The sequence below is a fragment of the Arvicola amphibius genome, chromosome 4 (assembly GCF_903992535.2).
Source record: "Arvicola amphibius chromosome 4, mArvAmp1.2, whole genome shotgun sequence".
Lineage (NCBI taxonomy): Eukaryota > Metazoa > Chordata > Mammalia > Rodentia > Cricetidae > Arvicola > Arvicola amphibius.
This window is the reverse complement of record NC_052050.1, coordinates 50,255,960-50,382,021: the sequence shown is the minus strand read 5'-3', so window position 1 is coordinate 50,382,021 and position 126,062 is coordinate 50,255,960. Positions and strand designations below refer to the sequence as shown.

At 49.6% G+C, this 126,062-nt stretch overlaps 9 protein-coding genes and 1 non-coding gene across 24 annotated transcripts; 5 read left to right on the top strand and 5 right to left on the bottom strand.

Annotated features, from left to right (window-relative positions):
* Window positions 1–15,700: 15,700 nt before the first annotated feature.
* Window positions 15,701–18,522, top strand: Gp1ba (glycoprotein Ib platelet subunit alpha). Its single transcript, XM_038324840.1, has 2 exons — window positions 15,701–15,772; window positions 15,982–18,522. Exon 2 carries the CDS (start codon window positions 15,988–15,990, stop codon window positions 18,109–18,111), a length of 2,124 nt encoding a protein of 707 aa, XP_038180768.1. The 5' UTR covers window positions 15,701–15,772; window positions 15,982–15,987; the 3' UTR covers window positions 18,112–18,522.
* Window positions 18,523–20,340: 1,818 nt separating this feature from the next.
* Slc25a11 (solute carrier family 25 member 11) lies at window positions 20,341–23,226 on the bottom strand. Its single transcript, XM_038324851.1, has 8 exons — window positions 22,960–23,226; window positions 22,255–22,407; window positions 21,958–22,164; window positions 21,689–21,779; window positions 21,511–21,601; window positions 21,321–21,420; window positions 21,190–21,241; window positions 20,341–21,061 (listed from the first exon to the last, which is right to left on the bottom strand). Exons 1-8 carry the CDS (start codon window positions 23,052–23,054, stop codon window positions 20,906–20,908), a joined length of 945 nt encoding a protein of 314 aa, XP_038180779.1. The 5' UTR covers window positions 23,055–23,226; the 3' UTR covers window positions 20,341–20,905.
* A 67-nt stretch (window positions 23,227–23,293) lies between these two features.
* Rnf167 (ring finger protein 167) lies at window positions 23,294–27,514 on the top strand. 4 transcript variants are annotated; one of them, XM_038324849.1, is made up of 9 exons: window positions 23,296–23,499; window positions 24,206–24,286; window positions 25,366–25,491; window positions 25,588–25,675; window positions 25,814–25,904; window positions 26,086–26,191; window positions 26,308–26,401; window positions 26,873–26,953; window positions 27,028–27,514. In XM_038324849.1, the coding sequence occupies exons 2-9, from the start codon at window positions 24,227–24,229 to the stop codon at window positions 27,324–27,326; spliced, it is 945 nt and encodes a 314-aa protein (XP_038180777.1). In that variant the 5' UTR covers window positions 23,296–23,499; window positions 24,206–24,226; the 3' UTR covers window positions 27,327–27,514. The 4 variants fall into 4 exon arrangements, with proteins under 4 accessions (XP_038180776.1, XP_038180777.1, XP_038180775.1 ...); XM_038324847.1 differs by having other exon boundaries at window positions 23,296–24,123; XM_038324848.1 differs by lacking the exon at window positions 24,206–24,286 and having other exon boundaries at window positions 23,294–24,123.
* Window positions 27,515–27,942: 428 nt separating this feature from the next.
* Window positions 27,943–30,706, bottom strand: Pfn1 (profilin 1). The gene is made up of 3 exons (XM_038324856.1): window positions 30,406–30,706; window positions 28,838–29,030; window positions 27,943–28,280 (listed from the first exon to the last, which is right to left on the bottom strand). The coding sequence occupies exons 1-3, from the start codon at window positions 30,535–30,537 to the stop codon at window positions 28,183–28,185; spliced, it is 423 nt and encodes a 140-aa protein (XP_038180784.1). The 5' UTR covers window positions 30,538–30,706; the 3' UTR covers window positions 27,943–28,182.
* A 157-nt stretch (window positions 30,707–30,863) lies between these two features.
* Eno3 (enolase 3) lies at window positions 30,864–38,414 on the top strand. 6 transcript variants are annotated; one of them, XM_038324841.1, is made up of 13 exons: window positions 30,868–30,998; window positions 32,658–32,825; window positions 33,902–33,988; window positions 34,227–34,322; window positions 34,434–34,492; window positions 34,636–34,705; window positions 35,136–35,269; window positions 36,617–36,839; window positions 36,952–37,149; window positions 37,307–37,508; window positions 37,893–38,001; window positions 38,121–38,179; window positions 38,264–38,414. In XM_038324841.1, exons 1-13 carry the CDS (start codon window positions 30,941–30,943, stop codon window positions 38,331–38,333), a joined length of 1,533 nt encoding a protein of 510 aa, XP_038180769.1. In that variant the 5' UTR covers window positions 30,868–30,940; the 3' UTR covers window positions 38,334–38,414. The 6 variants fall into 6 exon arrangements, with proteins under 6 accessions (XP_038180773.1, XP_038180769.1, XP_038180772.1 ...); XM_038324844.1 differs by having other exon boundaries at window positions 32,658–33,061; XM_038324842.1 differs by lacking the exon at window positions 30,868–30,998 and adding an exon at window positions 31,133–32,279.
* Window positions 38,415–39,807: 1,393 nt separating this feature from the next.
* Spag7 (sperm associated antigen 7) lies at window positions 39,808–45,191 on the bottom strand. Its single transcript, XM_038324855.1, has 7 exons — window positions 44,977–45,191; window positions 41,202–41,269; window positions 40,906–40,994; window positions 40,708–40,792; window positions 40,501–40,590; window positions 40,251–40,407; window positions 39,808–40,154 (listed from the first exon to the last, which is right to left on the bottom strand). The coding sequence occupies exons 1-7, from the start codon at window positions 45,059–45,061 to the stop codon at window positions 40,045–40,047; spliced, it is 684 nt and encodes a 227-aa protein (XP_038180783.1). The 5' UTR covers window positions 45,062–45,191; the 3' UTR covers window positions 39,808–40,044.
* A 61-nt stretch (window positions 45,192–45,252) lies between these two features.
* Camta2 (calmodulin binding transcription activator 2) lies at window positions 45,253–64,405 on the bottom strand. Of its 5 annotated transcripts, XM_038324836.1 has the most exons (23): window positions 64,332–64,405; window positions 62,802–62,896; window positions 62,529–62,632; window positions 59,691–59,758; window positions 59,474–59,609; window positions 58,854–58,940; window positions 58,477–58,630; window positions 58,049–58,183; window positions 56,591–57,531; window positions 55,513–55,639; window positions 54,203–54,337; window positions 50,991–51,106; window positions 50,276–50,460; window positions 49,953–50,031; window positions 49,525–49,747; window positions 48,912–49,213; window positions 47,631–47,827; window positions 47,210–47,393; window positions 46,795–46,866; window positions 46,354–46,541; window positions 46,119–46,193; window positions 45,930–46,031; window positions 45,253–45,778 (listed from the first exon to the last, which is right to left on the bottom strand). In XM_038324836.1, exons 2-22 carry the CDS (start codon window positions 62,830–62,832, stop codon window positions 45,968–45,970), a joined length of 3,603 nt encoding a protein of 1,200 aa, XP_038180764.1. In that variant the 5' UTR covers window positions 62,833–62,896; window positions 64,332–64,405; the 3' UTR covers window positions 45,253–45,778; window positions 45,930–45,967. The 5 variants fall into 5 exon arrangements, with proteins under 5 accessions (XP_038180764.1, XP_038180763.1, XP_038180765.1 ...); XM_038324835.1 differs by having other exon boundaries at window positions 45,253–46,031; XM_038324837.1 differs by having other exon boundaries at window positions 45,253–46,031; window positions 58,854–58,925.
* Window positions 64,406–64,550: 145 nt separating this feature from the next.
* Inca1 (inhibitor of CDK, cyclin A1 interacting protein 1) lies at window positions 64,551–74,814 on the bottom strand. 2 transcript variants are annotated; one of them, XM_038324852.1, is made up of 7 exons: window positions 74,713–74,814; window positions 71,067–71,154; window positions 66,797–66,910; window positions 66,543–66,582; window positions 66,104–66,297; window positions 65,354–65,516; window positions 64,551–65,121 (listed from the first exon to the last, which is right to left on the bottom strand). In XM_038324852.1, the coding sequence occupies exons 2-7, from the start codon at window positions 71,108–71,110 to the stop codon at window positions 64,978–64,980; spliced, it is 699 nt and encodes a 232-aa protein (XP_038180780.1). In that variant the 5' UTR covers window positions 71,111–71,154; window positions 74,713–74,814; the 3' UTR covers window positions 64,551–64,977. The 2 variants fall into 2 exon arrangements, with proteins under 2 accessions (XP_038180780.1, XP_038180782.1); XM_038324854.1 differs by lacking the exon at window positions 71,067–71,154 and having other exon boundaries at window positions 74,713–74,811.
* A 366-nt stretch (window positions 74,815–75,180) lies between these two features.
* Window positions 75,181–101,628, top strand: Kif1c (kinesin family member 1C). Of its 2 annotated transcripts, none has more exons than XM_038325867.2 (23): window positions 75,181–75,376; window positions 77,088–77,193; window positions 77,428–77,560; window positions 77,913–77,989; window positions 78,356–78,535; window positions 79,133–79,198; window positions 79,542–79,720; window positions 79,806–79,917; window positions 80,342–80,419; window positions 80,555–80,620; window positions 80,705–80,780; window positions 81,342–81,420; window positions 81,607–81,752; window positions 83,424–83,593; window positions 83,806–83,885; window positions 83,976–84,051; window positions 90,589–90,668; window positions 91,744–91,838; window positions 96,093–96,176; window positions 96,656–96,842; window positions 96,955–97,027; window positions 98,004–98,618; window positions 100,311–101,628. In XM_038325867.2, exons 3-23 carry the CDS (start codon window positions 77,455–77,457, stop codon window positions 100,986–100,988), a joined length of 3,303 nt encoding a protein of 1,100 aa, XP_038181795.1. In that variant the 5' UTR covers window positions 75,181–75,376; window positions 77,088–77,193; window positions 77,428–77,454; the 3' UTR covers window positions 100,989–101,628. The 2 variants fall into 2 exon arrangements, with proteins under 2 accessions (XP_038181795.1, XP_038181796.1); XM_038325868.2 differs by having other exon boundaries at window positions 77,014–77,193.
* On the top strand, window positions 82,613–82,716 carry LOC119813791. The gene has a single exon (XR_005285249.1). It is a non-coding gene; the product is annotated as a U6 spliceosomal RNA (small nuclear RNA).
* Window positions 101,629–126,062: the final 24,434 nt, after the last annotated feature.

Below are 126,062 nucleotides of genomic sequence, written 5' to 3'. Positions count from 1 at the left end.
ATTTAGGGCCTGGACCAAGAGGCACTGTGCTAAATGCAGACATTTGCTCAAACATTAGTGGGCACTTATGATACATCATATACTACAATTATAGTTTAATAAGGATTGCTTCTAGCCAAGCCGTGATGGCGCACACCTTTAATCCCAGCACTTGGGAGGCAGAGGCAGGCAGATCTCTTAAGTTCAAGGCCAGCCTAGGCTACAGAGTGAGTTCTGGAATAGCCAGGGCTTCACAGAGAAACCCCGTCTTAAAGAAAAAAGAAAAAAAGAGGGGGGAGGGGGAAAGAGAGAGAGGAAGGGAGGGGAGAAAGAGGGAGGCGGAGAGTGGGAGAGAGAGGCTTCTAGTATTTAGCAGCAGGGAACTGTATGGAGGGAAACAGCTAGGAACAATGCATAAAGGTGAGATGAAGCCATGGAGCTGTTGGTGGATCAGCCCTTGAAGCTTTAGAAACTCAAGGCGTCCTATAGTTTCCTGTGAACTCAACCATGGTGGCCACAGCACTCTGGAGCAGGGTCTTTACCCAGTGCTCCTCTCTACTGACCAGTGTGCCTGCTGCCTCTGGGCATTGCCTTCCTTCTGTGTACTTTCTGCCTCCTCGCAACATCGGCACCATTCACCACGGTCTTGGCCCCAAACTGACCCCTTGCTTTCTCCACAGATACAGAGCCAGCTTAGCCTTGCTTCCCATCACCACCTGTCTGAAGCCATGAAGGGAGGGGTGCAGAAGCCCAAGTCATGAAATTGGTTTTAGATTCCCACTGGACCCAATGGTGGGCTCATCAAGCTCCATAGGGTAATTTCAAACCCATGGTCACAGGGACAGCCTTGGTAAAAAAAAACTCAGTAAGTCACAAACCAAAAAAGACACCAATGTGGACCAGTGAGATGGCTCAGCATAAGGGTACTTTCTGCCAAACCTGACGACCTGTTTGTTCCCCTGGACCCCCGTGGAGAAAGGAGTGAGCAAACCTATTTGTTTTCCTGGACCCCCGTGGAGAAAGGAGTGAGCAAACCCACCCTTACGAGCTGCCCTCTGACCTCCACCTTCGTGTACAGACATATACCACGGCCCAGTTCATTCCTGAGCATTAGGAGCACAGCATGACGGTGATAGGGATAACCTGGGATGTAAGCCCCTCCCCAACTCCCCCAGCCAACTGGAGGGTTGGACACATGCCTGTGAGCCAGTCTTGGTTTTGTTTTTGTATAATGAAAATTCCAGTTTCTCTAGGGGTTGACTTACAAGTTAGCAAAGATCCCAGCTCAACAGGAAGCCATGTCCTTCACCAACTACTCTTGGCTAACAACTCTGAACAGCTGCAGATGCCCCTACCACAGAGTGCCTGACTGCTTCCTAGCCAGCAGGGCCCTTCTAAAGGACCATCCCCCAGCTAGCCACAGGAGGGCTCCCTCTGTGTTTAGCACAAATAGCGGCTTCCCTTTCCTAGCAGGGGAAGTAGGTTAGCGGTGCCAGGCTGGGGTATGTCCAGTAGACACGAACTGAGCTCTGCTTTCCACATTACCATTACGACTCAAGCTGGTGGCAGAGACGGGCTGGTTGGCTGTGTTCATGGCATTTGGTAGAGTCTGGCACACTGCAGAGGTTTGATAATTATCTACTGGACAAATAAACAGACCAAAAGGACAGCTGGCATCTTTCCCTGAGAACTATCCTCTCCAACCACACGTCCAGAGGATATGATTTGAATGAGAATGACTCCCACAGACTCAAATATTTGCATGCTTAGCCTCTAGTTGGTGAACTATTAGGAAAGAGATGTGGCCTTGCTGGGGCAGGTGTGGCCTCGTTAGAGGAGATGCGTCACTGGAGTGAGCTTTGAGGTTTCAGAAGCCCACTGCCTCTCTCTGCCTGTCACCCCTGGATCAGATGTACAGTTCTCAGTCACTGCCCCAGCACCATGATGATCACGGGCTAATCCCCTCAGAGTGTAAGCAAGCTCCCAATTCAATGCTTTACTCTTTAGAGTGCCTTGATCACCGTGTCTCATCACAGGAACAGGACAGCGACTAAGACAGCCAGCCGCTAAGTCACTCCTGCTCCTTGACCAGAAGGGACTAGTTCCAGGGAGGAGGCCTGCCCCCAGCCAGGCCCCTGGGAATTCTGACATCAGACACTCTTTCCTGCCACATCTCAAGTGCACCAGGCTGCTGTGTCAGGTTGGAACCGATGGCGACAGTCAGGGACAAGAACAGCCTTCCGCCTGGGCCCAGAGGTTCCTCAGGGCTGCCGTGCCTCCTGAGTGTTGCGGTTACTAAAGGTGTGCACCTCCACACCTGGCTGACCCAACACTTCTTTTGGCTAAATGAATTATCTCAACATCATCCCATTAAGTCCCTCACTATTAGAATTTTTAGGGATGGGATATAGTATTGTGGTAGTTTCTTAGAATATTTCAAACCCTGGGTTCTTCAGCACTGAAAAAATGTGATATTTTCTTTTCATGGTCCTAGGGATCCAATTTAGGCCTCACATAGGCTAAACAAGCACAAATACCATTGAGCTATATTTCTAGAAGTAAGAAGTAGCATTTTTCTTTCTGTTTATTTGAGACAGGGTCTTTCTATGTAGCTCTCTCTGGACCCCGGATGATCTGAAACTTGCAGTGTAGACCATGCTAGCCTTAAACTCACAGGCCTACCTCTGCCTCTCAAGTGCTGGGATTAAAGGTGTGTGCCACCATGCCTGCCTTAAAAAAAAAACACAAAAAACCCCCACATTTTTGCATAATAAATGTAGGTACATATTTATTTTTCAAAATATTCTGAAATTTTGTAAGTATATGTGACTTTTTTTTAAATATCAGGAAATGGAACCCATGAATCAAAGGCTTGCATTCAGAGCTGAATAAAACCAGCATGACTGCTGTTAAAAAGTTGGATAAAATGGCTTACACAATCATTTGACCTTGGCTGGATCAGTGTGAAAGTCCTTCTGAGACAGGCGGTGGTGGCACATGCCTTTAATATCAGCACTTGGGAGGCAGAGGCAGGAGGACCTCTGTGAGTTCAAAACCAGCTTGGTCTACAGAGTGAGTTCCAGGTCAGCCGGGGCTACACAGTGAGACCCCGTCTAACAAACAAAACTAAATGTAAATGTGGACTGAATGGCCGCTCTGGAAAGCTGGCTGCTTCCTACAATGCTAAGCATGCATTTCCCCATAAGGTGCTTCACAATCATCTGTGTGACTCCAGTTCCAGAGGATCCTCTACCCCTCCTGGTCTCTGCAGGCACTGCATGCATGCGGTGTACAGACATTCAGGCAAACACAAAGACACATAAAATAAAAAGAAATAAAATCAAAAAAGAAAGAAAAGAAATTAACAGTAGCGTCTATATAAATGAAGTGATACCTTCACTTCAATGAGTGTCAATGAGTTACCTTAATATTTTTAAGATGTCCATTCTCCTTAAGGTAATCGAGAAATGATTTTTAAAAGAAACTGGATACTCATTTTTAAATGTTTATAACAGTGTGAAGGTCCATGGACAGTTTTGTCAATTTTGAAAAGAACCATAGGAAGGACCCAGCCTGCCCGATGTTAGAACACACTACAAAACCCAACAGCAAACGTTCTCACAGCAGGTAAGCTAGCTGCTGGGACCTGGGAGAACAAGGAGAAGCCCAGAGCACCCGGCCTCTCAGGGCATCAGTGGGAGAGGCTGTTATCAACACAGTGAACAAGGACTTCTATGGTGAGAAAAGTAAGCAAGCTACTCCCACACCTCACCCCAGATACAAAGTAAACCCAGGTGGAGTAAAGGTTAACAGAAAAGGGAAACTAACGGAACAGACTATAGGAGTTTAGGAGTCATTTGTGGTTTGGGGGTGGGAATTTTTCTTTAAAAAAAAAAATGTATCAAAACCACTGCTGTAAAAAAGAAACACCCAGCCGGGCGGTGGTGGAGCACGCCTTTAATCCCAGCACTCGGGAGGCAGAGGCAGGCGGATCTCTGTGAGTTCGAGACCAGCCTGGTCTACAAGAGCTAGTTCCAGGACAGGCTCCAAAGCTACAGAGAAACCCTGTCTCGAAAAACCAAAAAAAAAAAAAAAAAAGAAACACCCAGCAGAATGTTTGAGGTCAACCTGATCTATAAAATGAGTTCCAGGATAGCCAGGGCTACACAGAGAAACCCCGTGGTGGAGGGAGCAGAGCAGAATTTATTCTGGGGCTGAAGAGATGGCTCAACAGCTAAGAGCACTGGCTCTTCTTGCAGAGGTCCTGAGTTCAGTTCCCAGCAATCACATAATGGCTTACAACTATCTAATGGAATCTGATGCCCTCTTCTGTCCTGCAGGCATACAGGCAAATAGAGCAGTCATATACATAAAGAAATAAATCTTTAAAAAAAAAAAAGCTGCTGGCGGTGGCACACTCCTTTAATCCCACAGCACGTTCAGGAGACAGAGGCAGGCAGATCTCTGTGAGTTCAAGGCCAGCCTGGTCTACAGATCAAGCACCAGGATAGCCAGGGCTACACACAGAGAAACATGAGGGTGGAGGTGGGGCGGGGAGACTGCACAGCGGGTATGAACAAGGCTAACACCCCAGTTCAAGCGCACAATCCATTGAGATTGAAGGGGAGAAGTGACTCAACAAAGTTATTTTTGGGACTCAACAAAGTTATTTTGGGATTCACACCTCATACACTCAAAAATAATGTTTTTTCAAAGAGTAACTGTACCCCACCAGCGGGTCAGCTATTCAGGGTTCCTGAAGAGATGCTACCTGAAAGAACATGGGCCGGAGAGAGAAACGAGACCAAGCAAGATTCTATTGTCAAGGTCTCCCTTTATTAGGGTGAAGGTTACAGCTTATATAGCCCTTGAATGGGGTGGGGGTAGGGGTAGGCAGGAACTTTGCCGTGGTAGCAAAGGTCATCAGTCAGCACCCCTGGTGTAAGCCGAAACGTGATTCTATTAACATTTTTCAAGATAGTTGGAATATGGGGTGGGTTCCGTAAACAAATAGTTCTCAAGATAGTTGGGATGTGGGGCGGGTTCTCCGCAAACATCCTTAGGGCAATGACCCCTGCTATCTTTTTTAGGACTATGGTCCCTGACAAGTAACACTGAAGTCAATGCTGTAGCTCGCTCCTGCTGTTGTAGTAGGTTCTCCAGTGGAACAGAACAGGGCACATATAGTGAGCTTTAAAACAGAGAGAGCCAGATCCCACCTGAGCTGCTGAGAACCAGGTACCTGGTTTTTGTCCCAGAGTACCTGCTTTTTACGGGTGGGGGTTGTAGTTTTGCAGTCCACAAGGTGGACTCAGTTGTCCCAACCTGACACTGGAAGACAGTTCCTGAAGAGCCTCTGGTCACTCCCTACTCCACAATGAAGGACTGGCCTGCAGGCCATCAGTGAAGGACTCAGCGGCAGAAACAGGGCAAGGGGAAGCCAAGCCAGCACAAGGCAAGAGAAGGAATATCCGTAGGTCCTCCTGCACACCCTTCTTATCTGGACTACTGCCTGAAGGTACTGTCCACAATCTGGGTGGGCCTTCCCACATCCACCAAGGCAGTCAGGAAGTTCAGGAGAGGCTTTCTACATAGGTGATTCTATCTGTGGTAATTAATACCTGTAATCCTACTCAGGAGACCGGGACAGGGAGATCCCAGGACCAGAGACTAGTGTGTTCAAGGTCAGCCTAGGCTAAAGAGTGAGACTGTCTTCAAAAGAAACAAGAGCAGACAGATATGTTGGCCGATAGAGGTACTCAGTGCGCAAACTTGAAGACCAGAATCTGATCCCTATAACTCAAGAGACAAGCTAGAAGTGATGCACACCCACCATCCCAGCATTCTCAGCGTGAAGTGGGAGGCAGAAGACTCCCAGAGAGTCTCTAGATTGCCCAGAGTACAAAGCACAGCAGCAGAAACAAGAGAGACAAGGCAGACGATGACAATCCCAGACTTGTCTGTCCTCTGACTTCCACACACGCACCGTGATGCACATGTACCTGCACGTACACACAATCATTGAATTAACTGAAAAAAAATCAGTCATGGCTTTAATCTGAGCACTCAGGAGGCAGAGATTTCCATGACTCTGAGGTCAGCCTGGTCTATGCAGTGAGTTCCAGGACAGGCAGGGTTATGGAGAGGGCTATGGGGAGAAGAGAGACAGAGACAGACGATGTTTCAAAACAAAACAAAGAGTAAAATTTCACTATTTAGCTATTTAGCTTAGGCTGACCTTGAACACACTAGTCTCAGGTCGTGGGGATCTTCCTGTTCCAGTCTCCTGAGTAGGATTACAGGTATTAATTACCACAGATAGAATCACCTGTGTAGGGCGCAGCTCCTGAACTTCCTGACTGTCTTGACTGATGTGGGACTCCCCCCACCCCCGTGACTGTGGACAGTACCTTTAGGCAACAGTCTAGATAAAAAAGATATAAGGACATTCCTTCTCTTCATTGTTTTTTCCTTTGAGACAGGGTTTCTCTGTATAGTACTGCCTGTCCTGGAACTCACTCTGCAAAACAGGCTGGCCTTGGACTCAAAGAGATCCACCTGCCTCTGCCTTTCAAGTGCTTGAATTAAAGGTGTGTGCCACCACTGTTTGGCTTCCTTTTTTCTTTTTATTTATTTTTGGGGGGTGTTGAGGGGGTAGGTCTGGATTTAATAAGGATCTTTAAAAGCTTTTGCGATAGCAGGAGGCCCACACAGCTTGGAAACCCACACTGATGATAACAGGATTCTCAGGCTTCCAGATGACCCTGAGGCTGGATTTCTTCTGGCTTCTCCTAGCAGCTGAGCATTGGGCTTACCTAATTAGGCTGATTTCTAGTCTTTAATTAGCTGCATGTGAATCTTGGTGCTGTAAACTCCTGGGCAGTGAGCCCAGGATGTCTGTTCTCTTCAGAACGCTCCGTTTCGCAGGCTTAGTCCACTGTCATCACAGTAGGCACGGTGCTGGAGCAGCGGCTGAGACTACAACCCGTCTCAGGGGGCGGGGCAGGGGCGGGGCGGGGGCGGGGATTTGAGGGTGGTATTTTATGTGTATGAATGTTTTGCCTGCATGTATGTCTATATGCCATGTGCCCATGGAAGCCAGAAGAACTGAAGAACTAGAGCTACAGACAGTTGTGAGCCACCGTGTGGGTGCTGGGAATCAAACCTAGGTCCTCTGCAGAGCAGTCAGTGCTCTTAGCCACTGAGAGATCCCCCAACCCATAGAAAGAGATTTCTTAAATTTAATTTTACATGTATGAATGTTTTGCCTAAAAGTATGCATATATATGCATTATATATATATATATATATATATATATATATATATATATATATATTACACACACACACACACACACACACACAATTGTGCATTCCCCAAGAGGGCATTGGATCCCCTGGAACTGGAGTTACAGATAGTTGTGAGCCACTATGTAGGTGCTAAGAGTTAAACTTAAGTCTTGTCCATTGAGTGTTGCTTCTATGTCATGTTTAGGGATGACCACTTGGATTGGACAACCAAATAGGGGGCTCATCCCTCCTTCAGCAACCACTGGTTGCAGCTTTTCATCTAGGGGTGGGGTCTTGTGAAATTTCCCCCATCAACACTGGCATGTCAACTGGTATGGTTGTTATGCAGGTCATGTTTATAGCCTCTCCAGTCCCCAGGGGGCACCAGACATGCATACATGCAGGCAAACATATAAACATAAAAATAAACCTCAAAAGGAGTCCTAAATTCCCCTAGCAACCTGCAATCCGCCTATCAAAAAACTGCTTTATAATAAAACAATGTTAAAGGAAGCATAAAACTGAATGTGGTGGTAAATGTCTGTAATCCTAAACTGGGCGGTGTTGGTGTACGCCTTTAATCCCAGCACTCGGGAGGCAGAAGCAGGCGGATCTCTGTGAGTTCAAGACCAACCTGGTCTACAGAGCTAGTTCCAGGACAGGCTCCAAAGCCACAGAGAAACCCTGTCTCGAAAAACCAAAAAAAAAAAAAAAAGTCTGTAATCCTAGCACTTGAGACCGAGGCAGGAGGAGTTTGAGGCCAGCCTGGGCTACAGAGCAAGACCCTACTTCAAAAACAGAAACAATAGTAAAATAAACCCCCATACACAGAGAGAGCCAAGTGACCCAGGTCAGGGGCTGTAGGAATTCATACAGTAACTAACCCGGCCCAGAGTGAGCAAAGTCCCTCCTGGACTTGATCCAGAGCTAAAGCCAACAAAGCACAGAAAACCCTGCTGAGAGACTGCTCCTGTTTAGAGTCCAGAGAGATCCCAAGTAGATCGCAGGTCACAGCTTGATTTGTGACAGCCATGTAGACACTGCTGAAAACATTCTACTTCACAAGTGTAGACTTCGTCTGACTCAGGATTCCCTAAGCCCCACTCTCCCCTTTCTTCTCCCTCCCTCTTTGTCCTCTGTCTCTTTTAGACAGGGTTTTAACATTTGCCCAAGCTAGCCTCCCAACTCCTGGTCTCAATGATCTTTCTGCCCTAGACTCCCAAACGTTAGAAGCAGCTGGGTATGGCGGCTCACACCTTTGATCCCAGCATATGAAAGGCAGAGGCAGGAGGAGCGCTGTGAGTTCAAGCCCAGCCTGGTCTACATGGTGAGTTCCAGGGCAGGCAGGGTTATATTAAAAAGACCCTGTCTCAGAACCAAAACAAAACAAACAAAACAAAACAAAACAAAAAACCACTAGCATTGCAGCAGATGGGCACCACTGCAGCCACACAGCCCAGCCTCCTTCCTGCACCTGACATCAGGCAGTACATCCATGGAGAGCGCAGGACCACAGGAAGACAGCTGGAAGAGAGGCCTGAAACACAAATTTCAGGAGTAGGTGAAGTTTTCGCTGAGAAGAAATGATCATACCGAGAACCAGGAAGATTCAAAGCTAAAGAGTCAATAGAGCTCCAGCCCCAGGATGAAGACGTTAGGGTTATCTGGAAAACTGCCTGAAATCCCACCACGAAACCCCCCTGATGAAAGCTAGGGATGCAATGCAAGTGTGAGGGCCTGGGTTCAAACCCCAGGATGGATGGATGGAAGGAGGGAGGCAAGGCTATCCTGGGCGGAGGGGGTGGGGAAGAGGAAAAGGAGAAATAACACCAGGGAGAATAAGACAAAAGCTCTGAGAAGTCTAGGCTGGTAATGAACCAGCCATTTACAACTGCCTGCTGGAGATCCTAGAACCCCAGCACTCCGGAAGCCTAGGCAGGACTGAGAGTGTAAATTATCTGGGCTACGTAGTGAGACTCTATCTAAGAAAGGGAAGCATGGAAGGAAGAAGGGAAAGAGAAAGAGAGAGGAAGGAAGAAAGGAATGGGGTCAGAGACCAAGGGTGAGAGGTGGAAAAGAAAGGGAGGGAGGGAGCAAGTACAAGAGAAACAGAGAAACAGGGATGGAGAGATGTCTCCATGGTTAGAAGCATTGGCTTCTCCAGAGGACTGGGGTTCGATTCCCAGTGCCCACGTGGTGGCTCACAAACATCTGTAACTCCAGTCCCAGGGATTTGGGGCCTTCTTCTGGCCTCAGAGGGCTCCTGCACATGTGATTTATATAGGTTCACACACACATGCATAAATTAAAAAGAAAATTTAAAAGCCAACTATGCACATGCCTATCCATGAGCTAGAGAAGCAAGCCAACAATAGGGCTCCTTCATGCTTTCTATTTTCACCTCCTGTTTCAGCTCCTGGTGACTCCTCTCATTGGTGGGCTGTGACCTGGAAGTATAAGCCAAATAAATCTTCCTCCGCCAGGCTGCTTTTGGTCTAAGTGTTCTATCTGTCTGTCTATCTATCTATCTATCTATCTATCTATCATCTATCTATCTATCTATCTATCTATCTATCTATCTATCTATCTATCTATCTATCTATGTGTAACAGGCTTGGATGTCCTGGAACTCACTTTGTAGACCAAGCTGACTTTGAACTCACAGAGATCCGCCTGCCTCTGCATCCCGTGGCTGGGATTAAAGGTGTGCGCCACAACTGCCCAGCCAGAGTGTTTTATTACAGCTACAGAAATGAAACTGTGACAACCCCAAATGGGCTAAGCCCAAAGGACTCCATTCCAAGACATCATGTGGCCCAGGTTGGTTTAAAAGTCTCACTCTTCCTGCCTCAGTTTCCACGGTGGTGGGACTACAGACTAGGATAACCATGCCTGGCTCATGATAGCAGTTTTTTCCAAACTAAAAATTTTTTCAAAAGCCTTTTTTTTGTTTTTTTTTTTGTTTTGTTTTGTTTTGTTTTTTCGAGACAGGGTTTCCCTATAGTTTCTAGAGCCTGTCCTGGAACTAGCTCTTGTAGACCAGTCTGGCCTCAAACTCAGAGATCTGCCAGCCTCTGCCTCCCGAGTGCTGGGATTAAAGGCGTGCGCCACCACCGCCCAGCTTAAAAGCCTTTTTTATTTTATGTGTCTGAGTCTTATTTATCTATTTATCTATCTATTTATTATTATTAAAAACTTCTGCCTCCTCCCCACCTCCCATTTCCCTCCCCCTCCCTCCACTCCCCTTCCCATTCCTCTCCAGTCCAAAGAGCTGTCAGGGTTCTCTGCCCTGCGGGAAGTCCAAGGTCCTCCCCGCTCCATCCAGGTCCAGGAAAGTGTGCATCTAAACAGACTAGGCTCCCCCAAAGCCAGTACGTGCAGTAGGATGTGTCTGAGTCTTGTGTCTGCATATTGGCCGTGGGCATGCTTGGTGCATGCAGAAGTCAGAAGAGTGATTCCTCTGGAACTGGAGCTGTGGACAGTTGTGGGTCATCCCGCGGGTGTTGGTAAGCAAACCCAGGTCCTCAGCAACAGCAGCGTGTGCTCTTCCCCACTGAGTCATCTCCAGCCGCCCTCCTCACCTGTTTTTGAGACTTCAGTACACCAGGCTGGCCTCAGGCAAGGATAACCTTGAACTCCTGATCTTCCTCTTGCTTCCAGCTCCCCAGTAATGGAATTACATATAAGTAAGCACCACCACTCCCATTCTGTTCAGGGCTGGGTTCCAACCCAGGGCTATATGCATGCTAGGCAAGCACTCTATCAAATAAACAACTTTCTTAGCCCTAGCACAATGTTTCTCTTTTTTCTCCTTTTTAAAGATATTATTTATTTATTATGCAGTGTTCTGTCTACATGTTAGATGACGAGGCCTCCAGAGCTCATTACAGTTGGTTGTGAGCCACCATGTGGTTGCTGGGAATTGAACTCAGGACCTTTGGAAGAGCAGCCAGTGCTCTTCTCTGGGCCATCTCTCCAGCCCCACACAATATTTTTCAAGTGCTGAAAAAAACAAAACAGAATTGCTTACACAGAATCCTATTTCTAGCAAAAGTATTCCCAAAGAATGAAATCAAGACACAAAAAAAATGGATCCTAAAAATGTTTATTCTTATCGTTTGTTTTTGTTGATTGATTTCTTTTTTATTATTTATTTTATGTTCTCTGGTGTGAAGGCGTCAGATCCCCTGGAACTGGAGTTACAGACAGTTGTGAGCTGCCATGTGGGTGCTGGGAACTGATTCAGGGTCCTCTGAAAGAGCAGCCAGTGCTCTCAACCACTGAGTCATCTCTCCAGCCCTTGTTAGTTTTCTTGACACAGGGTCTCACTATGTAGCCCTAGCTGGCCTGGAACTCACTGTGTAGACCAGGATGGCCTCAAACTCACAGCGATCTTCCTGCCATTGTGAGCACTAGGCATGTATAGGATACCCACACACACGTTCAGGCAAAACATCTATATGCATAACATGAAATAATTTTAAATTTTTTAAAAATAAAACATCAAAAAACCTATTTAAGGCTAATAAAATAAAAGACCTAAAATTGCGAGTTCAAGGTTAGTCTGGGCTAGTGAGACCCTGCCTCAAATAAAAACAAAAATCATGAGGGAACTAGCGAGTTTTCTCAGTGGTTGGAGTGTGTGCTACTCTTGCAGAGGACCTCAGTTTAATCCCAGCATGACTCAATAAAGAAACAGTATCAGTGTCATTCAAATTGATATAGATTCAATACATTTATATTAAAATATTAATGAGTCAGCAGTGGTGGCAAATACTTTCAGTCCCAGCATTTGGAAGGCAGAAGTAGGTAGATCTTTATGAATTCAAGGCCAGCCTGGTCTATATAGCAAGTTCCAGGACAGCCAAGGCTACGAAAGGAAACCCTGTCTAAAAAAGGAAAAAGATAAAACTTAAAAGATTTTTATTTGAAAGCTTTTTTTTAATAGCCAGGCAGTGGTGATGCATGCCTTAAATCCAACCCTAGAATTTTGGAGGCAAGGGAAGGCAGATCTCTGTGAATTCAAGGACAGCCTGGTCTACAAAGCCAATTCCAGGCTGGGCAGTGGTGGCGCACACCTTTAATTCCAGCACTCAGGAGGCAGAGGTAGGTGTATCTCTGTGAGTTCGAGGCCAGCCTGGTCTACTAGAGCTAGTTCCAGGACAGGTTCCAAAGCTACAGAGAAACCTTGTCCCGAAAAACCACAAAAACAAACAAACAATATAAATGTAGGGGCTAGAAAGATGGCTCACCAGTTAAGAGCACTGGCTGCTCTTCCAGAGGACCTGGGTTCAATTTCCAGCACCCACATGGCAGCTCACAACTGTCTGTAACTCCAAATCCAGGAGATCTGACATCTGCACACAGACATACATGCAAGCAAAACATTAGTGTACACAAAATAAAAATAATCTTTTAGAAAAACAAATTATTAAAAAAGTATAAACGTAATAACGATTTGAACATCTAAATGAAACAGATCATTCTATTAGCAAATATAAATCAGGGCTGGCCAGATGGCTCCTCAGGTAAAAGGAGCTTGAGAACAAGCCTGATGCCCCAAGTGTGATTCCTGGGACCCACATGGTGGAAGGAAAGAGTCTCAGTCTCCACACAGGTGTTATGCATGTGCTATCCCCACCGTCAACCACTGTTTCTGTACTTGTGCACTAAGGCAGGGAACCCCATTGTTGTTACTCTATGAACCAAAACAGGGGTCCTGGTACAGGAGCTGACACCTGAAGAAAGTTAAACACAAGACCACTTAGTAGGCACAAAAAAAAACCACGAACCTCTTCTCTGTTTGGAAGTTTTTTTCAACTTTCAGATTTGGAGATACAGAACATACTTCCTATTTCAGAAGTTGAAAATAATCAAAAATTTGACTTCCTGGTCTTTCCTGGCAGTTGGGTCACCAGGCATGTGACCAAGCAGACTCACATCCAGGCTTCTATTAGTTTATAATCACAGAGAAGGAAGGACAGTGTGGGAGTCTGCAGCATTGGAGGTCATGGAACAATGTCTGGCTCAGTGGCTGGGGCGATGCAAGCTTCAGTGACTTGGTCTTGCAGCACAGGAGAGTTCTGCTCACCAGACTGGTTCTACAGCATGGTTCTGGGAACTGTTCCTGGTCACATAACTCCACGTCTGGCTTTTCTGCCCAGAAAGTCTTTGAAGTAGCCAATGTTGTTTTGTTTTTGTTTGGGGGTTGAGACAGAATCTTGTTATGTAGTTCAGACTGGCCCCAAACTCATTTTATAGCCTAAACTGACCTCATTTTAGCAATTCTCCTGCCTCAGCCTCCTGATAATTGCTGGGATTACAGGTATGCGTCACAACCTGCACCACAAGACATGGTATTACTGTTTTGCCCAAGCTGGTATGGAGCTCCCATCTCAGCCTATGAACTAAAGCTACAGGTACATGCCACATTGCCTGGCTCTGGCCAATTTTTTTTTTTTTTTTGATCAAGTGCTGGAGTTAAAGATGAGCACCATTGTGCTGGCCTAGGTGATGTATCTTTTCCCTGTGGCTTCTATCTGAAAAGTGATAGCAATGCAGTAGAAAAAACAACATCCCCAAAGAGTTCCTCAGCATAGCTTCCATCTCTGCTTCCTTCTGCCTCACCTCCTGATACTGCCTTAGTTGTTCCATGCAGCAAATGATACAAATGGCAAGTCTATGAATTAGTTGCATTTAGCTGTGTCTACCCCTTGCCCGGTCATCAGCAGTAAGCAGCAAGGGGCAAGCTCATGTTCATGATAGCCCTTTTCTGGGTAGGTAGGATCTTTACATCATTAGATGGGGCAGTGGCCCAACAGACAACTAACCCAGGCTTGAAAATTTTCCAGAGGAATGGGTTTTGCAGTGGACTTTACCAGATATGTAAGAGTTAGGGAAGAGGTAATGAGTGAAAGTTCAAGTGCAGGAGAGAATGACCAGGAGAGGAAAGCGCTAACCAAGGGGCTGAGCAGGAAAGAATGACCAGGAGAGGAAAGCGCTAACCACGGGGCTGAGCAGGAAAGAATGACCAGGAGAGGAAAGCGCTCACCACGGGGGCTGAGCAGGTAGGAGGCAAGATTCCCATCTTGTAAAACTCTGAAGACCAAGGCAGGTACTTCAGGCTGCCTGCTGAGAGTCATCAGGAGCCATTGGTGGGTTCACGGAGTTGACACTTGCAGTTCTCTCATGGGAAACAGAGGGGAAGTTAGATTTTTCAGAGATCAACCAGAAGGCTACTGGGAAAGGGAAGATAGTGCCTTGGGCTGGGGAGGGGAGTGGAGAGATATGAAAGACACCAGAGTTATTTCAGCAAGTCTCCATAGTGGGTAGAGTCTGAAAAAGGCAGTGTGGTATTGGGAGTGTTTAGAATGATCAGGTAAATGAGTGGTTGTGAACAACAGAGGAATACTATTTTTCTGTGAGTTTCTTTGGAAATAAAGTCTCAGTATAAAGCCCAGGCTGGCCCTGAATTCATTATCTTCCTGCCTCTGCTTCCTAAGGACTAGGAATAGACAGTCCTGTACCTCCATGGCTAGCAGATGAAGCTATTTTGATAATGAAGTCAATTTTTGATATATTGGAGTTCTGGTTTTAGTTGTTTTTGTTTGTTTGTTTATGAGAAGGGTCTTTGTAGCCCAAGCCAGCTTCAAATTCATGATCTTCCTACTTGAGCCTCTCAAATGAGGTACACTGTTTCTGTACTTGTAGAACATGTAAAAGAGAAGTCTAAGAGACAATCAGGCATAAGTATCTAGACCTCAAGGAAAAAGGGTATAGAGAAGAGATCAAAACGAGCCTGGGCCAGAAGTGGTGATTAAAGGTGCAGCAAAATATGTCCGAGGCACTTGTGGAGTATATGTTAAGACAGTCCAGAATACTCCAGAAAGGTAGAGGAAGAGGGACCTACAGAGGAGTCTGAGAAGGACCAACACACAAGCAAGAGGAAAACCAAGAAAATGAGTGTCACTGTCATGTCCCCAGGAGAAAGTAACACTGGGTATGGATGCTGCAAAAACAGTTTAGAGTAGCAGTAACGTATCCGGTGGATACAGAATAGGGGTGCCAGCAGTCTCAGGCTGCAGAGGGAATCAGTTGAGGGCTAGGAGAGGCGGCAGTAGGTGTAAGGAAGTAGTGAAGGCAAACCGGGCACCTCTAAGAATAGCTATGGAGGAGAGAGGGTAGCATGTGGAGAGGCTTTTGGAAACTGCACAAAGTTGGTGGCCAGAGGGTCTCTAGATCTCTCCAGGGTGGAAGGAAAGGAAGGGAGAATGTAAAACCAAAGGAGGGTCCTGGGGAAAGCTGTGGAGGGAGGTGATAAGGGCCTGTGCCCGGGAGGGAGACGGTCCCCTGGGTAACAGGAGTTGGTTATCGGGTTGTCATTTCCTCCCCATTTCTATCTCCTTCCTGCTCTTGGCCTGGCCCTCCTTGGAGCTGGAAGAGAGAAGGACCAAGTCACACCCTGGGAGAAGCTCTGTGCCTTCAGAGGTCTTTCTGCCTGACGGTAAGCTGGGGCTGGGACTAGAAGAGAAAGATCTGAGGAGGGAATAAGAACTAAGGGCTGAGGACAGGGTAGAAGAGAAGGGAAAAGTCTGGGAGGGAGCGAAGCTGTTTCTGGAAGTGATCTCAAGAGCTACAGAGTGAAGGGTTGGAGCCTAGAAAAATTATGCCAAGGACCAGGGTGATAATCCTTTAAACTCCCTTTGCCCACAGGTTCCTATGGCTCTCTTCATCTTGCTGTTCTTGCTGCCGAGTCCCTTACATTCCCAGCCCCCTTGTGACATCTCCCAAGTGACCAGCCTGCTGGAAGTAAACTGTGAGAACCAGAAGCTGACAGCATTGCCCGCAGACCTGCCAGCAGACACAGGCATCCTTTTCCTGGCCAAGAACAGACTGGCTACCTTCTCCACAGCCTCCGTGGCACATTTCACTCACCTCACTCGGCTATACCTGGATGAATGTGAGCTGACCAGCCTGCAGACCGGTGAGAAACTGTCCAAGCTGGAGAGCCTGCATTTATCCCACAACAACCTGCAAAGTCTGCCCTCCCTAGGACGGGCACTGCCTGCACTCACTATCCTTGACCTCTCCTTCAACCAGCTGGGCTCACTGTCTCCCGGTGTCCTGGAAGGTCTAAGCCAACTGCAGGAGCTCTACCTGCAGAACAATAATCTGAGGAGTCTGCCCCCCGGGCTCTTGGTGTCTACAACCAATCTGAAGAAACTCAATCTGGCCAATAACCACCTACGTGAGCTGCCCCATGGGCTCCTAGATGGGCTGGAAGATCTTGATACCCTCTACCTTCAAGGGAACTGGCTTCGTACAATCCCAAAGGGCTTTTTTGGGACCCTCATCTTGCCTTATGTTTTTCTTCATGGCAACACCTGGTATTGTGATTGTGAGATTCTCTACCTCCGAAACTGGCTCAAGCAAAATTCCAACAATGTCTACTTATGGAAGGAGGGTGTGGATGTCAAGGCTATGACCCCCAATGTGGCCAGTGTACGGTGTGCCAATTTGGGCTACGCACCTGTCTACTCCTACCCAGGGAAGAACTGCCCTACCAGTGGTGATAAGGATTCCATAGACTATGATGACTATGACGCTGTCTCTGAAGTACCTGCTACAAGGGCTGAGGTCAAGTTTTCTACTAACACTAAAGCCCATACTACTCACTGGGGCCAACTCTTAGAGTCTCCTACTTCTCCAGACAGCCAAATGCCTTCTTGGCCTCCAACCCACAAACCCACTAAAAAACAGTCCACATCCACCCACATACAGATTCCAGGTTTCACCACACTCCCACAGACCATGCAGGCCAGCACACCTCTCTATAACCTAAAACTCAATACTACACCCGCCACCATCCCCACCACCCCAGTACCTACCACTTCCACCCCAGCTACCCCAAAGCCCAGCCCTACCCCAGTGCCTACCACTTCCACCCTGACTACCCCAGAGTCCCACTCCACACCAATGCTTACCAATTCTACTCCCACTATTCCAGAGCCCATCACTTCCACCCTGGCTACCCCAGAGTCCAGCACCAACCCAGTGCCTACTACTGCCATCCTGACTACCCCAGAGCCCAGCACCACACCAATGCTTACCACCTCCACCCCGACTATTCCAGAGTCCACTGCTTCCACCCCAACTACCCCAGAGCCCAGTGCTCCAGTGCCTTCCACCCCCACTCCAACTACCCCAGCGCCCAGCAGCACTACCCCGACCACTCCAGTGTCTACTACCACCCCGGTCTTCATTACTACCCTGGCTGCCCCAGCATCTACCCCAAGTGAGACCATTTTAGAACTACCTTTTCCCACAGAACTCACTTTACTCCCTACCCTCGAACCTATTACAGGAATCCCAGAAGTGAACAGCTTCATAACTTTCCAAGAGATGATTCGTGCAAACTCTGATACTTCCAAAAGTGACCCTTTTCTCAATTCTGACTTTTGTTGCCTCCTCCCCCTGGTTTTTTATATTCTGGGTCTCCTCTGGCTCCTATTTGCCTCTGTGATACTCATTTTGTTGCTGACCTGGATCTGGCATGTAAAACCACACACTCTGGACTTGGACCAATCTGCTGCACTGGCCACAAGCACATACACTACAAGTCTGGAGGTGCAGAGAGGAAGGCAAGTAACTGTGCCCCGGGCCTGGCTGCTCTTCCTTCAAGGGTCACTCCCTACTTTCCGTTCTAGCCTTTTCCTATGGGTAAGGCGTAATGGGCATGTTGGGCCTCTGGTAGCAGGACGGCGGCCCTCAGCTCTGAGCCAGGGTCGTGGTCAGGACCTATTGGGAACAGTGGGTATTAGGTACTCAGGTCACAGTCTGTGAAGGTGAGTACCTCAGAGATCCTAAGACTCTACTGGGATCTAGCTGTGGTGGGGGATGAGACTGCCATGCAGACATTCTATTTACTTCTTTATCTGAAGCCCCTTTTTACATCTAGACCACACAAATCAGAAGCAGTGAGGTGATACAACTGGGTAACCATGGAACCAAGCTCCCTATGTTACTCAGAGCATTGCCAGGTCGCATGGTCACTGCTATGGCTTTGGGGAAGAGGTAGAAAAAGCGAATGGAAATGGAGCATGGCTCCCATGTGTTCACACGTGGAAGGAAACTCGGAAAGCCATGAATCAAGACAGGAACATTATCCCTAAGTATCGTGAATATGTTTTCCCTGTTTAACACTTATCTCCCACCAGTGTTATCTAAATAATAAAATTGCTTTTAAAAAGAAAATGTAGTTTTCAATGAGAATGGCTGAAGTACCTGTTAAAAGAATCCCCAAGGTCCTAACTGCCCCCACCCTGATCCCAAACACCCAACAAACCTCCAGTTGTACCTGGGGGCAGGGGGAGGACACTTCCTCGACCTTAGTGACTCTTCTGCAGGGTTTGGGTACCCACCAGGCTACCTCAGACAACTCCAGAACCATGTCCCAGAGCTGATAGGAAGTGCTAAAGCCTGCCTGAAGCTGGATAGCAGAGGTGGGTACATTCTCCTCACCGGCCATCAGGACTGGGAAAGGGCATGTCACCTTGGTGGGTCTGACTAAGAACCTTAGGTTTGCTGCTTTCAAAGCTGGATGTAGCAGGTCCCTTCTTTCCCCCAAATCCACTGATTTGGCCATTTGCTAATCTCACCAGTGAGGTCTTCCATGCCCCATCTCAGTTCAATCCAGGGCTTGGGACCCAGATAAAGGAAGGAAGGCTGGCTCTACCGACTGCCCCTCTCCAGATGGTTCTAGATCTTCCTGTGAATCTGGCAGAATCTCCTTCCCGACTTGAACTCTTCCAGATAGAGGACAAACCTTAGAGGTTACCCATTAAGGACTTTTCTTCATGAACTCCACCTACTAGTTCTGCTTCATCTCCATGGCACTGTGGGCTCGAACCGCTGCGCAAGGCTTATGGGTCCTCTGCGGCAGCAGGGTTCCTCCTCTGAGCCTCTGTGCTCACCCCAGCTAAGAGCTCTGCCTCTGCCCTCCTCAACCTATCTGACTGCTACCACAAACAAGTCTCTCCTAAGTTGGGCAGGGTGCAGTCCACAGATATAGCCATTTTCAAATGTTCCTGTCATCTTTTTTTTTTTTTTAATTTATTTGAGACAGGTTTCTCTGTGTATAGCTTTGGCTGTTCTGGAACTCACTCTGTAGACCAGTCTGGCCTCAAACTCAGAGATCGGTCTGCCTCTGCCTCCCAAGTGCTGGGATTACTTGGCCACTGCCCGGCCTCCCATCATCTTCTTACTGGTCATTTTCTTACTCCTTAAGAAAAGGTGCAGGTTTCAAATGTCTCCGAGCAGCCACTGTGGGTGGCCTAGGCCAGTGCAGGGAAGGATTAAGGAAAGGAGTAGCAGGGGTACCAGGAAGCTGCACTAATATCATTTGCGTGGAGGCTCTGCCAAAGGGACAGCTCGCACCTGCTGCCTGCCTGTTTCTCTGGCCTGGCATGCAGCCCTCAGGCGCCTGGCACTCCTGGTTTGACCTTCCCATATCTTTTCATGGTCCAAGAAGTTTGTAGGATCCTTGAGGGTCTGGGAATCACACTTAAGAAATGGATGAAAAAAAAAAAAATCACTTTTCCCCAGCCAACCCAGTTTCTAGCCAGTATTCTTTCTTTCCTCAATCCTTGTGTTTGACTGAGCTGCACACTCTCAAGAGCTCGGGACTGCATTCTCAACCCCTGTGGCTCCAGCCCATAGAAGTCCAACTTAGATTTTTTTTTTTTTCAAGACAGGTTTGTCCTCACAGCCCTGGCTGTCCTGGAACTCACTTTGTAGACCAGGCTGGCCTTGAACTCAGAAATCTGCTGGCCTCTGTCTCCTGGTCGCTGAGGTTAAAGATGTGTGTCACATCCCACTTGCTTCAATTTACGCTCATTACCCCTTCCTCTTTATGCTGCAAAGGCAGTGAAGAGCTCCCAGAGGCCTTTCCTGAGAACTCTGATCCGATTTGCGAGGCGCTGCATTTTGGGGCGAATGGCTTGCTAGCAGCGCACAAGGCCCCATTTTCTTTCTTTCTGTCTGCTGCTGAGGTATTACTGATTTACATAGTACTTTCATAAAACCAGTGGGGGATTTTCTTTAATATTTTTGTTAAAAACTCCAGTTTGTTTTCCAGAGACATCAGCTTCTTTGTGCAGTTAGCTCCCCCCAGGATCCTCAAGACTATCCAGATTTGGGGTTGGTGTTATCAATCCAATTTATTAATGTCGTCCTCAGGGAGGAGGAAGCCACATCCACTATAGACCCTTTTGGCCATCTGGATAACTTCTACTCTCTCCTGTCTCCTCAGCTCTGTCTTGGTTTCCCCAGAGAGAGAGGTCTGCTGTCTTGTGTGCCCTGAAACTAATACCCAAGAGATAACTAGAAACCCTTAGGGCAGTTTCTCAAGTCCTCCTAGGACTAGCCAGGGACCCTAAGCATCAGGCCAGGCGCGGCAAGCTGGAGCAGGGGTAGGACAGATTAAAGTTCTTTACCGCAAAGGAGTAAACCACACTGCAGAGGGAAAATAAATAAGAGGAGCCCAGGGTAGCAGAATCCAGGCCCCCAGGGCACATCGACTGTAGAAGCAGTGGGTGGCCTGGCGGCCCTGGCACTCTAGTCCCGGGAGCTTGACACATCAGCCACTGAGGAAGAGATGCTTGTAGGCCTTGTTCATCTGTTCCAAGAAGATGAAGGTGAGGACAGTGTGGGGGCCCAGTCGGGCATAGTATGGTGTGAAGCCCTTCCACAGGCTGAAGAAACCCTCATAGCGGACGACTTTCATCAGCACATCCTAGACAGACAGGCAGGCAAGTGCTGGGGCTAGGACGTGGCCTCCAGGACTCTATACCCAGCTCCCTTCATAGCTCTCCCAGGGCATCCGCACACTCCTGCCCCGAGCCCCTCTCCCCGCCTCCTCACCAGCCCATTCTTGTACTCCGGCTTCCCATCGATCATTCGCATATTTTGGATCCTGAAAAAGAGGAAGTACGTGCATGAAAGACAGAAAGAAGGCGGCCCAAAAGTTCTCCAGTCCCAGGCTGCGGGCTCACCTAGTTTTGACGATGTCCACAGGCATGGAAGCAGCAGTGGTGACGAGGCCACTGATCATGCTGGCACAGAAGTGGCACAGAATATTGTCAGAGAAGTAGCCTGGGAGGGGGAACAGAAGGTGGCAGTCAACTCTCAGGTAGCTCAGGCCGGACTGGGCATGGAGTATTCATTCAGCTCTGGGTATCTCACCTGAGTCCAGCAAGAACTGCTTGGATTGGGAGTAGGAGGCAAGCTGGGCAGCGTTGACAACGACAGCTCGAGCCATGGTAGGGATGCAACCCTGAGGCAAGAGGACAGAGGCAATGAAGAGTCAAAATGCCAGAGACTTGACCCCACACCCCCCAGGGACTCCAACCCCTTTGCTCACCCGCCACAGCGTGGGGACTCCCTCTTCCCTGGCAATTCGAATTAGGGCATTAAACACGTTTTTGTAGCCACGGCGCTGATCAGCTGGAAGCCTGGGGAAAGGGCAGGGAAAAGTCACGATCAGGACCATTCAGGGTCCATAGGAACAAAGAAAGGGGGGCCCGAGCAGGTCCGTGCCCTGACGTAGAACTCGGCTAACAAAAATATGTAAAACCTAAACCTTTCGTTCTACCTTCCAGGAATGGAGCTGGGGTTAGACCTGGAACTCACCGGCCATCAGCAGTCATCCTGATAAGCGCCACCTCAGCTGGCGTTCCCACAAATGCCCCAGTTGCACCTGCTGTCATGCCAATCAGGGCCTTCAGCAGAAACCCAGGGGGTGTACCATCAGCCCCGGTCAGGCGTTCAAACAACACAGTATAGATGCCAAGACGAGTAGTGGTGTAGGTGGCCTGGCGGAGCAGGCCAGCTGACAGCCTGAGGAGGAGAAATGTCAGCACCACGTATTAGGACAAGGCCTGGACCTGGCAACCCACAGCCTCCCTCCCCAAACTGAGGCCCCAGTACCCAGTATAAATGCCCTTCAGTCCTTCTGCCTTCAGGATGCTGGTGAGGGCATGGAAGCTGGTTTTGTACTCTCGAGTCTTGGCCCCTTCACCACTCAACTGCATCCGGTTCTTCACCAAGTCCAGAGGCTGCACGAAAACTGTAGCACCCATCCTGAAGTGAGGCAGTAAGGCAAGGAGTCAGGTCGGCTGGTCCAGGTCGACCAGTGTCTACTGCAACCCGGCAGCAAGAAGTTACAAGGGTCAGCATCTGACGGGCAGCTAAAGATTCAGGAGGCTGGTGGGTATGTGCGTAAAGGTGTGCACAGAAGGCACGTGCCAGAAAAAAAGTCCAGTAGTCGAGTAAGAGCCATGCAAATCAAAATGCTTCAGGCAGTTCCTTAGAGTTCGAGCAGAACTGGACTGCAGGCAGTCTAAGGAGGGGTGGAGATGGCATCCACAACCTAGGACCCCAAGCTAGACCCACAACACAAACATGCACAGTGGAGCAATGGTGGTTGGAAACACGGGGCAATGACCCATGAATGCAGCCAGCTCAGTAGGAGCCCTGCAATGGGTGACTGGGTCCTGGCAGTCCATCAGGCACCTCGCAAATCTCAGGACATCATGGTGACCCCGCACCGGCTCAATTTACTGCAACATACCCCGAGATGCCCTGGGCCCAGTTGCTTGAGCCCGTCCCTTCCTCCTTTTCCCTATCCCTTACCCAGCCAGGCCCCCAAACAGGAACTTGACGGATTTAGGGGAGGTACGGGGCTTCCCGTCCATCCGGCCAGCCCCGGGACTCGCCGTCGCCGCCATCGCCCCTTGATGGCCCTCGACTTTGGGTCCTGAGCACGCACAGCCCTGCTCGCGCCCAAGGTGACACCAGCGCGCAACAGGGCGAGGGCGCGCGCGCGCGCACGCCCCTCCGACAGGCAAGTCCGGCTCCAGCTAGAAGCTGGAGGGGGGGGAGGACGAGCGCAGGCGCGTAGCGCAAAGACGGCCGGGAATAAGGCGGGGCTAGGATGCGTGAGTGAAGGGGCGTGGCTGACTTAGGAAGCCACTCTGTGTCTCCCACTCTTCCCGAACTGGAATCGCGGGAAACTAGTTTGTTTGAAAACCTCGCGAGAACGAGTGAGTCAGCCCAGTTAGAGCTAGGAGGCTTCTCGCGATAAGTTTCCACGGCGAGAGGGGGTGGTGGTGGAGATGGTGATGATCGCTCTCGCGATATTTGAAGGTACCGCAGCTACCAGACGGAGGAGAGGTTTGTAAACAGGGCAGCTCCACGATCTCGGGCGCTGAGGGGAAAAAAAATTAGATCGTCTTCTGGGCCTCGGAGCTCCCTCCATCTCCGCAGGAACTCTCTTTCGGCCGGCCTTTTAGGACCGGAAGTCCTCCGTCCTGAGCGTCCAATACTGGAAGCGGCCTTTCTTTACCGGAAACCCTTTTCCAGGGGGATCGGAAGACAGCCTACCTGGCCGGAAGTCCCACCTCTTTGAGATTCCCCCACCCTTCCTGAAGTTTTTCTGTTACCTGTTTGTCTTCTTTTCTATTCTCCGTTTTATTTCTGCATCAGGGAAAGATACATTGTCTCCCTCCCAGCTCCACTAAGCTGGTTTTATCCCTCACTTCCCGAGTCGCAGTTCTTTCCCCGACGCCCCCATGTAGCTGAGAAGTGGGACCTGGGGGTGATTGGACCCCTGGGATCCTTAAGGAGAGGCAGAGAGGGTGCAGAACTTGGCTTCTCCTCCTACTGTCAGGACGCGACCTCCTCAACCACACACACACACACACACCCGCTGCCATGCACCCTGCGGCCTTCCCGCTTCCTGTTGTTGTGGCCACTGTGCTGTGGGGAGCATCCCCTATCCGAGGGCTTATTCGAGCGGTGAGTCTAAGGGTCGGATGGGGGAAGGGTGCTGTAAAGGGGGTTCAGGATGAAGAGAAAAAACGGACTATTTTGTCTGCAGATCTCCGAGCACAATGCCAGCATGGACTTTGCAGACCTCCCAGCTCTGTTTGGGGCTTCCCTGAGCGAGGAGGGACTCCAGGTGATGCACTCATTTCCCTATAGTCTCTGTCCTGGGCAGGGGTTTAGTAGCCCTGCTCTGGATCAAACTGGAGGTAGGAAATAGTCGAGTTAGTAAGGGAATGCATTGGGCTGTGGACAGAGCCCAGTGGTAGGGTGCCCATCTAACGTAGCGAAATTGAATAACCAACAACACAGCCCCTCGCCCAATACCTAAGGACATGACCGTGCCCAATACAGAAATAGAGTCCAGAATCTAGAGGTAGAAGGCAGTGTCCTAGAACTGTCAAATTTGAGAGGGAGACCGAAGAGTGAATTAAGATAAAAAGCAGGTGCTTATCAGTCACGTCTCTAGAGCTTACAGTTTGTATGGTGGCTGTGGACAGTCTCTTTGACCCTTAGTTAAATGGGTACTGGAAGTTAACATAGAGCTGTTGTGTTAACTAGTAAGTGGAGTAAGTATGTCTGTAATTTATTACAAAGTTCTTGCCACATAGGAAGAACTCAGTTGGAGCACGGATAGCAAGAGTTGTTTGTAAGATGGGTAATTGGAAAATGAAGCAAATAGAATGTGATCTTTGTACTTAAGGATGAATGTGAAAAATTTGGTGAAAATGGCATAAACAAGTAGCAAGCTGAATTATCAGTGGGGAACTGGGAAAAAAAAGAGAACTAAATTAGTCTAGAATTTGAGAAGTCGAGGGAGCCTCTGGTAAAGGGATGTTATGTACTGTAACTGCATCTTCAGGAAGCTGAGAGACATATATTCCGCTTTTCGTTTGGTTTTTTAGACAGGTTTCTCTGTGTAACCCTGGCTGTCCTGAACTGTGTAGATCAGGCTGGCCTCCAACTCAAAGACCTGCCTGCCTGCCTGCCTGCCTGCCTGCCTGCCTGCCTGCCTCTGCTCTTCAGGTCTGGGATTAAATGTGTGCATCACCTGAGATGTAGATTGATTTGAGTGGGATGCTCAGGCCTTTAGAATATGTAATGAGGGTAGAACTGCAGAATACAGATAGCGCGTGTGTAGCGTTATGCTTGATAGGCCCTGTGGAAGGCAGAATGTAAAGATGGAAAATCCAACTATTTGCATTTATCCCTCAGGGGTTCCTTGTGGAGGCTCACCCAGAAAATGCCTGCAGTCCCATTGCCCCGCCGCCCTCAGCCCCGGTCAATGGGTCAGTCTTTATTGCACTGCTTCGAAGATTCGACTGCAACTTTGACCTCAAGGTTGCTAAATGTGGAATGGGAGCTGGTAAGCAGGGTAAATGACACTGGGAGTGAGGAAAGGCAAGGGTTATGACTCCTCTCCCTGCTCTCTCTTAGGTCTTAAATGCTCAGAAAGCCGGGTATGGCGCAGCCGTGGTACACAACGTGAAGTCCAATGAGCTTCTGAACATGGTGTGGAATAGTGGTAAGGCTGGGAGTCCGTGCCACTGGGCTGTCAGTGGACCTAGAGACTAGTTTTCTGGGTGGGGTGGGCAAAAGTTTCTAATGCCAGTTCCAGGGAATTGAGTGGAAGGCTAAATCCCTGATATCCTGTTCCCTACAGAGGAAATCCAACAGCAGATTTGGATCCCATCTGTATTTATCGGAGAGAGAAGTGCAGAGTACCTACGAGCCCTTTTTGTCTATGAGAAGGGGTAGGACATGTTTTTTCCCGCTCTTTTCCCACCCTTTCCATGGCAGCCTAGAACCCAGGCCTCATACCCTACCCACACAGGCTCAGGCCCTGGCTCATCTTTTTTTCTTTCACTTCACCCATGCCTTCTCCCAAACTAGTTACCTGGTATTGCTTGGCTTGAGGCTTGTCTTTTTCCTCAGGGCTCGGGTGCTTCTGGTTCCAGACAGTAGCTTCCCCTTGGGCTATTATCTCATTCCTTTCACTGGGATCGTAGGACTGCTGGTTTTAGCCATGGGAGCAGTACTGGTAAGTAGCCATGGGAAGAACTTAGAAGACCAGACTGGGTCTAGAGATGGGAAGTGGGGTGGTTGTTGCATTTTCCAATTTTTTTTTCACCCTGGTGCACTCTCCCTTACCCCTAGATAGTTCGTTGTATCCAACACCGGAAACGGCTCCAGCGGAACCGACTTACCAAAGAGCAACTGAAACAGATTCCGACCCATGACTATCAAAAGGGTAAGGGCATGGGTACTGGGCCCATCTTAAAGAGGTACAAAGAAGATGCCATTTTTGCTTCTCTTACACACTGCCAACCACACGCAAAGGGGTGGAGCGGGAGCTAGAAAGCAAAGATGATCAAGTAAAAATTTTGACCTTGTGTGTGAGCGTATGAGTAGAAAGATGTAAGGAGCTGGGAGGACTCAAAACAGGTGAGGGGTTGGGTTATCTAGCTCTGGAGCCTCCAGTGCCATATAAGGCTATGGCAGAAGCCTTGTCCCTCCCACTTCTGCTTTCCCCCTCCTACCCTCCCCCCAACCCACTTCCCTTCTTATCTCTCCTTGCCCCCTCTAGCCCCAAGTTTTTCTATGTCCTGCCCTAAGAGCTTGCACTGGCTTGGTAAAACCTAGAAAAGCAATCTTTACAGGTTTTAACTCTAACTTCCCATAGTGGCGCCAAATGGCTCAGTGAATCCATTCCTTCTCCCAGGAGATCAATATGATGTCTGTGCCATCTGTCTGGATGAGTATGAGGATGGGGACAAGCTTCGGGTACTGCCTTGTGCTCATGGTGAGACCACTACCTTTGCCTGTGCCCCTGCCCCATCTGCAGAGACCAGGTGCTTCACATACTCCTCTCCATAGCCTATCATTGCCGCTGTGTGGACCCCTGGCTCACTCAGACCCGGAAGACTTGCCCCATCTGCAAACAGCCTGTCCATCGGGGTCCTGGGGATGAAGAGCAGGAGGAAGAGACTCAGGGGCAAGAGGAAGGTGATGAAGAAGGGGAGCCAAGGGACCAACCTGCTTCAGAGTGGACCCCACTCTTGGGCTCTAGCCCTACTCTTCCCACCTCCTTTGGATCCCTAGCCCCAGCACCCCTTGTCTTTCCTGGGCCCTCCACAGACCCCTCACCCTCTCCTTCATCTGCTGCCCTGACCTGAAACTTCCTACACTTGGCACCTCTGGTGATCCTATTTGCACAAACTCTTCCTCCAGTCTAATAAGCTAAGGGATAGGGTACATTTCCACCCTAGGTTCTCAAACCCCACCTCTTCCTTTTGAGGTGGCTGGGAGCCATAGGACATTGGTCTTCACTGCTTGGGTTAATAAAGTTGTTTTTGTGGACAAAGGGTATTAAGATAATTTTTATACAGGTGAAATTGTGGAAAAGAATCACTTCATGAGATTAACTTGTCAGGGGACAGCCCCAGCTGCATTTGCTATGACTCAGGGAGGGAAGCCCCACCTACACAGATGACTCAAGCAGCCCTGCCTCACCCGCAGGCTTGGACCCATTCTCTTGTCTGGATGGCTATGTTCCATTACAGAGTCAACTGGGCCTCTAAGGGAGAGAGACTATAGAGGGGCCCAGGCCATCCGACTGGGTACATGGAAGAATACCTACTTAGTCCTGGGGGCTGAGAAGCAGAAAAATGGAATGGAATGCAAAGAGTTCAGTCTGGACACAGCCAAGAAGCAAATAGCTAAGTTTAGTGGCATGTGCCACAGTGCCTGTCTCCAACTAATACCCCAAGCGCAAAACCACACAGGACCTTGTTAGTAGAATCTTTTTTATTCAGAAAAAAAAAAAAAACAAAAACAATTTTTTCCAAACACACACAGGAGGGGGTATGGGTAAGGGGAGGTATCTGTCTGTCCAGCCCCAGCCCCCGGCCCATGTGGTTTTGGCAGCAATAAGGGAAATGGGGTAATGGCCCAAAAAATAATGGTGTGTGTGTGTATGGAAAGAAAGGGTGCAAAAGCTGAAGGGAGCGGTGGGGGAGGGGACAGATGAGGTCAGTACTGGGAACGCCGCAGGTGGGAGGCCATTTCATAACATTTCTTGTTGATCAAACCACCGTGGACACCTTCTTTGCCCATCAGCAGGACTAGCGCTGGAGGAAAAAGAAAGGAGGCTAGGACCCAGGTGCCACAATTCAACCCTGCCAGCTGTTGAGCAGCTGTTCAGCCCTGGGGGCTGTAACCTAACCTCATTCCTCCCAACCAGCTACCCCCCCCCCACAGGCAAGCTGTCAGTCACCCTAAAACAATAGAGCTTTTCAAAGGAGGAAAAAAAATTCAAGACTAGTGAGGAAAAGGCAAAATTAGAGGTCACAGGCTGTAGGCTCTGTGGATGAGCTTCCTGCCTTTCAGGCTTTTACAGAACTCAAGACCAGAGCCAATGCTGACTTAAGATCCCAACAGTCTATACCAAGTGAGCTAATCTCTAAGCTTAAGGCAGGAAGGGATTTAAAAGGTAATGTAACTCAGTTTCTTTACAAGATGGGGAGCCATAGGCAGAGCCCAGGGACTCTCCAAGGTTCCCACATCCAGCAAACTTCGAGAAAACCCTGTTTGCGACCTTCTCATTAAGGAACCACAGAAAACCCAAACGACTAACAAAAGGAGATACGTTAGGGGTGCCAAAGACCTGGTTAACACAGAAACTCACTCTTGGCAGTCATGGTGACAGTGACATTGAAGGTGGGGGCTCCTCCGGTGCTCTTGGTACGAAGATCCATTGTAAATTCCCCATCCTGCAGCAGTGAGTCCCGGATCACAGAACATTTCTGGCCCCCAAGTGTCAACCCATTCACGAAAAAACTTGACCGGTCTTTGCCTACCAGGACACCAACCTCAGCTGGCTGGAAGAGTCAAAATCAATCATCGCATTAAGTTAGTGCACCGGCTAACTTGTTTCCCAAGAATCCACTATCTATCCTGGAGTTGGGGGTGAATGTGCTTCATACACACCACCAAAAATGGAGTGGGTGTGTGTGTGTGTGTGTGTGTGCAGAGAAAATCCATGGGACCAGGGAAGAATACTATTCCTCTTTAAGTAGCTAGACCTTGATGTTAAATGGGGAAAGCAAAAGGAAAAAAACCCTGGGTACCAAAATTCAATCAATGATCCAGGGGGAGCCTTTGGATGCTCAGAACAGTCCTTCAGGAAAAGCAGAAGCGGAGAGGGTGAGGGAGGGGGCAGGGAAGGAGGAGAAGCAACTTTGTCCTTATTTGGTCAAAGGTTCTGCAGGCGTTGTTAGGAGCCCGGACGCCTGGGTCTCCCGGTAACCTAGCATTTTAGGTCCAGGTGTCTACGCCCCAAGATGAGGAAGCCGACCCCTGGGGGCTTTCTAGGAAAGTTGAAAAAGTTTTAAGGGTTGGGGGACCAGGCTGTCTTGAGTCTAGACATCCCGGGGAACCTTTCTTTTTCTGCCCCCCTCAAACCCCAAACCCCTACATCCGGTACCCTCCCGCCCGGAAATCCCCTTCCCCCCCATTCGAACTTCCGCTCCCCCTCCCCACTTCCGGGCAGTGTGGCCAGGGAAGGTGGTGGTGGGGATAGCAGCAACCTTATTCCTTCACTTTACGGTGTCAGAACTTCTCACAAAGTTCCCCTGCTCCAGGCCCGGCCGGATGGCGGGAAGGGAGGGTGAGGGGACTTCCGGGACTGGCCTCACAGGAATGTTGAGGCTAACGTGCCGAATTGGGGGTGTGTGGCGGCCTCGCCCTCTCTAACGGAGTTGGGAGGGGCAGGGAGCTCACGGAGGTCGGGCCAGGGCTCAAGGCCACGCGCCCGGAGCTCCCACCAGCACAAGGGGAGACAATGGTGGAGGGAGCGCGAGCGGGCGGCCCAAAGTGCAGTCGAGGCTCCCCGAGCCCCCTTATCAATCATAATTCCAGGCTAAAATTGCAGCGCGTGCCTGCCCCGCCCTGGAGGAGGCGGAAGTGGGCCGCCGCACCGGGCGGCGCGCCCCTCCCCGCCCTGTGCCCCGGATGTAACGCCCCGTCGCAGAAAGCGGGGTGGCGGGCGAGATGGGCGCCGCTGCCGAGGGGCGTAGGGCTTGGGGGGCAACAGAGAGACCTAGATTCATGCAGCCGCCATTCGCGCCGCTTCCAGGCAGAGGACCAGATCACGGCCTCTCGCTGCCTTCGCTAGGCTGCGCCCGCCCCCACCCAAGTCTCTCCCTGAGGGACTAAGCCCGGCCATTGCCCGGGACCGCACAAGCCTCTAAGTACCGTAATGCTAACGAAGGTCTTCCCGGGGACGGCGGCCCAGACGGAGGGCGAGTCCTTGTAGCCTACGATGGCCGCGTCCTGACAGGTCCCGTCCGCCATGAGGCTGTCGATGTAGGCGTTCCACCCGGCCATGGCGCTGCTGCTGGGGCTGCTCTGCGGGCTGCTGCTAGGGCCGCGGGCTGGGCTTGGGCTGGCGGGCGGGGGGGAGGCAGAGAGCTCGGGGCACGCGCTGCCGTCCGGAACGCGGCTCTGTTAGCTGTGCAGCAGCCCTCGCACCGCCACTTCCTGCTCCCCCCCCCCCCCCCCCTAGATTTTTATTTGCAAAGGGCGGCGGGGCGGGGCCTGCTCCCCATTCCCTCCCTCCTCCCCCCCTCCCCTTGCCTGGCCAGATAGCGAACTTTTGCAAATGCAATTTAAAAAAGCCCTCCCCCCGCTTTTGCAAAATTTGCCGAGTTCGATGAAAAGCCGTGCAAAAGGCTAGAGTGGCGGTGGCCGGAGCGAGGTTAAGATTAGGGCTCGCTCCGACTCATATTGAATGCAAACCCCTTTGGCATTAAAAGGGGGAAGCCGGGAGAGAAAAAGGAAGAAAATTAGTAAGGTTGAGCAAATTAAAGTGGGTGCGGGGAGCCCAGGGTTAAACGGAATGATTCTCTCTCACACACACCCCCACCTCCGCGGGAGGGAAGGAACGGCGGGCGGCGGCGGCGCGTGCGCCCGCGCCTGCGCCGGGGCAGTGAGAAGACAGCGCGTGGGGCGGTTGGGGCTAGCGGCTGGCTCCGCGAGCGCGCGCCTGGCAGCGCCGATTTGGACCTTCCTGGGAAGGAAGACGCGTCCCCACTAGGCGGAGCGGGCAGAGGCCCTGGCTTGTGCGCTGCCGCCTTCTCCACTTTTGAATTTTTATTTAGACGATAAGGGAGCAAAACTAAATTTGATCCAATGCTCTGGTCGTTTCCATTGGTAAAGGTCCCCGACTAGGGCACCTGTCCCAGCCGTCTGCCGGGGACGCACATGTTGGGCTCATTCGAGTGCATCCCTGTATTCCAGGGGAATCTTCCTTCGCTGGATCCGCTCCAGCTCAGAGCCTCGCCCTACTCCTGAACCCTCTCTACAGAGGTCACTGGACCGGGGCGCCAGCCGGGTGACACGGGAGGGACTCTTTTCAAGGCGGAAGAATACCAGAGCACCAAAGATAGCAACTTTTACAAGAAGGGGAAAGTCCCTTCCACTTTGGGCCCATTGGGCTTTTTTTCCCCCCATAAAACTTTTGCTAGGTACTTGTGTGCGTTCAGCTCACTAGCCGCCCAGCAGGTCTGGGGCGGACAACGGCAGGCCGGTGAGGCTGACGGGAGTAAATGAGTCACTTGGGACCCTTGCCGCCGAGGGGCTCGGCCGCTTCCGGTCCCTCGGAGGAGGGGCGCCAGGGTTTGTAGTGCCTCCCGGCGTAAGGACTCCTTCAGACTCTGGAGTCCTGTTAGGCTCCCTGATGTCCACTCCAAAATCCTGGCTTCCCCACGCCCCCCGAGCCCAGGTTCTTCGACAGCCGCGTGGCTGAGTCACGGGCGGGGCTGCGCTGGGGCACGTGGCGGCGCTCTACGCCCGCCATCCCCTGACCTCTGGCCCGCGCGCCTCCTGCCCCGGGGTGGAAAAATCCCGCAGGGAGCGGCAGGAGATAAGGGTGTGGGGGGAAGGCGGGACTGGGACGCGACGGCAGGTGGGGACCCTTGGGTGGAGGCAGGCGAGAAGGGCGACCCCGAGGGGAGGGCCGACGGGGAGGAGCGCTCGAGAGCCGGCCGGCGAGTGAGTCACCCGCTCCAGCGCCTGCGAGTGAGAAGCCGAGGCGCCCCGGGACACCAGCCGGTCGGCCTGCCAGGCTTGTACGGAGCGCGAGACAGACTCACCCCCCCCCCCAATTCGCCCTAGACCCGCCAAAGTGGAGTTACCAAGTGCAGAGACTCACTTTCTGCGGTGCTGCAAATGGAAGGGCAGAACGGCCGCCAAAATGTCATCCCCTGAGAGCGTCCATTCATGGTTTTTTGCCCCCCACTCGTGATATAACACCATTCTTTGATAGTCAAGGCTTGAGTGCTGACGTGATCACATCGGTGGGGCAGGTGGGGAAAAGAGCTCCTGAGCACTAGGCTTCACCCTGGGCCCTAAGTGCTGCCCCCAGCACTATCTGCCGGGCGCCGGGCCAGTGCCGGGCCAGTGCTGGTCTATATTCGTCCCTTGGCCTCTCTCATTGCCCTTCGCAGGCCAAGAGAGGGTAGGGTGGAGTGGTGCCGAAATGGCCGTTATGAGGACCCTGAGAGATGAAAGCAGTCGCCTTCTTTGGCGTAGGGGTGTCAACTTCAGACCACAGCGCTTGCTCAGCATCCCTGATTCCTTCCCCCAACCGTGTGGCCTGCACCGCCTGCCTCCGAGTGAGTGGAGCACGTGTGCATGTCAGTCTTGCAGCCCCTTTTCCAGGCCCCCTCCTCAGCCTGCACGGCTCAGATTACCCCTGGCCTTTCCTAAAGGGCACTAGTTCCTCTTTAACCTTTGCAAAGGGGCAATGTGAGCTTAAGAAGGGGACAGACCCGCCTACCAGAAGCCCCTCTCCCACTCCCTCAAAGTGTGGACTTCAAGTCGAGACTTTTATCGGGAGCAGAAAGAAAATGTACGGGGTCTTCATTAACTTTTGATAAGGGGGTATCCAGGCCAGAGGCTTCTGCTGTAGGCAGTAGTGGGCATTTGGCTGCTGGCCTGGTGTGGAGGGGAGGAGGATGGAATGAGAGAGGCGGGGCTGGCTGGGGGACAGAGTGGCTTGGGGATAAATGCCCAGCCTGAGAAGGGGTGAGCTGACACTGTCCCAGCTGCCACCTAGAAGAGAAGCTTCATTCATAGTCCCAGGGAAGACGTCACAGGTTTGATAAAACTTGAGTTACATGATGTGCAGGTGTGGGGTGGTACTGACTTGGAAAGGGAGGGAACTTTTGGTGCTTTTCTTCCTCGGACTGGGGTGCTTGAGAGAGAGTGGTCAGGCTGGAGCAAGCAGAGTTGGGGCGAATACTGGAGTACTGACGAGTACAGGGAAGGAGGCTCTGACAAATAGGGAAGCAGATAAATAAGGCAGAATTACGCCAGGCAGAGGATTTGGGAATGGGACAATGAGAAGCGGATAGGGTTGGAGGGCTCGGAAGATGCAGCTGGCAGCTACTTCATCAGAAAAGTGAAAGGAGCCAGTGCAGGATTCAGGGAGGGTGTCATCTGGGGAGTTATGAAGTCCTCAGCCCTTGAGTTTCAGGCTGGGAGGTGGAACAAGAGCTGTTCCGAGTGGGGGAGGGCGGGGGAGGGGGCCGGCCCTCCTGCCTCTTGGTCTGTGACCTTTTTATGGGGTATTTTTAGCTCCAGCACCTGCCTTCTTGGGGTGGGGAAGACTCTTAAAAGGGCAAGGGATTTCTAGTTCCTTAAGGGATCAGCTGTCCACTCTTGCTCACTCACGTCTCTCGTGGTGCAGTCATGGCCATGCAAAAAATCTTTGCCCGAGAAATCCTGGACTCCAGGGGCAACCCCACAGTGGAGGTGGACCTGCACACCGCCAAGGGTAACACAGGCCCGCTGTATTGGTTTGCCTCAGAAAACCCCCAGCCTCACCTGCTCCTTCCCAAGAGTCCCACATCCTGTCCTTTGTCAGACTCCCTCACAGACCCTCTTCTCTTCCTGGCCCCAGAGCTGGGGGAGGCGGGAGTTTCTCTTTATTTTCTCCTGTCCCTGGGTCCAGGGAGGTGACCCCAGGCCCTTGTGAATGGACTCCCTCTGATCTGCCAATCCCTCCTGCCCAGGTCGGTTCCGAGCAGCTGTGCCCAGTGGCGCGTCCACAGGTATCTATGAAGCGCTGGAACTAAGAGATGGAGACAAATCACGCTACCTGGGGAAAGGTGAGTAAAGACCAACAGGAGGAGCCTGTGCGGGAGGATCCGGGAGAGAGGACCCCCACATGGGAAGAGGCTAATCCCCTCAGAAATCTGAACCCATTCTCTGGCCTCCAGGAGTGCTGAAGGCTGTGGAGCATATCAACAAGACCCTAGGTCCTGCTCTGCTGGAAAAGGCAAGTAGAGGAACCAGCTCCCCCTTCCCCTCCTCCCTGTGACCCTGCGCCTCACCCCAGGTAGCCCCACTCCCAATGTTTTCACCTGTCCTTCATCCTGCACGTTATTGGCTCCTGAGAAATCGGACCTCTGCCTCTTCCAGAAACTAAGTGTTGTGGATCAAGAAAAAGTCGACAAATTTATGATTGAGCTGGACGGGACAGAGAATAAGTGTGAGTGGTGGCATGCCCAAGGGTGGAGGAGAGACAGTGACAGCTGGCTGGGTTGTTTCTGTGTCCCATCTTGTGTGAGTGGTGGCATGCACAAGGGTAGAAGAGAGGCCAATGGCAGCTGGTGGGGTTGTTTCTGTGTCCTATCTTGGGGCACACCATAGCTGGATAGCCTTTATTCATTCCGCAGGCATTTCCTGATACATGTCTTCTGCCAGGCCTGGCTGGCAGTAGACACATGTGAAACTGTTGGCCCAGGAAGGCGGGGTGAACTTCCAGAAGTCTGCAGGCCAGGAAAGAGATGAGTTAATGAAATCTTAGTGTCCAGTGGTTTAGGAAGCTTCTTCCTGGGGTGACCGGAGGGATTGTTCAAGGAATTAACCGCAAAACCTGTAAGAGTTCTCATCCTTTCTCTCTGTTTGCCTCCCTCTAGCCAAGTTTGGGGCCAACGCCATCCTGGGTGTGTCCTTGGCCGTTTGTAAGGCAGGAGCAGCTGAGAAAGGGGTCCCCCTCTACCGACACATCGCAGATCTTGCAGGGAATCCCGATCTCGTACTTCCTGTACCTGTGAGTGTGGTTGCCCCTTCAGAATCCCTGCTCCAAAAAAGCACTTCCTGAAATGAAATCTCTTGGGTTATGCTGTGGCCCCTCCCTCTTGATGTTCCCCTCCCTTGCCAGGTCCTTTAGATCCTCCACATTCCAGGGTCAGGCTGGTGCTTTAGACCTCATTTCATCTTAGCACCCCACTGCACCAGTCAGACTTGAAAGCTCCTTAGAGCAAGGATATCAGCATTTCCGGGCATCCTCTGAGTCTGTAGGAAGTCACTGCCCTCTTAGTAGTAACTCTGAATTTTGTAGGGTACAGAGAAAGCTCTGAAATGTATGAAGTCCTGGGTGAGTTGACGTGAACCAGCCTTGTCAAAGACCCCAGAGCCTCAGACCCAGGAGGAGTGGCAAAGCCTTCCTCCTGGGCTAAGATTCAGAGGCATGGTAAAGCCTGCCTTGGTGACCAGGTGCAAGTGTCCGCCATAGCTCCCTCCCCCTTGGATGTGTACGGTCTGAAGACTGCTCCCCTCCAAAAACTGTTCTTACTGAGATCCCCTAACCCTGTCCCCTTGGTCCAGTTGTATACCATCAGCCCACCTCCTTGTTTATATGTATGCAATAACACTGCCAAGTCTGTGTAATGTGTTGAGTTCTGTATAATAAACACATTAAGCTTCTACAGTGCTGAGGTTTTCCCATCAGAGAGCTCAGTGTGTCCATTTCCCAGCTTTTCTGTCTGTGTGTCCGTTGTCTGTCTTTCCTTCATTCCCTTGCTGCCCCAGTCATTTCCATCTTTGGAGGCCTGCATGGACTGGGCAGAATTTAATCTCAATAATAATTTACCATTTATTGTTACTTACTAGGAAGGTTGTGTTAAGAGCATGGGTGGTGGTGGTGCATGTCTGTAATCTCAGCACTCGAGAGGCAGAGACAACAAAAAAATTAGAGTAAGGACTCTAGAGACATCTTCTGAGTTCAGCCCTGACCTTGCCTGTTTTCTAGTTGTGTGACCTTAGGCAACTTACTTAACCTTTATGCCTCAGTTTCCTCATCCATAAAGAAGAAATTGATACAAGTTACTAGAGATGTTTGAGAGTGAAACAAGCTAGTTTATTTAGAATGCCATAGGATTATTCTGTTACACATCAGGCACATGCTAAGGACTTTATGTTCTATTTCTCCTGAATTTCAGAAGAGTCACAGGGAAGTAGGCATTATAATTGTTTTGTAGAAATGAGGGGAAGGCTCTGAGGAGTACAATTATGTATCCTAAACCAGCTGGTGAGCACAGTCCAACTTCCACCTCCAGTTCCCTCTCGCCTTCCACCCCTCATGTCACCCGGTTCTGAGCGCTGTCTCTTGTCTCAGGCCTTCAATGTGATCAATGGGGGCTCTCATGCTGGGAACAAGCTGGCCATGCAGGAGTTCATGATTCTGCCAGTGGGAGCCAGCTCTTTCAAGGAAGCCATGCGCATTGGCGCCGAGGTCTACCACCACCTCAAGGGGGTCATCAAGGCCAAGTATGGGAAGGACGCCACCAATGTGGGGGACGAGGGCGGCTTTGCTCCCAACATCCTGGAGAACAATGAGGGTCAGTGCGAGCATGCTGGGGCATAGACCACCTGGGTCCCCATGAGGAGGGAAGAGAGGCTGCAGATGCAGGGGACACTGGAGTCTCAGGTCATTTCTTGCTCCCCTCCTAGCCCTGGAGCTGCTAAAGACAGCCATTCAGGCAGCTGGTTACCCAGACAAGGTGGTGATTGGCATGGACGTGGCAGCATCTGAATTCTATCGTAATGGGAAGTATGATCTGGACTTCAAGTCACCTGACGATCCTGCACGGCATATCAGTGGGGAGAAGCTTGGGGAGCTGTACAAGAACTTCATCAAGAACTATCCTGGTGAGATTTCCAAGTGCTTTGCTCTACCTTAGTCTTCTGCAGTTGCCTAACATGGGTTCCGGTATCTGACTCCACCACAGCCTCCATTTAAGCTTTACCTGTCACCCCCCATCAGGTCCCCTCTCTAACCCCAATTATGCTCCCATATCCCTACCAGTGGTCTCCATTGAAGACCCCTTTGACCAGGATGACTGGGCCACATGGACCTCATTCCTCTCGGGAGTGGACATCCAGATTGTGGGAGATGACCTTACAGTCACCAACCCCAAGAGGATCGCTCAGGCTGTTGAGAAGAAGGCCTGCAATTGCCTGCTACTAAAGGTCAACCAGATTGGCTCAGTGACAGAATCCATCCAGGCGTGAGTGTCTCCTGACTCAGGTTCAGAGTGGTCACCCTCAGCTCCAGCTCACCCACTGCTGCTGATCTTGCCATAAGTCTACCCTTCCCTGTGAGCCTGACTCACCCAAGCACTCTTAACCCCAAGGCTGTGACTAACCCTTGGCTTGTCCTCAAGACCTTTGCCACCGTGGCTGTCATGTCCCTTTACCTTCCTCCCATACTGTGCTCCTCTTACTAACATCTGACCACCCTAATCCAAGGTCAGAAAAATCTCCTTCTGCTTCCCAGAGAACTCAGGCACTCTAGTACCCACTGCCCAAAACAAAACCAAAGGTCTACCTTGCCTGCCGCTGGCTTTCTTACTGAGGTCACATTAGACCTCATCAAATGTCCTTCCACACAGCTGCAAACTGGCACAATCTAATGGCTGGGGGGTGATGGTGAGCCACCGCTCTGGGGAGACTGAAGACACTTTCATTGCTGACCTCGTGGTGGGACTCTGCACTGGACAGGTACTTGGCTTCCCTCTCTGCGTCTCTAACCAACCTTGGTATCACCCTGAGTTGAATACCAGTACAGCCTGCTCCTTTGGGGCCCAACCCAACCCCTCCAAATCCCTTTCCCACCTCAGATCAAGACTGGTGCCCCATGTCGTTCAGAACGTCTGGCCAAATACAACCAGCTTATGAGGTACAGTGGGCACAGAGGTCTGGACTGTGGGAGAGGAAGGCACTCCTAGGTGAGAAGGTAGCAGCTCTGATTTTTGTATTATAGGATTGAAGAGGCTCTTGGAGACAAAGCTGTCTTTGCTGGACGAAAGTTCCGTAATCCAAAGGCCAAATGAGAAGCTGGAGGCTCCAGGACTCCAAAGAACAGACACAGGCCTTCAAGCCCGTCTCCCTGAAATAAACACTGCAAAATGAGACCAGAGTGTGCTCCTTGGAAGAAGGGAGGGAAAGGATGACAGGAAGTGGCCAGGTGGCGGAGGAAGAGGCAGAGAATGATATGTAACCTGCTGTGACAGGAAGTGAGGGGTTGAAAGCTCAGTGGCTGTCAAAAGAGAAACCCACATTTTGGAATGAAGCTAGAAAAAGCCAATTCTGTGTGTGAGAAGGAGCTGGAGAGGTGTTTCTGGAATGAGGGAACAGCTACTGAGTGGGCAGCATGGATGGGGAGGGACTGAGGGTCCTGATGCTCCCAGCATGAGCGGGATCTGGAACAGGATGCCGCCAGACGGAGTGCTTTGTGGGGATAAATGGTAATGAGATCATTTGCCACTCAGTAGAGCTTGAGGATCTGGAAGTGCTCACAACACTTGACACTACTGACCTGCGTAAGCTTAGGAACAGTCCTATCAGACATTTACCATCCTTGTCCCTTTTCCACACCCAAGGAAACCAAGACACAAAGAGTTAATTATTCCTTATTCAACACAGTGGAGTTAGCAACTCGTAGAGCCAGGACACAAAGTCAGGGCATCTGGCTTCAGCCTTAAAATACTGTATCTTAGCTGGGTGTGGTGGCTCACTCTGTAATCTCAGGCCTTGGGAGACAGAGCTGGGATAACAAATTTCAAGGCAGCTTGGACTATGTAGTAAGATCTTGTCTCAAAATCCCAAGCTGAGGGGGTTGGAGAGATGGCTCAGTGGTTAAGGGCACTTTTGCTCTTATAAGCACCAGGGTTCAGTTCCCAGCACTGACCTGGTGGCTCACAACTATCAGTAATTCCAGTTCCAGGGGCTCCTATGCCCTCTTCTGACCACCACAGGCACGCACACGGTGCACATCTTTACATGTGGGTAAAACACTCATACACTAAATTTAAAAAAAAAAAAAAAAAATTCCAGCTCTCTTTTCCATCTTCCTCTCGGAGAGGCAGCTTCGCTTCTGCCTCTCTCCCCACTTCTCTGCTTCCCCCTTCCCCCTCTCTTCTCCCCTCCCTTCCCCCTTCATAACCCCCCTGAATAAATATTCAACCTCAAAAAAAAAAAAAAATTCCACCCCAGCTTAGTGATAAGAATGCTTGCCCAGTATTCACAAGGCCCTGATTCTAGCACCACAAAATATGTAAAAATAAACATGGAAGTCACAATAACAGTGCTAATAATTGGCTATCTTTAGCTTATATAAACAGCAACTTTATACTGTTCGATCTAAAATTACTCTCTTCTCTGCCTATGGACCTAGTATCCAGATTTCTATGTATAAATCAGAACATTGGGTCAAACAGTGTTTATTCAATGTAAAGTAACCCCAGCCCCACGGGGAAGAAAGTTCCAAGGATAATAGAGAATAATACAGATTAAATACCCACCCACACATTTGTACTCTTCACACACACACACACACACACACACACACGCACGCACGCACGCACGCACCATCCATACATCCAAGTTGCAGCAGTGATAGACACCTGCTTCTCCTCCAGCCTGAGTGACAGTTGGTAGAACCTCATAGTTTGAAGTGGGGCTCCAGGATGGGTCCTGATAGCAGCAGTCTTGTTCTTCCATGCCCCTGCCTTGCTGGAGGTCAAAGGGAGTTGGGTGCGATGCCTAGGAGGTAGGTGGCAACTCTTCCCCACTCTGCCGCAGACGTTTCTTGGCTCGGATCTCATTCATGGCCTCTTCTATGGAGCGTGTGTCCCGCTTGTTGGCCACAGGCACTGGCAGCAGAGGGGAGAGTGGGCAAGACCTCAGTCTCTGCTCCCCTCCCCCAGCCATGCTCTCCTCATGCCTCCCTAGCTCCCACCACGGCTCACCACAGCCATAGGTCTTGTTGGCCTGTAGCATGTGGGCTGCGTCTTTGGCTGCTCCTTTGCCAATAAGGTGGCTATACTTGTCCTTGTAGTCGCTAGCAGGGCTCACCACCACAGGTCCCTGCTGGGCTGCCTCCTCCTCCTGTTTCTGAGCCAGCTCCTAAGGGCACAGAGATGGGGCACCTGCGCTCAAGGATCTGACCCCAGCTGGCCTCTTTCGGATGACAGTTATAGGTTCCAGGGCATAGCTCACCTTTAGCTTCCGTTTCTCCTCGGCCTTCTGGGGGTCCCATTCTTCTCCATGACGGTAGGAGTCCAGCTCTTCATCTGAGGGTGCAAACTCCTGGGGATGAAGGGAAAGGCAGAACCAGAGGTCCAAGGATATGTGTGATCTCATTCCTCTCCTCCCTCAGGTAGCGGGGAGAGGCTAAGAGGAATGGCAGGAACCCAGGCTTTTTACCTTTTTGAAGATCATAACATAGCGACAGTCATCGTCTTCTCCAAAGGAGAAGGATGTGAGGCCTGCCACTTCTACCACATCATGTCTGAGAAGAGAAGGCACACGACTGTGGTGAGCCATGAGGGGCCCTGTCCCCACTGGCTCCTCCATGTCCCTCCACTGCCCATTTCTTGCCTCCCCAGGCTGAGAGACACTCACAGTATGCTCCTCTCTATCTTGTTCATAGGCTGAAACTTCTTCTTGACCTGTCCACTGTCCTGGATAAAATCAGACACCTCTTTCTCCATCTTAGGAAAAACAAAAGGAGGGGGACATGAGATGACAGCTCCACCCAAAACTTCCCTGGGCCGACGGTCTTTTTAAACCTCCCGCTGCTCCCACGTCCCGAGCCACTGGCTGTCTGGAGCACTGTCAGTAAAACCACGTCCTCAGTCTTCCGACTCTTACTGCAAGTCCTTCCAGAAGCTGCCTTTGAGCTCTCCAGTTGCTCTCACCCTTTTACGAAACTCCACTTTTTGTTGTTTGTCTTGCTCTTGTAGCTTCTTCAGGCGGGCAGCCTGCTCTAGGGTGAGAAACGGCAACATGAGGATAAGGCTGAAGGATGGGTAGTGGTGGTCAGGCTTCCAAGAGCGCCTGCTAACCACTGGAAAGTGTGCTCGGACAGCAGATACCACCGATTCACCAACTATTCTCTGATGGTGCAGCCACCACACACCTGACACGGTGCTAACCCAGAGTACCAAGATGGCTGCAACAATTTTCCCCTTCCAGGGCTTGTGTGGTAGGAGCCACAAAGACTGGAATCATACACACCCTTCACTTACCAACCCCACAAGAAAGCCAATTAGCAGTCACTAAATGCCCAGAGTACGAAAGAACTATAAGGTGCCTGAGGAACAAGAACGACACCAGTGTCAGGTTTCTCAACTCATTATCTACAGGCAAGGGGAATTATTTAACTTTCTATCTCTATGTACAATTATTATTTTGGAGACATTTCACTATGTAGCCCTGGCTGGCCTAGATCTCACTATGTTTCAGGCTAGCCTTAAAATCAGAGACATCTGCTTGCTTCTGCCTCTGGAGTGCTGAGATTAAAGGCATGCACTCCCACAACCAGCTTTTAACTTCATACGTATTAGACAAATTGTAGAGACAGAATTTCTCTCTATGTAAACCAGACTAGCCTTAACTCACAGATCAGCCTGCCTCTGCCTCCCAAGCGCCAGGTTTAAAGGTATGTGCCACCACCGCTGGGCAAAATTCCTATATTCTACAGTGCCCTTCAAACACTTCTAGGGCCTGGATGATGCTGAAAGGGCCAATCTGATGCCCTTCTTACCTGTCCTGTTTTTGTTTTGTTTCTTTGTCAACTTGTAACAAGGTAGAGTTATCTAAGAGAAAGGAACCATAATTGAGAACATGCCTCCATAAAATTGGCCTGTAGCTGGGCAGTGGTGGCGCAGGCCTTTAATCCCAGCACTCGGAAGGAAGAGGCAGGCGGATCTCTGTGAGTTCGAGGCTATCCTGGTCTACAGAGTGAGTTCCAAGATAGGCTCCAGAGCTACAGAGAAATCCTGCCTCGAAAAACCGAAAACAAAAACAAAAACAAAACCCTCTTAACAGAGACAGAAACTGGCATCAGAGAGTAGACTACTGGTGTAACCGGCCTGGCTATGGTTTTTTGGGTTTTTTTTTTTTTTGAGGGGTGTGAGGTATGGAGGGACTGTAGAAGAAATTTAGAACTTTGGGCTATAATGTCCATTAAGTACTTTCAGTCATGATGTTTTATCACAGCAACAGGAACCCTAAGACATCACCCTTTTTTTGTTTTTCGAGACAGGGTTTCTCTGTGGCTTTGGAGCCTGTCCTGGAACTAGCTCTTGTAGACCAGGCTGGCCTCGAACTCACAGAGATCCACCTGCCTCTGCCTCCCGCGTGACGGCATGCACCACCACCGCCAAGCTAACATCACCCTTTACTTTGGGGGGGTATAGGTGTCCAAAGTTAGTTAAATAAACTCTTCTCTCTTACTGAATGCTCCTACCTTCCTCAGATCCAGCCTTTATACCAGATCACCCCTCTGCCCTTACTGCACACACATGACTTTTCAAGGGGGATTGCGGGAGATTGAGCTCAGGGCCTTAAACCTAAAGATGAGCTCTGCCACTGAGCTACAGCCCCGACAGCAGCGCCTGGCCACCTGGCTGCCTGCCTTCTCTCCCCAGGCACAACTCTGAGACTGGATCTAACTCTACAGCCCAGGCTGGCCTCAAATCTGCAGACCCACCACATTAGCCTAGGGACTGACTGACATGCTGGTGAGGCGTGCAGCTCAGGCCTTGCACATGCTAAGCAAGTGTTATAGCACTGACTGAACAACATTCCCAGCCCTCAGACCACTTTTAACCTGGTCCCTTATCCTGCCTCTTCCTTATCATCCTTCTTCCAGGATGAGTTTGCTGCCTCTTGTGATTCGGCATGCCTCTTCTGTCTGCTCCCTGGCCTGAAATGACCCACCTCCTTTCTTTTGGCATTTCCAAAACCTTAGGTTTACTTCTTGCGCAGGGCCGGAGTCCCCAAAGGGGCACTGAACCTCTTCCTACTTCCTAGTCACGTCATGCCTTTGCACATGTCGTCCCTTCTAGCTGGCATGCTTTTCCTCCTCTTGCGAACACTGACCTGTCTCCAGGAGTCAAGACTTCTCCCTGTAGGCTCCAAGCACATTCACTGATAAAGACACGGGGTTTGTTCTGTTTTTCCCCTCATCTCTCCTTCCAGGCTCTAAGCTGCTGGAGGGCAGGGCCCCTGTTCCCCTCCTGTCCAGGGCCTGACAGACCGGAGGCTCTCACCTCTGACTTCACTATCTTCACCATCCATTGTTTTCTAGTTGGTTTCCCAGGCTTTTTTGCATCTTGGGAGATGGATCAAGAGTATGCTCAAGAACATGGGCTAAAAATGTGACTAAAAAGTCACAACAGGGTTCCAAATTCAGCTACTTAGTAAGCCGAGACCAGGCAAGTGGCTGAAGCCCCCTATTCTGTCAGCTGGTGGGAGTTCTCCTGTCAGTCATCTGAACCTAAGTGATTCCAACTGTTTCCTATTAAGCTCCGCTTTCCTAAAGATGAATGAACAGACTTCATTCTCTACTGAATTACCTATTTGGTGCTCAGCTCACTTCAGACAAGTATGGGAGACCCCCAGTTAATCTCTCTTACCTATATATTTCTCCCAAAGCAATTAACTGGTTATTAAGGTTCTTTACAATCATTCATAAACATCTCAGACACGATCTGTAACCTCCCTGATGGGTTTCTTGGGCTCCACAAGTTTTATAAATAAGGGACTACAGATATTTAACGGTCCTTGAACATTTTGAAGGCATCCTGCCTGTCCTGCCTCCTTTGGGCAGATGGGAAGCAGGTACCAGGTATGAGATTTGTCCATGGTCAGGGTCCACATTGTTGGGAACTGGGTGCACCCTGGCTGTCCTTCCTCTAGGGTCCTTCAAACGCCAGAGCGTGAGCCAACACTGAGTAGGCCTCTTCAGGCCGCGCCCTACCCTGGCTACCAAACTCCAGAAAGCTTTCTGGTTAGCTACTCAGCACAGGGGGGCCACGGGCGAATCGGAACCTGCAGGCCATTCTCATCCCTCCAATCAACATTACGATCCGGCTGGGCAGCACAGGAATTTAAGGATAGAGTTGGGAAAGGGGTGTTCGAGTATGAGGGACTGGGTTAACTCAAGGAGGAGGGGCATAAAGAAAGGAGGCTCCAGTTAACCAATGGGAGGCGCTGTGGTTGAGGCAGGTCAGAAGGAAGGAGAAACACTTCGAGGTAGCGCTTCAAGTTGAGCTAGCCAATAGAGGGGAAACAGATTGTGGATGGGCGTGCCCGAAACCTAATCGTAATAGAACTGGAGGTACGCGGGCCCGCAGCGGTGGAAACGACGTCCTCCAATCGGAAGAAAGGCATCCTACTAATCAGAGCTCGCCAACAGCAGACAGGCGGGCCCGTTGGCCAATCGCAAACAAGGACTGCAGAAGGCCAGGATGGGAAGGAGCGTCAAGAGGCAGGAGACAGGCTGAGGTAGCCAATCATTGTCTGCAAAGAGCAGCGGGCGGGCCGGCAGGCCTTTTAGGGACTCTGAGGGTCTCAAAAGTAGCCTGTGAGGGTCTTTTAGGGCAGGAGGAGGCACTGTTCAAGGAGGGAAGAGTGTGGTCCCAAGAACAGGGCGCAGATACGCGGTTGTGGATTTGGGAGCCTCACCTCGGGCCTTGCGCCGACTCTCCTGGTCACCGACGCTGGGTGGCTTCTCCATGGAGCTCAGGATGGAGCCCAGTAGGTCCGCCATCTTGGGAATAACTGAGAGGGGGCGGTGCGTCTTAAAGGGAAGGGCGAAATGCCTTTAAGGCCGGAAACACGTCGGAAGCGGAAAAACCACGCTGCCCCGCCCCGCTCCAGGCTGCCGAGCCCAGGCCGGCCGACCGACTTGCGTGGCGATCTTCCCGCCCCGCCCCCAGCATACATAGGCCGGAGGCTAGCTGGTGCAGAGATGTTTAATGGCAGTTCGTATAAACCAAGCCCATGCACAAATAGAAAGTGCTCGTGGAGCCAGCCGTGGGCCCCCGCCGCGCCAGGGAACCAGACGCCCGGCCGCGCAGCGCCTTAAATAGATTCTTCACTATACTCTGTATGTTACAGTATGTACAACCCCTCCCCGTGGGAGCGGGACTCCGCCTCGCGATCCTATGTACACCCCCTCCTCTTTGGAACCCGAGGTGGGTGGCCAGAGTCAGGGTGATGGGGAAGACAGGGCCAGGAAAGGAGGAAACAGACGCAAACATGCGGAGTCAGGGTGGGGCAGTCACCCCTGAAACAGGAGGGCGCGCGCAGCGAAGGCAGTGGTGGGGACGAGGCGGATACATTCATCATAGACTCGTCGAACAAATAAATAAGGCAAGTCAGGAAGGTCCGAGTCAGGTGCAGGCAGGAGCGGGGTTATGGAGAAGGTGCAGGCAGGGCTCCGTAGGTCACAGCTGAAGATGCAGATATGTGGGGCACGGGTCTTCTGGAGCCAGAGACCGAGAAGGGAGAAGTGTGGGTCTAAGGCTGGGGAAAGGGGCGGGGGTTCTACAAAGGGCTCCCAAAAAGGTGAAGGAGAAAAAGCTGCCGACAGGGGGCTCCCCTTATCCCGAAAGCCTTCTCCTTGTTAAGACTACCAGGGGCCCCCAGGGTGTGGAGAAAGGCGGTGGAGAGGTCAGGTGGCCAGTCCTGGCTGGGGCAGCCCTTCCAGCTCCTGGTTCTGCTTCAATTCCCTCATCCTGCGGAGAGACAGAGAGGAGTCAGAGGAGAGTGCTGGATAAGGAAAGGTGGCAGGGCAGAGATCCAGTGAGGTAAGGGATTAGAACCTGTGTCGGCAGCGCCGCAGGAACCTCATTATCTTCCGGGCTGCCTGGTCCTGCTTCTTGGTAAGAAAGGAGCCCCTGGTGGAAGAGAGAGAGAGACCTCATAGAACTCAGGCCTCCCAGCCCCCCATTTTAAGTCCATAGTAGGCAAAAGCAGGCAGGGAGGAAGGAAAGAGTGAGTGGGCATTATCAAAGAGGAAAGCAGGGGGTCTGTTGGAGGGGCGGGGGCGGTTCCTACTTGTTTCGGGCCGGCAGGGGGCCTGAGGGCCGGTGAGCAGGCCCTGGCCTGCGGCGGTAGGAGCGGTAGTGCTGTTGGATAAGTACAGCCGCTCTGCGGCTCTGCTGAAACCGCTTCTGTTCATAGTAGCTTCGGAACTTGCTCTGAATCAGGATGGCCGCCTGAGTCATCTTCTTATAGAGTGCAAACTGCAGGGAAGGAGAGAGGGGACAGGAGCTGAAATGGAGGGGCAGAAATCCAAAGCCCTGAAGGTCACCCTTAAGTCAGGTTGATGCACATCCCTTTCTCTAACCCACACTCACGCCCAGAGCTCACGCCTAATACCTTAAGGGCAATCCAGGTCAGCTTGTGGGGAGAGAGAGGGAAGTTAGGGCTCTCAGCCCAGGGACTTGTTAGATGGGGTGGATGTGTGTTGGTATACCTTTGAGAAAAGGCTCTAACCTGCTTGTACTTCCGATAACAACGTTGAATCACAGCTGCGGCCACCTCCTGCTGCTCCTTCAACCTCCGGCCCTAAGGAAAGAAAATGAGGCCAAATCTCAATATTTCACTGCCTACCTCGTGGACTCTGGACCTACTCCTTCCTCCTGAAGTCCCCTCCTTAAAAAATGTTTTTTTTTTTCACATTTATTTATTTGTGTGTGTGTGTATGGGCATGCCTGTGTGTGGACATCAGAGGACAACTTGAGGGAGTCAGCTCTCTTCCACTATGAATTCCAAGGACAAAATTAAAGTTGTCAGACTTGGTGGCAAGTACTGGCTCCCCTGGGCTCTTTCTTAGTCCCATTTAAGGCCTCTGAATGAGTGCTCTTTCTGCAGAAGCACTGGGAGACCCTGAGACCCTGGGCTCTCTGACCTTGTACTTTCGGAAGGCTGTCTGGATGACGCGTGCCGCCTCGTACAGTTCCCGCTGCTCATGATCTGAGAGTGTCAGCAGGGCAAAGTCACTTTCCATCTTGCCACTGGTAGACGCAGAGAGGAACTCTGCCCAGGAAGGTGCTGGAGGGATAGCTAGGCGACCTCGCTCCAAGGGCAGTTCACTGTGGGGAGAGAAAGGCTATCATGGAGCATCTTAAATCCCTTTATCCCGGCTAGAGGTGGCTACTGGGGACAATCTTCAGCAATAAAGTCTGAAAAAGAGTGGCTCCAGAGTTCATCAATGAGCTCTGGTCTCTTCTTGAGCACCCAGGGCCTCAGCCAGAATGGTGCTTTGGCTGCTTCCTCCCGCCCATCTTTCTCTGAAAAAGAATCTGAAGGCTTTGTTCTGAGCTGGTCACCTAGTAGGAGCTGAGCTGGGGAAATGGTCCACATTCTCCAGGTAACTGGCTAGCCAGGACATGGTCTCACTGAGCCCCACAGTGCCTGTCTGCTCCCTTGGTGAGGCTCCAGCTTCAGGGAATCCTGAGAAGTCCTCTCGTTTAATCCGCTCTGGTGTGGCTTCGATGATCTGCTTGGCTAGTGAGATCATGTCCACCTGGATGAAGGGAGACGGGTGAACTTAACTATTGATGGTCCAGCACAGCCTAAGCTGTAGCCTTAAACCCCACTCCCTCATCTTTCGAGATGCCACCAGCACAGGCCCCAGGAACTGCTTTTCTGCTCGCTAATTCTGAACTAACACAGCTCATTCATTCATTCATTCTGATTGATTCCCTCTGAGGGACACAGCCCTTCATGCTGTTAAGTTGTGGAGAACACAAAAAGCGAAGGATGAAGATCTTAGCATCCTTCCGCTTTGCCCACTGTCTCTCTTGGATCTGCTCCATGCGACCTGAGCACCGTAGATCTCCACAGGGGTAGCCCAAGCCTATCTTGCTTCAGGTCTCCAAGAACCAGCCTAGGGTTTAACAACACTCTGGTGAGTAGCTAGTTGCGAGGCAAATGGCATACTACTGGCCATCCTCCATTATGCTGGCTTTGGAGGTTTGGGTTTGTTGTTGTTTTGAGACATTGTCTCACTATGTAACTGGCAGTACTGGAACTCACTTTATAGACCAGGCTGGCCTGGACCTCACAGAGATCCTCCTGTCCCTGCCTCCTGAGATGGAGTTCTTGTTTCCTAATTATACTCAGCTTTTCTAAAGCGAGTATGTGCACAGGTCCTAGACTTAACTTGAAGGTGCACTTCCCAGCAAGTGGCCCACACCTTTATTCCCAACACTAGAGAGGCGGAGGCAGGCAAATCTCTGAGTTTAAGGCCAGCCTGGTCTACAGAGTGAGTTCCAGGACTCCAGAGTGACATAGCGAGACCCTGTCTTGGGAAAAAAAAACACAAAAAACAAAAGGAACCTTTCCTTTCATGGGTTGACAGGTGATTGCAATGGTTCAGTTCTAAGTGAAGATACTCCCCAGGATTCTTCTCCTACCTCGTGACTGCTGAATCATAAAGTCTGGAAGGAACTAAGCCAAGGGGTCCTGTGTCCACACCCAAACAGTAAATGTTTTTTCTTCTGAAACTGAAGCCAGGCTGATCTGCTTCATGGAACTCTGTCACCCCACCTCTGCACCTCATTCTGTTCCTAGCCTTTATGAATCTAATCCACCAACATAAATAGTACCGGGATCACATCCACAGCTGGTGGGCTGTCAGCATCCTCTGGAGGAGCCCCATCCTTCTGGGCTACTGCAAGCCCAGAAAGGGAGGGAACAGACTCTTTAGAGTTAGTGGCTTCGTAGTCCATAAAGAGTAAGGGTGTCTCGGGGGCGCCGGAAGAAAGCTGGCCTGGAATCATCTCCATGGTAATTTCAGAAGCCAGCAGAGGAGCAGGGGGAGGACTACCATCTGGGGCACTTGAATAGGCTGATGTGACAGAGAAGGTGCCATCTGACAGCTCCGAGGGTGAAGAGACGCTGCTCAGACCTGAGTGGAGAGCAGAATGGGTAAGGACAGCGGGACCTGCAGGCTACCCTGAGTCTCTTACCTCAGCTCATTTCAGTTTTCTGTCTTTTTTTATATATACTTATTTTTATTTTATGTGTGTGAATTTTTTCCCCCAAATATATGTCTGTTGTGAGCTACTATGTGGGTGCTGGGAACAGAACCCAAGTCCTCTGGAAAAGCAACCCTCCAGCCCCTCCCCTGCCTCTTCTTGGTCCCATTATCTCCCATTCCTGTCTCTCACTGTCTCCCACCCTTTGCTTTGCCCTGAACATTTTTTGGCCAGCTCTCACCAGTGTCTGGGCTGGAGGAAGGTGGAGAGAGAGCAAGTGGGTGCTCAACTGAAGGCTCCTGTCTCTGCAGTTCCTCAAGGCAGCGGGCAAGGCGCACATGACCCCGAGAATGAGCCACAGATAGGGGCAGACGGCCCAGGGAGTCAGGAATGCTCAGTGCTTGTCGATTCCAACAGAAAAGGAGCACAGCAGCTTCTAAGTGTCCCAGTGCACAAGCCCACATCTACGAGAGAAAGTGGAGTGAGGTCTGTCCTTCTCCAGCCAGTTCTCAGGCCCTGGCCCACTGTGGATTTCCCTGCACTTCTCAAAGGATCACTCCTGGAACTCCCTCTGTAGACCAGGGTAGCCTTGAACTCTGACGGGATTAAAGACCTGCACCCATTCCCTCTGCTTATTGCCCTGAGGGAACTTAGAAACAGCATCCTCACCAGAGGGGTGCAAGAGAAATGGTCCACGTTGAGTGGGTCAACCTCTTGCTCTAAGTCCAAGCTTCCAGTCTCCACACTCCTAGAGGTTAGGATCAACAACAAAGCCCAGTCAGGGGGGTGGGGAATGGGACAAAGTAGGAACATCAGAAGCAGAAGGACTAGAAGTGACTTTAAGTTGGTCAAGAAGTCAGTCTTAGGTCAGGATATTAAGAATCCTCCAAAAACCAATCTTCTGGGAGCACACCTTCCCATAGTGACCCTGGTCCTTCCAGGCAGGGATCCAAGTTCTTACCCCCTGGGGCTTTAGTCTCAATGATGCTCACCGCCACTGGCTCAGAGTCTCAATGAGTCGAGCATAGCCCTGGGCAGCAGCCAGATGCAAAAGGCTCATGCCCCGGAAGGGGCTTCCGTGGATCAGACGTTCAGGACCTCTCCAAGTGGACCGGGGGATCATGCTCTCTACCAAGACCACCACACGTGCCTCGAAACCAGGGCCCTGGCCTTCATCCTGCAGTACACACACCCGTATGCAGAGATTTGGACTTTTGGTCCTGCAGGTTATCTTACCTGCTTCAGCTTTTAGCGCTCTCTCTCTCTCTCTCTCTCTCTCTCTCTCATACACACACACACACACATACACCCCTTTCCCACTCCAGGTTCCCACTACCACTGATAGCTCACTGGTTCTCCTAGTTTGAGTCCCTTGCACACCGTTGCCCACACTGGGCTTCACACTAGTACTGACTGGTGCCACTATGTTCGTGTATGCTTTTCTCCCGCATGAACCAGCATCTTCTTGAAGCCCCCAGCCCTTTTTCCTCAGAGAGTCAGAACCCACAGAGCTCTTGGGCCCAACATTCCTAATTCCTCCTCCACCCTCAAGATCAGAAATAGTCCAAAGCCTGTCATGCTGAGAGGGAAGCGTACTGGCTGATGAAGCTGGGGAAAGGTGAGTGAGGGATGTTACATGCTAGAACCACTCTCCTTATGGAGATCCTATGCCCCCACTATAGACTGTGGTCTTTGTTGTAGAAGTACCTGAATTGGAGGAGCCTCTGGACCCTGGCCAGGTGCCTGCCCAGCTGCTGCAATCTCTGCCATCCGCTTCTCCATTTGCTCCAGCCGCTCCAGGATGGACATCCGGAACTGGCTATCTGTGGGGTGGGCATGGGAGGCTGAGTAGACAGGATCTAAGTGGTGCTAGCAACATTACTTGGTTGTACCCAAGGTCTGGGGGATGAAGAATGGGATGATAGTTTTTTCTTCCCCTATACAACATCCTCCTTACCCACTCATCTACACAGAACTAACCAGGAAGGCTCAGCTCTTGAACTAGGGCTATTAATCTTTTGCATAGACTAGAACCAAGATTAAGAACCAAGGGATGGAGAGACGGCTCAGAGGTTAAGAGCATTGCCTGCTCTTCCAAAGGTCTTGAGTTCAATTCCCAGCAACCACATGGTGGCTCACAACCATCTGTAATGGGGTCTGGTACCCTCTTCTGGCCTGCAGACATACACACAGACAGAATATTGTATACATAATAAATAAATAAATATTTAAAAATAAAAAAGCAGATATTTTAATATAAAAAAATAAAAATTAAAAAAAAAAAAAAAGAACCAAGGCTGGCCGGGCTATGGTGGTGCATTCCTTTAATCCCAGCACTCAGGAGGCAGAGGCAGGCAGATCTCTGTGAGTTCGAGGCCAGTTTGGTCTACAAGAGCTAGTTCCAGGACAGGCTTCAAAGCTACAGAGAGACCCTGTCTCAAAAAAACAACGAAAAAAAGAACCAAGGCTGTTTCCTCCAAGACAGAGGCATCAGAAATTCTCCAGTACCCATCTGGTCCTCAGCTAACTAAGCTACATATTGGCATGTCCTCCTCCAACCTTTTCCTAAACAGAATGTACCCTAAGTTCTTGTTCCTAATACTACCTTTGTCCCCCATGATGGGCTGACGTATTCCAAGATCCCCCTTCTAGGCTAAGCCCCAAAGAACTTAAAGACTAGAGCTTCAAAGGCACCACCTACTCCAGCAGATCCTCTGCAGCTTTGCACAAAGGATGGTTGGGGAGAGACGGTGACAGAGATGGGTAGCCATGTTCATTCTTCCTCCTCCCAACTCCATGCACAAATTCACACACACACACACACACACACACACACACACAAATTTATGCACACACAAACACATGCTGTATCTGTTCCCTTTTGAGATCAAATAAGGACAAGGAAAGGAAGTGAGAGGGGACTAGAGCCTAGAGAAAACAAGCACAGAAAAAGAATGAGGACAGGGATGTTCTACAGTGCCACGATAGAAGGGAATGATGAGCAGAAGCTCAGACAGGACAGAGAGGGGAACAGATCCAGAAAGTCCCAACCAAGCAATTAGGAAAGAAAATAGGCAAGACCAGATATAGTTCAAGGAAAAGTGGGTAGAAAGGAGACCCGGCAGAGAGAAGACACACAGATTAGAAAAGGGTAAAAGTAAAGTGATGACCAGCCAGAACAGCACAGATCAAAGCTGAGGATGCTACTAAGGCCCAAAGCTAGGAAACAAACACCACAAACATCCACTTACACCTGACACATCTACTCAGGCTGTCCAACAAATGTGACCCGCCCCCAAGAGTGAGGCAAGAGTAGAAACGAAAGCCTCCTCGGAGAGAAGGAGGGATGGCAGGAGAACTGAGAAGAACCAGGAAGCAACAGAGAAAGAGCAAACCTTGAGAAAGCAGAGGGTCAGATAATTCTCAGAGTCCCCAGAAAGGAAAACAAGTGAAGGAGCAGAAATGGGACCAACTAAAACACACAAAGCACATGTCTGTGCACGCCTGTGTGGGCAAGAGAGGACACGTTAGTAATAACTCTGCCGACAGTATCACACGTTTCCCATTTTCTGTATGGATTTTCTGTAATTTCCAATAGTCCTATAATGAATACAACTTTACCATCCAAAAGAAAAACATAAAAATAAATGACCTATACTTTTTCCTTTTAATTTTTTATTTTATGTGTATGAGTGTTTTGCCTGCATGTGTATCTGTGCACCACTTGTGTGCCTGATGCCCAGAGAGGCCAGAAGAGGGCATCTGATCCCCTAGAATTGGAGTTACAGGTGATTGTGAACCACCGTGTGGGTGCTGGGAATCAAACTTGGGTCCTCTGCAAGAGTACCTAGTGCTCTTAAATACTGAACCATCTCTTTAGCCTGGGAGGCCTCAAACTTGAGATCCTCTTACTTCAACCTCCAGAGTAGCTAGAATTACAAGTATACACAACTTCTCCTGGCTCAAATTTGTATTTATTTAACAGTAACAATTTTAAACTGAGAGTGGTACTGCAAGACTATAATCCCAATACTTGGGCGGTAAATGCAGAAGGATCCAGGAATTCAAGAGTATAAAATGCGTCTGAGGCTGGCTAGACTACATGAGACCCTGCCAAAAAACAAAACAATGGGGCTGGAGAGATGACTCAAGGCCATCTTAAGTACCATGGCTACTCTTCCAGAGGACCCTGTTTGATTCCCAGCACCTACAAGGCAGTTTACAATGGTGTAACTCTAGTCCCAGATGATTGATACCCTCTTCTGGCTTCTGTGGGTACACAGACACTTTAAAACACCCGTACAAATTTTTTAAAAAAAGTTAGTTTCAAAATTCACAGAAATAAGGACAGTTTGCTACCACATTTAAAAAATTACTAATGTCCCCTCCAAACATAGATTTAAGAACAAATAAAAAGCCAGTGGTGGCACACCTTTAATCCTGTGCTCAGGAGGCAGAGGCAGGCGGATCTCTGACTTAGAGGCCAGCCTGGTCTACAGAGTTCGTTCCAGAGTTACACAGAGAAACCCTGTCTCAAAAAACAAACAAACAAAAAACAACCCACCCCAGAAAAACAAAAAAGAAACAAAATGAAACAAACAAATACCAACAAAGCTGAGCATGGTAGCACCTGCCTATAAATCCCAGCACTCTGGGAGGCAGGAGCAAGAAAATGGCAGCAAATTTTAGGCCAACTTGATCTACAAAGAAGTTCTAAGATAACCAAGGTTACATAGCAAAACTCTAAAAAACATTAATACACACACACATATGCATATGCATACACGCACATGCACGCGCACACACACATCCAGTAGAAATGGCAGCAATAGTGGGCTTTCCTGGTGCCCTGAAAGATAGAGCATCATGTTATTCTCATGTCATGCCTAAAACCTTGGGTCACAGGGCTCAGTACTCACCATCCAGTGACAACCAGTCAAGCTGCGTGGAAGGCAGAGACAGGAATCGGCGGGCTCGATACTCAAAGAGCACAGAAGCAGAGAGGGGCCCCTCCCGCCCTGCCACCTGCAAAGACACCAGCCCTACCTCGTGGGCTGGGGAGAGTAAGTCAGGGAGAAGGGCTCTTTGCCTGGATCTCCGTTCCTGGCTGACTGGCTGTATTGGAGCCAGTGATAATTATTAGTGCATATTTTTCCTGTCCCCTTGCTGTGGGCCAAGAGACTCCTAGCTTCAGTGTGTAGCCTTTGCACTAATGGGGTGGGGGGAGGCTTAATACATCTATGGACCAGAGAATTATTGGCTGTAGACTCTGAGTTAAGGGTATTGCTCAGCAAACATGATGGTGGTTAATTCCTTCAATTCTTTAGACCAGAGTTCAGAGGTCATGACCCTTGCTGAAATGCAGGAAAGGGAAGTTGTCTGCTTATCATCAGTGTCTGGTAAGAGCTGTATCCAGAGTCTCAATGTCTCTATCACCCCGAGGAAAAAATCACCAGGCCTCAACCTCAAGACCAGGGCCTGAGACTTTTCTCCCAATTCCTGGCTTCTCTGGTCTTACTTCCCTTTTTCCTTCATACGTGGTTGACTGGGGCTGTGAAGACCAGGAGAGAATATACTCCTAAACAACAACACTGCCAAGCTGGAGCACCCTGAGGAGGACAACTGTTGCGTCCTGGGCTGCAGGGAAGGGTAGTGGCAAAAGATACGGAAGTCAGTCTAGACCAGTGCTGTCCACAAGAACTTTCTACAGTGTTGGGTACGTTCTATATCTACTCAGCATGGGAGCCCTAAAATGTGTGGTGGTTAAACACTTGAAATACGGTCAGTGTGCCCGAGGAAATGAATTTTAAGTTCTATTTAATTTTAATTAAATAGGATCATGTGGCTGATGAACTTTCTCCCTAGATTAGTGTAGAAGACCCTGGTTCCAACTAAGCTACAGAGATAGCATGGACATTAGAGATCCCTTTGGCCACATGCTTAACCTTAGAGGTGGGAGACCAAGATCACAGGGAAGGTATGAAATTAGCTAAGGTCATTGGTTAGGTAACAACGGGCTTCTTAGATCGTATCCTAGATTTGGGGACACTAAGACCATGTTCTTCTGTCTGCTGGGGGAACTGGACACTCAGCCTCAGGGCTGGAAGAGGACTTTGTGCCCTCAGATCAATATATTTGTTTCCAGTGCTTCCCGGAAGCCTGGAGGTCCTCAGCCATCTTAACTGTCCATAATGGCAGTCCCTTCCCTCATTATTCCCGATCTCCATACCAGGACAGTAGCAGCGTAAGACACCAGGCTGGACAAGTGAGGCTGGCACTGCGATGTGGTCAAAGACACAGGAGTAATGCTCCGCGGCCTCCGTCCAAGGGCCTGTGATGAGCACCTTGACCCCACCCTGCAGACAGAAGTCACTCATTTATTTAGATCCTTAGAAATTACCACTTTACGGCAGGATCTGTGCTAGAGTTTAGAGGTTCATTGATGAACAGGACTCACCTTCCTGCCAAGTGGTTATTTATCTTGTCAGAACTTATTTTCTTTTATTTTTTTAAAGGATCTCATGTAGCTTAGGTTGGCCTCAAATGTCCTATGTAGCCAAAGATGGCCTTGAATTCCTGATCATCTAGCTTCTGTCTCTATTAATGTGCACCACCCATGCCCAGTAAAACATCTTTCCCCAGTGCTGATGATCCAGCCCAGGCCTTGTATACGCTAGGCAAGTGTTCTACCACTGAGCTACACTCTGAGCCCTTTACTGGACTGTCCTGAATTTAATAAGAAACACAAGTCAGGACCTCCGCAGGAGGATCAGACGACTTTCATCAGAAAGCTGTGTGCTGGGCTACTTCACTCCACTGCAGTTCCCTTCCCTCCTGAAGTCAAGTGGAACTTCTCTGTGCTGACCACAGACTTCCGGCTGCCCAGAAGTTGAAGTCATATCTCAGTGTACATTTTTTTCTCTAGCATTAGTCATTAGTGGCCCAATGGCCCTCCACTTTAAAATGGTCACCAAGAGAATGAGGTCCCTGAAGGGCTCTGAAAAACACGATAACACATTGGAGGGGAACAGGAGGAGAGGAGCATGGATAAGGACTATGAAAATAGAAGAAAAGCTACAGTTTATGTAAAAGCAAAGGTTAGTAGAACCAGGGGGATGAAGGACTTGGGAGATCACCTAAAGGCAGAGCATATGCCTAACACGCTATATTTGATTCCTAACATTAAAAACAAACACACAAAAGCCATGAAAACTGAGAAAGTAGGTCACAGGCCATGGGGTAAGAGTTAATAAAATTCATTTTGAAAAATCAGAAAACAAGTGGGAGAAGAGAAACCCAAGACTCACCTCTGGGTAGGACCACTCTGGGGAAAAGTCTGTGATGGTGTGAAGAGCAGGAGAGAGCTGGGGGGTTGGGGCTGGGACGCTTGGAGCTTCATCACTGATGAGTTCGCCCATAAGGTCTGGGAATGACGAAAGACTGAAGGGCTCTAGCTCACTGGCGCTACCAGAGCCCCCAAACAAGGCTTCTCCTCTTGTTACCCTGCCTGATGGCTGCAAGGTGGCAGGTGAAGATGGGGATGAAGGAGGGGGTGAAGGTACAGGTGGCACAGTTCCCTGGCCCTTGAGTTCCTCCCCACTATCATCATCTTGGATAAAGAATTGGTTTCCTCTTCTCCCACTTGCTCCCAACTGTGAAGGGAGACCTCGAGCAGCTGCCTGGGGTTCCAGGGCAGCAGCAGGTTCCAGGGCAGGACAGGGAATATGAGTGCCCTCTGCCTCAGGGAAGTCTGGGTTTACTCCTTGGCCCCCTCCATATGTCTGGCCCCTCTGGGGGCTGTTGAGGAAACGATCAGGGTCAAAGGCAGGGCTGGGAGGAGCTGGTGGGGCAGAAGGTTCAGAGCCTACAACCATAGCCACGCTCACAGAAGGTCTAGGTTCAGCCTGGGGAGCCAAGTGCCTGGTGGGTGTCAGGCCCCCAGCACGCTGCTCTAGTCCTGTTAGGAGGAGGATGGCAGTGCCTCCTCTTGACGAACTCCCTCGAGAGGTAGGAGGGCTAGGTCTGATTTCTAGGGGTTCTGCAAATCCTGAGGAGGAGGAAGAGGAAGAAGAGGAAGATGGGGAGGTATGTGCCTTGGGAAGCTCTGGAGGAAGTGGCGCTATCAGTGGTGGAGGTTCAGGGGGCTGGGAGTGCGATATGGAAGCCAGGGTCAAAGCTCGGGGCTCCACTTTGGGAGAGATGATGCGGTGTTTGGTGCTGCTGCATTTGTGGGTGAGGCTCCCGGAACCTGGAATGGAAAAGAGTAGGAAGAAGAGAAGGGATGATACATCCTTCTCCAGCAGACACTTCCTGGAAGCCCCGCCCCCAACCAGTAAACCCACAGTGTAATACTGATTATGACCACCGGGAGGCATCAGAAGTGAGTCTCCTCCTCCCTTCAGTTTCTCCTCAAAACAAACAGGACTAGAGGAACAGAGTAGGGGAGGAGCCCTGGCTTGAGGCAGTAGCTGAGAGCAGAGGGTAAAGGCAGAGCAAAAGGACTAAAGAACCAAGGGGTACTAAGGAGGATCAAAGCTAAGGCTGAGTGTGATCGGTGGTGTGGGGTAAGCGTGAGAGCCATGGACTGCGGGGACTAAAGCGCATACATCCTGGGGCCAGTGCTGCCAGACAGGAAGTTCTTTGCTCATCTGGCCCATCTTCCTGAACATGCAAAGACTTGCAAATTAGTATGCAAATTCCGTCAAGTCAGTTATTAAGCAATGTGGCTAAATGGGAAAACAGTTCCAGAGTCAGGCTTCACTTACCAAGGCCCCCACTGCAGAGACAGGCATGGGTTCGGGGTGCTGGCTTGGTTGGGTGGGTGTCCAGGATCTGCTGCACCAGCTGTTCCACAGAGAATTCCTCTGACCCATTCCCACAGCTCCACTTGATGCCATGAACTACAGGAGATTTGGGGGACACTGTGAGGCTTCCAAAGGACCTCGATGGCTCCCCTAAAGTCCTGGCATGCTGAGCTTAAAGCTGCTCAGACATACAGCTCACAACTGTCTTTCGCCCCCTCCATATTCCACATCTTAGACTGCACAGCCTCAGTGTCTGGCCTCCAAACAGGAACGCTCCCTCCTGGCTCAGAGAAAAACAGTTACCCACAGGGCTCGTGCACAGAGTTCTAGTGCTTTTGGGAAGCTCCACTCTCCCCTCCCTTAGAGCTCCATCCGTGCTTGTTCCTTACACATGGGCTTTAGCTGTCCCAATAGCTCCTCGCGTGACCACTTCAGCCACTCCCGCCGGTCGCTACTGATGGAACAAAAGATGGGGCTACAGCCCTTCCCACAGTCCTCTAGGGCCGGGACGTTCAGGTAGTGCACGAGGACGATGTCAGGGTTCTGAGAGCACAAAGGCATGTGCCATGGGCCTAGGATTCAGGGCCTTGGCTTCCTGGTCCTCACTTTCTTCTGAGCATTACCCCCAATTCTAGTCACCCCCAATTTCTATCATGTTCTAGCTTCTTCTTCTCCCATTCAGAACCTATTCCACTTCATCTTTTCAGACCCCATGTTCCTCAAAGAGCCAGAAATCTGGCTCCCTGAGTTCTCGGTTGGTTCTTACCTGGAGCAGCCAGTAGCAGCGCCGATGGAATGTGGGGACGATGGAAGAGTGAACGTAGCAGCCATAGAGACACTGCCAGGAGACAGGCTGGGGTGGGGGGAGGGCTAGTCTGCTCCCCAACTCTTCCTCTGTTCAGTCCCTTTGCAGGAATCCCAATCTTTCCACCAGTTCCTCTTCAGCCCTCTCCCTACCCTCACCTTCTTCCTACCCCTTCCAAATTCTGGCAGGCCTTAAGTCATGGTTAAGGGACAGAGAGAAGAGAACAGAGGAGCTGGGGATCTTACAAAAAAGGGCCCAATTTGAGATATGGGAAAGAAATCTAAGGGCAGAGAGAAAGTGCAGAACAACAATGATTTGGGAAGAGAAACCGTGTTTAGAACATAATTACTTAGATCCCCGAGGGAAATGCAAGCAAGGGAATGTGAAGGGTATGAACATTGGTGCCATAGGCTGAGCTGTGGAGGGCAAACGGGAAGCTGAGAGAGAGCTCAGCAATCAGTCAGCGGATCCAGAGTGACTGAGAAGGCTGACTGAGCAGGAGAGGCTGACAATGTCCCCAAACCCTGCCTGCCAGGCTGGAGTGTGGGCAAGGGCGATGTGTGGATGTCTGATGCTCTTACCTCCATGCCCTGGACCTTGAGTTTCATGTGGTCCTCTCGGGTGGTCTTCCCGTCCTTCCGCTTCTTCCAAAGGTAACCATCCTTCCGGTATTTTACCTTCTTACGGTTGTAGAGGATAATGGAGCCATTCTGAGGCCTGGAAGAGGGCGGGGAGGCTTGAGTTTTGTGAATACAGCCCAGGATTCCTGTTATTTTTCAAACTGGAGAAGCTTCTCACCTTGTCTTTGGGGCACAGGACAGCCACTCATCATGTTTCTCAAAGGTGATCAGGTAGGATGCGATCTCCTGCAGGAGAGGAAACACTTGGGTCACCCCCTTGGTCAATGGCTCAGGGCCTCTGCAGAGGCATGGTAGGTATTTGGGCCCAGCCAGGTCTCACAGTCCTCTTAAGAACAGCAGCCAGGAGGTGGTGGCGCACGCCTTTAATCCCAGCACTTGGGAGGCAGAGGCAGGTGGATCTCTGAGTTCGAGGTCAGCCTGGTCTACAAGAGCTAGTTCCAGGACAGGCTCTAGAAACTACAGGGAAACCCTGTCTCGAAAAACCAAAAAAAAAAAAAAAAAAAAAAAAAGAAAGAAAAAAAGAACAGCAGGTTCTACCCTAACTTCAGGTTGGGGATATAGTTCCGTAACAGAAAAAGACAGTGCTTGTTTAGCATGTGCAAGGCCCCAGGTTCAAGTACCAGGAGGAGAAAATAAAAACAACTTAACCTCTTATCTCTCTCTCCGTACTGGAGCCTATACAGTGGAGCCAGCTTCAAGTTTATCCTTTGTCCATGTTAGGTATTTCTCTGTGACCCTTTCTGTGAAATGTCAATGGCTTGACACTGACAAGGACCCCAGGTTCTCTGTCTGACTCCAAGGCTTTCAGAAAACGTATCAAACTATTACTCCTACTATTTACTCAAATTCAACCCACTAGTCCCGCCAGATGGGCTTATTGGTTCCTTCTTGAACACACCTCCAACAATCACATTCTTCACGCTGTTGCCCTACAAGCCTAAAGTACCATATGAATGCCTGTGTCTGGAAATCACAAGTAACATAGTGCTTCCCAGGTGCTCTGTGAAGACTTGCTGCTTCTCTGAACTTCCTGAAGGCTCTGTAGCACCTACAATAGCTATAAGCAAACACACCCATTTTTATTGACAGTACACAGTCTCACTACATAACCTTGGCCTGTCTTTTACTTGATATATAGACCAGGCTGGCCACAAGTGTGTTGTAATCCTTCTGCAGACAAGCCTTTTCTTTTTTCTTTCTTTCTTTCTTTCTTTCTTTCTTTCTTTCTTTCTTTTTCTTTCTTTCTTTCTTTCTTTTTTTTTTTTTTTTGATTTTTTGAGACAGGGTTTCTCTGTAGCTTTGGAACCTGTCCTGAAACTAGCTCTGTAGATCAGGCTGGCCTCGAACTCAGAGCTCTGCCTGCCTCTGCCTCCCATGTGCTGGGATTAAAGGCGTGCGCCACCACCGTCCAGTTACAATTCTAATTCTGAATCAGTAATTGTAGCCACTAACTGCATACGAGGAAATACAAATACATATACAGAACACAGAAAGTGACATCCCAGGAACTGTACCCTCCAAAAGGTGGTAAAAAGCAGGGGCTCTGAGACAGGTATGTGGGTATCCACCTGTAATCTCAGTATCCAGCACTCAGGAGGCTGAGGCAGGAAGGTCAGGAGCTCGGGCCACTGAGTCCCTGTCTCTCCAACTTTAGGCTGGAGAAATGATTCGGTCAGTAAGGTGCTTGCTGTCCAAGTGTAGACATAAATTGAGATCCCCAGCACCCACCTAAGAAACTGAGCACAGCTGTGCATGCCTGATGCCTGTAATCCTAATGCCGGGGGAAAAAGAGACAAGATGGCTCTGGGGCTGGCTGGCCAGCTAGTCCAGCCAATCAGTGAGCTTCAGTCTCATTGAAAGGCCAGTGGTGGCACACACCTTTAATCCCAGCACTTGGAAGGCAGAGGCAGCTGGATCTCTGTGAGTCTGAGGCCAGCCTGGTCTACAGAGTGGGTTCCAGGACAGCCAGTGCTACACACAGTATACAGAGAGACCCTGTCTCAAAATAAGACAAAAAGAAAGACCCCGTCTCAAAAAATTAGGTAGAGCATGGAGAGTGACTAAGGAAGACATTTACACATACCTCTAGCCGCCACAAACACGTGTAACCACACACACCTGCACATACGTACATATACACATCCATACCCCACCACCACCACACAGGCCAACAAGTGGAGGTTAGCCTGGGCTAAATGGTGAGACCCTGATTAAGGAAGAAAAAAATAAAGTGAGGCAGAGTAGCACACACCTGAAATCCTAGTACTAAGGACATGGACGCAGGAGAATCAAGAGTTCAAAGCCAGGGCTGGGACTCAGTTGGTAGAGGGCTCATCTAGTATGCGCAAGACCTTGGGTTCATTCCCCAGAACCACATTAACTGGGTTTGGTGGTACACCTTTAGAATCCTAGCACTTAGGAGGTAGAGGCAGGAGCATCGGATATTTAAGATCATCCTTGGCTACACAGTGAGTGTGAAGTCAGTCTGGGCTACATGGGATACTATCTCAGAGGAAGAGAGAGAGACAGAGACAGACAGACAGACAGAGACAGAAACAGAGAGAGAGAGAGAGGAGAGAGAGAGAGAGAGAGAGAGAGAGAGAGAGAGAGAGAGAGAGAATAGGAAAAAGAATGAGTTCAAACCCAGTCTTGCCTACATAGCAAGTTTGAGGCTAGCCTGGACTACATGATACCCTGTCCAAAACCCAACGCTTAACACCCAGAAACAAAACAAATATCTTTCCTCTTCATTACCATCTACAATATATGAGATAGTACAGGTCAGATGCACAGCCTGGTGCTCAATATGGAGAACTACTAAGCTTTGTTTTCATATGGATGGACTATACCAAAGAGAAATAGACTCCTCTAAGGTCCAAGGCTTTGTAATTCTGTGACCCCCAAAACCTGGTCTAGTGCTTGGTAGTGAGTGTCCACAGACAGAGGCAGGTCCCCCTTGCCCCTCCTGCCCTAACCCCATGTTCCCTAAGAAAACCTCATTTGTATTCCATCGGAGCCGCTCTGGAGGCAGCAGTGGGCATCGAGGAAGACACTCAAGCAGTTTCTTGGGGAGGAAGATCTTCAGGTGGTGGCTGTTCTCTAGAGGGAACCAGAAGGGAGGGCTTTGTTAGAGGCAATCTGGAGGAGAGAGGGGCAGTGTAATCAAGAGCACCGGGGAGACTAGAACCAGGACTAGAGAGGTGGAGAGCAAAGAACAGCAGAACACAGATGATTGTGCCCAAACTGGGAACCTGTTTTGTGAACTCACCAGCAACCTCAGTGGTGTCCTTGGTATTCATGGTGAGGGTTCCAGGGGGCAAGGTCACCCCCGGCCTGAGGGGCCGGGGGGAGGGGGAGTCTGTGCTGGGAAAGGAGAGAACAAGGTCATGGAAGAGGCCCCCACATTAATTCAAGATGAGGAGCCTGAGGTAGGGTAAGGGGCTATAGAACTCACTCCCGATATCTGGGAAGGATAAAGGAAAGGTTGGACAAGAATGTGACAGCAGAACAGAGAACAGGGATAAAAGAGAACCCAGACGTAAGTGCCAGGAACCAACATGAGTGGGGAGACAAGACAGAACAGAGCGATCAGGAAGAAAAGGATGAGTGGGGGAGGCTGACAGTGTCGGAGCATTCCCCCGGGGCAGCAGGCTGGGTTCTGCTGTCTAACCCAGATTCTCCCATGCCCTGGCCAGCCTGAAGGAGAGAGTAGGTGAGGTCAGTTATTAGGTCTTTCCCCATGGAAAAGCCAAACAGAAGAAGTCAGGGTGCATCTGGGAAGGGAGAGCAAGGCTGGGGCTAAGGGTGGGCCAGCTGTAGGAGCTGGGGCTCTAACCCTTGGAGGGTGGCTCGGCAGGACAACCTGGACCGACGCTGGAGGAAAGCAGATGTGAGCCTGGTGACAAGCTGGGCCTTGGAAGACACACCCTGAGTTGCTTCTCTATTTGATTTTTTTTCTAAGGGGAAGGGCAGATCTGATAACTGACCTCACTCTCTCTCAGGTTGATCATGAGCTAAGAGAATTTGGAGTAGACATGTTGGACCAAGCTTCCGGGTAGGACATTCCGGCTTCCCCTTTGCAGCTAGCATTTCACTTCACCTCAGCACTCCTACCTCCCCAACCTCCAGCCTACCATATCCCGTCTACTACTGCTCTGGCTCCAGTCTGAGCCTCCGCCCTCTTGGGGAACAGATGGAAGCTGGAGGAGGCTCTCTGCGCGGGTTCTGCCAGGTGTCCAGGGATGGAGAGGGGGTGGACGCCCATTCAGGATTGGTGGTGTGCAGTGAGGCTAGGGTTGGGATAAGGAGTCCACCATAGATAGGGTGCAGGTGCGCAGCCCTGGCTAGGCAGTTTGCCAGGGTGCAGAGCAAGAGAGAGATGAGACTGCAGGCCTGAGGGTGGTTCAGGTCTACGGCACGCCTGGAGCTGGGGGTGGGATGCTCCCCCCCAAAGGGGGCGGGGGTCCTGGGAGAATCTTCGAGGTGGGAGGGTCCCTCCCGGAAACCCGGATGTTCTGGGGAAGCAGCTGAACAGAGTTCATGAACACCTGGCGGGCAAGGGGCAGTGCGGTAGCCGGGTGCGGGGGTCTGGGGGCAGTCCCCGCACTCTCTAGTCTGTGATGGGGCCCTGCGCCTAGCGGCGCCCCCTGGCGCGGGGAAGGAGGACGGAAGCAGCAAGGTGGAGGCGAACGGGGAGGAGGGACGGTGGTCCCCGGCGCCGTGCTCCACACCCAGACCGCGTGGAGCTGCGCCCCCTGGCGCGGGGGTGGAGAGGCGGGCGAGAGGCCCTGGCTCTTACCTCCCGGGGTCCCGCGGGTGACGGCGGCAGCGGCCATTCTACCCCAAACCGACCCCCCCTAGCGCCGGCTGACAGCGGCGTTCGACGTCAGTGCGCACGGGGCGGGGCCTCCCAATTAAGGGAACGGGGTCGGGAAGGGAACCTGGGGTCAGCACACTGGGCCAGTCTACGCGATAGCCTGCAGGATCGTCTCTAAAGGGGCAATAGCGCTAAGGGAACCGGGATCCGGAGGCGGAAGCTCAGCTGACTGAAGTGACTGTGGGCGCAGGAGGATGGGGCTTGGGCAGAGGTACAGGGCTAGAGCCCTGGAGGCTGGACCTGGGCAGAACTCTTCTTGTCTCGGGCGAGACTTGTCTAATTTGGGGACCTTGCTTGACTTCATTGTAACTGGGTCCTCAAGAAAATCAAAGAAGTCCTCCTTTCCAATCCCCTCTCACTGCCTCCAGGCTCTTTAATAACAGAACAGAAAGAACACAAGATCAGGGTCCGGCTGTGAGGGGATGGGACCGTTGGATAGAAACTCAAGTAGGCTGTGATCAACAGTTAGGGTTAGGAGAGGGAACAACCATCTTGCCGCCAGCAGTGAAGAGAGTCTCGCGCTTGGATTGGTCCTGGGTCTGGAAGCTTGAGCATGGATGATTGTCCACTACTCCTCATGCTGCAGCTCCATCCTCTGAGGATTGTAAGTGGGGTTCCTCCTCGCTGTAACAGTGCTGTGGGTCAGAGAGCTTAGCCGCCCAGAGGCATAAGTCCCCTCCTGGCCTAAGGGGGTCCAGGGAGACCAGAGCAGCTGTGGATGAGAAAAATAGAAGGGGGAGAGGGGCAAGAATGGAAAAACAGGTCTCCACATTTCTTAATGACCAAATTCAGGCACGCCCCGCTCCCCAAGCTCGGGTTCATGACTACTTTTCGTTTTTAAATTCAGCTATTCAACAGCTCTTGGCTTCTGCCGCCTCCCCATTCGAGATTATGAACTGATATCACCCTCCACCCTGCCCTACCAAATTCATCTCCAATCATACCTGATCCCTGGGAGTGACAAAATAATTCTCTTCCTGTGGATCGGTTCCCCTCTCTTCTTCCACGTCAAGGTATTCAGGAGTGCTGAGGAATCCATAGCCCTCTTCAGGTACTTGGGGGAGCTCAGATGGAGCCTCAGAGCTTCCCCACTGGGCCTTCTTCAGTCTGTGGAGACATTAGGTTTCAGAGAGAGGGGCCTGGAGTCAGGCTTCCAGCTTCTACATTCTTCCCCCTTCTGGTCTGAAGTACTTCCTGCTGAGACTCATAGGTGGTACCATTTGACTTTTTGCTCTCCACAGACAGAATTTTCAGTTCCAGGGCCTGTCAGTGACCCCTAATTTCCCTCGTTCAGTGATGTGCTCTCTAGTCATCGTGGCTCATTTCACTCATCTTCTCTCCCTCAATTGCTTCTTTCACATTATAGAAATTATGTTTGAGGACCAGCAAGATGACTTAGCAGGTATAGGTATTTGCCACCAGCCTGATGGTCTAAGTCAGGCCCAGATGATGGAAGAAGAGGACCAGTTCCCATAAATTGTTCTCTGATCTCCACACACACGCTGTGACATGCAGTACATATGTACATACATAATTAAATGCAAAATAAAGAAATTATGTTTGAATCACACCAGGGGCATGGTTCCTTTCCAAGTACCAATGAATTCTCTCAAAGCTCTCAACTTTTTTTAGTTCAAATTACCCTCCACCAATCCCTGCCTGGCTCCTAAAGGCCAGACACCATGCCTCCTTACTCATTGATGATTCTCTGTCGCCTCCTCAGGTCCTCCAGATGATAGGTAACGGCTCTAACACGGGCCGGAATGTTTCCAGGGCCTGTCTGCATTCTTTCCGAATGCAGCTTCTTTCGTTTTCTTCTCCAAAGCTTTGCAGGAGGAGGAAGCCCCTCAAGAGGGTGCAGGCCAGGCTTCGAGCACCCAGTGGCCCTCTGTGCCAAGGAGGAAGAACAGTTGCTAAATGGGTGGACAGATGTGGGTTTCCGGGAAATTTGGGCTGAACTAGAAAATCTGGGGTCTTTGGAAATTGGATCTGATCTGGAAAACAGGATGCTTGGTTTCAATAAACAGGGCCTGCTTAGATACTGGTTGGGAAATGCCAGCGAGAAAGGGTAATAAGGACAGGAAGGCAGCAAGCACACTCTAACAGAAGGTTGAGGAGCAGGGCTTGTTATACCAGCATTGGTGGAATGTACTGTTCTTCCATCCAGTGGGAGCTGAGAAGAACAAAAATAGGAGCTGGAGTCAGAAAGGACACCCCAATAAATACCATTTCTCTCACAAACTCTCCAACCTCCTGTTGGAGCTACAGTTGCATCAAAGTAGGAAATGGCCTCCAAACATGGGCTCATTGCTGTAAGGATGCATGATCCTTAAAAATAGTATAGCCTCACCTTCCCACCTCCAGCTTCCGGTTTCTGCTCTACTCACCTAGACCTTCGGCTAAGATTCTCCCAGAAGGTGTCTCCATAAGGCTGAGGCATTGGTCTGCTACTCTGGGAGGGCCGGTTGCAGGGTGAAGATCGGCTGACCACCCTGGAACTCCTGAAAGGAGAACAAGGTAGGCTCATGTTTCAGAGCAGTGTTCTCAACCTGTGGGTCACAGCCCCTTTGGGGTTTCAAATTGCCCTTTCACAGGGGTTGCCTAACACCACTGGAAAACACAAAAATAAGTAAATAAAATTATCTTAAAAAGGAAGGCTTTGGTTACTAAGGTGATTTTGATAGACAAGGTTCCTTTAAGTTAATGAAGATCCAAGAGAGAAACTCTGTTTACCCTACTGTGTCTTATGTATCGAAGAACAATCAATAGCCTTGTATACAGGGTGTAGGAGCTATGTGTGAACAGTGCTTATTACTTCCTTGTCCCCAGATTGAATGATGCTTAATTTTCTGATTTTTTTTTTTTTGCTTGTTTTTGAGAGACAGGGTTATGTAGTTCTGGCTGTTCTGGAACTTGCTATATCGATCAGTCTGGCCCTGAACTAACAAAAATCTGTCTGCCTCTGCCTCCCGAGTGCTGGGATTAAAGGTGTACACCATCATGCCTGGCCCAACCTCCTAGTCTTTAACTGAAAGGTCAGGAAGTCTTTTATATTCTTTGTTCCTATCTGTCTTTAGGTGGTTTCATTCAAGTTTCATGACTTTAAATATCTCCAGCATGCTAATACTCTAAAATCTGTTCAAGCCCGGTTCCTCCTTAGGCTCCATTTAACATCTTCTCAGCCTTCAACCTGATAAAAGATATACCCCATATGCTTAGCTGCTATGGCCAAAAATTTGCTATGCTATATTTCCCCTCATTTCCTGTATCTAATCCATTGGTCAATCCAGTAAGCGGTATATCTGAACAATACACAGATTTGACCACTGTTTCCATTTTCATTCTCATGTTGCAACCACCTATCATCTTTCTCTCCTTGGACTATGGCAATGATCTCTCCATTTTTCTCTCCCTATTTCTATTATTATTATTATAATTTTAAAATTTTAGCCAGGCAGTGGTGGTGAATGCCTTTGATCCCAGAACTCAGAAGGCAGATGCAGGTGGATCTTTGAGTTTGAAATCAGCCTGATCTACAGAGTGAGTTCCAGGACAGCCAGGGCTACACAGAGAGACCAAAAAACCAAAAAATAAAAAAAAAATGAATTTTTATTTTTATTTCATATTGTATGTGTGTTTTGTCTGTATGTGTGTCTGTGTATCATGTGCATGCAGTGCCCACAGAGCCTGGAAGAGTGTATCAGATGCCATGTGGGTGTTGGGACTGAATCTGGGTCTTGGAAGAGCAGCCAGCACACTTAATCACTGAGACATCCCACAAGCCCCAGTTCTTTTTATTTATTTTTATTTTTTTTATTTTTTTTGGTTTTTCGAGACAGGGTTTCTCTGTGGCTTTGGAGCCTGTCCTGGAACTAGCTCTTGTAGACCAGGCTGGTGTTTTTTTATTTTATGTGTATGGATGTTTGCTTATATATATTATATATATATATACATATGTATATATATATGTATATGTATATATATATATATATATATATATATATATGTTCATCACAGTCATGCAGTGCCCACAGAGACAGGAAGAGGGCATTAGATCCTCTAGAACTGGAGTTATACACTTTTTGTTTGTTTGTTTGTTTGTTTTGTTTTTTCGAGACAGGGTTTCCCTGTAGTTTCTAGAGCCTGTCCTGGAACTAGCTCTTGTAGACCAGGTTGGCCTCGAACTCAGAGATCCGCCTGCCTCTGCCTCCCGAGTGCTGGGATTAAAGGTGTGCACCACCACCGCCTGGCTTTATACACGGTTTTTAGCTGCCATGTGTATGTTGGGAATTGAATTCAGAGCCAACAAATGCTCTTAACTGCTTGAGCCATCTCTCCAGCCCCTGCTTCAGTTCTTATTACCCCCTCCCCAATGCTACTACACAGAACAGGATAAAGTAATTTTTTTTCTCTATCTCTGCCTCCTGAGTCCAGCAAAAATAATCCTTTAAGTATCATATTGGCTTAGTGGTTAAGAGCATTTACTGCTCTTTCAGAGAACTGAGGTTGAGTTCTCAGCACTCATATCAGACAGCTCACAACTGCCCCCAAACTCTACCTTTAGGAGATCCAACACTCTCTGGTGCATGTGTATAATCTCAACACTTGGAGACGATGACAGGAGGGTCAGGAGTTCAAAGTCATCCTTTTCTACATAGTAAGTATGAGGCTAGCCTAAACTGTTTAAGACCCCACTTCTAAAACAAACAAGGGCTGGAGATATGGCTTAGAGTTAATGCTTCCTGTTCAATCATGAGCACCCATGTAACAAGCTAGTGTCCCTCACACACCTGTGACCCTACCTCTGAAGGGTCAGAGACAGGACTGCTGGAGTGTGCAGACTTCCACTCTGAGAAAATGTGAACACCAGGTTTAGAGGGAGACGCTGGCTCAAAGGAAGATTTGGTTTGACTGGAGAGATAGCTCCGTGGTTAAAAGTACTTGTTGCTCTTGCAGAGGACCCAGGTTAGGGTTCCAGAACCCACATGGTACACTTACATACATACTGTCAAAACACTCATACACATAAAATAAGATTAATAAAATCTGGGGCTGGAGAAATGGCTCAGAGGTTAAGAGCACTGGCTGCTCTTCCAGAGGTCCTGAGTTAAATTCCCAGCAACCACATGGTGGTTCACAACCATCTATAATGGGATCTGGTGCCCTCTTCTGGCAGAACATTGTATACTTAATAAATAAATAAAAATTTTAAAAAATTAATAAAATCTTAAAAATATTTAGAGAAGAGTAAGTAGCAAATGATAGAGGATACTCCACACCTTCTGGCACCCATGTGTGCAACATGGTGCACACACCTGCTCATATATGTGTGCATAAACTCACATACACACACACAAATAAATTATTTTTAAAAACTGAGGGGGAGCTGGTCAATGGTGGCACAGTTCTCAGGAGGCAGAGGCAGGCGGATCTCTGTGAGCTCAAGGCCAGCCTGGTCTATAGAGCGAGTTCCAGGATAGCCAGGGCTACACAGTGAAACTCTGTCTCACTCTCCCCCCACCAAATTGAGGGGGATAGATAGGTAAAAAGAATATCTATATAATGAAAATTATTGATTCTCCCTGAAATGAGAATATCAGTTCAAAATACTCTTTCTCTACTATATTTATTTGAAGTTTTCCATAATAAAAAAGGTCGAAGGAGGGCTGGGCAGTGGTGGCACACACCTTTAATCCCAGCATTTAGGAGGCAGAGACAGGCGGATCTCTGTGAGTTCAAGGCCGGCCTGGTCTATAGAGCTAGTGCTAGGACAGCCAAGAAGCCCAGTCTCGAAAACCAAAAAAAAAAAAAAAAAAGAAAAAAGAAAAAGAGAAAAGAAAAAGGCTGAAAGAAAAAGTGTGCTTATTTCACTTCCTTGCTGAAAACTTTCTACCCCACCATCTTCAGGATAAAAATACAGAGTTTTGTCTGTGCACTGCAAGGTTTTCTATGATCTGGCTTTTTCTAATTCTCTTAACTTTATTCTTCACGTTTTCTTCAGTCAACAAGTTTCAGTTACATTAGTCTCATCTGTTACTAGAACATTCCAAGTTTATTTCCTTCTTGCCTCCACCATCCCCCTTCTGCAGACAAGCTCAATCTCATTTCAAATTACCTTCCACACAATAGTTTTCTACGGTGACCCCACCTTCCATCTCCTCTATCTGCCATCACTTCATACTCACATATCTTTTTGTGTAGTTCTCTTAACTAGGTGTAACGATGCTTGTTTATACATTCTGCTCTACCACAAGCTCTCTGAGAGGAGGTCCCTTTCCTTTCTAATTGTTGAATCCCCAGTGCCTAGAACATTACAGTGTTCAAAACTGTTGGGGCTAGAGAGGTGGCTCAGTGATTAAGAGCACACATACTGGTCTAACAGAAGACCTGAGTTCGTTCCCCATCACCCATGTCAGCAGGCTCAAAACTCCCTGTAACTCTGTTTCTAGGGCATCCCAAGCCTTCTTCTGGCCTCCATGGACAATTTAAAATAAAGTAATAATAGTAAACCATTTGTTGAATAAATTAACGAACCATCCATCTCCTAAACACGGACACTGAGGTTCCTGTTCTTTCTTACTCCACTCCTTTCTGAGAAGAATCCAAGTCTTCCCTCCATCCCATCTTTATCCTTCCCACCCAACAGGGAGGACTCACTTGGCAAAAGGGAGAATGCTGTTGCCATCTTCCTGTCCCTGCATGACTGGACTTAGCTGGGTAGCAGGACTGGATCTCCTTCTTGGTGCTGGGAGGATAATGGGTCATGAATCATTCACTCATGTCATGGCTGTAGGGACCAGACCATGAACAAGTGTAGAGATTGGAAAGGGACCGAACACCCCGAAAACAGAGAGCTTCATAACCCTAAGAGAGACGATAGTGCTGCACTATTAACTGAACACGTGAGGTTGGAGACAAAAACAGCAGGAAAGGTGGGTGATATGAAGGAGAATATTTCCTGGAGCTAAACGTATAGTTTAAGTAAAAATTACAGATGCAAGTTAAGTTACTTGTAATGAAAGATGGTGGAACTGAAAGAAGGACAGGTGGAAGTCGGATGGGGCAGAGCCCTTTGGCAACAGTTGGACTAGAACTGGCGACTGGGGACAGAGAAATGGAGGAATTGAGGGTTGGTAATAAACTGGATATGAAAGGTTAGCGAAACCAGGAAGAAATGACAACAAAGGGAAGCAACTGAGAGGTCGGTCTCCACCAGTGGTTCTCAGCCCGTGGGTCGTGATCCCTTGTGGGGTCCAATGATTTTTTCACAGCTGTCGTCAAGACCATCAAAAAACATGTATACATTATGATTAATCACAGTGCCAAGATTACACTTATGAAAGTAGCAACAAAATTTTATGGTTGGGGGATCGCCATAGCACGAGGGACTGTATTCAGGGGTCACGTTAGGAAGGCTGAGGGCCGTTGGTCTATAGAAAGGTGAAGAGTGAAGTCAGTTGCACAGAAACTTTCTTGAGAAATCTGTACCCATACTTGGGTGTATATGGTCCTTTTCCTGAGCTCTTCTCTCTTCCAAGACTTACTCACTAATTTTTTTATTTCTGAATACATATGTGAGCCTTATGAGTTTATGTTTACTTTGTGTATGCAGGAGGAGGGCAGAAGACGACCTTTGCAAAAGCAGTAAGGGCTCTTAGTCACGGAGTCAACTCTTCAGTACCTGCCCTTTTTCTTTTAATGCCTATGGTTAAATCTATTTTAGAACCTTTTCTGTTTGTTTGTTTTTGTTTTCGAGCTAGATAGAGTTTCTCTGTGTAGTCCTGGCTGTCCTGAAACTCACTTTATACACCAGGCTGGCCTCATCCTCACAGAGATCCGCCTGCCTCTACCTCCTGAATGCTGGTATTAAAGGCGTGTGCCACCACCACCCGGCACAGAACCTTTCCTTAATAAACTCCACTTGTGGGACTGGAGAGATGGCTCAGCTCCTAAGAAAACTTGTTGCTCCCCGAAGAGGACCTGGGTTGAGTTCCCAGAACCCACATGGTGGGTCATAAAAATTTGTAACATCATCTAACATCCTCTTCTGACCTCTGTGGGCACCAGGAACACACATGGTGCACATATGTACATGCAAACAAAACACACATAAAAACGAAATAAATAAAACCTCAGTTGCACTTAGCTAGCATTTGGGACAGATGACCTAGATATGGTGAAAGGTGTGTGTGGGGGTGTGATTATATAGAAAAAAATTAAAATACTCGCTATGAAGGCTGGAGAGATGGCTCAGTCTTTTTTTTTTTTGGTTTTTCGAGACAGGGTTTCTCTGCAGCTTTTTTCTTAGAGCCTGTCCTGGAACTAGCTCTTGTAGACCAGGCTGGCCTCGAACTCACAGAGATCTGCCTGCCTCTGCCTCCCGAGTGCTGGGATTAAAGGCGTGCGCCACCACCGCCCGGCTTGAGATGGCTCAGTCTTTAAGAGCGCTTGCTGCTCTTGCAGAGGACGTGAGTTTGGTACCCAGCAGCCATGTCATACAGCTCACAACCCCCTGTAACTCTGGCTCTAGAGGATCTGATTTCCTCTTCTGACCTCCACAAGCACCCACATCCTCAGTGGATCCTCATGCACAAACATGAGCACACACATAATTAATTTAAAGTAATTTTTTTTTCTCTTTCTCAAGACAGGGTTTCTCTGTGTAGCCCTGGCTGTCCTGGAACTCACTGTGTAGACCAGGTTGGCCTCAAACTCAGAGATCTACCTGCCTCTGTCTCCCGAAGGCTGGGATTAAAAGTGTGTGCCACCACTCCACAGTTTAAAAATAAAACCTTAAAAAAATATACTAGATATGGACCAAGGAGCTGGTTCAATGATAAAAATGCTTGCTACCACAGCCTGATGACCTGAGTTTGATCCCTGATCTGACCTCTACACATGCACACACACACACACACACACACACACTACAACAATACTTATTTTTAAAAGAATACTACAAAAAACAGAAAAATAAAATAAGTGAAGAAATATTAGATAAAAGCCATCCAGATTGTAATCCTAAGCACTCAGGAGGCTCATGAAGGAGCAACATGAGTTTGAGTCCAACCTGGTTTATAACAGCAAGACTTTATACAAAACAAATAAGAAAGCTAGGGAGGCTGGGCGGTGGTGGCGCACACCTTTAATCCCAGCACTTGGGAGGCAGAGGCAGGCGGATCTCTGTGAGTTCGAGACGGACCTGGTCTACAAGTTCCAGGATAGGCTCTAAAGATACAGAGAAACCCTGTCTCAAAAAACCAAAAAGAAAAAAAAAAAAGCTAGGGAGGGGATAGAGATGTGGTTCAGCGACAGAGCAGCTTGCCTGCATGCCCAAGGCTCTGGGAACCCCGACCAATAAACTACTAGGTAAGTTAGGAGTGCCTGCAGACCTGCACAAAGGACAGAGAGAGCCAATCTGATTGTGTCAGAAGCAAAGGGTAGCCAAAGGTGAGTTAGGCATAGTTTTTCTATCCTGGGATTCCAGCATTCAGGAAGTTAACTCAGGATTGAGAGTTTAAATCCAGACTAGGGTATGGACTTCAAAGAGAGACCCTGCGGGTCACAAAACAAAACCCAAAATAAAAGCCACAAAACCAGTAAGGGTAGCTTGACAGAGCTGAAAATGGTTGCGGAAGATAAAAGACAAAAGGAGTGTTCTTGAAGTGGCAGATGGGATAGAGCTGGGCTGAGAGGGCATGTGAGGTCGAAACTGGACATCCTGAGTTGGAAGGGGGTCTAGAACTAGGGGTGCAATTGGGAACTGAGTGGCATGCGGCCTTCGGATAGTTAGGCCTGAGTGGGTGACCTGGATCTAAGGGGCCGGGCGGATTAAGGCAGTCAGATAGAATCAAGTTGACCAAGGGATCATCAAGACCTTGGCAGCAAGACACAGCTAAGAGGGTAGATGGGCATCTTAAGATGCCCTGGCTGAGGAGCCTGGCGGTGGGGAAAGTGCTAGGAGGGAAGGACCAAGGCCTGAGGGTGTGGCTTGGGCCTAAGGGGGCTGAGGCGACCTTTGGCAGGTAGGTTGGGGCCCACAGCCAAACCTTCGGCAAATAAGCAGGAGGGCATAGGAGGGGCCGTGGGGTAGTGAGCCTATGATGCGGAGGGACATGCGCAGACCAGGCTGGGTGGGCAGGGGTCTCCTGCCCTCAGAAGTCAGCTGCGGCCTAAGAAGACACCTGAGCCTGAGGGGGCTGACTGGGGCTGAGGCGGCGGTCGGGGACTCAAACTTGAAGGCTATCTGGGAAGAAAGCATCCGAGCTGCTCTGCCGGCGACGCCTGCATTTGGCCCCATCACCTGAGGCAACAGCGAAGCGAATTCTGGAACCTCAGGTCAGGCAGGAAGGAGCAGCTCAGCTACGTAGGGACCCTGGTCGCTCCGCTCGCCCCGCTCGCCTGAAGGCCGGGCTGACCGGACCGCCTCCTGGGCGTGGTCTGCCGACAAGCCCCGCCTTCTAGGAGCGCCTCTGACGGCGGCGACGTGCGCGGCTCCGACCTCAGGCCCCTCCGGGGTCCGCCCCCGCCTTCCCCGGCTCCTGGGGAGCGATACTTTTCCCACGTTCCAGCGTTCTGCTTTCCCTGTGTGTCCGCAGCGCGCTTTCCCTGTGTCTGCCCGGTGGGCCCTACTGTCAGAATGCACTGCCCCTTTAATTAGAGCGGACCCGGTGACTCCTTCCCGGGACAGCGCGTGCCCGCCTGTCCGTCCGCGCGCGCGCCCGCCCGCCTGCCCGTCCGTCCCCCGCCCCTCGCTCCCGCCCCAGCTCGCGCTGCCCGGGCGGGCGCCGGCCGCTGGCGCCGCTACTGCTGCCGCCCCCGGGGCGCGATCCGCCGCCGGCCGCCCGGGGACCCGGCGAGGGGCGGGGGGGGAGCCCCGAACTGGCCCCGGGTCTCCCCGTCTCCGGTCTCAGGCGTCCAGGAAAGTTTGTCCCTTTGCTCTCCGCGGGGAGTCCTGCCGCGACGAGGTGAGAGCCGGTGGGGGGCAGGGAGGGGACGCCCGCGGAGGAATGCGCTGGAGGGCGGGGAGCCGGGGTTCCGAGGTCCCGATTGCAGCCGGGCGGGCTAGGCGCGAGAGCTCGGATCATGTGCTATTTATCCCGCGGAGGCGCAGAGAGGTGCCAGGCCCCGGGCAGCCGTCGGTTGGCTGGACTGGAGGACTGAGGACTCATGGCCGCCCAGAGCGGACAGGCGGGGGCCTGTTGGAGAACTGCGGGTGGGCAAGGTGCAGGTGACCCGAGACCCTCTTTAGGGTTGGCCGGCCGCACCCCAGCCGCGGCCTCCTTCGGGCTGTACTCGCAGACTCTGCACCTACTCTCTATTTCTTTACTCCACTGTGTCCTAGCCTTGCCACCCAATTCCCTGTTTTCTTAACATCGGAGATGTCACATTGCGTGCCGGTCCTGGTGTCCTTTCCTCCCCTAGTCAGGGTTTTAGGGGTCAGGGCTATTCTTCCTGAGCCAGCCTCTGGTTTTGGCTACTCCCTTCCTGTGGTGGGATAAATCAGCCCCTTCACCCCTTCCCTGCCCTGCCTAGGAAGGCTGGTGAGGTGAGGCCCAAACACCACGACAGAAGTTGGAGGTGTTTGGGGACTACAGGTGGGGATGCCGCATCCTTGAACCCTTTCATAAGTCTTCACCCTGCTGTCCGTAGGCGTGGGCTGCTTAGACTCTCCTGACAGGGTGTGGGCACCCGGATCACCCACATTCCTAGGCTGCAGCCTGGCACCTTCCCCAGGCTAGTGAACGCCGGAGCACTAGCCCCAGGTTGGGTTTGGGTCCAGTCCGTTTCCTTTTCCCTTTGCTTTCCTTTCAGGAAGCCCCCCTCCCCCCAACCCTTGCCCGCAGTCCTCCCCCCCCCCCCAGATACAGGTATTCTGGGTCTCCCTACCGCGGAGTCCTGGGGGTTGATATTATTATGCATACAGGATGACCCCACCCTCCCCTGCCCATTGTCCTAGATCCTGAGGAGGAAGTACTGGGGGCTGGGCAAGGGGTTTGGGGATAGCAAAGCAGGCCCTGTGGATCCTTGTTCCAGGCTGTACCTCTAGCCTTTGGACCCTCGGACTCAAATATGGGGGTTGTCAGCTCTCTGTAGGAACACATCTATCTCCGCCTCTCCCTTCTCCAGGTGAGCCTGGAGAAGAATTATAGATTAGGGCTTTATGATTGGATTTTGTCTCATCCTATATCTCCATCAGCTTCCGGTTTGTGCTTTCACCCCAGAACCGTCTCCTACTTTTCAGCACCTCTATGTTGCTTCTTCCTTTTCTTCTGCTAGTCTTTCTTTCATAGCCTGACCTCAATCTTGTCTGTTGTCTGATTTGTCTCATTTTCTTGGTGTCTGTAACTTTCTGTCCCTCCTCTCCCCTTCCTGCCACCCTCAGTGTCTCTGCCCATGTGTTCTTCTGTCTGAATCACCCTCTGTCCGATCTGTGTTTCATTCTCTCGCTCCCTCTCTGCTAACTGAACGCTCAGTACACTTGTGAGTGACTAGGAATAAAAATATCACTGTCTGTGCCCTTGGATTCACATTGCAGTCACTCCAGAGGGGCGGCTAGCCTTACTTTCCTAACATCTCTGTATCCCCTGCTCCTGAAACACAGAGCCTCAGACGGACCTTTGGAGCTACAGGTGCCTCCTGACGTCTCTTCCCCCACAATCTGGGTTTCCCTTACAGCTGTGCTGGTGTGGCCAGGCCCCAAGAGTAGGATGGGGCTTCCCATACGAGGGCCAGTGGTAGCCAGAACTGATACAGCACCTCTGATCTGGGGCCAGGACGCCAGGTAACTCTGGGATGATGACCCAAGTCTCTGCAAACTGGGATCTGGTTGGGGAGAGAAGCGGGAATATCTTCGGGAGTGACATTTGGGAGGAAGGCCTGAAGAGCAGGAACAGAGGAGGCCTTGAGGGCATAAGTAGCTAGCTGGGACGAAGTGTGTAGACATGGACTCAAGAAGCAGGTAGGCATTGTCTTGAATTCTCCCAGTGGCTCTGACCACCCTTTTTCTGTCCTGCAGCTGAGGAGGGCAGGAGTTTCTGAAGCTATGGCTGGTGCTTCGGTGAAAGTGGCAGTGAGGGTTCGGCCCTTCAATGCCCGTGAGACCAGCCAGGATGCCAAGTGTGTGGTCAGCATGCAGGGCAACACCACCTGTGAGTGAGTCCAGAGGCCTAGCTGGGCTGTCCCGGGAGGAAGGCCGTGCTGGGCATAGAGCATGTGCTAGCTGTAAGGGGGGGGGCAGACTGGCCTTTCCATGTTCCTGTCCCTGGGAGGGGGAATGTTGGCCTGCAGCCCTCCATTGCCCAATCCAGGGAGGCAGCTCAGTGGGGGCGGGTCCTGTGAAGCCAAAATTAGCTTGGGTGACTGGAGGGGGTGGGGAGTATTAAAGGGAAGAAATGAGTTAGGACTGAGATGGGGAGTGGGATCTTGGATCCTTGGGACTTATGGAAAAGTGGGCAGAGGTTGAGCATACCTCACCTTGACTTTTCTTCTCTGTTTTTTCAGCCATCATCAATCCCAAACAGAGCAAAGATGCCCCCAAAAGCTTCACCTTCGACTATTCTTATTGGTCACATACTTCGGTGAGGCTGTTGGGGCCAGAGGAAGAGCTTGGCTGTGGGAGGTGGGGGATTTGAGTCCTGGGAAGCAGGGATGTTGCTGGGAAATAAGGGTATCCAGGGGACTGGACTGAGAGGACAGGTACCTCTGGGTGGAAAGAATCATACTCAGGTTGTATTTAGAACCTAGGGGGCAAAGTGAATCCATCCTGGTAATTAGTACCAGCAGGGGGATGGATAAGAACCTCAGGGATGTAAGAATGATGGAGTGGGGTTGAGGGACGCACAGGACCTTTGGGCAGTCACTGAGAGGTCAGGATGCCCAGGCCATAGACACCAAGAACAGCCTCATCCAGGGCTCCCGTCTTTCTCTGCCTCCCTTCCCCCTAGGTGGAGGATCCGCAGTTTGCGTCTCAACAGCAGGTGTATCGAGACATTGGAGAGGAGATGCTGCTGCATGCTTTCGAAGGCTACAATGTGTGCATCTTTGCCTACGGGCAGACAGGGGCCGGGAAGTCCTACACCATGATGGGGCGTCAGGAACCGGGGCAGCAGGGCATTGTGCCTCAGGTACATGCTGGGACCTAACTGGGCAGCCAGGGGAGGAACATCTTCAGTTGCCACAGGGGAAGAAGGATAGGGTTGAAGGGCTGTCTGGGACTGATTGTTATTGGAAATGTAATGGAGTATAAGGCTTGGCTGTATCCTGACACCCAGGGCCCTTCTAAGAGAGAAACTTTGTACCCACCAGGACAACAAGGCTCCAAGAGAAGAGCCAAGGCGTTAGTATTAGAGGAGCAATGGCTTTATAGCTCACTACTATATTTTGTCTTATAACTGGTTTTCCCTGTGGATTTCAGTATTAGACGGTGTTAGCCGTAATTGTGAATGACTGAGAATTGCCCAGAATTCTCTGTGGCTATGATCTATAGTGGCCTTGTCTGTAGACCAGCATACAGGATACATGGGCTTGCATCCTAGCCTGATCAATACTAGCTTGTAACTCTAAACAAATGTGAACCTTTGAGAGATTGTTTTCATATCTATAAAATATGGAACTGACTCCTGCCTCAGGGCTATGGGAAGGGTCATTTGAGACAAAGTCTGGCCTGGGGCTGGGAGCTGCAGGTATGCCCTGAACAGGATCTTCTCTCTATCTCCCTGCAGCTATGCGAAGACCTCTTCTCTCGTGTTAATGTGAACCAGAACGCTCAGCTTTCCTATTCTGTGGAGGTAAGCCCCAGTCTTGGTACAGGTAGGTGGGAGACCTGGTACCCTGGACAAGAACGTAGGAAAACAGTGATTAACACTGAGGTCTGTCTCAAGTCAGCTTGGGACCTATTTCTGCCTGTGCTGCTGACTAATGGAACCTTGGGCAGTAATTTCAGCTTGTAGCTCCCGAGTGTGTTCTTCTACCCACCTTGGGTTTGTGCGAGGACCAGGGAGCTAGCGTATTCAGCCTTAGCACCATGCTTGCCATGCCTGAGCTGCAGGTAACTGTCCTGTTCAACCGAGGTTAGTTTCTCCGGCAGCATTGTAGTGGCTCCCTCACTTCCTGTCTGCTTCTCCCACTTAGGTGAGCTATATGGAGATCTATTGCGAGCGAGTACGAGATCTCTTGAACCCCAAGAGTCGGGGCTCCCTGCGTGTTCGTGAGCACCCTATACTGGGCCCCTACGTGCAAGACCTGTCTAAATTGGCTGTGACTTCCTACGCAGACATTGCCGACCTCATGGACTGTGGAAATAAGGCGCGGTGAGACAGGCTTACCTGGGAAGGAAGGGAGCCAAAAATTGTGAGGCTGGAGGGCAGAGACTATGACTTTTCCCTTCAATTCCAGAACTGTGGCCGCCACCAACATGAATGAGACCAGCAGCCGTTCCCATGCAGTCTTCACTATTGTCTTCACTCAACGCTCCCATGACCAGCTTACTGGCCTAGATTCGGAAAAGGTAGTGATGTCTTTCAAATGGGGACCTCTCTCAAATGATGTGCTGGAAGGGGCTTGTGCATTCCCTGCCCACCTAGGCTCAGGGGTCCTCATCCTCATCAGGACTTCCACAGCCCCCTCTACTGTCCCACCAGTGTGTTATAACCTGTTTGCTCACTTGTCCTTAAAGGCTCTCGGGGCAGGGGCAGGGCTCAAGCCCCACTGTGTCCCTTGTCCTGGAACAAAGTGAACCTATAAATATTCACGGGTGAATAAGTGAACACACGAATGCGTAACCAGGTCCTCACACTTGTCTCATTTGTTCTCCTTTGTCTCCCCACCCCGGGTTTCTCTGGCCTTTGCTAAACAGCCAGATTTCTGCTGGCTGTTCCCCTAATTCCCTTCCCATCCCCTACCCACAACCTGCTTCTTTCCTCCAACCCCAGGTCAGTAAGATCAGCTTGGTGGACCTCGCAGGGAGTGAGCGGGCTGACTCCTCAGGGGCCCGGGGTATGCGGCTAAAGGTGAGGGATGGAGGGATGGATGGAAGCCTGGGGACGATGGAGGGAGGGTGGGTGCTCATCATCCCATTGGACCCTTGCTGGCAGAGATCTGATTGACAGGAAGGCCTCAATTCCACATTCCTTGTCCTTTCCCAGGAAGGCGCCAACATCAATAAATCCCTGACTACTCTGGGGAAGGTGATCTCAGCCCTGGCAGATTTGGTAAGCCCCGAGGGTCGGGAAGAAGAGAGTCTGCGGGGAGAAGGTACAGGGAGTGACTCATCACCTTCCTCTTCTGTCCCTCAGCAATCCAAGAAGCGGAAGTCAGATTTCATCCCTTATAGAGACTCTGTGCTCACCTGGCTGCTCAAGGAGAATTTGGGTAAGGGGTTCCTTCCCTGCCTTTGCTCCCCTGTTATCGTCCCCATCTGACAGTCTCTTTCCATCTACTCCATGTTGTCCCTGACCGAGGGGTCATCCTATAAGGAAGTTTACTGTGCTGACATCATGACTACACCCTGCCGAACCAGGGACCTCACTGACCGTTTACCCCTGACCCCAAATACTGCTGAGTTCATCTCCCTCCCACAGGCCTGTCACTGCGCACAGATACCTGACTTCACCTTTCCCTGCGTTATTGGACTTCATGATTAGCTCACAATTTTCAGCTTTATCCCACCTCAGACATTGGCCTCTCAGACCGTGTACTGGGTTCCCTTGCTTTATATTCCAGTCGAACTTTACTTATTTATTTATTACTTAAATATAGTTAATTAATTAATTTGAGACAGGGTCTCATGGATCCCAGGCTGGCCTTGACCTCTGTCCTCTTGCTTCCACCTCCCAGGCCCTGGGTTCCAGTCATGCGGTGTCTCATCCAGTCCAGTATGACTTTTCTTAGTCTCCAGCTCATCTGTTACTTTCTCCTCCTCTCCATCCATAGGTGGGAACTCCCGCACAGCAATGATTGCAGCTCTGAGTCCTGCTGACATCAATTACGAGGAGACACTCAGCACCCTCAGGTGGGGTTTCAGCTTTGGTAGCGTACCAAAAGTGCCAGGAGCTCAGAGGCTGGTTAGTCATAAGGGAAGGAGAACCTCCAGCCCTTTCATAATGTTTGAGATCTGAGCAGGTGAGCAGGAAATGAGTAGGCACATAGCAAGGGTCTCCTGGGTCTGCTCTCAGCACTTTTATCTTTCCTTGCCCAGATATGCAGACCGTACCAAGCAGATCCGGTGCAATGCTGTCATCAATGAGGATCCCAATGCCCGGCTTATCCGAGAGCTGCAGGAGGAGGTGGCACGTTTGCGGGAGCTGCTGATGGCTCAGGGACTCTCAGCCTCTGCTCTAGGAGGTAGGGCTATTGGGGAGGGACAGCCAGGGAGGCCCCTTAGCTAACCTGTCTGTCCTTCTTTGCCTTTGCCCAGTTCTGGGATGTGGGAAGGTCCATTCACCATTAAACCCATTGTGTTCAGTCATGTGGACACATATCTGGAGAAGGCACTTCCATCTTTTGATATTACGGAGCTGGGACAGACTTAGTTTCTCAGGGAGACTCAAGACAGGCTTCTAGAACAAATAAACGCCAGGTGCAAGGAGTATATAGCAAGTCACAATTTATGGTTCACATAGGAAGGTTAGAAGACACTGGGGAATGTGTCTTGGAGAAGGTCTTATAAAATGACAGGCTCTTTTTGTGTTTTTTTGTTTTGTTTTGTTTTTTTGGTTTTTGTTTTCATTTTGGATCTCACTGTATGTAACCTTGACCTTTCTGTCGTCCAGCTATTCTCAACCTTCCTAATTCTGTGACCCTTTAATACAGTTCCTCATATTGTGATGACCTCCAACCATAAAATTATTTGGTTACTACTTCATAACTGTAATTTTGCTACTATTATGAATCTTAATTTAAATATCTGATATGTGACCTCTGTAAGGGTCGCAACCCACAGATTGAGAACCGCTGTTGTAGCCCCTCCTACCTCAGGCTGCCAAGTGCTGGTGTGAGCCGCTATGCCTTGCTGCCCTTTGTTGTCTTGAGACAAAGTTTCATTCTGTAGTCAAGATTACCATGCACTCAGGCTTCCAAGTGTTAGGATTATAGGCATGTGTCACTATGCCTGGAAACAATGGGGTTTTAATCAACTATAGCTTAATAGTCAACAACAGGATGGTTTGTAGACATAGCTTCACTGGTAAGAAATTAATATCCATGTGCTCATTTTAGCAGCACATATACTAAAATTGGAATGACACGGAGATTAATATGGCCCTTGTACAAGGATGACACTCAAATTCATGAAGCGTTCTGTATTATTTTTTATAGGATAAAATCTTTTTAATGATTTGTTTTTATTTTATTTTTTTAAAATTTTGACTTTGTTTTATGTGCACCAGTGTGAAGGTATCAGGTCCCCTGGAACTGGAGTTGTAAAACAGTTATGGGTTGCCATGTGGGTGCTGGGAATTGAACCCAGGTCCTCTGGAAGAACAACCAGTGCTCTTAATCACTGAGCCACCTCTCCAGCCCTGTGTTTCAATATTTTATTTTTTAAAAAAGGAATCGCTGCCCATGTGAGTGAGAAGGTACATAATCCATGTTAACTAGATCAGGTTCTCACCCTGTGCCAGTCTTAAAGTACATCTCACTGAGGAGAGCGTGTTGAGGGGCGCAGTGGGGAGAATAAGAGTTCTTGGGAAGAGAAGGAAGATAAGGTTAGATAAGTTATCTCGTGAAGGGAAAGTGTGTGGCATTGTATCCTAGGGGCAGAACTAAAAAGGCTACGTGCACACGGTGTGGGGCCTCTTCAGCTCGATACAGCTAAGCTTTCTGATGGTAGAAGTCATTAATGGTGGAAAGAATGGGTGGCTTCATCTCATGCAAGAGTGAGGCTCTCCATCCCTGGGTTCTCAGCTGCTGTCATTGTCGCTAAGGAGGGCCACCTTAGATGTCTCCCGCAGTTCTCTGGCCCTCAGCCTTCTGATCAGTTCCGTCTTAACCTCCTTCTCGCTTTTTCCCTTCCAGGTCTGAAGGTGGAAGAGGGGAGTCCTGGAGGTGCTCTGCCAGCTGTGTCTTCTCCCCCCGCCCCAATTTCACCCTCATCTCCTCCTCCACATAATGGGGAGCTGGAGCCTTCATTTTCCCCGAGTGCTGAGCCCCAGATTGGGCCTGAGGAGGCCATGGAGAGGCTGCAGGTGGGAAGCGAAGCTGGCACCGGCAAGGGGTGGTGGTCTGGTAGTGAAGCTGGCACCGGCAAGGGGTGGTGGTCTGGGTGCTGCTCCAGCTTTATTTCTCCAAAGCCAAGGCTGAAGTGGAAGAAGGAACCTCAAGAGTATGGTTGTCTCTGTGGTAGGTATTAGTCCAGGACTGTCCTGAACTTGCTTTCTGTCTGTCCTAATGCCCCCAGGAGACGGAGAAGATTATTGCCGAGCTGAATGAGACCTGGGAGGAGAAGCTCCGTAAGACAGAAGCCCTGAGAATGGAGAGGTACGAGGGCCGAGGTGCACACTGGCCCCTCTGCAGGGAAGGATGGGGCAGCAATGATAAGGCTGACATTTGCCTTTCCCTTGCTCACAGAGAAGCGCTGCTGGCTGAGATGGGCGTGGCTGTGCGGGAGGATGGTGGCACTGTGGGTGTCTTCTCCCCTAAAAAGGTATGTGAAGGGTTAGGCAGTGAGGCCTAGAGAGCTCTCTGGATGACTGACGGAGAGGGTTGTGTGTGGTATGGTCCTTTGCTTCTGCGCCTGACTCGTCCCCTCTCATCATTCCATTCCCCACCTTCCCTGCCTCTGTATGTGGCCATCTCCGCCTTCTCCGTCCGTCAGATAGTCAGCTAGAGGCTTGAGTGCTCATTAAATGCTGTGGCCAGCTACTGAAGGGTCATTGATGACAGTCCCTGCCCTCGAGGAACTGCAAAGCTGCGCAAAGCCTCGCTCTTTCCATACATGTGTGTAGGACTGCACACAAATGGCTTCTTCAGGAGAGGGAAGAGGACTGGGTGTGCTAGCTACTTGAGAAGTTAACTGAACCGGGCTTGGCGATGCACACCTTTAATCATAGCGCTTACGATTATGTGAGTTCAAGTCCAGCCTGATATACAAAGCGAGTTCCAGGACAGCCATAGCTCTGTTACACAGAGATACCCTGTCTTGAAAGACAAAACAAAAACAAACAAACAACAAAAAAAAACCCAAAAAATTGTTTGTTTGTTTTTTTTTGGTTTTTCGAGACAGGGTTTCACTGTAGTTTTAGAGCCTGTCCTGGAACTAGCTCTTGTAGACCAGGCTGGCCTCGAACTCGCAGAGATCCGCCTGCCTCTGCCTCCCAAGTGCTGGGATTAAAGGCGTGCGCCACCACCGCCCGGCTTGTTTTTGTTTTTTTGAGACAAGGTTTCTCTGTGTAACAGAGCCCTGGCTGTCCTGGAACTTGCTTTGTAGATCAGGCTGGCTTCACACTCACATATAGTGCCTGTCTCTGCCTCTCAGGTTCTGGGATTAAAGAAAAGTACATTTTAAAAGGCTGACTAGGGATGATGACTGGAAAAGAGACGGAGGAGGAGGAAATGTGACCTTGGTTAGAGGTGCTGGAGGGTTGGTCTTCATTGGAAGCATCCGTGTGGCCTAGGGATGCAGCAGCTGGGTAGTTTGCAAAATGGAGCTTGAAAAATGGACAAGACTTGGGTAGAGATGGGTAGGGACAATGTGAGGCTAAACAGATAAAGCATGTTAGGCTACATGGGACTTGTTGGTGCCAGACAGATAGTAGCTGCATGGTAGAGCTTCACTGAAGAGGAAGAAAGCAAGGCAAGAGTTGCCAGGCCCAGGCCAGACAGTGGTGGCGCACACCTTTAATCCCAGCACTTGGGAGGCAGAGGCAGTCAGATCTCTGAGTTTGAAGCTGTTCTGGTCTACTTAGTAAGTTCCAGAACAGCCAGGGCTACACAGAGAAATCCTGCCTCAAAAATAAATTAACAATTTATTAATTAAATAAATGAATAACATAAACTAATTAAAATAAAAAGTTGTCAGGCCCACACGGGCACAGAAATAACACTTGAAATATTCGCCAACTGGCATGAGACTGCTCAATTGGAAGGAATATTGGCAATACAAGGTCAGCATAGCTTCCAAATGTGATGGCACATGCCTATAGTCTCAGCACCTGGGGATTGGGTGGCAGGGGTAGGTGGAGCGCAAATTCAAGGGCAGCCTGGGCTACTTAGTTTAAAGTTAGTTTGAGCTTTATAGTAAGATCCTGTCTCAAATAAAGGCTGGCAGGGTGTGGTAGCACATGCCTTTAATCCCAGCACTTTGTAAGTTCAAAGCCAGCCTGGTCTATGTAGTGAGTTTCAGACCAGTCAGAGCTCCATAGTGAGACCATGTCTAAGAAGAAAAAGAAGGCTGGCGTTTTAGTCCAGTGTTAGAGTGTTTGCCTGGCATAGTCAAGGCCCAGAAAAGAAGAGAGGGGTAGAGATTGGGGGGCAGGAACGACACAACGACCCACTTACTTACAGCAAAAACCAAGCTAGCACAGCTGACTCGTGTGTGCTGATGGAGGATGGTATGCCAGTTTGAGCCAAGCAGGAACTTCCAGTCCCACCAGGAAACCAGCCTGGCCTGCCTGATGCGTGGTGCAGAGCAGGCCGGGATCAGATGTGCTGCTCTGGCTAGTCAGAGGTTCCGCAAAGAGGTGGTGGGCCGCCACAAAGGGCTTGCTTTTTGGTGAGGTCAAGACCGGCTAGAAAACTCAGCAAGCAGGAATCACTGGGCTTTAAGTACCCATTTGTATACACACATAACCTTATTAATTTTTGAGATTTTCTCTGTGTTACGGGGTTTTTGCCTATGTGTACCGTGTGTATGCTGTGCTCAAAGAGTTCAGAACAGGGTGTTGAGTCCCTGTGGGACAGGGTAAGAAGGTTGTGAGTAGCCATGTGGGTGCTGAGATCGAACCCTGGAGAGCAGTCAGTGTTAACAGGTGACCATCTCTTCAGCCCGACCTCATTACCTCATTCCTTTTATTACATTATTTGTGTGTATGTGCGCACACATGCGTGGGTGCCATGTGTGGGAAGTCAGAGGACAACTTGCAGGATCCGATTCTCCTTCCACCACATGGGTTCTGGGGATTGAACTTGGATTGTCAGACTTGGCAGCAAGCATCTTTACTTCCTAAGCAAGCTTGTTGCTGCTTCCCTACCCCTTAAATTTAAAACTTTTTGTTATTGTGTGTGAACGTGCACAAAATGGGTGTCAGAACATGTGTGCCATTGTGCTCACATGGAGGTCAGTGACAGCTTCGTGTGGCTTGTTCTCTGCTTGCACCCTGCGTTCTTGTTTGATTTCTGCTGCTGTAATAAAGCACCCTGATCAAAAGCAACACAGGCAAGGGGAGGGTTTGATCAGCCCACAGTTCCAAGTTACAGTTCATCATGCATGCACTAAAGGACCAGGGGTGGAGGCCAGACATCTCTGTCTTTCTCAATCGCTTCTCCACATATATATATATATATGTATATATATATATATATATATATATATATATATATATATATATTTTTTTTTTTTTTTTTTTTTTTTGAGGCAGGGCCTCTGGTAACCATGGGGCTCACTAACTACTTAGACTTTGTGGCCAGACACCCTAAGGACCCACCCGCCTCTGGCACATGCTGCTGCCACGTTATTTCAGAATCGCTAAGCAGTGCAGGCTGGCTTTGTCTTCTTAAAAATTCCTTGGTACCTTTATGTGATTATTTTAGATATGTTTCAGATATTTATTTTAGATATTTATGAGACAGAGAATCAGTTATACTTATAGCTCAAGCTTGCCTAGAGGTCAGTATGCAGTCTAGGCTGCTTCAATCTCCAACTTAACGATAGTTCTCCTTCCTGAGTTTTCCAAGTTCTGGGTTTGTAGACGCTAGCTGCCACACCCAGCTGTGGGTTAAAACTGTCTAGAGACTCGCTGGGCGGCTCAGCAGGTGAAGGCACTTGCCCTCCGGCCTGAGGACCTGAGCTTGGGACCCATCAAGTAGGAGAGAACTGACTGCTGGGATTTGGCCTCTGACCTTCACATGAGCACGGTGGCCCTAGTGCTCCCTTAAATAACTAATTAATAATAGATAGAAATAAAATTTAGATCTATGTCACTGAAGGACCTTCTGAAGATGATAACCAGGCCAATTTGTACACCGAGCAACCTGTAAGAGGGCCTATTTTCCTCTTGTACTCTGTCCCTACCCTTGCTTCCTGTTGTTGTCGGTTTAAGTTTTGTTGTTTTTGAGGCATGTTTCGTGGAGCTCAGGCTGGACTTGAACTTGCTGTAGCCCAGGTTGATCTTGAACTCACTGTGTAGTTAATGTTGGCTTCAACACCTGGTCCTTCAGCTTCCACCTCCCAAGTGTGACAGATAGAGCCCTGTGCCACCATTTCTGGCTTCCCTCATTCTTTCCAATACGCTCTGTGGATCAGACTTTGTCGGTGTGACTGGTGAACAGGAGTCTTGGGATAGTTTGTTTGTACTGTCCTAAGGTGGCGGGGTGGACATTTCTCAAATGTTTAAAAGACAGGAGAGCGGTGAGACTTACTGGCAGAACGGGTTTGGTAGGGCTGGCTATAACATAAATGGTTAGGTAGAGAGTTGGGTAAAGATGTAGTTTGTCTTAGATAAAGACTTTTAGAGAAAGCCTCCTCTTGCTGCGACCCCTATTACCAAGCCCAAGGACTTCATAAATCTGATTTTCAAATCTGAGCTTCCTTCTCAAGGGCTAAGGTCTGTGGGGGATTGGGGGGTGGGCAGGACCTACCCTCAGCTGGCTCTTATTGGCTCCTTGCTTATCTGCTTGGTATCCTAGGCTTCTAGATAAGGTTTCTTTGAACAAAGAGTTCCTGGGCTGAGCAGAAATTGAAAAGCACTGCCCCAAATCATGTTCCCTCTCCCTAGGGATAGATCCCTTTCTGCTTCAGGGCCCATCAGTGTCTGCCAGGCCCAGGACAGGTCTGACACTCTAGTGTAGGAAGGAGACGTGCGCGTTCCTCGAGACAGTTCTGGCAGCGGAGGTTTTGAGATGCCTAGGGAGAAGCAGACAGGTGTTGTGGATGCAGTCCTGAGCTCGCACTGCAGAACGGATCCCAGAGAAATCACCTGTTTTCTCTCTGTGCTTCTGCCAAACTGTTTCGTTCTGGAACCTCTTCCTTCTTCATGTCAGAGCCTTCCTCGTTCCCCAAGACCTGCCCCTACTGCCTTTCCCACAGCACTGCCTTTCCAAAGCTGTGAGCTCCCCTAGTTGCCATTTTTGCTCTTTGCCTGTGAGTTGCTGCAGAATAGGTGCAAGGGTCAGCTCTCTGGGAACAAATCAATGAGCAAATAATCCAGGCCAGGGTGTGGGAAAGTCAACAGTTTCTATGAGGCACTCGTCCCACAGCCCACCCGTTTTTAGAGACAGGGCCTCCCTATGTAGCTTTAGATGGCCTGGAAGTCACTTTATAGACCAGGCTGGCCTCCAGCTCTGAGATCTTGTTTCTTCCTCCTGAGTGCTGGGTTTAAAGGCATGCTCATGCCCAGGTCATTTTTTCCATTTGTAATGAGGGGTGTTTCCACACCAAATCTTGCCTCCCCAAGTTGGCTCCGATTTCCGGACAGGATAGTTAGCCATGACTGCATCTGACTCACCCCTGTCCCACCTAGAACCTCCCTAAGGTGAATTAGAAGCTGGTAGCGTGGAGACTTCCTTGGTTGGAGGGCTTAGGAAAGCTTCCTGGAAGTGGCATTTGAGACAGACCCAGAAGGACATGTAGTTAATGACTTTAGCAGGTGGGAGTGTGTGGGTAGAGATGGTAACATAGGTTGTGCTGGGAGTGGGGACCTGGCAGGGGTAGCAGCTTCCTTAGCCATTGGGGTGCAAAAGGCCTGTTTCTGGAGTGTTCAGCAGTGCACTGGTCAGGAGCACAGAGTTGGGGGGAAAAGCCCTCTAAACTTGGATGTGTGGGATGGGACTCTGATATGGAGGAGGCCCAGGGAAGCCAGAATATAACACAGAGCTTGAGTCAAATGGGAGCCAACCGAGAGGTCTCTGGGTGAACAGACATGACGTCCAGTAGTGTGGGTAGGAGGCCGGAAATCCCTAATGCCATGCAGGTCTGAGGAGGGATGGTACGGGGGTTGTGGGCCCAGGCAGCAGTCACAGGGAAGGGTCTCTTACTAGGAGGGCAGCATGTGGCTCAGAGGAGAATGGAGGGAGCAAGTTCAGTGTGCTACCCAGAGTTGCACACTTTGGGGAGGGCAGGAGTGACAGGACAAAGGCAGGGAGTGGGTTGCATTTCCAGCACAAAGCAGCATGGTGATCAGCCAGCTGTTTAGGGCAGATTTTTATACTGAGATAGCCAGAAGCCAAGAAACCCTTGGGTGGTTTTGGTCTGGGAGGCTGTGGGCAGGGACGGTTGTAGGAACCAGTGATCCTGGCCTTAGGTGAGTAGGCTCTAGGGTAGATAAAGAGTCTGCTGCAGTAAACACACTTTCTTGTTTATAGACAGGGCCATGCTGTGTACCTCAGCCTGTCCTGGAACTTGTAACCCTCTTCCCTCTGCCTCTGCTGGGATTAAAGGCATGTGCCACCACGGCCTGGCCAACTCACGACTCTTGTTTGATTTTAAAATGGAAAGTGACACTTGTTTTTTAAATTATTAAGAGCAATCTGTGTTCTTGGAAATTCAAGGTGTAATGGAAGGTGGGGAATGCCAGTCTTCTGACCTAGCCCCTTCTCTTTCTCTCCGGAAGTTGCAAGGTAGATTGTGGGAAGAAGTGATGTGACTGGGGAATAGAAAGGACACAAGGAGAATGGCGGTGTAGATGGAATCCAAGGCTTCTAGTCAGGGAGTCTGTGTTGCTGAGGCACCTACAAGGAGACAGGCTTCAGGATGGCTTACTGACTGGGGGGTGGGGTAGGTGGTGAGGATGGCTTTTTCAGCCTGATTTTGAGAAGATGCTTGTGTGAGAGCTGGGAACCAGAGATGTTCCTCAGGGCAGGAGGGGAGGGCGGAGAGCCTCCCTCCCCTCCCCCCGAGTGAGAGCAGGATGAGCAGCAGGCAGTACCAAAACCAGAGAGATGTCTGCTTGCTCCCTTCTTCTCTGTGGCCACTCGCGCTGGTTGCTGTGAGCCTTTGTCCCTGACCACTTCCTCCTCTCCACCACAGACGCCCCATCTAGTCAATCTGAATGAGGACCCCTTGATGTCTGAGTGTCTGCTCTACCACATCAAAGATGGTGTCACCAGGTAAATGCACTTAGTAGTCTCCAGGATGGGCTCCTCTCCAGGGTGTGACGGCAGGACTGACACATTGATCGCTGTGATTCTCTCCTTTCTGGTGGCCGCTGGAGGTACTCCAGATCTTGAACAGCTGCCTCCCTGGTGGCTCTTTTAGTTTTCCTTTTCTTTTCAAAGATTTTATTTTATTTATAAGTGTGTGTCTGTTAGTGAATGCCACATGTGCGCAGGTGTGCCCACGAGGCCTACAGAGGGCGTTGGCTCCCTGGAGCTGGTGTTGTGGGTGGCTGTGAGCTGACAGACATGGGTATTGGGAACCAAACTTAGGGCCTTTGTAAGAGTTGTACATGTGCTTTCTTAACCACTGAGCCGTCTCTCCATTCCCACCCTCTCTCTGAGGCAGGGTCTTACTTTGTGGCCCCGGCTAACCTCAAATTCAAAATCCTCACGTCTCAGCCCCTAGATACTGAGATCATAGGTGTGCGCGCCCACCTGCTTTCTTTCCCACCTTGACAAACCATTGAGGCCCCTGATCAGCACCCAGTCTTCAGTTTGGTGAAGGGTTGGTGCTTCTTGGCACCACGATGGGGATGGCTCCTGGGGGAAGAGAGAGCGCTTCCTCGGGCAGAGCTGATGAGAAGCAGACTGCTGCTTCCGTAGCCCCAACACCATTCCTTGGCAGTCTTGTTGAGACCTTGGGGGAAGGGAAAAGGGGCCAGTGCCCACATTGTCAGCTCCATACTTGGGCCAGGTGGTTGGAGAGCTGCTGCTAACCAAACCCCAGGGCTCAAAGCCTTCTATATAGTTAAAAGCATAAGGATGCCCATTCACACCATGCCGGCATTTCCCCTTTGCTGCATGATGTGCAGATGTAGGACATGGTCTTAAGGATCAGGGATGCATGGGCTCGAATCCAGCGTCAACGATTGCTTAGCTGAATGATCTTGGCAAGTTCCCCTCCCTGAACCCTTGTCTGTGGAATGAGAATGGCATTGACTCGCTGAGTTGGATGAGCTGGTGGTACTCAGGAGGCTCTTGGCAAATACTGAACAAGCTTAGAAAATGTTGGCCGTTGCTCCCCCAGGGTTGGCCAGGTCGATGTGGACATCAAGTTGACTGGACAGTTCATCCAAGAGCAACACTGTCTGTTCCGAAGCATCCCCCAGCCGGATGGAGAAGGTAATGGCTGGGAGGTGAGAGTGGAGTGGCTAACGTAGAAAGGGGGGGTCTTGTGTTCCACACACAGAGTCCTGAGCCCAGTACTGGGAAGGAAGCCATACAAAGGAGGGGTGCAGCCTCTCCTTCCGAAGCTCTGAGCTCGTGGGTAAGCAGCGTGCAGGTCAAGGGCTGGCTCTGCTTGACTGGGGAGCAGCTGGAGTCCTGAGAAGCATAACACATTGCTGTGCACCACAGGGGGGCTGGGGGGGGATGAGGGCATAGATGACTGCTCTCCTAGATTCTCCCCCTCCCCAGAGAGCACTGTGGTCATTGTGTTTGAAGCCTATATTTGTTTCCATGGGAAATCTGAATTTGTCTCTGTGGGAACTGGGTTGATGCTATGTGGACAAAGGTTTCTGAGAACTAAAGGACCTAGGTGTCTCTTTGGTTCCAAAGCTTTTGGGAACGTTAGCCCTTAATATAACTGTAAAGTTTTTAAGAATCACAGGCCTTAACCCCACATTTGGGGAATCAGAGGCACCTCTGTGAGTTTGAGGCCAGCCACATCTACATAACAAGTTCCAGGACAGTCAGGGCTACAAAGAGAGACCCTGTCTGAAAAAGAATCCCAGGTTCTGAGGGTGATAGCTCGTTTGGTATAACTACCAAACACTGTGCAGTGTGGAGTGTTTGTTTCACGCTGTTGGGGGTTGAACCTGGGCTTCAGTTGTGTGCCTGCTGGGCCCTGTGTACTCCCAGTGAATCCTTCGCTCCAGTGCATTTTCTATTTGCTTTGGGTTCTCTCTTTGTAGGTCAGATTGACCTCAAACTCTTAATCCTATTCTCTCAGCCTCCTAAAGACAGGCTCCCTACCTGGCTTTCCGCACTCATGTGTGAGTGTGCATGTGTGAGGAGTGTGCATGTGTGAGTGTGCATGTGTGAGTGTGCATGTGTGTGCTTGTGCTGTGTTCATATTGGGGCCAGAAACTGACATCGGCTGTCTTCCTCAATCATTTTCCATCTTTTTTTTTGAGACGGGGTCTCTCAGTGAACCCAAAAGCTCGCTGATGTAGCGAGGCTGGGTGGCCAGTGGGCCCCAAAGAGCCACCTTCTGCACTTTCCCCAGCTCTCTGGTTCCATCACCACAGCCAGCTCTTACATAGGTACCGGGGATGCAAACTCAGGTCCACATGCTTGTGCAGGAGGCGCTGAGAACAAGCCAGACCTGCTCAATTGCCTGGAGTCACAGCTGCATGAAAGACAGAGGCAAGAGGCTTACTGGAGCCCCGGAGTTTGGTGCCAACCTAGGCAGTGTGTAGAAACTGTGTTTAAAAAGAAAGGAGGAGGAGGAAGAAAAAAACCTATCACGTGGCTTACAGCTCAGGTTTAAGACACTCGGTTTCAGTTTGGTTCAGGGTCAGCAGATTGACGCAGTTACACTGGTCTAGTTCAGGTCCCCAGTGGTGAACAGGTGCCTCCTGCGTTTAGGGCTGAAGGCCGTCGAATCAGTTCAGATCAGCCAGTTACTGCCAAGTTCCTGTTCTGTGGTTATCTCAGGCCATAGGCTTGGGAAGGGAGAAATTAAAGTATGCGAGGCATTGTGAGGTGAGCCCATATTCCAGGAGTGCATAGCATGTACAAGACTGTTAGATAAATCCCAGTGGAAACCGGCCAGTGTTTCTGTGCCCCGGAGGTAGGCTGTGAAGGTTCGGTTCATCAGACCTGTGTTCTTAACGACAGAGAAGATGCAGGCACCAGGGACCTGCAGTCGCGGTTATTTGCGGACCGTCTGTTTTCCTCTTTGAGTTGTCTCGCTCAGCTACATGTGACACAGCAGAGGCTCTCCCATTAGGTCGTTTGTCCTAGAGAACAGCAGAATTGGATCCCAGCACAGAGTTATGGTTTCAGGGGCTGTGCCCTTAGCTGCTATATCTTAGCTGCTGGATTCCCATGGGTTCAGGAACTGGGAGAGAGACTGGGAATGTAGGTGCGGTGGTAGAGTGCTGTGTAGAACATGTGAAGCCGTGAGTCTGAGTTTCAGTGCTACACCCAGGATGGGAGGTGGGCGTGAGCAGAGAACAGAAAACCATGAGTCCAGGGCCATCCTCCCTGTCTCAGGAAAGGAGCAGTGGGTCTGCCCTGGCTGAGCTAGAGCAATCACCTCCCATGGTCCCATTGTCTTTCCGTAACATCACACCTGTTCCCATTCCATTCTTTGGAGAAATCTTTAGATTATCTGCTTTTAAAAAATGTTAGGGGGATGGAAAGATGCCTCAGTGGTTAAGAGCACTGGCTGCTCTTCCAGAGGACTGGGTTCTATTCCCAGCAACCACATGGCAGCTCACAACTGTCTGTAACTCTAGTTCCAAGGAACCTGACACCCATGGAAAAACACCAATGCACATAAAATAAAAATAAATTAAGAGAAAATTGTTGGACCTGGGCAATGGTGGCGCACACCTTTAATCTCAGCATTTGGGAGGTAGAGGCAGGGAGATCTCTGTGAGTTCGAGGCCAGCCTGGTCTACAGAGTGAATTCCAGGCCAGCTAGGGCTACACAGAGAAACTCTCGAGCCACCCCACCTCCAAAAAAAGTTCTGGATTATCCTGTTTAAATGTTATATTGTGTGTGCATGCGTGCGTGTGTGTGTGTGTGTGTGTGTGTGTGTGTGTGTGTGTGAGGCATGGCAGCAGATGCCTGCCCGTGATGAGTCATCTCACTGGCCTGAGATTCCCCTATTGACCATCTGCCTTACCAGCCAGGATAAGGTCTGTGAGAGCAGCAATTTGGACTTTTATCTTTTTTACCTGACATGTAGTAGGAACATAATGTTTGGGAAATGAATGTTTATGTATTGGGGCACAGTGGGAAGTAAAAGTAAGATAGGCTGCCCCCAACCCCGTGTCTGCTGTTCTTAGACATGCAGTGGTGCCCTTTGGTGTGTCTTTCCCAGTCTACCTCTGCCCATTGACATCTAAGTGACCCACCATGCATCAGCTGGGAGTTTCCACCCTCACAGAAATTCTGTTCTTAAGCTGGGCTTTGTGCTGGCTCAACTCTACTCTGCATCAGCAGTAGACCGGCAGTCTGTTTCTCTGTGTGATATTATAGTTAATCCCTGTTTCCATGTTTCTTGATTACTTTTAGTGTAAATAATAAAATAAACCAATTTGGACTGAGGCTTGGTGGCATATACCTTTAATCTCTTGGAATTAAACTCATCTTTGTGAGTTGGAGGCCAGCCTGGTCTACAGAGCAAGTTCCAGGACGGCCAGGGCTGTTACAAAGAGAAACCCTGTCTCGAAAAACCAAATAAATAAAGTCATGTTTGCATATTATGATTATTATATTTTCATCTACTCTGAACAAAGACTTCATTGTTCCAATCTATAGAATCCCTAAAGTTAGGTAATTTGCTGACTGTCTCTGGCTCAGCAGTCATAGATACTGATACTGGGTCTTTGGAACTTGTGGATTCTCCAGTGAAAATAGAGTACCCCTTTTTTTTTTGATTTGTTGAGACAGGGTCTCCCTGTGTAGCCCTGGCTATTCTAGAACTCTCTCTGTAGACCAGGTTGGCCTCAAACTCAGAATCCACCTGCCTCTGCCTCCTGAGTACAGGGAAAAGGCGTGCGCCCCCACCGCCTGGCTTGTTTTTGAAGCAGGGACTTACTATGCAGCCCAGGCTGAGCACAGACTCACTGTGAAGTGCAGGCTAGCTAATCTCACACTTTGAGCCTCAGCCTCCTAATAATGGGGATTGATATGTGTGGCATTGTTTCTGGCTAGAGTTGAGTTAACTTTATTTTAGCCTATAATGACTGTGACTTGAGAAGATTAATCAGATGGCAGCCATTTGTAAGACTCATCAGGCAGCGTGCCTACTGGAGGCATTCAGGCCTGGCCAGGATAATGTTAACGAGGCTAGTAGGCATGGACACATGGAAGGCAGAGTGATGGGGCCTCTGTCCAGTCGACTGTGGGCAAAGAATCTTCTGAGAATGATAATTTCTAAGCTGTGGTTATGAAGCATGGTGGTGGGTCAGTCGGAGCCACTGCAGAGGCTTCTGGGAGTCATAGTAGGGTCTCTAACCCTCCTTCTGCTCTTCTTTTCCTGTGCTGCCTGCCACCAGAGGGGTTATGGCACCCCTGCAGGTACTAGGGGCGGAACTGGTGGTGCATGCGTGCTTTGGGGGCGAGACAAGGTGGGAATCTGACCAGAGTACAGCTTTCTGAGATGCTAGTCTTTTCCTTTCCTTCCCTCCTCCACACAGTGATGGTCATGTTGGAGCCTTGTGAAGGAGCTGAGACATATGTCAATGGGAAGCTTGTGACGGAGCCACTGGTGCTGAAGTCAGGTAGAAGACGCGTCGCAGAGGCTGGGGACATAGCTCAGAGGTAGAGCGCTTGCCTAGCATGCGCAGGGCCCTGGGTTCAGTTCCCAGTACCATACACACACACAAAAGAGATGTGTTACAGAGTACAGGTCTGGGACATGGCCTTTGTAAAAGGTGCTAGGGCAAGGCTTTCTGGGCACCTAGGACCTTGGGATAGTTGGGGAAGATCATGGACATAGGAAGGAGCCTGCAGCACAGACCAAGGGGGCGGATGTCTTGGTTCTCTTGCTTCACTGGGGACAGGGGAAGAGGGTACCTTCTCCTTCAGCAGCTCACCTTAGTACACAGGTGCTTCCAAAGGTGTGTTGACTCTGACTGCTCCTGGCTTTAGTGATAGTAGTACTGAGGGTGTCAGGTCTCCTGGAATCTCTGTGCTTAGACCTGGGGATAGTTTGCTGCGGTGGTTGAGCAAGTCTACTTTCCCCTCTTCTCATTTCCAGGAAACAGGATTGTAATGGGCAAGAACCACGTCTTTCGCTTCAATCACCCGGAGCAAGCCCGGCTCGAGCGAGAACGCGGGGTTCCCCCACCCGCAGGACCTCCCTCTGAGCCTGTGGATTGGAACTTTGCTCAGAAGGAGCTGCTGGAGCAGCAAGGCATAGATATCAAGCTGGAGATGGAGAAGAGGTGTGAGGGAATCCCCTACGGGTCTCTCTAAGCCATGGGACCCCAGCATCCTGCTGTCAGTGATACCTACCAGAGACCCTCATAGCTTCTCTTTCCCTTTGTCTGACCCCAGGCTGCAGGACCTGGAGAATCAATACCGGAAAGAAAAGGAAGAGGCTGACCTTCTGCTGGAGCAGCAGCGGCTGGTGAGGGGCAAGTTGGGGTACAACAGGGTGGAGCCTGGAAAGGAGCTAGTTGGGGCACAGCAGGGTGGACAGAGCCTGGAGCGAGCTAGTGGGGGCACAGCAGGTGGACAGAGCCTGGAGCGAGCTAGTGGGGGCACAGCAGGGTGGACAGAGCCTGGAGCGAGCTAGTTGGGGCACAGCAGGGTGGACAGAGCCTGGAGCGAGCTAGTGGGGGCACAGCAGGGTGGACAGAGCCTGGAGTGTGCTAGTGGGGGCACAGCAGGGTGGGCGGAGCCTGGAGTGGGCTAGTGGGCAGATAGCCTCCTAGCTTTGCTCTTGGTAAGTAGGTGGCATCTAGGAGGAAAAGTTAAGAGAGAAATGTGAACTAGAAGAAAACATTGTCATGTACAGGGAAGTAACATTCAGTTGACGAGGCTCCCTAGACTCCCGTGACCCTGGGCCCCTTCAAATCACTTCCAAGAACCATTATTCATGTAAGATTGTTGCTTAAATGAACTTTTAAGTCTCTAACCTCATCCTGAGAGTAATACATAGTCATTTGCTGTGTAATGACAGTACTGTCAATGACAGACCATGTATACAAGGGTGGTCCCATGAGATCATATCAACAAATAATGTGTAGCTGCCTTGATGTGTGTCAGTGTGGTCTGTGATGCTCACACAATGATAAAATCACTTAAGGACACAGTTCTCAGAACACATCTCTGTATTAAGTGGCATGACCATATATGCACAAAACCCCGGACTCAATTAACTGCTGCTCTTACTTGGGCTTGCCAGCTGCTGTCGTAAGTGGTTAATCCATCAGACATAGCTTTGCTGTCCAGATCTGTCTCTGCAAGGAACACAGTTCTTAAGACGTAGAAAGGGTCTTGAGTCCAGGTATACTAATGAGGTGTCTTTCATGTCTTTGGTACAAGGGTGGTCTCTGAGGTGTCCTTAGCTCTCTTCCTCTCTTCTCTCTGGCCCACCCCAGTATGCGGACTCCGACAGTGGAGAAGATTCTGACAAGCGCTCTTGTGAGGAGAGCTGGCGGCTGATTTCTTCCTTGCGGGAGCAGCTGCCCCCTACCACAGTCCAGACCATTGTCAAGCGCTGTGGCCTGCCTAGCAGCGGCAAGCGCAGGGCCCCTCGCAGAGTTTATCAGATCCCTCAGCGGCGGCGCCTGCAGGGCAAAGACCCCCGATGGGCCACCATGGCTGACCTGAAGATGCAAGCTGTCAAGGAGATATGCTACGAGGTGGCCCTGGCCGACTTCCGTCATGGACGAGCAGAAATTGAGGCCCTGGCTGCCCTCAAGATGAGGGAGCTGTGTCGTACCTATGGCAAGCCTGAGGGCCCTGGTGATGCCTGGAGAGCTGTGGCCAGGGATGTGTGGGATACTGTGGGTGAAGAAGAAGGAGGTGGCAGTGGTGGAGGTGCCAGTGAGGAAGGAGCCCGTGGGGCAGAGGTGGAAGACCTCCGGGCTCACATCGACAAGCTGACAGGAATTCTGCAGGAAGTGAAGCTACAGAACAGCAGCAAGGACCGTGAGCTGCAGGCCCTGCGGGACCGGATGCTCCGCATGGAGAGGGTCATCCCCCTGACTCAGGTAGAAAAGCCTGCTGGCCACTTCTTCCTTCCCCTCCTTCAGCTCTTGCTGGCCTTTTAGGATCCTGCACTTCTCTCTCACATCCCAGCCTTCCTGTGACTTTTTGAGAAGACTTACTGAAGTCTGGTAATAGGGTTTGCTTTTTGATAGAGTTTATGAATCATATGGTTCCCAATCTCCAGAATGATGATAGTAAAAATAGATTCTACATGGGCTGGAGAGATGACTCAGCCAGTAGAGCTGCTCCTTCAGAGGACCAGAGTTCAGTTCCCAGCACCCACATGGCAGCTCCTAGTTGTTTGGAACTACATTGTCCTCTTCTGGTCTGCAGTCGCTATACACACAATGCATAAACATACATTCAGGCAAATAAATAAATGAAATAGATTGTGCAGCCTTTGGTTGGTAAATGCTTGCCACCTACACACGAGGATCTGAGTTTGGTCCCCAGAACCCGCATAAAGAAGTCGGGTGCAGTGCTGCACACTGCAGTCCTGGTGCTATAGGCAAGGAGCAGAGATAGATCCTGCTGGCCATCTGCCTGGTCTACTCCGTGAGTTCTAGGGCAGTAAAGGACCTTGTCTCTAAAAACAAGGTAGACACCTGAGGAGGGTATCCAGGTTATCTTCCAGCCCCCACACACACTTGCACCCGCGCACGTGCACGCATACTCATAACACCTGCGCAAATGCACACACACAGTACGGATTCTGGACCGGGCAGGCTTGATGTGTGCCTATAATCCCAGCACTTGGGAGGCAGACACAGGAGGATCAGTAGTTCAAGACCAGCCTGAGCCACAACTCAAAAAACAAAAGTACCGATTGTGATATCCGCCACCCTGCATACCTAATCTTTGTCTTTGATGATAAGCTCCCAAGGTGTTTCTGAATTACACAGTGTTTGAGAACCACTAATGGAGAGCACACAGTGGTTACTTGAAGCCTGTTCTTATGTGTACATGTAACTGGCCTCCCCTCTGATAGACTGGTCATCTCTCCCTTCTTTGCATGTATACATCCAACCTACGCACATTTGAGTGTCAACGTATGCCTGGTAGTGTGCTGGTCACTGAGGTTAGGTTACAAGCTTTCTCTGCTCTTTCCAGCCCCCTTCTAAGGGACATCACAGATGGTTGAAGTTACCAAAGACGTCCTCTCCGTGTGGCTTCTAGTCCTGTCCCTCACCTGCTCCACTCCAGCCCTTCCAGCTTGTTGGGCATGCTCATATCTCAAGGCCTTTGCACCGCTGGTCTGTTTACCTCGCTGATTTCTCTCAGCAGCCGTACTGCTTGCTTCTCACTTCCTGCAGGCCTTGACTGAAGTATCGACTTCTCGGTGAATTCAGTGTGGCCGCCCGTCACTGGCTTCCTGTCCTCCTCTGTTCCATTCTCCCTGCCGAAGTGGAGCTCATCCAGTCCTTAGAGCACTCGGTAGCAAGTGCTGTTACCGCTGTCGTCTATACAGATGGGGCTGCTGGTGAAGACAGACCACACAGCGGAGAGGTGGCAGAGGGTTGAGCTTTTACCCTTTAGTGGGGAGCCCAGGCTCCAGCCATTGTCCTAGCTTCATTATCCTCAAACAGTGCTCTAGACCCCGTCCTGTCCCTCTAGGTTCTTCTAGGCACATCTTGACTCCACATGCCCTGCGGTCTCAGCTCTCTTCACATGTCTTCTCTTATTCCCTTTCCCAGGATCTGGAGGATGATAACGAAGAACCCAGTATGGTCACCTGGGCACCACCAGAAGGGCCAGAGGCAGGAGAGGAGGCAGTGCCCAATGATCGCTCACCAGCTGTCCGGCCCACCTCCCCACCCCTGTCCAGCTGGGAACGGGTGTCGAGGCTGATGGAAGAGGATCCTGCCTTCCGTCGTGGCCGCCTTCGCTGGCTCAAGCAGGAGCAGCTGCGGCTGCAGGGACTGCAGGGCTCTGGGGGCCGGGGTGGGGGACTGCGCAGGCCTCCAGCCCGCTTTGTGCCCCCTCACGACTGCAAGCTGCGCTTCCCCTTCAAAAGCAACCCTCAGCACAGGGAGTCCTGGCCAGGAGTGGGGAGTGGAGAGGTCCCAGCTCCCCAACCTCCTGAAGAGGTCACTGCTCCCCCACCTCCCCCTGCCCGCAGACCTCCAAGTCCCCGAAGGTCCCACCGTCCTCGCAGGAATTCCCTAGATGGAGGGAGCCGATCTCGGGGAGGGGGTTCTACACAGCCAGAGCCCCAGCACTTTCAGCCCAAAAAGCACAACTATTACCCCCAGCAGCCCCAACCTTACCCAGCCCAGCGGCCAGGGCCCCGCTACCCACCATACACTACCCCTCCACGAATGAGACGGCAGCGCTCAGCCCCTGACCTCAAAGAGAGTGGAGCAGCTGTGTGAGTCTCTCATGCTGGGCAGACAGGGCCTGCCTAGTGGGCCCTTGCTAGGAAGAAGGTGCCTGAGATGCTGCTTCCCTAAGAAGCCCTGGGGCAAGGAGACCAGAAAGCAGAGAGCAAGAAAGAGAAGGTCCGAGTAGGTGATAGAGGATGCTGAGTGACTGAGCTGGAGGCTGAGGGAAGGAAGAGGGTGTGGAGTTGGCCAGGAGCAAACCAAAGTAAAGGAAGAGCCATAGGAAGTTGCCTTGGGGCCACCCGTTGCAAGGGGGAGGAGGTCCCCACAAACGCTGCTATGGGCGGGGGTGGGTGGGCTGGGGTCTGCATAGCCAGTGTTTGACTTTCTTTCTGAGTGGGTGCAAAGGGGAGAGAACCGAGAGTGCGGTGGGTTCTCCTCCCCGGCTCTTGTCTGTCCGTCTGTCTGTCTGTCTGTCTGTGGTGGGTTTCTGTTTCCAGGGAGGTGTGGTGGAATCCTAAGTCATTCCCTTCCCCTTCCAGGCCTCCTGCTGTATTTAGGGGACCTGTCTGGTTTGGCTGGAGTCCCACGAGAAAGCGGGACCTCTTAATAAAGGCTAGCAAACAGGGAGCTTGTGACTGGCGGGGTTTTAGTAGAGGTACAGGTTGGTTGAGTAAAATGCATCGTTTACTGTGTTGTCTCTCATCATTTCTACATGTGTGTTCCCATGCCGTCCCACCCTGAGCAGGCAAAGGCTGCCATCCTGTTGCCTCTCTTCAGGGTACATAGTCTGTTCTTCATTTTTGTTTACCCTGGGCCTCTGCCCGGGCTGGATAGTGTCAGTGTCCATGACAAAGGAGGAGGGATGTGAGGGGAGAAGGGGGGTCTCTCAGTCTGTCAGTGCCAATGCCAAGGATTTGGGGTTCTGCCTCATTGACTCGCCTCACTTGTCTGAAGGTTTCCCAATTTTCCCTTTTCTCTGGGTGGTGAGTGTTGTTCAGACTTCTGCACATATTACGTGTTTTCATTTTGCTTGTGTTACCTGCCGTTCAGCAGGTCCACATCCGCCCATAGCAGTTTAAGATTCACTTTCTAAGCTAGGCGTTGTTTGTGGCACACACTCTTTTGTTTTTTGAACCTGGGTTTCTTTTGTGTATCTCTAGCTGTCCTGGAACTCGCTCTGTAGACCAGGCTGGCCTTAAATTCAGAGATCCGCCTGCCTCTGCCTCCTTGAGTGCTGGGATTAAAGGCGTGTGCCACCACTGCCCAGCCTATGGTGCACACTTTTAACCCCTGAAAAAGCAGGCAGATATATGAGTTTGGGGCCAACCTGGTCTATAGGGTGAATTCCAGGACAGCCAGGGCTACATAGAGAAACCGTCTCAAAGCAATCACTTTCTAGCTAGATGGCTGTTGTGTTGTCCTGTAATTTCAGCATTGGGGTGCTGAGGACAAAGAATTGTTACAGGCTTAAGGCCAGCCTAGACTACGTACGACTCTCGTGGTTTTTTTTTTTGTTGTTGTTGTTGTTTGTTTTGTTTGTGTTTTGCTTTTTCGAGACAGGGTTTCTCTGTAGCTTTGGAGCCTGTCCTGGAGCTAGCTCTTGTAGACTAGGCTGGTCTTGAACTCACAGAGATCCACCTGCCTTTGCCTCCCAAGTGCCAAGTGCTGGAATTAAAGGCCACCACCACTCGAGGACTCTGCTTTAGATTATCATCCCCCCAGAAGAAAAAACAAAACAACCCAGAACTGTTAAAACTTTTAAAGTAATTTAAATTATGTGCGGGTATGGGTTTGTGTCCGAGTGCAGTGCCCGTGGAGGACAGGAGAGTGTCAGATTGGTGGAACTGGACTCGCGGGCAGTTGTGAGCCACCTGATGGTGTGCTGGGCATTGAACTCATGCCATCAAGAATAGTACGCTCCCTAGCCACCCTGATTTAAAATAATACCAATAATAAAAATTCAGAAGATGTACTGCCTGTTAAAAGGCTCTAGTTTGAGCTGTACACACAGCAATGCCATATGATAAGTTTGCAGGTTGAATTGTATCAAGCATAGCCTGAGCTCACTAAGTCCTGGAGTCCCTGTGTTTTCATCTTGTTATTTGGATTTGAGCTGATGCTCTGCAGCTTCCTGGGGTCAGACCTGTGCAGGCAGCCAGACTGTAGATCCTCCAGACTGACACAGGGCTCCGAGCAGGGGTAGGTTAAGGTTTGCAGTTGGTTTCTGTGCCCTGCTGCTGGCTTCCTTGATGTTGACACCTTTGACTGCTCGGTTTCCAGAAACCTGTAGACTGTGATTTAGGACCTGGAGGGTAATGGATAGTTTGGTGGCAGTGTTTACTTGAGTGGTTTATGATGTGGTTGGGGAGAGTAAGTACAAGCAAGAAGATGATAGACTACAAAGGCCCCTGCAGTCAGAGCGAGCTGTGTGGTGCAAAGCAGGAGTCAGTGAAGATGGGAAAGAATGCCAGTGGCAGCGACAGCTGGATGGCTTTTCTATAAGGGCTGCGTTAAGTAAACAGGTACTGCCTTTTAAAACAAAATTGACTTCAGTTTCCCACATCTGTCTTTAATAATGTGAATGGACAAGATTTTGTTCAGATAAGTGCCCATGAATCTCGTGTACATATGCCAACCTGTGTATGCATCCTGTTTAGTCTTTAACCCTGTTCCCATTTTCAGATGGAAAGATGGGTTTGATTAGAATTAACTATCCAAGTGCATAGCTCTTCAGTGGTGAAGTTAGGGTCTAGCCTAGGCCAGCCCGACTGAAGCCTGGACCCCACCCACCCCTCCAGGACATGGACATTATTCCTTCCAGGATCCACGCTGTCCTGTCCTCCGATGTCTGCCTCCAGCTCTGGTCTCTCCCCCTTTGTGCTGTGCAGAAGTGAGAGCCATTATTTCACTGCTCCGCAATCACGGGACGTTGCCCGAGCAGTCTGCCCCCTTTCTGGCTCTCAAATTTGGCATTGCTACAAATGTCTCCCTTGGTTTCAGTGGCAGTTCCGTTTGCTTTTCTTCCTTTCCCTCTTCAGAGGGTTCTTTTGGTTAGTTGCGCATTTGGACTCTTCTGTCACCTGAGCTTTTTGTGTTGTGAATACATTTAGAAATCTTTGGCACCCCCCCACACGCACACACCATTTTCCATTCCTTTTTACACTGATAACGTCTAGGTTTGGTTTAAAACTGTTATTTTCTTTAAAAAAAAAAATAAGTGGCTTTGCTTGTTTTTTGTTTTGTTTGCAGTAGGAGACATCTTTGTAGTCCAGATTGGCTTCAGACTGTGGTCTTCCTATCCCAACCTCTCATTTTTGGGGATCACAGGGGCACACTACCTGTCTAGCATTCTTTCCTTTGTGTTTTGAGATAGAACCTCTCTGTATAACCCTAGCTGACCTGGAAATTGCTGTGTAGACCAAGCTAGTCTCAAAATTTCTTGTTTTCTGAATTCTGGGATTATAGGCATGTGTCATCACTCTTGGTGGCTTTGATTTTTATTTTATTTTGAACTGGGACAAGGACTCACTATGAATCCCTGGTATTGGTCTGGAACTCTTAAAATATACGAGGCTAGCCTTGAACTCATAAAAGTCCACCTGCATCTGTCTCCCAAGTTCTGGGATTAAAGATGTGAACTGCCATACCCAGATTGCTTTTATTTATTTTTGTTACATTAAAACTGTGTTTTGTGTGCATGCAAGTAGAATTGAAGGCTTCTCCTTCCAGTATGCAGGGCCTGGAGTGGGAGGCATGTGCCTGCTGAGCCATTTTGTTGGCCCCTGCTTGGCTTCTTTAAAGAGTTAATGTCACCAGCTACCTGATACTGTTTTGCTTCGGGATCATGGGTATTTTCTTACCATCCCCAGAGTTCCATCTCTCCTGGCCAATCACATCACCGACATCACCATATTCCCTCACACAGAATCTGTGGAAACCTGAGTCTGTGGCGTCATCTTCAGATGCCCAGAAAACCATAGGGAGCCCTACCCAAGGCAGACTGGTTTTAAGTTTCCTACTTAAACTAGTATGACTCACTAGCATGGATTTGGTACCCTAGGCATTTTGCTGCCTCATTACTATCTCTGGCTTGACGTGGCGACTGCATAAGTGTACATGCTCAGGAGGCTGAGCCGGAGCAACTGTTGATGACTGAGGCCATGCTGGAGTCAGCCCAGGCTGCACAGTGAGACTGTTCCAAAACAAAAAGAGCCCAGTAGTGGTGGCGCGCACCTTTAATCTCAGCAGGCAGGCAGATCCCTGAGTTTGAGCCAGCCTGGTCTACAGAATGAGTTCCAGGACAGCCAGAGCTACACAGACAAACCTTGTCTTGGAAAACTGAAAACGAAGAAGAAAACTCTGGCTGCTTGGTTAAAGGCTGCTTGGGGTTCACATCTCCAGATCAAACAGCCAGCATTCTCTGCCTTAGTGAGCTCATGCTGACTCCTACTCCTGCCCCTCCTGCCATTCTGTTTTTGTTATTGGGACAGGGTACCATCACGTAGCCCTGGCTGCCCTAGACCTTGCTATGTTGACCAGCTGTGCCTTGAACTCACACAGATCCGCCTACCTCCCTGTGCTGAGATTAAAGGTGTGTGCCACCAGCCCATGATCCATTTTTGTCATTCTTGAAAGGTGAGAGGAGGTTGTGTCATATGGTGGAGTGTCTCGGGAAGTGTCTGGTCACCAGATGTGAGCTTCAGAAACTGCTTCTCTCAGCTCTAAGCTCCGCGCGCGCGCGCGCGCGCGCGCGCACGCGCACACACACACACACACACACACACACACAGAGAGAGAGAGAAGCTGCCGTTGACCTGTAATGTTCATGAGACCCTCCTCGGCACTTGCACCTCAACTCTTAACTTTCTCTGTCCTTTTCCTCCTGGAGAAGGAATGTCTTCAGACACGGGGCAAGTCTTACTGTGAGAAGCAGTAACTCATGGGTTGTATCTGGTTTCTGGCCTGCTGCCTTCATCCATGGGGCTTAGACTGAGAAAGTCTCGTTGCCGCAAGCTGTTTTAAGAAGTAATCCTGGCAGTTGCTACAGAGAGCCTCTTATAAAACCCCACTGACCTGACCCACTGAAGTTCTGTTGTTTTTTCTTTTGGTAAATGACCATGAGAAATGCTCTGGGCTCTTGCAAAACTGAAGAGAAGTGGCTCTCCTTCCCTGGAGTCCAGGCCCTGTCCCTGTAGGTGAGAAATTTGCAACGCCAGCTCACAGGCCTGGTCTCCCCATCTCAGTAATTCTGTGTGCTCTGGGTGCATCTGTGGGCCTCCTCAGTCCAAAGACTCTAATAACTCAATGGAGCTGAGGGGGAATAAAGCCCGGGGAAAGACGAGAGGCGTTGCAAAACAAGGTGAGTCCTAAAGAGATGCCAAAGTTACCAACCCTTTTCAAACAGGCATCCCCTAACTCGCCACCCTTCCCCCAGGCTCGCTTGTCCCCTGTAGTCCGCTAGAGGGAGAAAAGGCGCAGGTTCCCTGGAATGTCGCCCGTGCTTGCGTTCTCAGAGCCTTGAGAGAGTCTGGCCGCGAGCGTCTCCCGTGGCCATGCGCGATAGTGACTACCGCACCGCCACCCTGTCCTGTTCCGAGGACGAAAAGTGCATAAGTAGAAGGTCAGACTGGTGCTTCTTCTTCTTGCTGGGATGTAACTGGTTCTGGGGATGAGATTGGAAGACCAGACAAGGAGGAAAGGAAGTTGCAGAAATTCTTCCTCTGGGACCAGTCTTCATGTTTGTTATTCCGAAGGGAAAACCTGACTCCCTTAGGAGTTAGAATTTTGGCCCCTTAATGAGTGCTCTTGAGAACACAATAAGTGGAAGAGAAGGGACGTTTCCCTGAGCAACTTCTGCTATGTGGAGTTTACAAGATCAGCCAGACTTAGGGGAAATGGTGCTTCCCTACTAGAAGAGGTTTGTTCTGGGTTTTACTTTGTTTGAAATTTAACAAATAAAGTAGAAGGGGGCTGGAGAGATGGCTCAGAGTGGTTTAAGAGCACTTGCTATTCTTAAACAGCGAGCTCAGTTTCAATTAAAGTTTACTGGAAGAGTTCTATTTCCAGCTCCCACAAGGAGAAACTCCAAGCAGCTCCCCTGAATCTGGCGCCCTCTTCTGGCTTCCACGGGCATTTGTGAACATGTGAGCGCGTGCGCCACACACTGACTACACATTTTTTTAAAGCAAGAAGAAAAGTGAAGGAGAAAGTAATTTACCCTCCCTGCCAATAGCTATTGCTTTCTTCTGAAAATGAATTTTAAAATGTCCATTCATATTTATTTATTTACTTGTTTTTTTTTTTTTGAGACAGAGTCTCATGTACTCCAGGTTAATCTTGAACTTACTATACAGCTGACAATGACCAGTGATCCTCCTGCCTCTACCTCACTGGTGCTAGTATTACAGATAAGCACCCTGCAGCAAACTGTCTAGGCGCACAGCTGTTTAAAGAGTTATTTATTTTGTTTGTTGTATGTATATGAATATTGTGCATGCATGTATGTGTGTGTACCATGTGAATTTCTGATACCACAGGGATCAGAAGAGGGCATCAGACCCCCTGGAACTGGAGTTATTCAAATTGTGTGCACCATGTATGTGGGTGCTGGGACCCACACCCCAGTATTCTGCAAGAGCAGTCAGTGCCCTTCACCTCTGAGACATCACTGCAGTTTCTATTTTTTTTAAGCCACAGATGTCCTAGGTGGTTCCAATGTGCAAGTAGGTTTTGGTCTCTCTACCAAAGAGCCAATGTAATGGTAAAAGTTAACTACTGCAGGTTCCGGGGCCGGGCAGTGGGCAGTGGGTCCTGAGAGCATCCAGGACCAGGCAGGGATGGCACAGTTCCCCAAGCGGCTGCAGTGGGCCACAAGGGGTAGCAAGTCCCACAAGGAGAGACAGATGGATCCGCACACCCCGAGACCATATCACAGGTCTCCAAAGGTGACTGGTCCCAGGTAGGGAGCCATACGGGCGGGCAAGAGACAGATGGATAGGCACACCATACTGAGTGAGGTTGGATATTTATTTAGTGGGTTATGGAAGGGAAGGGGAGAAGAGCAGAGAGAGAGAGAGAGAGAGAGAGAGAGAGAGAGAGAGAGAGAGAGAGAGAGGAAGGAAGGAAGCAGGGAGGAAGGAAGGTGGGGGGGAGGGATGGAGGAAAGGAAGGAAAAAGACAGCTGGGAGCTGATCACATCCTGGCATAGCTGGTCTGCTTGTTCCTGTTGGTGTTTGTGGTATGAAAATGTCTGGAGTCTCTTATACCTGTTTAAGGTATTGGCAGAACAGAGGACAAAGTTAAGTTTAAGAAAAATTTTTTTAGAACCAGGGAATTGAGGGGAGTGTGTCTGACCTGTTTAAGGTAGATCCTTCAATTCGTCTCCCTGGAACTTACAATAATTTTTTGGGTTTATGAAAACAGAAATTTTAGACATATACATTGTATAAACAGTAGCATATTTATGGCAGAATGACTGACAGATGTTTTTGCACAATGAAAAGTATTTTTTTAAACTTTTTAATGATTTATTTAACTTTATTTTATGTGCACTGGTGTGAAGGTGTCAGATCTTGTGGAACTGCATTTTCAGACAGTTGTGAACTGCCATATGGGTGCTAGGAATTAAACCCAGGTCCTCTGGAAGAGTAGTCAGTGCTCTTAACCGCTGAGCCATCTCTCCAGCCCCAATGAAAAGTATTTTTAAGACTATGTAAGGCAGTGTAAGAGAGAAATTTGATAACTTGTATTTGTCCTCACACCTTTATAACTTGCAGGTCTTGTGTTTTGCTGAAATTTATTTGGTAAATTTCAAAGATGATGCCCACAAATAAGCAGGAAGCAGTCTTGACAATCCACTGCCCCAATTCCTTTAACCTGTTGTGCCTAAACACCCGCCTTTTTATTGTATAAAAAGAGATGGGACTGTAATGGTCTGTTCTGTCCCTTTAAAAGAGAAGCCACACCCACTCCCCCGTTTGCTGAGGCAAGCTGATCTTCAGCTTCCAGCCTGATTCTTTTTCTTGTCCATCTCCCTCTCAAAGAGGCAGCTTCTGTCTCTCTCCACTTCTTCCCTTCCCCCCTTCTGTTCCCCCCCCCCCCCCCGCTCTTCTCCCCTTCCTTTCCATAACCCACTAAATAAATATCCAACCTCACTCTGCATGGTGTGTCTCTTGTCCGCTGCGTTGCTCCCTGCTTGGGACCAGTTGCCTTCGCCTTTAGAGACCTGTGGAATGGTCTTGTGGCGTGCAGATCCATCTGTCTCTTCTCCTTGTGGGACTTGCTGCCCCTTGTAGCCCACTGCAGCCAGTTGGGGAACTGCGCCATCCTTGCCTGGTCCTGGCTGCTCTTGGGACCCACTGCCTGCAGCCCGCCCCCGCTTGGTGATCTGCAGCATGGTCTCATGGCCCGCTGCCCGCTGCCTGCTGCAGCCACTTGGGAACCTGCAGCATTTTTCTTAATCTATTACAGCCAACCCGTACCCAAACATGTTCAAATTTAGGCTCCCACAGAAACATCACCTCTTGTTTCTAGTACTTTGAGAGGACTGGAACTTTTAAAATAGTCTTTCCCTGACATGGTTTTCTCTTCATTATATGTCATGCACTGTTCTACATATCTAAAAACTGTGGACAAACTTAATTCTGACAGTCCAGTGGAGGGGCTGCTACTATTAATTGTTCTATTTATACAAAGAAGGATTGAGCTTCTTGCCTAAGTTTCCACAGGATGGGAGCAGAGCCTGGATCTGAGCTTTGGCAGTGGCCTAGCTCCAGAGCTCTTTGGCCAGAAGCTGTCATTACCAGCAGTTTAGAGACACGGTTGCTTGTGGGTTGGGCTTTGCAGAGGAGGGAAAGAAACGTGATAAAGCACATGAGCTGCACTGGCTTGAGTGTGAGACAAGAGACCACCGTGTGGTTGGAGATGGAGCTGTGTGGCTGGAGAGAGGCAGAGGGCTAGAAAGGCTGCTTTTGCAGTGAGAGAGGCCAGGGTGGAGGCCCCAAAGTGAGAGCCTGCTTCTGCCTTGTCTGAGGTCAGAGAGTTTTAGCTTATTCAAAGTTGTTGACAAGTGTGGCTACACAACTTTACCTAGGGTGTGGTTGCTGGATGTTTTTGACATTAAGATGGCCTCTACAGGTAGATCCACTCCATCCATAGTCAGGATATTCAAGCATACTTCTGCTCTTTCTTTTGAAATAAGAAGTTTGACCTTGGGAATGGCTGCCTTCAGGGTACTTGGTCTAGGGTGGGTTCACTGCCTAAACAACAGAATGCTTTTCTCCTGGGTTGGTGGCTTGGCTCGAAGTATTGAAGCAAGCAGTGGTTCTAGTTGTCCTTTGTATCATATTAGAGCAATCTTTTGTCTTCTTCCCCCTGTTGTATTGGGGTGCAAAAGTGCACGGGAAATTAACCGCAGAGGATTTCAGTATTCACTGGAGCTCCCTCCTGCTTCACTCTCATCTTCATCTCTTTACTGACTCTCTCTCTCTCTCTCTCTCTCTCTCTCTTTGGTATTTTGAGACACGGTTTCTCTGTAGCTTTGGTTGGTGCCTATCCTGGAACTAGCTCTTGTAGACCAGGCTGGCCTCAAACTCACAAAGATCCACCTGCCTCTGCCTCCCGAGTGCTGGGATTAAAGATGTGTCCTACCACTAACCAGCCCACAATAGGATAATTTTATGGTTGAGGGTCACCATAACACAAAGAGCTGGGGTTCTGGGTTTCAGCAGTCTTTAACCTTGTCATGCTGAGAATGCGTAAGGAAGGTTGGCCATGGGGTGAGCCGGTGAGGTCCTTCATGTATGAGCTGTTGGGACTGATGAACTCTTTCTTCTTCCTGACTTCAGGGACACACCCCATGTCTGTGTATAGGTCGACCCAGATGGATTTTGAGGTCTTCAGTTTCTGCCTCCCACTCTGGCCTTCCATCTGCTACTCTCTGAATACCTGTCTCAGGTGTGGCAGAGGCGAGGGAGACACAGCAAGAATCCTTATCTTTTGTTTCCTCCCCTCCACCTGGCTCTTCCCCAAGGTCGGAAAGAGCCTCAGTTCTTAGTTCTTCACATCTAGGTCTGTTTTCTGCAAGTCACCTGGGGAAGAGTGAAACTCTACAGCTTATGTCTTAAAGATTTGCCACCTACCCCTTCGAAAAGATACCCCCAAGGGCCGAACTTTCTAGAAAATAAACCTGTAGATAAAATTCAGTTTTTCCCATTACTGACTTAGTAACATTGCTACTTGGATGGCTCATGTAGGAGATGGATGCTGAAGCTTTAGAGTTCAGACCACAGTGCAACAAAATTCCTCTCTCTCTCTCTCTCTCTCTCTCTCTCTCTCTCTCTCTCTCCCCCTCTCCCCATGTGTGTGGTGTGTGAGAGTGTGTCTCTATGTGTGTATGTGAGAGAGTGTGTCTATGTGTGTATGTCTCAGTGTGTGTACGTCTCTATGTATGTATGTATCTCTGTGTGTTTATGTCTCAGTGTGTGTATGTCTGTATGTATGTATGTATCTCTGTGTGTATGTCTCTATGTATGTATGTATCTCTCTGTGTGTGTATGTCTCTATGTATGTATGTCTCAGTGTGTGTATGTCTGTATGTATGTATGTATCTCTGTGTGTGTGTATGTCTCAGTGTGCGTATGTCTCTATGTATGTATGTATGTATCTCTGTGTGTGTATGTCTCTATGTATGTATGTATCTCTGTGTGTGTGTATGTCTCTATGTATGTATGTCTCAGTGTGTGTATGTCTCTATGTATGTATGTATCTCTGTGTGTATGTCTCTATGTATGTATATCTCTGTGTGTATGTCTCTATGTATGTATGTATCTGTGTGTGTGTGAGAGAGAGAAGAGTGTGGGTGGCGGGGAGAAACTTAACGTAGTAAAGCTGATGGTCTAAAGGACTTACTAATGAACTCACTTAGGAACTATTAAGTTACACAAAGTTGAATCTATTAAAGAAGCACTGCCTCCTATCCGACTACCTGGAAGACAAGTAGTGTACTAACCAGGCCAGTTAGAAAGCATAAGAAATAAAACCGTCATTAAAGTTTTAGAGTTGCCAAGAAAAAGAATTATTTATTATTTATTTCATGTGTGGAGGTGCATGCATGTCTGTGAACCGTGTGTGTGTGTGTGTGTGTGTGTGGTACCTAGGGAGGCATCAGAAGAGGGAGTTGGAGCTCTGGGATTGGAGTTACAAACAGTTGTGAGCCATCATGTGGGCGCTGGGAAGCGATCCCAGGTTTCCTGGAAGAGCAGCCAGTGCTCTTAACTACTGAGCTGCTTTTCCAGTCCCATGGTTTTCTTTTTCCTTGACACCCCACAGCCTCCTTGGCTGAATTGTTCTGCCTCACCTGCAAGTCTCGGCTTAGCTGCCAGTGTCACAGGGAACCGTGGCCCCTCGCTGTGGTTAAGTACACTGTTCTTCAAGCTCACTGGGCCTCGCGTGTTTTCTGCCCTCCTCACATGATCACAGAGATTCTGCCCTCCTCACTCATCACAGAGATACATTTTGAGCTTGTAAGCTCTTTGACCTTGTGATTGTTGAGGTTACAGAGTGAGCCTCGCTCACCTTTAGACTCAGGGCGAGTAGGTCCATCAGGAGAGAAGCCATTTTGCCACTATGAATTGGCCACATTAAGGCGGGTGTGATAAGTGCCAGAGGAGCAGATTAAGGGACACTGTGCCTGTGACTTGCCGAAAGCCATTTCTGGCTTCCTGGCAGCTGGCCGGAGATGGATCCTGTCTACCTCCAGCTGACGGAAGTATCTAGGGAATGAGTCTGAGATCAAGCCAGTCCAAGGACTCTGGGCTCAAGAGCCTCAAGGGGATACTAAAAGGAGTCATAGCCATAAACAAGCAGATGTTCCTGATGGCAGGATGGGGCTGGAGACTGAGCAGTGGAAGACTGCGTTCCTCAATTCTACTTGAGTTTGTTTCTGTTCATTTAATTATATTTTTATTTATTTGATGACAATTTCATACACATATACAATGTATCTTGACCATATCCACCCCTGCTCCCTGTTTCCAACTTTCCCCAGAACCACCCCATCCTCCTCTTCCCAACTTCATGTCTCCTCCTCTTTTTCTTTCTTTTTTTTTAACTTCTGTTACCCACTAAATCCAATTAGTGCTGCCTGTATCTGAGTGGTTGCGGAGCCACCTGCTAGAGCAGCCACATCCTCAAAGAAAAATACACGACTCTCCCTCCCCCAGCAGCTGTAAACAGCAAATAGCTCCCCAGTTAGGAGTGGGGCTCACAACAACCCCGTCGCCCCGCCATACCTGCTAGAATTTTTATTGACTCAATCTTGCCTAGGTTCTGTGCAAGTAACTACCATTAGTGAGCATTTATAAGTCCAGAACACAGCAATTCACGGCCCTCTTCCCCATCTTCCAGCTCATACATTCTTCCCTTCTATCCCAGCATTCCCTTGGCCTTAGTGAGGAGGCTATAGACTTCTCTCTTAGGGCTGAGCACTCTCTGCCAACTTCTCAGCTCTTGGACCTGTTACGAGTCCACATTAACCACTGCCCTCTGGGAAAAAAGAAAGCTACTCTGACCAGGGTTGAGAGCTGCATGAATCTATGCATAGAAGCTAATATTTGGAAGGTTGTTTGACAACATAATTTAGCCGCATAATAGTGGGGTCCCTGCTAGGGCCTAGGAATTCCCAGCCATGGACTTCTGACCAGGTTTATAGTGTTAGGCATGAATTTCCCCTCCTGTGAAGCAGGCCTCACAGCCTGTGCAAAGGCAGTTGGTTACCCCATGACTGTCAGCCAGTAGTGTACCGGTCGGTGTATGGTGAAACATGCAGGGACCAGTGTCAGGCAAAACCTAGGTGTCTTTCCCTCTACCAGCAGCCAGCATAATAGCTTCTGGTAGTATAAAAGCTAGCCTGGGAGTCCAGGTCAGTCCTAGATTGACACAGTGTATGGTGTCTTCATCAATCCGGTGCTATTTAGGGATGGTGGACCAGCGCAGAGAAATGACAGTAAGCGGCCTGAGTTGTGGAAGGGATTGAGGTGGGTGCTAATTTGTTCATTTATCTGCTTTTTGGTTGTTATTTTTATTTTTTCTTTTGAGACAGGATCTGCCTGTGGGTCAGGCTGCTCTCAAACTTGTGGCAGTCCTCCTGCCTCAGACTCCCAAGTGCGGGAATTAGAGGTGTGACATCATGTCCGCCTCGCCTGCATTCTGGTCTTGTTATCATCTTCATTCCATAATAAACTCTCATTGGCCAAATGGACCCCTTGCCAGTCCTCCCCAAGCCTAGGACGACTTCAGCTTGTTTTCTGACAATGCCCTTCTTTGAAGTCCACCTCACACCCCACTTTTCACGTGACACTGTCCTCATCATTGTTAGCAGATGTGAGAGTTGTCTTTTCTCCTCTGAACGCCCGTGGAAGGAATTCCTGTGCCTCTCATAGGAAGCCATATTGTTCAGCTTTACAGGGCAGCCCTGGTTACTTAGCCCAACTGCCTATCACTTAAGCATTGCGTCTAGTCCCGGGAAAGAATGTGTTTGAGTAGCAACTGCCGACTTCAATACTGAGACACTGAAGATCGTGAGACCCTTTTCCTCTCTGAATTAGCTTTCACGCCCCTCTACGGAATCTTCTCTGATAGACCCAAGAGTTCTAAAATCTTTGCAGAGAGCTTTTATTGTCCTAAGTATTTTTTGTGTCCATGTGAGTGCCTGCATGTGTGTATGTCCTAGTGTCCACAGAGGCCAGAAGAGAATGCCATTGGATCCTACTGGGAGTTGTGCATCCTGGTCTTGGATCCGCATCTGACTACCTGTCCAATGGGTTTCCACGGGGCAAAGCCCCCGCGGAAGCAGACTCTCACTGGCGAGGACCAGTAGTCTACGACAGTGTGGGAGTTTGCAAAATGCATGCAGCTTGCAGGCTCTTTTCTCTCTCGTCATATTGGTGATTCTTTGGGCGATTTTTAGTTTTACTTTGTCAGTCGCACGTGCAACAGCTGCAAATTTCCCTGGGAATTCTGTTCTTTCTCAAATATTTTCCCCTAAGATTCAACAGGTGGCTAATGTTTCTCAAATCTCTTATCTGGAATTACTAACTACAGCTCCTAATCCTGGAGCTTTTCTGAGTCAATAGGGGCAGTTAGGAACACAAGAGAGAACAACACTCGGAACACTAGCCACGTCTCACGGTTCTGGAAAGGACAGTAGGGCACGCATGCACAGATGGAGGAAGTCTCAGGAATGAGCACAGTGCCAACGGTTGAGAGTACGTTCCCTGGACACCAAGCATATGGAATCAATGATGGGATCTAGTATATTCTGACGGAAATAGTACAAAGTAAAATATGGGATGGAGCGGTCCATCTTTACCATACATAGGAGCTAGTATTGGTGGAAGAAGCGCGGTATAGGGAGACTGGAAAAGAGTGCTTTATCAGAGTCTGCCTTTGCGGAGAGATTGAGGCATGGAGCCCTCTTGTAGAAAAGGGAACTGTATAAAAATACATCTTGCAGACATGGAATAATTGTCTGGGTTTGAATATCGCTGCCCTTCAAGCATCGTGCCCATGCCTATTCCATTTTATTTATTTATTTATTTATTTATTTATTTATTTTATTTTTCGATACAGGGTTTCTCTGTGGCTTTGGAGCCTGTCCTAGAACTAGCTCTTGTAGACCAGGCTGGTCTCGAACTCACAGAGATCCGCCTGCCTCTGCCTCCCGAGTGCTGGGATTAAAGGCGTGCGCCACCACCGCCCGGCTCCATTTTAATTTTGTAACCGCAAGTAGCTGCCAGCTGACATAAGTGCTCTGAGAGCAGAATGTGTCTGGCCCGATAGCTCACTGAGCCTGCAAAAATGCTGACCTCTATGTCTAGAATAAGGTTATGCAGGGGTGGGATGGTGTATTGGGGAAGCATAAAGGGGGAACAATGGGGACTTCTGTAATGATCGCAGTGTATTCCTTTAATTGTGATGTATTTCTTAAATTGTGTATTTTTTCTTAAAGTCAAAAATAGAAGCCAACAATAAAGCTGTTAATGTAACCCTGGTAAGAAAAACTCTGTTTAAGTATAAATAAAAACGGCCTGAGCTATTCAGGGCCACTTGAGTGCATATACTTGGTGGTCAGAAGTTTTCCTTGTGCCAATACCCTGTCCCCACCTCAGGACCTGAACCTTAGCCGAGGCTGAACCTCGGCAGGATCCTCTGGAGCTGGAGTGATAGAAGGTTGTTTGGTGCTACACGCGTGCAGGGAATCGAACCTGGGTCCTTTGGAAGAACAACAAGTGGTCTTAACTGCTGAGCCATCTTTCCAGCTTTGCTAGTTTGTTTTTAGACAGGGTCTTGCTATGTAGCCCAGGCTGGCCTTGAATATGTGATTTTCCTGTCTCAGTGTCCCAAATGCTAGGATTACAGGTGTTGTGCCACCAAGCCCACAAGGATCATACATTTTCAAATTCCACAGGGTGAGGTGAATTAGCTTTGTATGAAAGGGCTTGAGGGACTGATGTGAGGAAAGGGAGCGCACAGTGGGCAGTGGGGCAGAAGCAGGGCCATAGCCAGTTCGGGGAGGAGAAGCAGGTAGCTCTGAGGCTGTCAGCACACGGGAGCGCTGAAGCTTTAGGGTTGTGGACTGCAGCGGCCTCTCTTCCTATGCTTACACAGGGCGGCAGGGTTGCAGACCACAGCGGCCTCTTTCTGATGCTTACACAGGCCTGCAGGGATAGGGAGCACTCTTGGAGCTTTCTTTCAAAGAAGGGATGACCTGCAGGCATCCATGTTGGGCGTCTTCCAGGGCACAGGCTGCTGAGGTGCCCTCCCTTCTGTGTGGGCCAGGGTGGGATTGGGAGGAGGCTGCCTGAGCAAGTTTTGCATTCTTAGGCTGTTGATTATCTCCTTTTAAGGGCATTTATTTTGTTTCTGTTCTGACAAGTAAATAGTATGATTTTTTTTTCTGGTGAGTTCTGGACAGCTAGGCGACATTACGCAGGGGGGCATATTCCCACTTCCTGTACAGTTCTGCAAGTGGAAGGAAGGGGGAAAGAGACGTTTGGAAAGCTTTCCTGAACATCCATGAGCTGGCCTCATCTTTTGCTTAAAGGACCATTACGCTATATCCTGGGCACATGCAATATGCTCCACAGGTGAATGTCAGTTCCAAACAGTAACGATGGAGACAGGATGGAGCCGGGGTTTCACCCCTAAAAGTGACACTCATTGGTGGAAATGGAAGGAGGGGAGAAGGGAAGAAACAGCTTGGGATTCAGAGTTCAGATTGCTTTTCACATTGTGGCGTTGGGTTAAACAACTGAAGAGGCACCAAAGAGGCATTTCTGAGCTGGGCGTGGTGGCACACATGTAATCCCAGCACGTAGAGGACCAAGGTAGGAGAATTACTGCGAATTCAAAGCCAGCCTAGAACACTTAGTGAACTTGAGGTCAGCATCAGTAAGCAAGAGCTGGTCTCAGACCAGGGCAGGGGCTTCTGGAGAGAAGACTCAGCAATCCAGAGTACAGGTTGCTCTTGGAGAGGACCTGGGCTAGCACCCAGGTCCCAGCACCCACACGGTGGCTCACGAACATCTGTAGCTCACGTTTTAGGGGATCTGACACCGTCTTCTGACTTCAGGGGGCACCAAGCATGCACATGGTGCACATACTCACATACAAGCCAAACACTCACACATACACCGTAATGAGTACGTCTCATAAGGAGAGAAACCGGTCCAGTATATTGTGCATCCTATTTTTAGGACTACTCTTCAGACTGAAGGTAGAGCAGGGCCTGGGGGTGGACTGTGATTGGGGCTGGGTGTGACGCTTCTCGAGGCCATGACAAGAATGTTCTGAAATTAGATTACAGTAGTGGTTGCGCAATCCTTAAAAACCACTGGATTTTAGTTCCTGGAATGAGAATTGTTTTAGACATGAAAACTTCCTTCTGAAGTGGGGGGCGGGGGCGGACATGAAGACAACTCTAAGAATCGTCAAGAAGGGGGTCCTCCACTGAAGGTGGGGTGGAGAAAAGGCAGAGAGGATCCGGATAGTTAAACAGTGTGGGTGATGAGATCTCAGGCATCACCGTAATCTTCTCTATTTTGATAATATGTTCAAAAGTTCCCATAATAACAAGTGAATTAAGAAAAAAACAAAAAACACAAAAATACACGAGAGAAGCAAAAGGACAGAAAACAGACAATGGTCACAGTTAAAACAAACTCAGCTGTACTCAGAGAGCAGGGCCACACATCTTAGGGCCACATGGAAAGACTGGGTCTGGTGGGGGCATTTGGAACCAGATCAAGGATGCAGAGGAATCCAGAACATCCGCAGCTGATCATTTACAGCCTCGGTGCTGCTTTTCCTAGGGTCAAGGAGATGACTTGGTGGGTAAAGCATTTGCTGTACAGCCTGAAGGTCCAAGTTCAGGCCCCAGAACCTCTGGGATAAAAACCAGATGGGGTGGCGTGGGCCTGTGGCAATATGGAAGGCGACAGATGCAAGAGCACTTGTCCTGGGTACACTGTGTACACTGTGCAAAGGCAAGCAGCTAGAAAGACCTGGCACCCCGAGGTTATCCTCTGATTCCTACGCACTCAAGATGGCATACACACACCCTCACACAGAGATGCACACACACAGGAATAAACACGTATTAAAAGTGATACCTTCTCCTTCCTCAAGTAGTATTCTATAGGCACCGAAACAGTGAGGGAGATGATGAAGAGGTAAGAACTATTTTGAGTGCAGAAAAGATGGCTCAGTCAGGAAAGCACTTGACTTGTAAGCCCGAGTACTCGAGTTCAACCCCCAGAACACACAGAGAGAGGCCAGGTGTGGTGGCACGTGGCTGTAAGCCCAGCACTGGGGAGGCAGAGACAGGGCCAGGGCCTCACCAGGCATCCAATCCAACCAAATTGCTGGAGTCCGGGTCCTGCAAAAAACTTTGTCTCAGAAATTAAAGTTGAGGGTCGGCAAAATGGTTTAGTGGGTAAAGGCAGTTGTCGGGCAACCTGGTGATCTGTGTTTGATCCCTGGAACCCGCGTAAAAGTGGAAGAAAAAGCCCAAACACAAAGTTGTCCATGCACACTTGCCCACACACACACATCATGCACACATATAACAGCAATGAAATAATTAATTTAAAAATAATAAAGATCGAGAGCCATTGAGGAAGACACCAAACATAAGCTTCTGGCTACACATACACATGTGAACTCAACACACACATACATGAACACGCAATCACCCCAGAAAAAATATGTCATCGTTTTTGAGACGCAACAAAGAGAATGAGATAATTTCTCTAACAGTAATATGACAGGAGAAAAATATTATGACCGGGCTAGGGATGTGATTTAATTAGTAGAATCCTTGCTTAGCAAGCACAAAGTCCTGGGTTTGATCCTGAGCACTGCATAAACCAGGGACCATGGTTCACATCTGTAATCTTAGCATCCGGAAGACAGAGGCAGGCAGATCAGAAGTTCAAGTTCATCCTCGGCTATATACTGAGTTTGAAGCCAGCCTGGGTGACATAAGACCCATCTCATGCTTGCAAGATGGCTTATAAGGTAAAGGCTACTCTTGCCAAGGTTGATGACCTGAGTTAGGTCCCTAGGACACAAGGTGGAAAAACAAAAATCTGACTCCTGCGAATTGTCTTGTGATCATCATACGTGCACAATGGCACACATGCATAAAATAAAATTTTTAAAAAATCAAATCGAAATACTGTGATGTGATGTCGTTTATCAACTACAATAAGGAAAAAAGTTCTTGACAAATACTTTAGCGGATTAGAACTCAGTCTCCAGTTCTCCTGGTACAGGTTGGTAAAAGTAAGCACTGCTGTTGGAGAGGATTGAATCCCGCTCCCAGCACCTGCGTTGGGTGGCTCACAACTGCCTGTGCGTGCCTTCAGCTCCAGGGGTAATCTGTTGCCTCTGGCACCCATTGGCACCCCTCATAATTATAAATGTCTTTTCTTTTTTTGAAAGTAAAAAGAGGGTGGGGGATATGGTTCAGTGATAGACCATTTGCCTGGTGAGTGTGAAGCCCAAGGTTCAGCTCCTGTACCTCCAAATAAGTAAATAAATATATAAAAGAAAAGAAGGAAGGGACAAAGCCAGGTGTCCTGCGGAAGACAAAGGCGGAGGACACCAGGCCACAAGGCTTGGCCTAAGGCTATCAAGTTCCTCCCTCACAAAGCCCAGGGGGTTAAGAAGATCCCAAAGTCACCTTGACTGTGTCCCTTAGCCTAAGCTTGGAAAGCACCCTCATGTTCTCATTGTCCAGGGTCTTGGGCTGTGCTGACTCAAGGTCAAGACTCAAATCAAAGTCCAGGCCCCTTCTGGAGCCCCACATTCAATTCCAGCTTGGGTTTAGGCTCAGAATGGGACCAGGTTCCCGTGAAGGCCCCTAGTACAGCTCTTTCTCCTTTCTTTCCTGCTCTTTTCTCTCTTCTCTCACATCCCCTTCCATCCTAAGACTTTCCCTACCTAAATGTTTGTATTGAAACCAATCATAAACAACTGTTTGGAATAGGCAGAGTTTCTGAGGGGTGGACGGCCCCACCCCACCCCTCTGTGACATTCTCACCTGACCAGGCCCGGCTCAGGAGGCACCTCATGTGAAAACAGATAAGATGGGGAAAGATAGCACCCAGGGACGTAACTTAGAAATGATAACCCAACCCGATAACAGCTGCATCACAGCGCTGGAACTGCGATAATTATTGTGGCCAACGTAAAGTAGGCTCATGTATCCTGTCTAGTCCTACTGTGAATATGTGGTGGGCAAGGAGGCAGTGTGAAATTTATTTAATAAATAAAGAGTTCACAGAAATGCAAGAGTCCTATAGACACATGGAAAAGTGCTCTCCCTGATGTGTGCCCAAATAAGTAAATCAGGGCCACCAAGATGACTCAGCAGGTAGTGGCACTTAGGACCTGAATTCTATCCCCAGGACCCACATAATGGAAGAAGTAAATGAACTCTTTCAAATTGTCCTCTGACCTTTACATGTGCCCTGTAGGAACACACACACACAAACACACTGACACACTGACATACATACCTACACACACTGACACACACACCACACACACACCACACCTACACACATTACACACTTACCCACCACACACACATATACATGCACACACCCACCTACACACACTGACACACACATACACACACTGACACACATACCTACACACACACTGACACATGCACACACACCACACACATACACATGCACACACACACCACATACACACCTACACACACACTGACATACACACCACACACACACCTACATACACCCTGACACATGCACACACCTACACACACGCTGACACACACACACACCACACACATATAGACACACACACACCACATACACACCTACACACACACACTGACATACACACCTTCATACACCATGACACATACACACACACACACCTACACTGACATACACCACACACACACAGAGCACACCAACACATGCACACTCACACCTACAATACACTGATACACAAGTACACACACACACCATACACACACCTACACACACACGCACACACCCCACACATATACACTGACACACACACACAGACACAAATTTAAAAAAAGAAATCAAAACCCTAAAGTAATACCATTTATCAACTATGATAAGGAAAAAAGGTATTTGACAAACTATTTTAGCTGGCTCAGTGAGTGAGTCTTTAACCCTGCCAATACACGTGGCAGATGACAGAGGGCTAAGTCATCAGAAGAGGAAGCGACGCACCTGGCAGGTAATCACAGCAATTCTGGTTACAAAGCTCGTCCCATACGGGCTGTTTTCTTCATTGGGTAACAGAATATAGCCATGGCTGAGGCTTTTAAGAAAGACAACAGAAGTTCTGTTCCAAGCAGTGCTCTGGCCTGCTCTGCCCTCCCACTGGCAGCCACGGAAGTGTCCCCGAGCCAGCGTTTAAAACTGAGCTTAGAAAATTAAACATAAAGTAGTAGTTCCTATAAGCCGCGTGAACAAAGGGCAGCATGACTGTGGATATTTGTAAGGAAACTGCGGGGCACACCTCAACAGAGTAGGCCAAAAGGCTCGTCCCAGCTGTGGGTTAGGTCTCGATGTGGACACTCAACTGAGCCGTGAAGAGAACCTCAGGATCCTGTGCATCGGTTGCAAACCAAAAGCTTTGACAGGATTTTCTTTTTTAAAAAAATGTTTATTTACGTATCTGAGTGTAAGTGCAGTGCCTTCAGAGCTCATAAGCGGGTTCCAGATGCCACGGAGTTGGAGTCACAGGTGGCTGTGGGCTGCTCCATGTAGGGACTGGGATCAGAGCTCAGGTCCTCTGGAAGAGCAGCCAGTGCTCTTAACCACCGAGCCGTCTCTCCAGCCTGCATTCCCTCTCTCATTATTTCAGGGGTTGCAGAGATGACTCAGGAGTTAAGAGCCAGGGCTGCTCTTCAGAGAATCTGAGTCTGATTCCTGTTACCCACATGATGGCTCACGATAGCTTTCATTCAGTTCCAAGGGATTTCTATCTTCTGGCCTCTGTGGGCACCAGGCAAGCAAGTGGTACACAGATACTCATGCAGGCAAAATAGCCATAATCATAAAATAAAAGATCAAATATATATTATGCTCATATGTTCATGCTAGCCACAGTGCACATGTGGTCCAAGAAGGGCTTGTGGGAGTTGGTTCTCTCCTTCTCCCTTGGTGAGGCAGGATCTCTCTTGTTCTCTCTTTTGCTGTGTAAAGCAGTTTATCTGACCTAGTCTAGAACTTCTGGGCCATTCTCGTGGCTCTGCATCCCGTCTGTGTAAACGGAAGGCTCTTCTCCGTTCAGCTGGCCGTGTATCTAAGTACTGGATTACAGATGCAGGCCACCACAGCCAGCTTTTTACCAGGTAAAAGGGATCCAAATTCATCCAGGTCATTGGGTTTTCACAGCCAGCACTTTACCGGCTGAGCCGTCTCTCGGGCTCGGATTCACTTTTTTTTTTCCTTCCGGTTTTTCGAGACAGGGTTTCTCTATGCCTTTCCTGTCCTGAAACTTGCTCTGTAGACCACACTGGCCTCGAACTCACAGAGATCTATTTGCCTCTGCTTCCCGAGAGCTGGGATTAGAGACATGTGTCACCATCACCTGGCAGATTCCTTGCTTTACCAGATGGTGTGTGTGCATGGGGTGCTGCGGCTCAGACCCAAGGCTTCGCGCATGCTACACCCTTACCAGCAGAACTAATATTTTATAACTTTATTAATAGTTTAGAACTCTATAGTGGCTTCTTTGTAGCTTTAAAACATTCACGACATTTAACAAAAGAACCATAGTGTGTATGCCTCTGTTGTCAGGAGCCAGGGCAAGCCAGAACCTTACGACAGGAATCCTAAGGAAGAAAAAGCACAGAAAGTGGCTAGAGAGGGTGAGCCCACTGTCAGCCAGACTTGGTTTTTTTTTTAATTGATTTTTATCAAGCTCTACGTTTTTCTCTGCTTTCCTCCCTGCCTCTCCCTTCCCCTTCAACCCTCCCCCAAGGTCCTCATGTTCCCAATTTACTCAGGAGATCTTGTCTTTTTCTATCTCCCATGTATATTAGATCTATGTAAGTCTCTCTTAGGGTCCTCATTGTTGTCTAGGTTCTCTGGGATTGTGATTTGTAGGCTGGTTTTCTTTGCTTTATGTTTAAAAACCACTTATGAGTGAGTACATGTGATAATTGTCTTTCTGGGTCCAGACTTGTTTGTTAATACATGTGCAATATCCTTTGGTGATTCACACAAGCACTTGAGGATGACTTGGCCTGGATCTGAAGATCTTTGACCTACATTGGACTTGGCCAGCCAGGGCCGAGCCATGGCATGTGGGACAAGAGTCAGGGAAACACAGGTATGTCAACATACCCAGATTGAAATCTCCTTACCTAACCCAGCCTTTTCACCTGCCAGTTATATCACCGACTTCTGCCTCGCTGTCATTTCTACTTCTTGCCCCCTCCATCTGGCTGTAGCAACCCAAGCAACCTCTTACACCCCTCCCCACTTGACAGATGTCTGCTGCTCTTGTTCACACGGAAACATCGCTACAGTCTGCTTAGTCCCGATTGTACTGCTCACTGAACATGGGTGCCCCTGCCTTGGTTTAAGCAGTGAACAATTTCTCTAGGCAAAGATACCATCTCCTACCCCTTGGTGTCTTCCCCAGTACCTCCCGCCCAGCTCTGTGGATCACCAGAGTCCCTCAGTATCTGTAATCAAGTATCTAGTTAGTACTTGTGGTAGTTTGAATGAGAATGTGCCCAGAGGCTCAGCTGTTTGAATATAACTGGTGTAGAGTCTTTCTCTGTCCCACCAGCTCCCAAATAACGACACAGAAACTTCTTATTAATTATGAAAGCTTGGCCTTAGCTTAGGCTTGCTCCCAACTAGCTTTTATGACTTAAATTAACTCATATTTTTTTAAATTAATCTACATTCTACCATGTGGATTTTATCTTTATCCCATTCTGTGTGTCCAACTTGTTCCACGTCTGACTGGCTTCTCACTTCCTCCCAGAGTCCTCTCTGTGCCTGGAAGTCCTGCCTATACCTCCTTCCTAGCTTTCGGCCATTCAGCTCTTTATTAACCAATCTCAGCAATACGTCTTCACACAGTGTACAAATATCCCACAACAGCCTGGTCCTCAGTTGGTGCCACTGTGTGGTTAATAGGTTTGGGAGGTATGGTCTTGCTGGAGGGATTTTGTCACTGGGGACAGACTTGGAGGTTCCCAAAGCCACATGCAATTTTCAGTTCACAGTGTCTCTTCCGTTGCAGTTCAGGATGCGAGCGAGCCCTCTGCCTGACACTCCTGCTGCTATGCTTTTGCTCCACCATCGAGTACTCCAGCCTCTGGAACTGTAAGCCAAGTAAGCTTCTTTTCGTAAGTCCCCTTGGCCATGGCGTCTTGTCAATACAATTCTGCTCTAGCTCCCGGGGGTGGGGATGGAGGCCAGAGTGGTAGAAAAAAAATAGGCAGTGGCTGAGCAGGTGGTGCGTGACTGTGCCAGACACAGAGCCGACGGGGTTGGGTATTGTCCTGCTAGGTTTCGTCTTGGTTTGATCGTAACTTCCTCACTAGGCCTGCATTTTTCCCTTTCAGAATGAGAATCTTGACGCCGTTGTGTGTTGAAATGTGAGCTGATGGGACGCGTGTCCTACCACCAGAGCTGAGGGCCCCTTTGCTGCCAGACCTTCCCAGCCATAAAGGACCACTTCAAACCATTAATCAAAGCAAACTTTCTTCTCTTAAAAAAAAAAAAAAGAAGACTATTTAGGGCCAGTTGTTGTGGCATAAGCCTTTAATACCAACACTGGGGAGGCAGGGGCAAGGAGATCTCTGTGAGTTCAAGGTTAGCCTGAGTCACACAGGCTCAGAAAGACAGACAGACAGACTTATAATGGGAATTTAGAGCTCATCAGAGATTGTTGAGCTTATTGTGAATATGAAGAAAAGGAACACATTCTAGGTGTCTGTTTCAAATAGTTCAGAATCAGAATCACAGCGCTGACATGAATGAGTGTGGACTACTTTCTGGGGAGGCTTACACATGTTTAACCAGAGAATTCATTAGGGAGAAAACCGTGGGAGCAAACTGAGAATGGGGGAGTCTTTAGCTGCAGTTTTGATCTTCCTCAGCATCAGCGAACACACCGGGGGAAACCTCTGTGCGTGTAAAGGCATGTGGGAGACACAGACCAAATGCAGCCTTACTAGTCTGCTTGGGGAGCTCAAGGGGAATCTGGCTTTAATGGTGGCAAGAAAGACTTTCCTCAGTGCTCCTGTCTTATTCCTGCACCGAGTCCTCAGGAGAGAAACCCTATCCTTCCTGGGTGTGGAAAGCCGTTCAGCAGGACGTCTGAGAAAAACTGTGGAGGTTAAACCTGTGAGGTCACAAATGCTGAAAATCTTGCAAGTGAGGGTGTTTTAGCCAAACTCCTTTTGAGAATGCACACACACACACACACACACACACACACACACGTGCAAGCATATATATATGCATATATATTACATATATATTATATCAACTCAAGCTTCTCAAGTATATGCCTACATTA

Excerpts from the sequence above, each read along its gene's own strand:
- Gp1ba (XM_038324840.1), top strand. The coding sequence starts at position 15,988 with ATGGCTCTCTTCATCTTGCTGTTCTTGCTGCCGAGTCCCTTACATTCC.
- Slc25a11 (XM_038324851.1), bottom strand. The coding sequence starts at position 23,054 with ATGGCGGCGACGGCGAGTCCCGGGGCTGGCCGGATGGACGGGAAGCCC. Across the intron at positions 22,408-22,959 it reads CTGTTTGGGGGCCTGGCTGG|GATGGGTGCTACAGTTTTCG; the intron begins GTAAGGGATAGG and ends GCCTCACTTCAG. Across the intron at positions 21,602-21,688 it reads GAGTCCCCACGCTGTGGCGG|GGTTGCATCCCTACCATGGC; the intron begins GTGAGCAAAGGG and ends CTCTTGCCTCAG.
- Rnf167 (XM_038324847.1), top strand. The coding sequence starts at position 24,040 with ATGCACCCTGCGGCCTTCCCGCTTCCTGTTGTTGTGGCCACTGTGCTG. Across the intron at positions 25,492-25,587 it reads ACTGCAACTTTGACCTCAAG|GTCTTAAATGCTCAGAAAGC; the intron begins GTTGCTAAATGT and ends GCTCTCTCTTAG. Across the intron at positions 25,905-26,085 it reads CTTTTTGTCTATGAGAAGGG|GGCTCGGGTGCTTCTGGTTC; the intron begins GTAGGACATGTT and ends CTTTTTCCTCAG.
- Pfn1 (XM_038324856.1), bottom strand. The coding sequence starts at position 30,537 with ATGGCCGGGTGGAACGCCTACATCGACAGCCTCATGGCGGACGGGACC. Across the intron at positions 29,031-30,405 it reads AGACCTTCGTTAGCATTACG|CCAGCTGAGGTTGGTGTCCT; the intron begins GTACTTAGAGGC and ends TGACTCTTCCAG. Across the intron at positions 28,281-28,837 it reads TGTCACCATGACTGCCAAGA|CGCTAGTCCTGCTGATGGGC; the intron begins GTGAGTTTCTGT and ends TTTTTCCTCCAG.
- Eno3 (XM_038324841.1), top strand. The coding sequence starts at position 30,941 with ATGCAAACCCCTTTGGCATTAAAAGGGGGAAGCCGGGAGAGAAAAAGG. Across the intron at positions 30,999-32,657 it reads GAGAAAAAGGAAGAAAATTA|GCCAAGAGAGGGTAGGGTGG; the intron begins GTAAGGTTGAGC and ends TGCCCTTCGCAG. Across the intron at positions 33,989-34,226 it reads GGACCTGCACACCGCCAAGG|GTCGGTTCCGAGCAGCTGTG; the intron begins GTAACACAGGCC and ends CCTCCTGCCCAG.
- Spag7 (XM_038324855.1), bottom strand. The coding sequence starts at position 45,061 with ATGGCGGACCTACTGGGCTCCATCCTGAGCTCCATGGAGAAGCCACCC. Across the intron at positions 40,408-40,500 it reads AGGAGAAACGGAAGCTAAAG|GAGCTGGCTCAGAAACAGGA; the intron begins GTGAGCTATGCC and ends CTGTGCCCTTAG. Across the intron at positions 40,155-40,250 it reads CAACAAGACCTATGGCTGTG|TGCCTGTGGCCAACAAGCGG; the intron begins GTGAGCCGTGGT and ends CTCTGCTGCCAG.
- Camta2 (XM_038324839.1), bottom strand. The coding sequence starts at position 63,797 with ATGGGCGTCCACCCCCTCTCCATCCCTGGACACCTGGCAGAACCCGCG. Across the intron at positions 58,184-58,476 it reads GGGACAGCTAAAGCCCATGT|TTCATGGCATCAAGTGGAGC; the intron begins GTAAGGAACAAG and ends AATCTCCTGTAG. Across the intron at positions 50,461-50,990 it reads CAGAGGCTCCTCCAATTCAG|GATGAAGGCCAGGGCCCTGG; the intron begins GTACTTCTACAA and ends TGTGTACTGCAG.
- Inca1 (XM_038324852.1), bottom strand. The coding sequence starts at position 71,110 with ATGCAGGGACAGGAAGATGGCAACAGCATTCTCCCTTTTGCCAA. Across the intron at positions 66,298-66,542 it reads AGTACATTCCACCAATGCTG|AGGGCCACTGGGTGCTCGAA; the intron begins GTATAACAAGCC and ends TCCTTGGCACAG. Across the intron at positions 65,122-65,353 it reads TTGTCACTCCCAGGGATCAG|CTGCTCTGGTCTCCCTGGAC; the intron begins GTATGATTGGAG and ends TCTCATCCACAG.
- Kif1c (XM_038325867.2), top strand. The coding sequence starts at position 77,455 with ATGGCTGGTGCTTCGGTGAAAGTGGCAGTGAGGGTTCGGCCCTTCAAT. Across the intron at positions 91,839-96,092 it reads CCCCCAGCCGGATGGAGAAG|TGATGGTCATGTTGGAGCCT; the intron begins GTAATGGCTGGG and ends TCCTCCACACAG. Across the intron at positions 97,028-98,003 it reads TGCTGGAGCAGCAGCGGCTG|TATGCGGACTCCGACAGTGG; the intron begins GTGAGGGGCAAG and ends GGCCCACCCCAG.